The sequence below is a fragment of the Python bivittatus genome, unplaced genomic scaffold (assembly GCF_059951505.1).
Source record: "Python bivittatus isolate LINGU-HERP-01145 unplaced genomic scaffold, Pbiv_v1 ctg000610_np1212, whole genome shotgun sequence".
In the NCBI taxonomy this organism is placed as follows: domain Eukaryota; kingdom Metazoa; phylum Chordata; class Lepidosauria; order Squamata; family Pythonidae; genus Python; species Python bivittatus.
The window spans coordinates 36,215,751-36,359,929 of record NW_028277088.1 but is presented as its reverse complement, the minus strand read 5'-3'; the positions used below and the strand labels follow the sequence as shown (position 1 = coordinate 36,359,929).

The following is a 144,179-nucleotide window of genomic DNA, read 5'->3' as shown; positions in this document are numbered from 1 at the left end:
GCAATAAGATATATGAAATTCTAATTTAAACTCTCATTTGAAAATATCAACCTTTAAAAGGATGTACTGTATCAAACATATGCAATCTATTTTCTATTCTTTTACGTATTTCAGAATCAAAGCCCATGAAGCCAGCCCAATTTTCCAAAGTCAATTTTATGGTGAGGCAAAGCAGACTAGATGGCAACTAGATGGGAAGATTAAGTTGTCTTGATTTTGTGCTTGAATTTCTCTTTCTGCCTAGGAAACCTAAAACTGGTGGAAAACTAAACAGGGATAATATTTATATCTTAAAAAATATCTCACACAAGGAAGATGTGAGATAAGAAAATGAAGTGTACTTTCTTTTGTAAGACATAGTAGTAAAAACAACAACAACATCATCCTTTCTATCTTCATAGTTTTCTCCGAAAAAGCCTAGATTAGGCTCACTGCAATTTGTTTTTAGCAGTCTGGGACAGTAGCCATAACTATTTTTTTTTCTAATTAAAAACACGAATCAGAAACACACTGCTCACAAAATGAAAAATCAAATGCAAGTGCACGGTGCATAATGCAATCAGAAAGCTATGTGATGACAAGCAAGAGAGCATTCCTCTTAGTCATCTCTCCAATAAGGGAGGAATCTCTACATTCTCTGAGCAAAAAAATGTTCTGTATGTTCTTGGCTGTGTGAATGAAGTGCAATAGTACTTTTAGGGTACTTTTTAATGTAATGACCTTTACAGTCTAACACCCAAAGTTTGATTGACAGATTGTACCTCTTTTCTCTTAAGTATTTGTCCAGTTGGTTGGTTGGTTGGTTGGTTGGTTGAACTTTAAGTGCATCATTTCCTAATGTTGTGCTGGCTGTTGTACTTTCAGCATCGGCCTGGGGAGAAACACATTTGACATTATGTCACAGTTGATCTCGAAATTCAAGTGGGATTGGAATGACGTATTTAGACAAGTTTACTTAAATCAGGTCTGTCAAGAAAATTTAGTATCTTCTGAAAACAAGTCAATCTGGGCTTGAGTTACTCCAGTGTTGTGACAAATGTTGGAAAGGCTTATTACTGCAAAAATAGGCTTTTGAGTGATTTCATGGCATTAGGGGTTTACAAGATGGTCATAGACCCTTTTGGTATTTCCTAGAATACTTGATATTCTTCAGAATGCTTTAGCTCTCACTTTTGAAAAACAGCTGCAAGTATGGTCATAAGCCTGGGCAGTGGAGACAATTAAGCTTAACACAGTATCCCGAAGTGCCATTTGTGGGAAAGTTCATTCTGCCTGCATTTTATGCACATTTAGCAGGACTAAAGAAAGCCATTATCTTATGATAGGGAATCCATGCATAATGGGCTAATATTTCTATTTTAATTCAATATTTAGAAGCAGTTGAAATTATATAACTATTGGCCTTCTACAGTTTTCACATTGCAATGAAGGAGGAAAATGCTGTACCCAAAATACATATTTATTTTGTCAACCTGCATTTATGTTTGCATATAAAATCACTTATTGTACCAAATGATTGCTTAAAGAGCAGCTGATGAGCTGTAATAAATACAGAAAAGATAAACCATTTTCAGTCTAATTTTCACTATATTGGCAATAACTGTTGAGTTGTGCCTTATACTGATTCATTATATTAGCTATGTTTAATTTACTGGTAAGACAAAGTTTGTATAGAATAGAAAAAGATAGTGTACTACAGCTATAGGATATTGGATTTTAATTACCTTTCTTATAAAATATAAATTAACATGGTTAGCAGTTAACTTGAAGTCTAATTAACTTGCCTCAGCTATCTTGTCAGATGTCTCCAATGCAGATATATTCCTTACAAGGTTAACATATTAATAAGAATGTGATTATGCAATTTTGCTCATTTAGTTACATTTAAAAAGTTGGTTAGACCTTCAGATGAATATTAAACATCAATTCAATAAGACCTCTTTAGCACACCATTTGATCATTAATTTATAAAATGAGATGCATCCATTCCTTATTAACTATTAATTGCGTTTTATATTTAATGTCCACTTTACATTCTTCTGTCATGTCATACAGGGACTTTCCTGGATTCTTTGTTGTTTTTGTCCAAGACCCCACATATACACAAACCTTTGATCCAAAAAGGAATTAATTTTATTAGCCTGTTATCAGATGGTAGCAATCTCCAATCTCTCAGTGTTTGGGTGAACACAAGCAGAAAGGAGGCAGAGAATAAGAAATCTGGCCTAAGAATCTTAATTAATAATATGCTATAAGAGCAAGTAGAATAGCTGTGGGTAGCACAATGCCCATGGGCACTGATGTGCCTCAAGCTATTGCTCTGTGTCCACTAGACTCCCTATTCCATCTGACTTTTAAAAAATTGAATTTAAAAAAGGGAAAAGAGTGGATATGATGCATGTCAGAGCACCAGGCTCTAACACCATGTTTATTTGCAGCAATGTCTTTGGGCCCCACAAAGGTCCCGCTGGGATGGGCAGAGAGTACATCTCTGTAGATGGTATCGCATCCAATGAGATGGTGCTTTGTGCCACAGAGGCATTGCTATTTGCTCATTGAAGCTATTCCTGTTGCTCCTGCTACCTTATCTGGCAGATCCAGGGATCCCGTGGACGACTGGAATTCCTGGAACAGACTCCTATACATGCCTTGTCCCCGCTTTTCAGGTAACTGGCCATGCCAAAGGTGGCATAAAACTGAAGCAAAGCACCCCTTCAAAGCTCTGCATAGGAGAGAACATTCATCTTTGGATAAATGGACATGCTTTGCATGGCTATGTCCTCCATGGCAGCCATTTTGTTAATTGGCAAGTTCCCGTAACAGTCATGTTGTGAATGTGGCTGCCACATACTCTCAAAATGCCAAATGTCTCCCTGGGCTGGAAAAATTGCCTAGGTCACAAGGAAGCATACAAGGTTGTTTGTTTATTTCTTCATAATGATATCACCATGAAAAATAACCTAAAACTAGCAGGCATAGGAACATTAGCAGTTCGTTACTTCAATTTTCAGAATTAGGAGAATTATATTCCAGGATTAACTGCTCATGTGAAATGTCCACACTTCCATCCTCTACTTGTGGTATGCTAATGAGGCAACCACATCAATGTGGGAGAAGTGACGTGACCTTACATCTGGCATTACAGTTGTTGGGCAACCACCACAAATTCTGTGTAGACCTGGCACAGCTGGAGGGCACCAGTTTGGAAAGACTCATACTTTTGTCTGCTAAACCTCCCATTATATAATTGTGTGTTTTTAAGCTACTATACCACACACTCTTACCTGAAATACTTCTAATAGACAAGGGTAGTATTATTCTGTTAGATAACATGGTATCTTCTGCTATTTTAGGATTTTTCAAATATCACTCCTTCTATGTATTGTCGAAGGCTTTCACGGCTGGCATATGATGACTTGTGTGGGTCTTCCGGGCTGTGTGGCCGTGTTCTGGAGGTTTTGTTTCCTAACGTTTCGCCAGCACCTGTGACCGGCATCTTCAGAGTGCAGGAGCACAGACAGGAGCAGTTCTCTCTGTGCCCAGTACAGAGAGAACTGCTCCTGTCTGTGCTCCTGCACCCTGAGGATGCTGGTCACAGGTGCTGGCGAAACGTTGGGAAACAAAACCTCCAGAACACTGCCACACAGCCTGGAAGACCCACACCAGTCATCACTCCTTCTATATTTGTAGTAAGTGGGACTGCAAGCCAATTTCTTCTTCCAGAGAACTGGAAGCAGGTGTAAGTATGTGGAATGCATGCCCTGAGAATCCTGGCAAGTCACAGCTTTTCTCAGAAAACTTCTTTCCATCATCTGTTGTTATTTTGTTCCCTTTCCAATAGCATTCCCACTGAGCATGTCTTAAATTTGGGGCATCTTCTGACACCTCCTCCTTGCGTTTGGGTTAGAACTGCTTAGACCCTAATAGAATGAGGGCTTTTTTTGGTTGTTTTTGTTATATAGGATTACATTGCCTATATACCACTGCTCAGAGCAAAAACCCACAAAGTACAAAGATCTGTTTATATATGTTGATAAAGTCAAGGTCAACGTGTTTGAACCAATATTACCCTTAACCGTCCCTAAATTCCTCTATAAAACTGTACTTTTTATTTTAGAGTTAACTCAAAGGAGAAAAATATTTCACATATAAACGTTCAAGAGGTTTTTATGCCAGTCCTGGGTTTAAAACTGAGTTTACAGGACCTACAGGAATAAGGATAGACTCACAATTCCACTATGAAGATATTTGTTTCAGCATTCCAAAGAAATGCAGTTTATTATCTATTTTAGTTGTCAGTTAATCAGATGTTTTTTAGTTTCGCCCTTCATCCTGACTATGTTCAGGGTAACTTTAAATATGCAAACCTCCAGATACAAATTAGAACAAATTTCAACTTATTAAAATAGCAATGCCATAAAAAGAATAACATTGTAGATGAGAACCCATATTTAGATGATATAAAATTCAAGGGGACATAAATTAAAAAGATTTTCACATAGCCCTAGAAAAGTACTGGCAAATCTTTATGGGGAGCAATTCTGGGGAAAGACCTCCTTTTGGTCACTGACTGCCATGATGAATCTTTAAAGGAGGCATATGGTGGGGTCTAGGGAGAGGGCCTTTTCTGCTGTGGCTCCCACCCTATGGAACATCTTGCCCCCCGAGGTCCGGTGTGCCCCCTCCCTCATGGCCTTCAGAAAAGGGGTTAAATCCTGGCTCTGCCAGAAGGCCTGGGGGCTGGATGGGGGCTCGCATCTGTGGAGATGGCTGGTGGGGTGATGGCTTTGGTTCCCCCCCCCAGCATCTTGAAGGTTTTAGGGCTAAAATTTACAGGGGGGGGTTAGGATTTTTTTAATGTATGTTTCTATTTAATTATTTATGGATTTTAGCCATTGTTGGAGGGATTGGTGTTTTTTCCTTTTTTGTTATTGTGAGCCGCTCAGAGTCACCCGTTGGGGGAGATGGGCGGCATACAAGTTTAACAATAATAAATAAATAAATAAAATATGGAAGGAGGATTCAGAAGAAGAGTAAAGCAGACGGGATTATATGCAAAAGGCATTCTTCTAGGTATGAAGCATGAGCTGTGTGGACTTTCGGAAAAAGATCTAGAAGAATAGAAGCATAGCGGAGCAGCAGGAAGTCAATGACTATTGGTACCGAGCAACAGTGAAGGGGAACAATGTTCTAGTTCCTCAGTGGTGCAAAGCATAAAACAACATTGGAGCAGGAGGAAGTCAAGTGAATGAACATTAGGCAGTGCATGTCTGCTTATTATGTGGCAAGAGTCTATACTAACATGAGCCAATGACACAGTCCATACAGCTGTTCATTGATCCCACCCTTGTTAACTCCATCACTGCTACATCAGAGTTAGCTCAAAATATTTTCTTGACTGAGGAGAAAAACAGCATGCACCCCCTTCCATTTCATCGACAAAAGCCATACTTGAAGACAGCAGACTAGCTGGTCAGATGTGGGGTGCACCTCTTCAACTTCTTGCTCCTTTACAGCGTCTGGCAGGGCATGCACACAACTGGCGTAAGTGCATGGACTTATCACACCTTGGTTGTTGCTCAGGAGCCTCAGCAGTTACAGTCTGCCTGCCCATCCTTTTCCTTGGCTACTGCTGGTATAAATTAGAGAGTTGTATAAGATATAACTTTTGACATTTGCATTTTAGGCATATATTCTACCAAAGGAGAGAGGTTTCTTTCGATAATAATTGTTTGAGAAAAACTGCATTGACACAAATGACAAAGTATGCGTTGTGACATTATAGTACAAAACCCAGCCTTTTGTACTTGGTCCAATATTGGACCCAACCCAATCTTATGGCTTCTACTAGGACCTCCACTCCACCTGATCTATGGTTATTCATATTGTAATTTAACCATACTGCAACCTAGTGGGTACCAAGTGATGTATTACAAAGTAAAGGGAAACTGGCATGCTACCAAGCAAAAATCAGCCTGAACTGTCATCTTTCTTTCCAAGATTGACCCCCAGAAAGCCCCTACAGGTGTTCTAAAAAATCAAAACCAGCAGGTGGCTGCAGAAAGTGCCCTGTTTGGAGATGCATTCTACCTCAGTAAAATTAAGGACACTATCAAGAGAGAAAAGATAATGATGAACATATTCAGCAGTTTGTCTTCAAGTACTGTAAACTGCTATTTTGTGATTAGTTATGACCATGATGGCATCCATTTCTAAAGTTCAGAAGGTTTGGTCTCCGAATTCACAATTTCCACACATGGAAAAATTCAGCATTACCCACAATGGAGGAATGGTTGGTAAAGATGATGGAACTTGTTGAGATGGCTAAATTGACTTCTTTGAGCAGAGAAAAGACAATATCTATGTTTATCACTGACTGGAAACCTCTTTGGGACTTCTTGTTGTGTGAAACAAACAAAAAGAATTTATGATTTGTGGTTTTGATTATCAGACAGGATAGATTATAGAAAGAAGAGAGTTATGCTGTAACTATAGAGTAAGGGGTAAATTTATAATTGTACTTATAACTGCTGTAAAGATGATCGGAAGCCACTTCTTTGTATCTTTTTTCTTTCTTTTCTACTTTTCTTTTACTTTTTTCCCCTTTCATGCACTTTTAGCTTTCTCTTTGATTTTTCTTATTTTATATTAATTTGTATTAGTTTTTATCTTCCTTTTAAAAATGTTTAAATAAAATTATATATAAAAAAGAATTCACAATTTACTTCTACCTCCCAATATCAGTGACCCTGGCCTATTTATTTCCCACCATAAACATCCCTTGAATGAAGTTCCAAGCATGAGGTCTGGGGATTTATTACCGTTTGGGCATATCCTGTATATTGTGACATTCTTCTAGTTTTTCTTACACAACAGTAATGCTGTTTCCTTTGATAGTCCTGTGAAATTGCTTCCTTCTCCAGAGATCAGGGTTCTTGAGAGTATATCATTTTAATTTTGAAATAAATGAACAAAGGTCTTTAATGCAAGGGAACATTTAGCAATTACTATTCATGAGGTATTGATAAAAGGAAGGTTCACTCCTCATTTCCACAAAAGAAATTCTGCTGGATAACTAGAGAAATCAACCATACCATTAAAGAACTAATTTAATATAGTACCCCCCCTTGATAGTTCCTTAGTAACAGAGAATTTGCATCATGTCCTTTCCACCCAGTTTCATGATTAATATGCATCATTAATCATTAAAATAAAAATTGAGCTTATTATTTTCATGCACAGTGAGACATGTGATTATTAATACTGCAAAGGGACTAGAAGTTTTCATATATGCTTGTTGACAATGATTTTAATTAAAATGAAGTATCCTCCATTCAGGGTCATTAATTTGCTGATTACTTTTGAACTTATGCATTTGTAAGTCTGCTTTCATTAATTTAATTTGCATATAGGCATGTCAAAATCTTCAGCATTACTTGAAGGATTTCCTTCCTATGGAGAGTTGTACTAAGAACTCCATGAATGTCCAACATTAGAAAATTAATGTGAGAGACAGCGCACCAGTTGTGGGCTGAATTGGGATCATGAAAGCCCAAATACACATCCCCATTTGGTCTTGGAACTCAATAGATAACGTTGGGCTAGCTGACCCAACCCTGAGGGGATAAAACAAAGGATAGTCACCTGTGCAATCTTTGCATTTTCATTGGAAGGGTATGATAATAAAAGGAAGTAAATAAATATAGAAAACACATGATTCTGTGAATTTCTATTTGTTGTTGTTGTTCCATGATTCAGCAAAATATTTAAAAATTTACATAGCAAATGGCATCAGTTAGTTGACCTTGGCAGATCATAAAGGTCACACCTAATTAGTCCTTGAATGGAAAGAAACTCCAGGCTAGACTGGTGTGAGAAAAATATATCTTTGGGTGAATCTTTGGGTAAAAGAAGCAAGTTTTTAGAGGCCTCAGATGAATGGGATCACCTAAATAAAATTGAAACATAAAGGAATGTGCAGCACCCTTGAAGCTGGTATGAACTAGGCTGATTGTAAACCCCTTATCACAAACATCCCCATAGCAACGGAAGGGAAGGTGTCTTCTTCGTGGCAGTTGGCACCTTGAACAATTTGTTTCTTCCTCTCTCCTTATAGATAGCAGTTGTTCTGTCCTTGCTCAGAGAACCGGGGCAGACAGAACAGGGACAGACAGTAACTTGAGAAGTATTGTTCATTTAGGTATGCCTGCATCATCATATGAATATGTATACGTATGTGTTCTTTTCCCTTCTCCTTTCTTGTAGAACTGTATAAATATCAGGGCATCCATTTTGCCTACAGGGGAATGTCTCCCACTAACCTTTGGTGGGGTCCCCCTCCAGTACGTACTGCCTAATAAACACTGCAGTGAACCCTTGATTATTTTGCCTTTGTGTCCTGTGTTTTGATTCCACACTGGAAAATCAAAAAAAAAAAAAAAAAGTCCCAGAAGAAGACAAGGGGAATCTTCTTCTGTAGAGTTGGCAAGAAAATTGATGTATTTTTTCAAAGAATTCAGCTTGACCTGTGGGACTCTTTGTCTTTTAGTTAAACATGACAAACTATATTATCAAATTGTTAGATTCTTTCAGCTTGAAATTTCCTATATGGTAGTAACTGATCCACATGCTCCAACTCCACCTCAAAGAGGGAGTAAGAGTAGGAACTTTATACAGCTGGGGCTAACTCCTATGGAAAATAAGTTCTAACTGACCCGAAAGATCCTATGCACAAAGACAGCTAGCCCTGAAGTTGGGCGAGATGGGCAAGGAAATAATTGTCTTAACAAGAGCAACAAAAGCTTCCCCTACTTTGAGGGGATTAGACAAGTTCAGAGATAAAGAACCATCAGAAAGAAAAATACAGGCAATCCATACTTGGTTTTAATGATTTATTATTATTTCTGATGCCTTTTTTATTACAATTTAAACAATAGTAGAAAGTCTTTTTTTTTTTTTTTTGGCTTAGGAATTCAAGACATATGCTAACACACACACTTCTCTACTTGGTGTTCTCCATGTAGTAATATATGTGTGTGTGAGTGTGAGTAAAAATGGAGTTATTTCTAAATTTGCATACATTCAAAGATAAATTAGCATATGCAACATGCAAGTCAGTACTGTCTTTTGCTGTTTGCTGGACATATTCTATTTGTTATTGTATTATAGAAAGAAATAGCTAAGGAATATGGGTGCCACAGCTGTCATAGAATATGATGGCTGATAGAATTGGCCCAAGAAGTTAAACTAGGCCCCTGCAAAATGACATAGATTCACTTTACATAAGGGATTTGGCTGTGAAGGTGACCTGATTTGGTTCACTGGAATGAAAAGGACTCTTGGGTCATCTAAGTGAAGGAATTTGGTACCATGAATCACTTCAGGGTCTCCTCAACCTTCTCCTCCAAAACTGGACAAAGTGCTTCCATGCTGGGTGGCTTCAGGATTGCTATTTGGTTTGACAGACTTTCAGTGAACTCTAAATGACTTTAAGGTAGGTGCCTTCAGCACATACTCTGAGCAATCCCCCAGCATTTGCCAAAGGAATTCAGCATGGAAGCATTTCAGCCAGCACTGTGGGAGATAGATCCTCTCAGCCTCCTTCCACAGTGCTTCTCAAAGAAATTTTTTGGCTTTCTCAACTCTTTTGGACTGTAAGAGACCAATAGCGTGAAAGTACATGCCCCTTCATGCCTCCCCATGGACTCTACAATTTATTAATTGGCTAGTGCAATAGAAAAGGGTATTTCCTACAATGCTAGTGTCTCTCACCAGCAGACAGGAGAAGGCAAGTGGCATGAAAGGTCTGCTGTCTGCTCATCCTAGTAGACAACTAATACACATATGGGATATTTGCTCTGGGTCTAGGTGGTGCTAGAGGCCCAACCCAAAGTCTTCCTAGATATCCCAAAAGGGTTCCAAGGGTGCCATCTGTTGGGCAGAGGCAGCTGTATTGTTGTCCCTCAGCAATGCCCAGTGGCTCTGAGGTTGAGCAGCTGACCCAATGGAAGCACCCACCCCAAGTCCCCTCCAGCTCATACAGAGACTGGTGAACTGCAGTAGAAGAGGCTCCTGTATTGCTCCACATGTCAGAGATGCCCACCCTAAGGCAGGCATTGGGCTTGCTATTTCTGACATGTGTCCCAGAGGGATTTTGGGCTGGCTACCTCTTAAATGAGCTGTGGGATTCTCTGCAGATCATGCTGGAGCTGCCCAGCTTGGGAGACCCCCTTGGTCAGCACTGCAAGAGATGGCTTATCCTAGCCTTTTCCCATTATGAATGGGAATTCAATATTATAAACTATATTATGAACTCAAGGGAGAAGGCTGGGAGGGCTTTGGTGTGGTAAGTTTTTCTTTCCTAGAAGTCTTCAAACAGAGGCTGGATGGTCAGAGAAGCTCTAGTGGATCATGCACTGAGCAGGGAGTTGGACTAAATTGCCTTCATGATCCCCTTCCAACTCTATGATTCTATGACTAGGGTCCACTATTGCTTTGCAAAGCAGCTTTAAGAGATTGTTTCATTTGAAGCTTAATCAAAGCAGAGCATTCTTTCAAAGCTTCACATAGCCTTAATTCATAATGTTGACATTGTATATAACACTGTTTCTGAAAAAGGAGAGCGTGTCTGCAACCTGTCTCACTGCATCCAAATGTTATTTTAACAAAAAGAATAACTACTAAATGACAGAGTTTCCATTCTGGTTGATTCCTTCAGTATATTGGTGTGTTTACAAAAAGAGCACAAGCAAAACTAGTTCATCTGTGATAGGAAACCAGTGGCTCTTGAGGCCTGCCACTTCTTCCTCCATCTCTGAAAACCCAGATGTGAAAAATCCAGATTTTTTTTTTTTAATTATCTATCTATCCATCCATTTTTCAAAGCTTATTCCCCTGAGACAGAAAATCTATATGTAGTCAGCTGGGTTGAGAAGTTAAAAGGACAAAGTCAGAGACCTCCAGGACGAAGTGGAAAAGGAAACAGCAAGATCCATCTGAAACCAAAACAGTGAATACAGCATAGACACCAACATAGAAGAAGCCCTGGACTCATGTGACCTCCAGTGTTAAACCTGTTCTCCTACCCCCAAATAATTTCAACTCTTATATGGCTGTTTAGTCTCTTTTTATTTTGGTCTTGCCCAGATTCATATCTTTTGTAAAGTAAACTTGTTATTTCTATCTCATCATTGTGTTTAAAATGTTTTGCAATTTATAGTAAATGCTTAGTTGCCTGCCCCCCTCAAGTGGGAAAAAAGGAACCCAGGAGCTCTGTTAAGGGAATGACAGACATAAGGGAATTACGCACACACAATTTCATTTGTATATGTTTTAATCTGTGTCTTTTGTAGAGCTGAAAAATGCAGAAGCTATTTGAGATACATTTAGTATCTGTGGATCCTGCAAATCTCCAATGCAGGAGGAGGAGGAAGAAGAGGAAGATGAGAAGAAAAACCTCCACAAACCTTTAATCTCTCTGTTGTGATATTCATTTATTCATTTATCAAGTCAGTCTTGATTCTTGGCAACTGCCTGGAAACATCCACGTGTTTTCTTGGCAACATTTTTAGAGGTGTTTTACCATTGCCTGTTTCTTAGGGCTGAGAGAGGGTGATTGGTCCAAGGTCACACAACTGGCTTTGAGCTTAAGGTAGGACTAGAACTCATGGTCTCTCGTGGTTTCTAGCCTGGTGTCTTTAATCACTACACCACATCAGTTCTCAATTATTTATTACTATTTATCATTTTCAGTTAAGGCCATTGTTTTAGAGAACTGGATGTTATTATTCAACCTGTAGGCTTTTTTTTCTTTTAATACACTATGTTTGTTGATTAAACAATCTGGTTGACTAGAGGAATATTCCATCATTGTTTCTTGCTAACTTTTAAAAATTCCAATACAGACATTGGTAGAAGAAACACAGAGAGATGGAGTTGGCTGGAGAATTATCACATGTAAGTTTCAGGGCCTTACTGACACAAAGTAAACAAGCAAGGGACCTTCTGAGACTGGGAAAATGGGAGACAATATTGTGACTGTAATTATGTGGATGGATTAATTTAAACATGCTGATTTGAACTACTCAGCCATTTGTTTAATTGTTGGCATTTACTTAGTTCTATTCATCTAAATGTGATTATCACAGGATCCCAGTTACTGACTTACAATGTCTTCTAGACCAATCCAGTTATTGTTGTGCCAATATAACAGTAATGAGGATAGAATTTATATCATCTCAGCAATAACTAGGTAATGCTAAAGACAGTTTGGGTCACTAATGTAGACATGGTCATTGTGCCTCTAGAAAATAGTAGGATTATCAGTCTTACCACATTTAAGACACTTAAATGTGATAAGACTGATATCTTACCCCATCCTACCTCTAGCATAACAGTCTTCAAAATGTGGATTTTAATTTAGAACTCCAAAATGCTTCATTTTCATAGATAAAGAATGTAACAAGTATGACTGTGTGGTCATGTGAAGCCAAGCTCCATTATTTATTGCATGGACTTTTACAGTCTTGACTTTGGAGGGGTTTTAGGGCAGTTGATCAAAAGACATTTGGCAGCCAATCTGTCTTTTTCTCCTTAATGTATTTTCTTGAAAACAGAAAGAAGCAGCAGTGGAAAAATATGGGAAATAAACTACAAACATGCCTTGAGGCCTGTAAAATCCCATGAATTAGAAAGTGTAACTGTATGATTGCAAGCCTTATCTGGAGCCCCTCTTTATTGGTATCCATGCAGATGAGGATAAAAACATAGTCAGGAATTCTAATACAAAAGACAAATAAAATGTTATGGCCACGAGATATTTCTTACATATACACAGAAATAACTCTGCATTCCCTATATAGTGATGCCCAATCTTTAGAAGCATCTTGGATTCTTTCTACTATATTTCTTCATCTCTCCTATACATACATTTTCATGAGCATAAATAATAGGGATTTCATCATTCCTCAAAATAAACAGCAGCACTGTTGGCTATACAGGGGCATCTCCTTTCCCGCTACCACTGGTATACAGACTGAAGATGCTGATAATGACTACAGAGAATATCCAAATGTCCAATAAAGAAAGACTTTGTATTCCAATGTATGAATAAGCACAAGGCGTTCTGGCCATAATTCTGAAGGGATTCCTCTGTAGACATGCCATGTCACTGTGTTTCTTTCCCAAACTCTTACCTGCATTCCAAGTTGTCTTTCTGGATGGTGAACTCATCCATCACGATTAGCATCCCAAACTACAAGTCAGGTAAACCGGATTTGTCCTACAGACAAAGACTAGTGCATGTAAGAAAAAAGTCATATACTGGAAGATGCTATAAGGAGATCTAATTCCATGTTTAGCCATTAGATCCAATATAAGATGTTATTTATTTCTACAGATGAATGGTTTGTCCATGAAATTTGATTCTTCTCCTCCTGTTGTCATTTGTTAACAGTATCAATTTTTTTTAACTTATCTGATATCTAATCCCAACATATTAGCAATAGCAATGTATCAAGCTCATCCAGCCATGCCAGTATTGGAGCTATAAAAATGTAATACGAGTTAAAGTGTAATAAAACAAAAGTAGTTGTTTTCTGGATTATTTTTATTACTGTAGTTGCTCATCTTCTCAAATGGCAAATGCCAATATGCATTAATGCTATAAAGCGGGGTTTCTGAAGACTTTTGCTGGCTATTTACTAGGTTTGTGTGGTTTTAGTAACTTTAGAAAAGCAAATGCAGGATGACAAGTAATTTAGTACTAAGACATATTACTTTGAAATGTTAAAACAACCTTTTCCTAACTGATACCCTTTCGATATGCTGGAACATGCTTGCTTCAGCATATATTAAAATTGGATATGCTGGATTATATACCTATATATTAAAATTGGATATGCTGGATTATTATACCTATAATCACCAACCAACTTTCTCCCCACTGGGGATGATAGGAATTACAGTCCAACATCAGCCTGAAAGATATTTGCTTGGACAAGGCTGCATCATATAATGATTCTTACTGTTCTAAGATTGATGTTAATTATATTGGGAATTCCACCTTACAAAAAGAGATCTTTTGAAATAATTCTTCCCACAATGATGACAGATTTTAAATGTAACCAAAATTCAAACTTCTACTCATTCTTTTGCTTGTAATGCTCTATATAGCTATCTGCTTTTCCTTGGGAAAAAGCATATTAGAAGCAAGTAAGGATTAGGAGATTCTGCTCTTAGTAGTAGTTTATATCTGCTTTATAGTTTGAGACTTGGATTTTTCTGCTGAACAATCACTTTGCAGCCAATAAAACATAATTCTTATGGAAGCTGTTTCATTGCGGCTTGCTTAAATGTAAATGTAAACTTAGCCCACTGGAAGGTAAATTCAGCCTCAACTTCAGTCTTGCACAAGGTTGAACTAATTTTACTCTATCTGTCTGATCATGGAAACACCTAAACCCAGTCAGTTAACTCTTTTTCTTTGCCTCGTTATGTTCTTGTTATGTTCTGTCAGGTCCTAGTGACTTCTGGCGTGATTATACGGATAAAAGCTGTCCTGCTTCTTGTCACATTATACCATTCTTGCTAGGTGCATTCCTGTAGTTTTTAGTACTCTGTCTAGCCACCTCATGTGCATTGATTTCCTCCAGTACTAAACTTGGTTGTCCAAGGAATGTGAAAGAGCTTCCTCCGGCACCATAGTTCAAAGGAACACAGGTAGTCCTCACTTACCGACTGCCTTGTTTAACAACCATTAGAAGTTACAACAATGTAAAAAAAGCTTTGTGATCAATCCTCACATTTACGACTGTCGCAATATCCCACAGTTACATGATTACCATTTGTGTGCTTCACAACTGGCTTGTGTCAAGCAGAGTTAATAGAGAAGGTGGAGTAAAATTGTAAGTCATGGTCATGTGATGTTTTCCTTAATGGCCATGGCACTTAGCAATGGAGTTGCTGGTCCCAGTTGTGGTTGCTAAGTGTGGATTACCTGTAACTCTTTCCACCCCTCTCTCTTGTCCAGAGTTCATCTCTTATATCCACACATCTTAAAGAGAAGACCAGTGAGTGGACCATACTCACTTTTGTCTTAATTGATACGTTACAAATTTTCATGAGTTTTTATAGGCCCTTCCAATGCCTTTTTGCCCATTGTTATTTGCCTACCTACTCCTCCAAGAAAAAGAACCTCAGAGAAAAAGCAGTTGAAAAAAAGCCAGTCTCTCCATTACAGAATTCATTGCCAAACCCTGTTAGCACAGAACACACCACCAGAATGCTCTCCTTGGAACCATGAAATTCTTCCAAAGATGAAAAGTAAGCCCTGTCTTACAAACCTGTTATATGAGATTGCAGAAAGTTACTGCTGCTTCTGACACCATAGAGAGGGCAAGCAGGCAAACTGGGGTTCTAAGCTAAGGCTGGATATTCTGTCATTATCATGGCATCCCCTTGGAACAGAGGAAAACCAAGGCTAGCTCTAGAGCTAGAAATAAACAGGAATCCAACTTGAAATAAAACCCAATATTTTAATGCACTTATTTCCTTTAGTTCCCCATTGAAAAGCCAGGCTGTGTGAAATCATGCTTTCATTCATTTCCATTTTGCTACTGAACTTCAATGATGTGATATTTGGGGATGCAAAAAAAAAAGGGGGGGTCTGTATCCAATCCGAAAGCTGTGGGTTGCTCATCCCTACATTAAACATTCCATCGATAGTGTTTCTTAAACTTCCTGAAAATTTAGTTATGTTGATACCAACATAGGCAAAGGGAGTTGTAAGTAATTTGAAATGACAGATGAGGTCTTGACCTATAGAGCTAATCAAAAGCATATCATTGGAATATGTCAGAGGGGATATGAAACTTGATACAAATTTTCTCTGAAACTTGATTGCCTGTGTATGTGTTTAATTTGTCAAATACAGTAGGTGCTTTCTGATACATCATGGTTCTGCTATTTTAGTCAGGCACAAATGACACACAAGAACCAAGTTTAAGCTATTTCAGCCTGTGGAAAGTTTTTCATAAGAGATAAATTTGGCTCCAAAACTGTAGGAATTAAATCCCACAGTTACAAAATTCACCATTTTTGTTCTCACCATACGATTCCTCTGATGACTTGGTGTTCGTTTTGGAAGATCCTTTAAAGGGAATTGAAACATTAATGGCAAAACTAAAAGAATTTGGTGCATTAGCAGGCTTTAAGATCAACAAACAGAAGACAAAGATATTAACAAAAAACATGAAAATAGGAGATCAAACAGAATTGAAGAATAAAACATGTTTTAAGATTGGGAAGAAAGTAAAATATCTCTGTATCACTATGACAAATATGAATTGTATGCTATTTCAAAATAACTATATTAAGACATGGAATGAAGTTAAAAAAATATGTAAAGATGGGAGAAACTACAATTGTCATTGCTGGGTAGAATTTCTGTGATAAAAATGAATGTCCTGCCTAGAATGATATTTTTGTTTCACACAATATCTGTTTTGACAACTGATGCACTATTCTAACAGTGGCAGAAGGACATATCTAAATTTGTGTGGCAGGGGAAAAAAACCACAAGTTAAATATTAGGTATTATAGGATGGAAAGGACAGAGGAGGATTGGGTTTACCTGATTTGAAATTGTATTTTGCAGCTTGCTGTTTGGTTTGTATGAAAGAGTGGGTGCTGCTGAGAAATAGAAGGCTTTTGGAGTTAGGAGGACATGACCTGAGATTTGGGTGGCATCGGGATCTGTGGTACGACAAAGTTAAGGTTAATGTAAAATAATAAAAAAATCATTATGTTAGACATGCCATATTGAGAATGTGGAATAGTTACAAATCCAGGCTGTGCCTAAAAACACCTTTGTGGCTCTCAGCACAAGAAGCATTTTATACATGAGAAATAATAGGCAAACACAAATGGCTAACTTATCATGAGATACTAGAATTTTGTCAAGTAGAATACAAAATAAAATCAAGAAAAGAACTAGTGGCAGAGGGACATAGTTGCCAATGATTTTCTTATTTACAGTTATGAGAAAGATTTAAAGTAGACGAAAGAGTTTATGGTTTTGAACATTGTAAAACTGAAATGGAATTATGTACAAATGCTAAACATGTAATTGCTAACATTTATGAACTTTTATTGAAATTTGAAACAGAAGAAGAACAAGTGAAAGAATGTATGATAAAGTGGGCTAAAATGTTGGTTATAATAAACAGATGGAACAATGGGAAAATACGTGGCTGAAAGGAATTAAATTTACACCATGTTATAATCTTAAAGAAAACTTTTATAAAATGATGTACATTTTATAATGTACATGTCATCAGATAAATTGTCTAGAATGTATAAAGGCACTTCAAATTCATGTTGGAAATTTGAACAACAAGAACAGACATTTTATCATGTTTGGTGGATGTGTAAAAAAGCTAAAAAATTCTAGATTCAGGTGCATACACTGATTCAGAGGATTTTAAAGATTAATATACAATTGAGACCAGAGGTCTTTCTTTTGGGACTGATGGACAAACAATTGGAAAAAAGTTATGGGACATTGTCCGTGTACAGGATAATTGCAGCGAGATTCTTGTATGCACAAAGATGTTTATTGTTGACTGGAAACCCCTTATGGACTTTTTGCAGAAAACAGAAAAAAATGAACTTATGATGTATGATTTTGAAGATTAGGCTGGATAGATTATAGAAAGAAGAGAGTCATGTCATAACCATAGAGTAAGAGGTAAATTTATAATTGTACTTATAACTGCTGTAAAGAAGATTGGAAGCCGCTTTTTTGTATCTTTTTTCTTTCTTTTCTATTTTTCTATTACTTTTTTTTCCTTTCTTGCACTTTTAGCTTTCTGTTTGATTTCTTTCTTCCCCCCCCCTTACTTTCTATTAGTTTCTATTCGTTTTTAATCTTCTTTTTAAAAACTTTTAATAAAATTATATATATAAAAAAACATAAGATTCCTCTGCCTGTTGCATTTGGTAAGTTTTGGGCACAAAGCCTTCCCTTCTTCAGCCATCATTACAAATTCCTTCTATCAGCTTTTTCACAGCTGTCTTTCCCTGAAGTCTTTTATGTCTCTGAGGAGACCATTACTGGTTTCTAACACCTTTTTATTTATTTATTTATTTATTTATTTATTTATTTTATTTAAAACTTTTATATACTACCCGTCTTGTACTGAACTCTGGAGGGGGGAGGGGGCTCAGAACTAACAGTTAAACAGCATCTATCTACAATAAAAAAAAATATTAAAACCACAAATATTAAAACTTGGCACTATAGAAAATTGAAATTGAGTTGAAATAGAAATTGAAATAGAAATCAATAGAAATTATTGTTTTTTACATGTTGCTGTTGGTGGATTGAATTGATTTGTACCTGGACAGTCTGATGCTGAGCCTTTGGCATGGCTAGAATGAATTTTATCCATTATTGACTTGAGGGCCTTAACTAAGAACAAAATATTGCAGATGATAAGAATTTCCATTGCTTTAAAAACAAATCAGCTGAACATTAATAATAAGGGAGGGAGGGAGGGAGGGAGGGAAGGGAGGCAGGCAGGCAGGCAGGCAGGCAAGAAGGAAGGAAGGAAGGAAGGAAGGAAGGAAGGAAGGAAGGAAGGAAGGAAGGAAGGAAGGAAGGAAGGAAGGAAGGAGTGATGGAATATTCACTGGTTGAAGAATGTTCTCCATTTTCTGGATGAGGTTTCAAGTGCCTTAGAACACCTAATTTTTGTTTATTTGAGCAAGCTAATTGATAAAAATCACCATATACAGCAGCAAAGCCCAGAGAAGGAAATGTTGCCTCATTTCTATGCCTCTCTATAGCTATCTTTGGGCTATAACTGCATACTTAAGTCAAATGCTGCTATTTTAGTCCTAGAACAATTTTCTGCCTCCTGCAAAGAAACACATTTTGCTGTTTCAGTTAAAAGAAAATTGATACTTTAGTTGCTCTTTTAGTGTGAAGCTGATTCCTTTTGATGCTACTCAGTTATGTACTCCTTGGATCTCAAATTTTTTGCAACGAAATGATTCTCTAAAAATTTGCTACAGCATTTTCTCCATCTTCACTATAAAACGTATTTTTAATTTTCAGTTCAGCATCTACCCAAGACATTATTCTGAAATAGTGAAATAGTCATATATTCAGTAAGGTCAACTCTAAAATTCCCAGTAAGGTGGGAATTCAGTGGCCTTCCATATGTTTGAAGCACCACTCATCATTGGTCATATTACCTAAAGTTGCTGGAAGTTGTGGTTTAGCGATGTTTGGAAAGGTACTTTACTGTATATCTGCTTTAAGGATATGTACTGCAACAGCTCTTACTATTAGGAAATTCTTCCTGATGTTCAACCAAAAGCTATATCTTGTCATTTAAACCTATTGATTCTTGTCCACTCTTCTGGTACAGCTCTGAACTATACACTCCAATTGATGTAAGCCAAAAGACTGAGAAGCAATGACTGAATGACTTTGCCCCATCTTCTGTATGACAGCCTTTCAGATACTTGAATAGAGCTACCATCTCTCTCTGCAGTCTTCTCTTCTCTAGGCTAAACATACACAACAATTCAAACCATTCCTCATATATATATATATTTTCCTTCTAAGTCCCCTGTCATCTTGGCTGTTATCTTCTGGACATGCTCTAGTTTGTCATTGTCTTTCTAAAATGCAACACCTAGAAATGAATGTGCTATTCTATATGTGCTTTGGCCAATCAAGAATAGAGAGAAATTTTCCTCCTCTCTATCAGGGTATTCGCTTTGAGAATTTTGCATTTTAGGAGATTAGCGAATTGTGCTGCAACTGCAGCAAGGCTTTAATTCAAATTTAGATTACGATTATCACTTTGGGGAGTAGGATTCACATTGGTTCTTCTTTAGAAACTAGCTACTGATGGTGCAATTTACCTTGCCCATCAATTGTCTTCTAAGGATCTTTAACAGGCAAGATTAGAACCATGAGTGGAAATTGTGAGGAAGCAGATTTTGGCTAAACTTTAGGAGAAACTTGCCAGTGATGGATACTGAACAGTAGAACAGATGGTTCTATTGCCATAAGAGGTGGTGGGCTCTCCTTCATCAGAGACATTTAAACAGACATTAGATGATGGTTTCAGAGAAGTAGAGCAATTAGAGATATGTAACAGCAAATCCTGACTCCTGTCTTGAATGAGGCTTGAATGAGAAGTATCCATGAATTAAAGTCAACGGCTTCTGAAATGGACTGAACATAAATTGATTTCCCTCAGTGTTTACTTACAAATTGGAAAGACAAAGAGACTCTCATTAGTTTTATGCATTGTCAGTTGGGCAGCCTGGCAACCACTATTTTACCCTTTGTCCCCCTGATATTGGCCTTATCTCTTCCCCATGTCATGATTTATGGATACTTATCCTGCAGTTTTCCACACTGCAAAACATCCAGCAACTGCAAAACGTGAAGGAGAATGGACAGAGTCAGCAAAACGCATCTGTCATTATGCTGTGAGCTTTTCTATCACTACATCTGGGGCTAGTATAGAAACATCTGAAGACTATCTACCAAAATCAAAATCAGGAGTGGCTCGAGAGCCAGTGCTAACCTGTATCAACTGCTGCTTTTTGAGTAAGGCTGCTTCTGACACCAACTCCCTAAGCAAGGAAACTAAAGCTCATGAGCTAAACTTCTCATTCTAAACCGAAGATAGTGAATGATGCCCCTTTCTCTACCAGAAGTATTATTGTGGGCAGGGTGTTCTGAGAATTTTTACAGGCAAATAGATTTTTTTTTACAGAATTTTTACAGGCAAATAGATTTGTAAATCATATTTACAAATGCAAATATGATTGCATGTTTATACTAATATTGTGTGTCTATATATACCGGCCCACAATAAAGAATGCAAACAAGAGTTGGTAAAATATACGTAATAGTACTTCTATTATGTTTGTTGTTTTTATATAGGTTGTCCCAAAGAAATAAAGATGTGAAACCAAACTCCTTTGGAAAATCTCCAAACTGGGAACGATGCCCATGTTTGAAAGCCATTGCATCTACCTATTTAAAACGAAGCAACAACTGAATTGTTTGGTAATGTCTTTGACGTCGTCTAATTCTAATTTTTAAAAATGAAGCACGGTGCCTGTGCTTTGTTGTGGGGAAAAAATGGGGAGTGGGCTCTGTATATGCCACCTTTTGCTCCTGAATGAAATATGAAATCTAAAGACTTACACAAATATTTGAGAGCCAGCTTGGTGTAGTGGTCAAGGTGCTGGACTAGGAGTGGGGAGACTCAATTTCTAGTCACCCTACAGCAGTGTTTCTCAACCTTGGCAACTTTAAGCTATATGCACTTCAACTCCCAGAATTCCCCAGCCAGCATGCTGGCTGGGGAATTCTGGGAGTTGAAGTCCATACAGCTTAAAGTTGCCAAGGTTGAGAAACACTGCCTTATAGGCACAGAAACCAGCTGGGTGGCTCTGGGCAGGTTATTCTCTCTCAGCCCTTGACTGGAAACTTGAAAAGATCTATCTGCCAACCCACACTGGACCAGATTTAATCTATATCTATTAAAGCCCCCAAATGCCACACTATTTCTAACAGCCAGTTGGAGCCAATTAACTTCAGATTTCCAAATTCAGATTCAGCACAGAGTTAAATCAGATAGGTTTCAGATAGGTTTCAGCCAAACTGTGATGTTTTCTTTTGCACACTCTTAGAAACTATGACACAATATAGTTACAAGAGTATACACACACACACACACACACACACACACACAAAGACCCCTCTCTCCCACTGCTTTTTGTTTTGTATTTTATGTGTGCGTGCATGTGTGTGTAAACACATACGCACACACACACACAAATAACTTATTCTATCCAAAATAGAAGCTTTAAATATGCATGAGATAAATTGTTGGACATTTATCACTCTTAAAAAAAGTAGCAGCAGCAGCAGTCATTGACTTCAATAGGTTCTCCAATTTTATAAAACTCTTACAATAACTGTGTGTGCAGACAGCTATGAATATATATTAGCAAGTGTCACGACTGCCTGCAGTCTAAGTGCTGTACCAAAACGACATGCCTGCAGAAAAGAGAACTAAAATAACAGGTCATCTGGTTCAAGTCTCTACTAGTGAATTGCAGTTTCTTATACAATGGTACATTTTCTGTTCCTTCCTCTGCTCTAATTTTGTATGTGTCAGGAGCAACATTCTCCACAGAAAGACATTCTGTAATTCATTAATCTTACAGCTTGGAAGACAATTGCTCAATTTCTGGGGCAGTGTTGAAACCTAACCAGATCAGCACTACATTTTTTTTCCAGAATGCTGCAAAATCTTCCAAGCACATGTCCCTTTTAAAAACCCATTGCAATTAGCTGTTAGTAATGAACAGATACCATTTTCCTAATGTCTTCAGCAGATGAAGGGAAGGGAAGGGAAGGGAAGGGAAGGGAAGGGAAGGGAAGGGAAGGGAAGGGAAGGGAAGGGAAGGGAAGGGAAGGGGCTGCACCTACCCAACCCACCCACTTTTCTTCATCTGAAGGTAGCTCCCCAAGGTGATCGAGAAAGTAAAAACCTGACCCAAGTTCCTCCTATGTGCCAGTAGTTCGAATGGCACATTATATCACAACAAGGATAATCACCTTGAAAAGCCAGGGATGAACTCTATCCAAAGAAAACTAGAGCTCCTTTTCAAATTGCCATCAAGCTGAAGTTTTTAATGTGTTGGAACAACAACAACAAAAATAAATGCATGAGAAATAATCTTATTTTTATAATGAGTTGATTAATTGAATCAAACTTGAATCACATTTAGATTCATCTTTGCCCCAGCTTCTTTTTGGACTGCAGTCCCTAATACAAATGCAGCCTTCTGTCAAAAGAACAGAAATGTTTTGGTCAAAATATGTTTTAACCAGATCAGGAATAATGAAACAAACCAAAATTCATTAGAAAACTAAGACCACAATTTCACTTTCATACAACAGGATCTGCAGGAATCATAGTACTTTGCAGATTATGTCTCATAAAGGAACTGCCTAGCAGATACCCTTGTCTTGCAGCAGAACAAGCTATAGCTACCATGATTGAGGGGTTGAATCATTTCTTCCCACAATTCTTGATGGATGAAATAGGTCCTTCCAGTGGAGTTCCATACCCCCTCTACCTCAATCCCACTGCCCTTAGTGACAAGACTCAGGATACTCACACCCTCCCAATTATACACTTTTTTCAGAATGCACACCAGTATTCTTACCTGTGCAGTCATGATTGAAGGCAAATGTTGAGGTAGCCTTGGCTGGAATCTTCCAATTCATTCACTGGGACCAATGTTTAGTATAGCAGATTTGGGGAGTAGAACCAACCAATTAAAGGATGAATTCTAGTCCAGGCTGAAGGAGAGAGTCTAAGACCATCATGGACAATGCTTCGCAATCCAAGGAGAGCAGAGATGAGATAGAACATGGCTCAAATGGGAACTCCGTGCTTGCTTCCTCTACCTAATGCCAATACTGCGATCAGTAAAGAAAAGATGCAAAGAGTTGCTACTGCTGAAGTTGTACCTCCAACAGTATCAGTGTTTGCCCAACAGTTTAACTGATTACAGAATTAACCCATTTTCTGGATTTGCATAATACATTGAACTATCAACTACCCAAATGGGCTGGGTTCCCACAACATGCTAAGCCATTTAAAAAAATGAACCAGGATAAAATGATCTAAGCTGCACTCATTGTGCAAATGAAACCACTAAGTCTTTTTTATTTATTTATCAAATTTATCACTCCCCATCCCGTTGAAACTTTAACTGACCTGGTTAATGATACTGTAGAAACACAGACAATAATTTGCCTAACAAATATTGATCAGTCACCAATTCTCTCACCTTGCTTTGTATATAATTTAGAATACACTCTCACCAATCTGGAAGCAGATTAGGCTTTTCTGTAATTCCATTGCAAATCCTTTTCCCCCCAAATAGCCTATTTTCTACTGCATTGCTTAGTGTAACTTTATATGAGGCAACTAGCTGTACTTCCTTGGGGAATCATTCTCCAATCTATTACATCTCATTATTAGCAAGCTGTTGTACCTGCAAGCACATCTGAACTAATCGTCCATAAAGAAGAAGCCAGTTTTCTCTGTACTATTTATTTGGGAGGGTAGGTAGGAGTTGTTATAGAAATCTCCATTTACTTTAAAATTGTGATCCTGTCTTTCGGTATGGATTTTGCCAGTAATGCAGCATTTGCTAACTTGATGTCTTCCACATGCTATAGGCTATGACTTCCATATTCCCAACCATGACATTTGGAGGTTGTAATCACAACACAACTCGATGTGCAATAGTCAGCCAAGCTGCCTGGAAATTCTCAGAGTTCTAGAAGACTGAATTACACTATGGTAACCTTGTTATTTTGCAGAGGTCTCTAAAGTGTCCTGTTACTGAAAAGCAAATGACCCTTTCATTCAACCAAGGGTTGCATGTGGTCAGATGTGATCTCTTTAAAGGATGGTTCTAAAGCAAATAATTAGTTGGAATGTTGACACATGCACTTGGTCAATTGGTCTTGACCTATTATTGTTGCACTTTGGGCTGACATCAACAGGAGTATCGATATGACTCTGATTCAGTTAGTCTATGTTAAAGATGCACTTGTTCTTGGCTAGAACTCCATAATTTAGAATTGTTCAAGACATCAGGAATTGTGGATTTTTGGCTGGCTGGAAACCCCTTATAGACTTTTTGCATGAAACAGAAAAAAATGCACTTATGATTTGTGGTTTTGATGATTAGGAAAAAAATGGGTAACAGAAAAAAAAAAAAACTTTTTTGTAATCATAGAGTAAGAGATAATGTTGTAATCATACTTATATTTGCTGCAAAGGAAATCGGAAGCTTCTTTTATTTTTTTATCTTTTCTTTCTGCTCTTTCCTTTCTCTTTTCCTTTCTTTGTTTTCTTTATTTCTGTATTCGTTTGTGTTCATTTTTATGTTCTCTTTAAAACTTTTAATAACATTTATATTAAAAAAAATTGTGGATTTTTGGGCCCAGGTAATGGATATATATATATATATATATATATACATACACACACACACACACACACACACAAATACATACATACATACATATATATATACATACACATATATACACACACACACGCACACACATATATACATACATACTTACATACATAACACTAGAGAAAGAAATACATAACTGGCTTGCAGCAATAGATTGTGGATATGTCTTGTTTGCCAACATTACAATTAGGGTTAGGGTTAGGGTTCTTCCTCCTCTTCCTCTTTTCAATAAAAGTGTAAAGCTAAAGTTTTGGAATTGTTCTGTTTCTAATGTAATTTCCAGAGCTTTTTTTTTTTTAAATAATTACTATGCTTATCAATTCTGAAGTTGGTTTGTATTATATATTTGTACTTCTATTTATTGGCTTAGCATAATAAAATAGTAACTGAATCAACAGCAGGTTAGCATGTCATGCAAACATTAACATCTAGTCAGCCCTGGGGCAAAAATATTCACTATAAAGTGTTTTGTTCAGGGTTAAATGACCCTCCCAAGTCAGCCATGTTATCAGACCACAGAAAAAAGGTCTAACTTAGGGTTAACTCTCTCTTCTGGTTGTATGTGACCCTTAGAGCAGCTCTACAGAATATAGACATTCCATCTATTAGAAGTTCTTTATTTTCACCTTCTACAGGTTCAGAGAGAGAGGGTAACTGGGGGAAAAGTTGATGATGGGGAATATATTTCTCTCAGACTGATTGGGCCATCATGGCTTTTTGCTTCTTAAAGAGTTAAAAAATAATTGGTCAGCATGTGCAAAGGAGACTGGAATACAAATGAAGATGCTCCACTATAAATATTCATGTCATTTACAGTGACATGAGACACAGTACTGAAGATAAAAATGTCATCAGTGAAACAAGAAAAAGTATTTATGTCTCTTTATGTGTGAATATGTGTGCACACATAGGTAGTTAATTTGCCTGTAGCTGCTTGCCTTGGTGTGTTTGCTCCGACTGCTGACAAATAAGCATTATCAGCCTAGGTTAAGGAAGTCATTTAACAGTCTGCTTGTAGACTGTTTTCCAATCCAGAAATGTACGATGACTTTTAAAAACTAAAATCCAGAGAAATTTTTCATATCAGGTTCAGATATGGCCAAGGGTTGCAGTTATTTTATGTGCTTTACAAGATGGTGGTAAGTACTCCCATACAACATTGTGTAGTCCTATGGCCATTCCAGGAAGGGCTCCAAAAATGATTGCTCTTCAAAGAGTCTGATCATGGTAGAAACATACTGTATTAACATGGAAGAGAAGAGAAGAGAAGAGAAGAGAAGAGAAGAGAAGAGAAGAGAAGAGAAGAGAAGAGAAGAGAAGAGAAGAGAAGAGAAGAGAAGTCTTGATCACTTTGTAAAGCAAGTGTAATCACCATCCATACCACCATAGACATTTCATAGGTTTTTGATGAACTGGATTTATTTTTTCCTGGTGTTGTCAATCTAACCTAGGATCCAATGGAAGTAAATTCCTAAATCTGTTCCCATCAACATTCTGGGCAGAATTTGTTTTACTCCCTAGTTAATAGTGAAACTTCAAAAGAAACTGACAAGGCAAAGGGAGGGAGGTATGAAATAAAGTCTGCCTATTTCTAGAAACTTTTACTTGTCAATTATGTCCTTTTAATTTCAGTATAACATGTTTCTAAGGACAGCCTGGCAAATGATAAAAGTTCCATTTGCACATTTTCTTTTTTGTAATCACACATGTTAATGACAGGTCATTTTAATGGTATACATGTTTGATAGCAAATAATAGTACACACTATATTCTGCCTTCTTTACACACGGAATTTGTTGGCAGCCATCAACATTTGGGTAAAGCTAAATGTAGTAATTGAAAAAGTCATCACATGTTGTGCTTAATCATGCAGCTATGAGTGTTATTGTGTATTCAGCACAATTAAGGATTTGGCCATTAAGAGCATGAATTTAATCTATGGATTCACCATGTCTGCATAAACCTTGTTTTTCTCCTCTAAGCTGTGATGAAAACAAACACATGATTACGAACACCATAAAAAGACTTAATTAACACACTGTGTGTAAGTGGAGAATCTTTTTACATGCTGCAGTTTAGAAAACAATGCCTGGCATTTTTAAAACAATAGGTACAATTTTCAGATAAGTAAATACATAACATAGTTCCACATATGTGATTGTCTTAGGAGGGGAAAAAGCACACTTCAGATCAAATAATATGTGCTATAATAACTAGAAGCATGCCTTAAAGACACAAGGAAGGGAAAGACTGCACAGCATGACTGCCAGTCTCTTTATTAGCAAAGGCTATAGGAGGCAACTGTATTTTGATCCTGATGGCATGGCTGGTAGATTATATAGTATGCTGGCCCCTCTGGCCTCGGGGTGGAATAGCTGGGTCAGGGGAGATTGGGGTGGCTGGTTGGGGGGGGGGTGAGCAGGTGAGGCTATTAAGTGGTGACAGGCAGAGGGAGACAAGGGATGGACCACTCTTGTGGAAGACAGCCTTGATGTTTGGTATTGATGTCACCTTCCAGCCCCTTATTTGGAAGGCTGATAATACCTAGATGTACATCTCCACCCTGGGCTGACCAAGTGATGCTACCAAGGTCCTTTCCTGGCAGTTGGAAGCTGTAAGGGTCTGGCTGTAAGATTTAAGGCCCCCTGGCTCTGGAGATATTCCATCCTGAACCCTACCTGGGGTTATGCACTTCCCCAGTCAGGGTCTGTATGAAATTTTTGGGTTTTCCTGGACTCACAGTTCCTGGTCAATGAGCAGGTAGCAGCCATGGCTGGGGGTAGGGATGGGGGTGGGGGGGGTTTGCACCAGTTTGTCTTGTGCGTCAATTGCACCCATTCTTGGACCTCCTTGTTCATAGTGACTCACACCTTAGTCCCCTCTCATTTGGATTACTATAATGCTCTGTACATGGGGCTGCCCTCAAAAAACAGAAGCTGCAGCTGGCCCAGAATGCAATGGTCTGGTCAGTTTTGGTGTTTCTCATTATACTCATATAACACTCCTACTCCACAAGCTGCACTGGTTCCCCACAGGCTTCCGGGTAAAATTCAAGGGGCTGGTTAGGTGAGCTCTGCAGCTGATGTGGTTTTTCACAAATGGGATATGTTCTTCACCTTGGGCATCAGGGGTTATTGGTTGTAGCTATTGTTTTAATTCCTGTATGCCGCCCAGAGTCACTGTCATGAGATGGGTGGCCATCTAAATCAATAGATAGCTCCTGTGTAATGAGGCAATGTGTCTCTGTATGCATGTATGTGTGCCTTCGTGTGCACACACACAGAGATGATCGTATCTGCCCCCCAGGAAGAGACCATGTTTGTGTGTATGAGAGACAAAGGGCCTAATCAGGTCAGGTGCATAAGTATGGCCTCTCTGTGTGTATGTTTCTGGTCTTCCTTCATGTGTCTTTTACTGTGGAGTAACAATCCATACCCAATGAATAGAGGAGACCAACAGGTAGGGGGGAAATTTTATTCAGCAGCAATCACTAGATCTGTCCTGTAGGAGTAGATACCAGCATTGGGATGGCTACAGCCCTTACCAGCTTATAAATATACATAGCACAGTGGGTCCATTTCTCATTGGTTTAATGTATGCTTTTGCCTTAAAAGGTTAAACTTTACATTTTTTTTTTTTTTTGCACAAAGGGACTTTGTTCCCTTTATGTTTTTTTTAAAATATGAACTGCTCACTTCCCTATCCTCGAATATCCTGACATGCATGCTAATTTATTATGTAGATTCCCTCATATAAGATCTATCCATTTAGAGATAATGGAGAAAGTCCTTTATTTCTTCTTCCACTGTGTGTATTGGGTGTGTGTGTGTGTTTGTGTGTACTGGGAAGCTGAAGGCTATCTACATGTGCTTTACTGGGGATCATGTGACCAGGAGGAAAGTGGGGCTTAGAATGGAGCAGCTGGCAACATTCTGAGCTGCTGCTCGACTGTTTTTCCCATAGGGAAGTATTGGAGGATTTTATTCTGCATTCTTTTTCTCCATACTCCCTAGCCAGGTCCAACCCAGTTTTAACTCTTTGCTTTGTTTTTGCCAGCATCTCCCACCATATCAGATTTGGTCCTGTTTCGTTAACTCTGGGGAGAGTTAACCTGCTGACAGACAGATAGACAGAGTTTTGAGTCCTTTCATCTCATTTCTTTCCAACGTTGCATTAGGTTGAAAAGAATAAAAAGGGAACAGAATCAGAACTGTCATAGACCAAAAATGTCAGCAGATAATAGAGGGCAGGTAGCTTCCATCCCTTGGCCTGTTCAGGAGTTGTTCACAAAAAAGAGAACAAGGAGAAGTTTTTATATCTTCTCAGATTCTTTCCTATGAATCAATATACCAGTGACTTAGAAAGTAATATGAGGTCTAGAATTGCCTTGGTGATTGATGTGGCATACACATTTATTAACTAAATAAATGCAATAGATAATTGTCCAAGACCTGAAGTTGTGGACTCCTACAGGATGTGAATTCTGTTTTTACACCATGTGAAATTCTTGGAAAAGCTTAAACTGTTTTTAAAAAGTAGATGAAATCAGAAAGTAATTCAGATTATTTTTTTCTCCTTTTGACCTAAATGCCGGCTATATGTCTGACCATTGCTACTAACTTTCTTTCTCAGATGGCATATCCTATATTTCTATTGATATTCTAGTGCATGTCTTGAAAAAGGAGGGATTAGCTGATTAGCAAATTTGATTATAATCATTTCCAGAATAAATTAGTTCCTGATAATGTGTATATTTCCAGTTTCTAAGGATCTTAAAATTGTTTTTCCAGGCCTGCAAAATTTCTTCTCTGTTTCTTCTAACAAATGGGCCACAAAGCAGTTTATAACACTTTTGTTAGTCAATGAGCAATACATTTTAGATCTGGCCATTGACTTTTGATTTCCCCTATTTTTTAAATAATTGGAAAAATGTAGCACTTTCATGATAGTTGATACCAAAGCTTTATGCATGCTGTGTAACAGAAGCTAGTAGCAAACTTTTCCAACTGGAAGTATGATTTGGTTACTATTATTCCCTACCCCTCAAATGAGGACTGTATAATTAGGGGGAAAAATGGTTTTCTCACAAACTAAGGAAAAGATATGTAAAAGTGCAGGAAGACAAAAAAATAATTTCCTCTCTTCTTGCAGATTTTAGTCATTTATGTACATATCTCATATATGGAAGATGCCCTTTGTTTCTCAAGTATCTTATGTTATATTGTCAAAAGAATGACTTGCATAATTACTTTTTAGAAAAACTTATTTCTTCTCACCTTGCTTAGAGTGGCATAAATAAAGCAGTACTATTAAATTATATGTTCTGTTGGGGGGCTGGATCGACTTAACTTTTGGTTTGGTTTGATTTTCCTTTCTGTCTTTCTTATGAAGGACTGTAAATGAATGTGTCACCTACATTCCATTATAAGCAATGCTCCAAATCCCCATCCTTTATTCTTTTTTCTCCCATTCTCCATCTGTAGCAGAAGATCCTTAAATGTATGATTTGAAATCAACTCCGAGATTTCATCCACTGAAATTTGATTCATGAAGCTGAGCTGAAAACGACATAGGGCTTTTCCGTATTCTTGAGCTGTGGTGCTTTTTGCCCATCCCTGAATTGGCAGAAATTATACAGGCATGAAATTTGCTGTCCTTGTTGCTGATCCCTATCCTGCCTCTATTTTAAGTCACTGCAGTTACCTGACTTTCACCCAAGGTAAAGGCTGACAAAGCCTGACAAATTTCATATAACTTGAGGCTGCCCTTGGACCGTGTTGGAGTACTACTTTAACACCAGTCTAGCTAAGGACAACAAGCTCATCTTAAACATCTCAAACAGGACTGGGGATGAGATGAAGTCAGCACTGTGACAGCATGGCATAAAAATGATGTTGCTATGGTATATTTGTGCTGCAGTTAGGAGGGAAAGACCTCTAGTCTTACTGACATATCTAATGTTGGGTTCCTTTGGTAATCTCAGGATAGTGAAAACTTCAGCTCATTAATAAGGGGGAGGTTTGAAGAAGATCCCAGGCTGGACCTCTTCAAATAGCCCTGTATTTTTCCTCCTCATCCCTGTGAAAATAAACAACATTACATATCTCTAGCTGGCTCCATCTTGACACATGCAGCTATCTGTTAAAATAATTAAGAATCAAAGAAATTGTTGATTAGAGATTTGGATCAACATACGCTGGAAAGGGTATTCCTTCATTGTTAAAATGTATTCCAAGTGCCACAGACTAAAATGACATTGCTTACAGTAGGTTTCCTGCCAGGACTCAGAGGCAAATTCACATGTGATGCTTGGGATTAATAAAAGCCATATAAAGTGGTTTATTGTTGATTGCCCTCAGTTAAGTATTTTTTATTTCCAACATATTCTTCAAATTTTTTAAAAGTTCTTGAGAGGATGAGTCACAGCCAATGTGGTGCATTTAAATGAAGAATCCTGTCACAAGTGCACACATAAAGCTAGGGATACATGGAAAATTAAGATGGATGAGTGGTAGATATAATAAAACTCGAACGGAATCCAGTGGTTTGATACCTCTTCAGGATTGTGGAAAGTGCACTTCATTTCATAAACTTCAAGGGAGTACAAACAAAAGGCAATTTGGTTAAGCCTTCCAAGTACAGCAAAATCTAGAAACACTCATCGTAAATCAAATGTTTGTACCGCAAACAGGACAATTTACTATTCTTTATGGATAATGAAATGATTAATTACTGCAGCTCTCAGTCAGTTTTAGCCCACAAGAAATGAAAAAATACTCAAACTCTTGGATTATTTCTAACAATAACCAGCCATTTCGAAGCACATTTCTTGATCTGAGCTTTGCTGGACAGATCAAAAACTGAATCTGCAGGCCAGTTTATTCCTCTGATTCAAACCAGAAAATACATTACAATTACTATGAGCATGCTCTGGTCTCTCTGTGGGATCACTTTTGTCAGTTGCAACTTGGGATGTAAAATAAGTTCACCAACACCAGGAATGTATTTAGGAGTAGATTGGGGGAATCTCCTATGCTCTCAGGGGAATCCATGGCAGAACAAGCACTAGCACAAGCAAAGTCTAACATTCATCTTTCAACAACAGTAACAACAATATCAGCTAAGAGGCTGAAGGCTTGAACATGCTGTAAAATTTGCATCACAGATATTTTCTAGGGTTTCTTTTTAATTTTCTTGTAACAGCAACAGCACATTTTACAGAGAGATTTCTGTTCTTTGGTGCTTGCTAGAAATGGCTTTGTAAAGACATAACACTGGATGGTGACACACCATTCAAGGAAGTGCTGGTGAAAGGAAAAAGCCTCTCTAGAAAAGGGTTCTGCACTACTGTAGCTTTGGCAGGCATTTAGAAGGTTAAACAAATTTGGAAGAGCTCCTTGGCACCTTGCAAGTTTTAAAAAAAAGTGCTAGGCATGTCCACTCCCCTCTGCTCTAACAAATATTTCTGCAGATATGTTTACAAAATTCTTAGAAAAGATTAGAAAACTATCTTGCCGAAGTGAGCGATAGAATGAAGCAGGTTCAGAGGATCTGCAACCCCCTAATTGCAACATGTAGGAATTACTCAACACACTGATTGGCACTGTCAAACTGTGAGGCCTGACAAATTGTACTTCAGTTTTCCAGCAGCTGCTAGGAGGTGTGGAGCCTGCTTCACATAGAGAGCATTCCAGGCAAAGGTGGGATAAGTCATCATCAGAAAGAATTTTAATGACAGCTTTCTGAAATGCAACCATTAACCAATGATAATCTTTATCTCGGTGCTACAAAAAGCTTTGTTCATTAAAAAAAAAAATCTGCTATTAAAAGCATGTAAGTTTGTTTTTCTGAGTATTTGCATCAAATTCCAAGCTCCTTTTCTCTAGAGCAGTGTTGTCCAAACTTGGCCACTTTAAGATGAGTGGATTTCAACTCCCAGAATTCCCCAGCCAGCATGACTGGCTGGGGAATTCTGGGAGTTGAAGTCCACTCATCTTAAAGCAGCCAAGTTTGGACAACACTGCTCTAGAGGGATAAAGAAAAGGACATTGGCAAAGTGGAGCATGTCCAGGGGACAGTAACCAAGTTGTTAAGGGGCCTGGAAGTAAGAGAAACTATAGGGATGGTTAGCTTGGAGAAGAGAAAACAGCTGCGAGACATGATATCTGTGTTCAGGTGTCAAGGAATGTCATGAATGGGGTAGAATTGTTCCCAAAGAAAGGACAAGAAACAGTGAATTTAAATTTCAAGGAAGTATATTCTGGTTGGGCATAGGAAAAAAATCCTCATGGTAAAAGCTGTTAACGGTAGAACAGACTTCCTATGGAAATGGTGAAGTCTCTTTCACTGAAGGTATTTAAATAGAGGCTGGATGACCAACTGTCAGGGATACTGTACTTGTAGTAGTTTTATTTTTCTTGCATATATAACTAGTCATAGAACGAAATAATAAAATACAACATCAAACATTAATACAAAAACTCACTAGAATCCAACTATGATCACAAATAAAATATAAAGCCTCAGTAACTGAATGGGTCAAAACATTTCAAACAATCCTTAAAATAATGGTACATTTCTGCATAAAATTATTACTTATATCACCTTTATAAAGACCCATTAAAAACATTTTTAACATTTTTATAGAAAAAACTTGAGGCATAATTCTGATTCCAGAAGATTGGCACTGGCTAGAAAAAGCTTTCAATGATGATCTAGCAGTTTAATTACTGTACAAAGAATTGGCCATGGCTAGATAATTAGGTCAAATGCACAGGGACATGAGTTACATGCAGATTTTCCATTTAACTAGGTTAGCTAACTAGTGATACAGGAAGTGGGGGAAGTTTGGGGAAATATCCAGAATAGTTTGAATGTTGATATCTCTGTGATAAGAAACCAATGGACACCATGGACAATAATTAAAATTACAAGTATTGGTGATCTTATTGATAAAGAGCTTTAAAGAAAGTTTCTCATCAATTTGTAATTCTAAATTCCTTACCGCCAAGGAACACAATAATCTCTGCCTTATCTATGTTCAGTTTCAGACAATAGCATTTGGAAATGGATGTCTACATTGTGTCACCCAGAACAGTGACAAAAGAGTACATCTGAGTGTTGTCAGTATACTTCTTTTCAGTATAATTAAACTGAAAAGAAGAAATCAAGGGACCAAAGAAAGAAAGTACTTTGAATCCTGGGCAATATGCACTGATGATGAAAAGGCTAGAAAATACAACCATTCCACATAACAGAAAGATGTGGTAAGATAAATCTGAAATTGTTAAAATTTAATGCTGGTAACCCCAAAAACATTTAGGCAGAACAATAATATTTGAATGTCTAAGGCATCAAATGTAGCAAACAGCCTAACAGCATCAGCACTGAAGATAGATGGTTCACCTTGGTCACCAGCAGTTCAGTTTTAATACAAGCCAGTGCCAACTGGATAGAGTGTCCTACATGGAAACCCAATTGAAATGAGTCAATGAGACTGGTGACTGTAGATGGGAAAGGTGTTGGGGTTGTGAAATGTTACTACAAAAACCATGAGGAGGAAAGAGGATTCATTCCTACGTCATGGAGAGCCATGAGGAGAAGAGAAGGAAAATGAGGGAAACTGGAAAAAAGGCGGGCTCCAAGCCCCTCCCACACAAAGCAGCAAAGCTAGGCTGCAGCAAAGCCATCCCTTCCTTTGTGCTCGTGTGAGACAGGCTTGGTTGAAACCCCATATTTTCCAACAAAAGGTACGAGAGTTACTCTGTTAAAGGTTTTCAGTAAGAGTGGAAGAAGAGACATGAATGATTACTGGAACACATAGAAGAATTAGGATCTTTTTTTTCTTCTTCCCAGCAAAGAACTAGCTTAGACATATTTCATGGAATCTGGAAAATTGCTGGTAGGAGAAGAACAGTTCACCAGTGGAAAAGGCTGGAAGAAGGGGAGTGAGGACAAATAAAAGAAAAAGGGAAAAAGTTCACGAGGACTGGTGGTATACGAGACTGTTGAAATTATTTTGGCTACCATCTCTTCTGTTACTAAGGAAAAAGAAAATTCCAGTGAATTAAAATACCTAAATCTGCGATGCTGGAGCCCAGTGCTAAACTTATAGCTTGTAGCTTTTCACTTTTGGATTCAAAACAATTACCAAATTTATTAGGCATATGTGAGGAAAAACATTCCTTAGGAGTAAATAAAGATAAGATTAAAAGTTACTGAAAAGTGGCAGAAAACTGCTGCGGGGAGTGGGTAGGGGGCTTCACTTGAGCAGGTATAAGTTTTGATGATAATGTTGTTTTGCCTGCTCTAACACAGTAAAAAAAATTAGAAAACCCTTATGGGAAAGATTCTTATTTATAGTTGAATGTTTTTCATATTTTTGCTCCAGTTTTTAGACTCAAATACAGTTTGTGTGTAAATCAGGAGTTAACCAGGTTTGGGAATTTTTTTAGAGGCCAGTTTTTCAGCAGTTGAGACTAAAAGATCTAGTGCTGTTTGAGTGGCAGAATTATAGGCTGCTATCAGTGCCTCTGGTGATTCTGAAACCATGCTAATAGGGAGAAGGGCTAATGCAATTTCTGTAAATGATTTAGCAAACATCTTATGAATGGCCTGGTCTTAACTTTGTGGAATATTATGGAAGGAGGAGATTTGCCTCAAATTATAAAAGTAATAGTATAGTGATCATTTGGAATTAAGGATATCATTAAATACAGGAAGCACATCTTCAGTCCAGATTAAACCAAGAATGTTGCCCTGGCAATGGGTAGGTCTACTCTAATGGTCTCTAGACATTTCTAAATAATAACAGTAATACACTTCTCTTCCAAAAAAGGGGAAGAGAATCTCCAGAGAGAGATCGATCTCTGATAATGCTAAAGCTGTGGGGCTAAATCCTTAGTAAGTTGACTATTGATTCCAGGTGGATAGTAGATAACTGCAATTAAGCCATTTTAATGGAAATCGCTATAACCAAAGATTCAAATATATTATAAGGTGCTGGTAAAGAAGTGACCAAAGAAGATGAGGATTTGCAAAACTGATTAGCAACAGAGCCAGGATTCTATACTGCCTGTATGAATCGATATCTCCCATTTAAGCAGGGGCTTTATTAGTCCTTACTCCATATAAGTGCTGTAATAGTTACAATATCTTTAGGACTTGACCATGTTTCCATTACAGCTGCAAATAGAAGAGATTAATCAATTAAATAATCTGATAGGAATTGAGCCTTCCTAATAATTGAGCTCCACAGTACATGACTCTAATCATGTTTATTAGATGCGTCATTGTGAGTCGGTATTGCTATCAAAGCTTCTCATGGAATGCAGAATGAGCAGTCAACTTGTTAGGGATGGTGACCTAATCAAACTGGAAAAATAAAATACAATGGCCCCACAGTTTTCCTAAGAAAATACATAGCCATTGAGGAACCAGGGGTGTCTGGGAAAGCGAGGGGAGATGGTGGCTGCGACTGCACAATTAAAATCTTCCCCTTTTTTATGTGTGTTGCAACACAGGTTTAAAAAGGGGCAGGATTTGATCATGCAGACACTGCCACCATCTTGATTTTGATGATTTTGACACACTTGGAAGCAGTTTTTAATAATAATAATCCAACAATAATAAAAAATATGGAACTGCTTACATCCTGAGATGATAGCTTTAACACAACAGAATCTACCTGTCCCAGGTCCTTGGAAAGGATTTGATAGGTGGATAAAAATGCCAATTCCAGTCTAAACGTCTGACTGACTGAGTGACCAACAATAATAGCAACAATAACATACCAAAAGCTGGCTAGCAATGGTGACACAATAATAGTAGTAACCCTGAATTGCTACCAAAATGGTTCCTAGGTAACAGCCAAAGATTGTTCCTGCATAAAATAGTGTTGTATTTTTTTTAATTCTGCAAGCTTTGCAAAAACATTTGCAAACATGTTCTAAAGTTAGAGTGAATTGGAGTATAGGTAATTCTACAGATGTTAGTCAATCAGCATCATCACAACTAGTTTTTCTTTTCTATCAAATGTCCTGCTAAACATACATGATTCCAAGTGAGAATTAACATCCAAGTAAAGTCATTCTCACTATTTGCAGTGGATCACATTCCTAAGACTGAGCTGTAAAATTCACAGTCATTATTGTGACATGGTAAACAATGGGTTTGTACTACTGTATATCATGCACTGTGATGACAAAAAACAAAGCTCTGTTGGTCTCAGAATAATTCTAGGCACTTATATGATTTTGTTTACACCTTTGCAGAATGTTAGGCAATTTCAATATTTATTTTGGAAGAACACTGGATAATCTTCTGGCTAGATACCTGGGATGGTCTAGATTTGGTTTTCTCACTTTGACTAGCAAGTTGAACAAGATGGCCTGAAGAATTCCCTCCCTTCTGTGATTCATCTTGAATGTTGCTGGTATATTTTCAACCACAAGTAGTCCCCAGTTTAAGAACAAGTTCTGTTCCCAAGGTCTGTCCTTAAGTTGAATTTGTATGTAAGCCAGAACAGTATTACTGTATAATACTGTATAAGTAGTATTGTGTAATGAACTCAAACCAATGTGTATTTAACTCAAATCATTGTGTATGTAACTTGAATTTTGCTACAATAAGCTCTGTTCTTAACTATGGGTCATCTGTAACCTGGGCATTCTTAACCCAGGGACTACCTGTATACTATATGATTTCTTTTATATTTGTATGCTGGGCCCAGGGTTGATCTCCCAGGTCCCCTCCAATCCTTACATTCTATGATTCTTTGAGAAAGAGAAGAGGTTGATGTGAAAGGTCTGGATACCTGTATAATCTTTTAGGAAAAAGAAAGAAAGAAATCATATGAATGCACATGGGTCACAATCCAAAATATATGTTTAGTGTAATTAAAACTGAATCATCCACTATCATAAGTCTTTTTGCCCCAGCAAATGTATGTATGGAGTTATTTGTTGATGAGGAAAAATAAAAGTAATCCATGGACTTTTTATTTGCCCCTTAGTTGTAATAATTCACCTCTGCCCCCCATTAATATTCTTTTCTTTGCGTCTCATCCTCAGATAATATACAGGGTTTAGGCTCAGCATGAATGTTGCTCCATCAGGTTTTAGGGTGAATTACCAAGTTATACCTTTCGAATGCAGGTATTTTTCAATTTATTTAAAAGCTGAAAAAGCTGGAATAACACTTTATTGCTTTTGGCTGCATAGAATGATAAGGGATAGGTGCAAAACACCTTTAGTTGAAGGTTGCAAGTGGAATCTTGAAGGGGGCTTCTTGACAGGTATCACTGTTAATAGCCTATATTTTCTTTCAAATCACAATGTGAACATCCTAGCACATTTAGAAAAGACTGCCATGGTAGTAAGCCATGCAGTTGCAATGTGCCCAGGCATCAAGGTACAAACAGCAAGGACAGAAGTCTTGCACTTCAACTGTATTTCCTTTTCGGAGTTATCACTAACCATTGCCCAGCTGTGTCTGTTATTGACTACATTTTTCTCTTGATCTCTGAGTTGGATGAGAACGCTTCCTTAATTACCTGTAGCTGTTCTGTCACAAACAAAATTGGAAACAACTGGGAGGGCCAAATCCATGGCTTTCATTTGGAGTCGGGATTCTTAATGGAATAGGAATTGGAATGAAACTTCTTTCCGCTTTTAGTGGTGATGCAGGCGTTTGTTATCTGCATGCTCTGTATGTGGGTAGGTGCCTTTGCCTCTCTTTCTAGTGATTCATTGCTGCAGCGATCTGTTCACAGAGAAACACAAGCTGCATAAGGAAGACATGGGGCGCTGCCCAAACGTACAACTTTTAAGGTCTGTGAAGTTTTTGTTCCTAAGCAATTTCGCAGTGTCCTTATTTTCTGCCTCACTGATCCCATTTTATTTGTTCACCTTCTCCTCTTTTAGTGAGAGTCTTCCCCCCCGCCCCACTCCTCCTTCAAGTTATGTCAGTGGCACTGAATGCTGATGAGTAAGGCTTGTTCCCCAGCCCTTCATTCTCAGCTAATCACTTTTGGCATAGAACACTGGCGGCATTGTTAAGGAATCAGATATTCTTGGCCAGTTTTAAAACCCATGTGAGCTAGTTAGCTGTTCTGCTCACAGCGCTTGTACTAGGCACATTTATTTTTGTAAAGGAGGGGTACATACTTGATGCTTTAGGGGTGTGTATGTGCCCCTCCAAATTTAGGGTGTGGTTCCCAAAGGCCTTCTACAAATTGCTACAGAATTGTATTTTTAATGTGTCTGAAAGGGAAAACGATTAAGTATATAGGAAGTAAACAACTCAATCGTTTGTAACTAACTTAGTAACATTTAAATGAAATCACATTCCGTTTTTATCCTGGCTCTGGCCACTTTTTTGCTTTGGCCCCACTTACCCTTTGGAGTACAACCTCCTGATGCCACTCAAAAACCATATGGGGTCCTTAGTTAAAAAATGTAAAGGAGGAGGGCATTTGCAACCAGGCATGGCTTTAAAATTGGCAAAGCTAAGATCAGAACACTTAGTAATATCCTTTTCAATAATAATGGGCTGGTGGACATTGAGAAAGAAAGATACATATTCAATTTGGAATTATGGATTTGGAGACAGTAATTAAAAGTAATATAGACTGTAAAAAGAACCAAGCAATTAAACAGGGACTGAATAAAGACTGACTATTTTCACTGGTCTTTATTACCCTCTTGTGATGACCATCAATGAAACATTGTTCTCCTGAGGTGATGATCAGCAATCAGAAACTCATATGCTTTGGGCATGTGATGTGAGTGGTTAATAGATTAGAACAAAGTATTGTGCATGCCAAGTTTTAGGGAAGTAGAAGGAGAAGATAATGGATAAAATGGATGGATGGATGGACAGGATCAGAAAGATTGCTAAAATTCCCCTTTACTAAAGAAAGATCCAGATGATGAATATTTCTCCATGCAATCACTATATAGGCATACATTTTAATTTAATAATTTAATATATTAATAAATTATAATTTAATACTTTAATTTTATGAAGGATTGGGTCACAAACCGTGTCATTGTGATCTATATACTACTAAAACTCTCATTGTGTTTAATCTGTTTGTCTGTTTATACCCTCAAGTTAGCCCAAACAGTGCATTATATTGCAACAATTTTTGAATCAAAGTACCTAAATCCACTAATTTAAAGAATGCGTAAAAAATCCAGGATTCATTACTCCTGTGGAATTGAAATTTCCATGATCTTCAGACCACTTTTATTCACAAAGTTGTGGCCATTGCAGCGTCCCCGTGGTCACGTGATCGTGATTTCCGATGTTCCCTGCCAGCTTCCCACAAGAAAAGTCAATGGGGAAGCCAGCAGGAAGTCAGAAGTCCCTCACTCTCCCACTGCTTTTTTGCCTGCCCCTGTTTATTCTGTTTATCTGTTCAGGTAAGTAAATATTGACTTTATTATTGAAGTTTGTTTGCCATTACAATTATTCTTCTATTTATGATATATACTCTTCTTAGAGGATCAAGGGACCATTGGGGTAAAAAAAAATATATGGTCAGCTTAAAATTTAATGTTCATTCTGGTCACATCAGACTCCACTACCTTTCTTTCAAAGGATGACCAATGGGTCACAGGGTTGTCTAGAATGCAATAAAAATAAAGGCTAGTTTTAGTTATAATTAATTTTAGTAGACAAGAGACTTTGGTTTTACATCACTGGATATGATATTTTTCTAGTGCAGATGCTATAAAAATGGAATCAAAGGTTAACTGATCTACCTTTTGAAACTTAAGAATGTATTACTGTTCAGGATTGAAAATATTAGCTTATGATTAATAAGGTTAAAATATATTACTATGAAGTTAAAAATTTGGAGGAGCTGGTATGTGGCTGCCTTTTCAATATATGTACACTTTATATGCAGATCAGAGTACGTGATCTTCCAAATTGCCACTTCAGGTATTAAAATTACAAGGTTATAATGTGAGAAATTATTCATTCTTTCAATTTTTGGTGAAGTTAAACTGCTAAAATCTTTATATTCTACCCTTAACATTAATTTGTTGATTAGTTATCAGCCTCATATTTCTAGAGATCCAAGTAAATGTCTACTGTTGATCATGTATTTTAACAAGAAATATTTTCAGCAAAAAACATCCTGAACTTCATTATGACTTGGCAATTTCCTTCTTTCCTGTTCAAAATTTGAATTCTCCCATTCTCCCAGAAAGCAACAGATTCTTCTAATATTTTCACACCTGAATATAAAATCTTAGATTTGGTCTGGGTTCACACAGAGCAACTTGTGAAGCAAACTTGGTTTAGCTAAGCATATGGCATAAAGCTAACCACTAAGGTTTGTAAACCATGGTTCATGGCTTAGCCGAGTGTGTGCAGCTGTGACTTATTTGATAAACAAAGTCATGCAAACTATGGCTTACTCCAGATGGATGGATCTGAACCAATGGATTCAAACTCCAAGAAAAGTTATGTTAACCTTATTAATCATAAGCTAATATTTTAAAAGTTATTTAAACATCCATTTGTGTAATTGACTTCCTCAGATATGCTTTCCTGACATTTCAGTTATGGTCCTTTCAGTGCCAGATGAAGACCTCTTTAGTCTCTGAGGCATTTCATTTCCCTTTTTGAAAATGGTATTAAAACTTCACACTGTTTTGCTGCTCATTTTGTGGTGAACATGTTGTGATTTTATGTGATATTTGGTTGCTGTTGTTATGTGATTGGTAATGTTTACCAATTGTATGTTTTGTGTTTCATTTTGTATGATGTATTTATTGATTTGTATATTGCCAGGAGAACTTCAATTGCTGGTCAATTTATATGTAAAATAAGTAAATAAAGAAATTCAGAAAAACGGTTTTAGAAATAGGTGCCTTCTCCTCTGACAAAGATTTTAAGCAGAATATGAGATTCTGAGCCAGTCAGGGCTATTGTAACAATGGAGTTCCTGCACCAGCAATTAGGTGATCTTCAGTGAGAAATATCCTGATGTGTTCTTCCATCAGATCATTTCAAAATGTACACATTATACATTAATAATCTCTGTGCATGTTTCTAACTTGGGTGTTCAAATCCCACATGGCTAGAATGCCTATGGTAAAAATGGCCTTTGTGTTGAAGGGCATTATTTTAATATATGATTTTATATTTTGTATATATATTTAACATGCATGTAACAGTGCACTCTATCTTATTTATAAAGGATCAACTTGCTTTGTAAAGAGCACAGCGTTTCTTTCCCCCACCTTATCTCTTTGTTGAATGCCTGATTGCCTTCCAAGAGAGCACATCATTCCCCCATCCCATTTCCTTTAGAAGCAATTAGCCAGATGCCTGACTGAACAAGTAAGCTATAAATTAGATTCATACCGGGCAGGCAGAGACACCAAATTCTAAAGAAGTTACAAAGAAGGCCAGAAGAAATTCCAAAGAGGAACAAAGAAGAGATAAGGACCGATATGGGCTATTCCCTTGGTAACAGAAGAAGAAAGTTGAGCTCACTTTCTTCTTCTGGGATCCACCTTTTTTCCCCCACTTAGACCATCCCTGCATTTCCTTATATGGGGATGAGGGGATGTACAATTCGATTACGTTTGTGGATGTCTATAAAATCTTTGTTGTTTGCTTTGCAAGGTGTGGTTCTTTTCAACACTTTGCCACGGTGTTGAATGACCCATCCAGATGTTTCTTGGCCCAATAAAACATTTGTTAGATAAAATGCCTCATCTCAAGTTAATTTGGTTCTCTAAGCTTGGGTAAACGAATAAACAAAGGCTAGTGCCTAACAGTGTGTTTGTTTTGGTGCCTTCAAGTCAGTGTTAACTCCTGGCAACTGCCTGGACTTGTCCCTGCAGTTTTCTTGACACGATTTCATAAGTGGTTTACCATTGCCTGCTTCCCAAGGCTGAAAGAGAGTGACTGGCCCAAGGTCATCCAGCTGGCTTCATGCCTAAGATGGGACTAGAACTCAGAGTCTCCTGGTTTCTAGCCTGGTACCTTAACCATTACACCAAACTGGCTCTCAAAAAGAAAAAGAAAAAAGGCCTTAGGCTGCTTTAAAAATCTATTAGTTGAACACTGTATTTTGTCTAAATATAATAAGTAGTCTAATTTCCCCCTCCCCCCCAAAAAGACACCTGTAGGTATGGTATCCCAGTATTTCATATGAATAAACTTGTTTTAGGTGCAGAATTACATGGCCAAATCACAAATGACATGATAAAGTAGATTGGAAAAAAACAAGGTTACATGCTAGAAAGGTTTTCCTTTGTTTGGCATTTCCCTCCTTTCTAAAACCTGTTGATCTGTTTATTTTCGCAACAATAAAAATTATTGTCCTTATATCAATCATCTGATTTTGTTTCACTACAGAGAACATCAACCCATTTTATGAATGAGTTACAATGGTTGACTAATAGTATAGGGAAAAGCTGCCAATTTGATGTAGGGGATTTGGAGAGAAATTTGACGGAGGTGATCTGTATTTTGCTTTCAATGTTCACTTGAGCACAAAGTATACAATGACTTTGAGACATGATCAAGACCAATTCTAATATGTTTTCTTGAGACATTGATACTCAAATTCATTAACTTGAGATTCATTAATGTAAAAATCAGCCTTTCTTAACCTAGTGACCGCCATATATGTTTTTGACTATGTTAAAAGAAGCAGTTGTAATTATTAAGATGTTAGGCTAGGATAGAGAGACACGGGTTCATGCCCACCCTCAGCCACAGAGCTCACTGTGTGATTTTGCGCCAGTCTCTCACTGTGTTATTTGTGGAGATAACATTGGATGAAGGAGTTAATATGCCAAGTTGATTTCGATTGAGGAAAATCAGGATGTAAATCAAATAATAAAACGAATTTCCAACAGGGAAATCTGAAAGTTGTTGTCCAATACAGATGCAGCTAGGCTTAGGGAAACTGATATAAGCAGATAATATTTAATGCTGCTTTTTTGCTATTTTGTTGCTGGTAATTTTATTTTTGGTTTCTTTCATTTTAAGTAAATAGTTGAATAAGTTAGAAAGAGCTATATGCATGTATATTTAAAGTTCCATCAAAATGTAGCCAATATCTGATTACCTCAAGATGTAGCCAAGCCATATTTTACTTCAAAGTCTACAAATTAAATGGTAGTCAATTCCAAACTTTCACTCAATTTAGCATTGTGCTGCTATGACTGAATGTTCATTTCAGCTGTTAGGAAATATGGGACTATTATGGAATGATACACCAGGCTGAGTGCAACTGGCAAATCAACAGCTATGGCAAACCAGAGGAATATGAATTATGTTTTATTAGCCAGCTGTACACAACAGAGCCAGGGCTGGATTAAGGCCCTTATCAAGCTAGGCACTTCTGTTTCATAGCCTCTTTGGTGAATGCATTTTTTGGGGTAAATCAATTTCTATGTGTAGATTGGGCATTAGAATAATCTTGAATATTTTTTTCAGATAACAAAATAGTTACATGTCAAATATTTTACCAAAGAACATTATTATAAGTTGGTCATTTTTACTATGAATAAGTCATGTGATATCAGACAAATGAATTTAGATGATGTTTTGTGAGCAACTGGAACAAAGGTCTGTTTTCTGCACAGAACTTACATTTCTTTTACTTTATGAAAACAAGATTGACACTGCCAGGACCATGCCCCTTTCAAGAAGAGATATTTACTTCCTATCATATAAATTAAAAAGCTCATGTCTTCCAAGTCCCTTTAGTTTTCATTAGACCAGTGTTTCTCAACCTTGGCAACTTTAAGATGGGCGGACTTCAATTCCCAGAATTCCCCAGCCAGCATTCCCAGAATTCCCCAGCCAGCAAGCTGGCTGGGGAATTCTGGGAATTGAAGTCCGCCCATCTTAAAGCTGCCAAGGTTGAGAAACACTCCATTAGACTCTAGGCGCAATGCCTACTGTGATTCTTGAATAATTTCGTCCTAAACAAAATTGAGTAACATAATCACCTGTTAGATAATGCAATATAGAACTGGCATATTAATAGGCAGATGTTACAAAGAGAAGCAATGTGACTTTTGAAAATGCTTGAAATTCAAGGTGAGAATAAGTAGGTGATTTCAGACAGTACAGCACAGGTATAGTTAAAACCCACAACATGATTTGAGCTTCCCATATACTGGTTAAATCATGGTTTAGAGCTATTTTTATTTTTAGTTCTTTAGCAGATTTATGATAACTTCATTCATTTATTCATTCTATGGTGTATTATAGATTTTTAGCATTCATGTGAGTCTAAAAGACTATTTGGTTTGTTAGTTCATGGAGGTTAAAACTAATCACAGTTTGGCTATATATGACATCTGAATGTAGCCGGTCTAACATTGCTTCCATTGCTGAAGGGCACAAATATGTTTGATATAAATGATGGGAATATATGTGTCACATTTTCTGTGTGATACACATATATCTCAACAATATGGAATTACAGAGTCATATCTTTGTTTAAAAAAAGAGAGAGAGAGTGAGAGAGAGAGTGAAAGTCATTTTGTCAGTATTTTTCAGACCTCATATAGATTGGATAAGACATCAACCATTTTACTAAAGTCCAAAAATTAACATAATTCTCATTTCATACATTAACTCCACAGCTATTTCCTTATTATATTGCACTAATGCACAGACAGGCAGTATAATGCAGATTTGTCTTTCAAAGATAGCTCTGTGGAATCATTAATAAGAAATGGTCCCAGTAACTGAATGGCTTCTCCTGCAAATTTCATAATACAATTCTAGTAGTTATAAGAACTGCTCCTTAGGGTAGATTTTGAATAAAAGTTCCGTATATTTAAAACCTACAGATTTAATTATCCTTGTTTTCTTTTCATCCTAGTAACTGGTGATGGCATAATTTACCCCAGAATAATAGGTCATTTCTGGAGTCAAAGACATTAAACAATATAGGACTTACAGTTCTAAAGAAGGATTTCTTATCCAAAGGAAATAGTAGCTTCACAAAGGGAAGAACCATATTTTAGGCCTAGTCCTTTACAATGAATTCTCTTGCCTTTCCTCATCTGGAACAATTTTCATAGGAGGTGCTTTGGGCTGTCCCTTCTCTGAGATGAATATAGAGGTCAGATAAAAGAGATATATCTGTTGTGGTAGTCTTCTGGTGAGGAAATACTTTCCATGGGAGATACTGTTTATCTGATGAGAGTGTCACACTTCTTTTCCACACTTTTTTAAAAAATAGATCTATACTTCATTTAAATAATGTGTTTTCTGCCTCAATCAGAAAAGCAACTATAGATGGCTTACATTTTAAGTCTTTGTAAACATTTTTCCATCTGTGTATAGAACCTTGAATTCCGTTTGTAATAATGGTACAAGAACATACATTTCCCTATCTATCTATTGCATCTATATTTTTCCAAGAGTTCAAGACAACATTCATGAAGATCTCCTCTAACTGTATTTCCACATCAACTCTATAAATTAATTTGGGTTGAAAAAGAGTGATTGATCTAAAGCCACCTGCTGAGCTTCATCTGGACTTCCTTGGTCCAGGTCTAATATCTTAACTGGGTCTCCTCAGACCGATAACACTACATTATTAAAATAGAAAGCAAAAGAAAATAATAGAGATTTTGTTTCAAGTGTTCTCTAGATCCGGGGTGCCATCAGCCTCCAACCTTTTGTGTGGCTCCCCAGAACCTTCTTCAGCTGCAATTGCCCAAAAATTGGTGGTACATTTATTCTCTCTTTTGTTTGTTTGTTTGTTTTTTTTGAGGCAAGAAAGGCACAACTATAGTGTAAGTCTGAAAACAGGATTTTTTTTTTCTTTTTTAAAGAGATAGGAGTAAAAAAAAAATAAAAACTGCCTTGCACACAGAATGGACAAAATGGAAAATTCCAAACCTTCTCAAATGTTTAATGGCATCATCACCCCCTTTCTGCATCCCTCAAAATGACTTTTTAAAAAAAAAAAAAAAGTGCAGCATTTGATTTTAAAATGTTTTCTAATCTTTTCTACAAAAGACAATTGACTTCTGATAGTCAGCAAAACATTAGTATTTGAAAGAGTCCACCATTTTCCATTCTGCTCTCCAGGCCCTTTGCTTGTTTTCCACTAGCAGCAACATGGGTCAGGTTTTTTTTTTTTTTTTTTTAAAGTCTAAATCCAGAGGACAGTGTGAGATGTAAATATAATAAGGAAAAATAAATGCTAATTTATGGATATGGTTCAAGTCTGTATCTGAATCTACGGCCTGCAATAAGTTGTACCATTCTTGATCATGATCTTTCTTTTAAAGTGAATGATGAGCCAGGATGCTATGTATTTTGTGGAATCTGCAAATAATTTTCTCTTTCTGTTGTCATACCTTTTTCATTATAGCTGACATTTCAGAATGGCTTTGTTACAAACTAATAATAACAGCAAAGATTATCCTGGTAAGCTGACATTTAAATGGGGGAATTGAGGGAGGGAGAGCTGATGATATATATGCAGCAGGTAAAAATGTAAAGCGGCAGATTTGTCTTGGTGGCCCATTTTGCCAGAGCAATCACAGAGGCTTGTTATATTTGGATGAAAAGTATAATGTATGCACTATCTGCTAAGATCAATTTTACTTAGAAAAAGAAAGGGGGGAAGCCCAACTATATTTTCTCTTCCTGAGAACAGGCTGTTTGGAGCTGGAACAGCATGACTATAAAAATAATTCTTACTGAGATGTTGATTTACCCCTTCATAGGCAAATTACATTCACTCCACAGTACACAACTGAGGTTGATTTTTCCTACAATACAGGAAGTACAGACTGTAAACCTCAGAAGGGATGCTTCATGTTGATGAAGATGCAAAATGGCTTTGCAAAGCACCCACCAACCTGCCCGATTTTCAAAGTCTTTTATTCAGATTCAGTAGAAGCATAAGAAATCAGAGGGGTTGTAGGCCAAGGGAGAGCTAACTGTCCAGGTAAAGGCAGGGCATTCGTACCCACTCTCCTTAGCCAATTCCCAACTCAGTAAGTGCAAGAATAACACACTCTTCCGCCCATGAGAATTTTACCCAAATTATCTTCTTTTCTGAAAAATATTTTCAAGGCAAATTCTTTCATCCAACTAAACAAAAAGTGCTAAAAGTGCAGAAGAGGAGTAAGAAATAGTGACCAAGGAAATTAAATGCATGAAATAAGGAAATGAAATGAAAAGACAGCTAATTTTAGTTTATACCATTGGCAGTTTCCTATAATTTTACACTCTTGCAAATCATCCTTGTTTCCACCAATCCCATACACTCACAGATTGTTTTCAACTTTCTCAATCCTCTTTTTTTGAGGATCTCATCACCTCCATCCAATCACAACTTTCTCAGTCTCCCTTTACACTCTTTCTTATTTTATATATTTCCTATTAGTTATTGGTATTTGATACTTATTCATTTTCTCTAAATGACCAAGCCACTTTGTTGTACATCTTTTGTATTGGTAATTCAATCTGCATTCATTCAGCCCTCATTAATTCTTGACCCTATCTCCTCTTGTTTCTTAAGTAACTCATTTGCATTCAACGTACGTTTATGTTTTTCTTGATATTTCCACCAGTCACTTCCATATTACAAAGTGGGCAGAAGTATGCTTCTGTGCATAGCCATTATGCTTCTTTCAACAAAAAATTCATTCCTCACAATAGATCACACACTACTTTCATACCCACCCAGACCACCCAATGGAAACCTGTTCATACTTTTTGACATTTCAACCATAACCAACCTGTACCTTTGCTTCCCTACATGTATTCATCAGATCCACTTCACAAGATCAGACTACCTTCATTTAAAATCTATCGCATCCTTTCTTTTTTAGTTTCACAAATCCAAAACGTATCTTTTTTCCCCCTTTCATTAGTTTATGGTATTTACAGTTTGCCTCTTATGTACCAAGTTGCAATTTTCCATATGCTATGGTCATCACCAGTTGACCCAATAGATGTGAACATCTATCATCAATCACAGCTTTCATCAATCAGAACTTTCACATAATTCTTTTTGGTAAGATAGAGAAGAGATAGACTAGGTTGCCAGCCCTAGTCTTATCTGTGCCACATGCAGAATTCTCTGCTAACAGTAAGGACAATACTGATAACTTGGGATGCATTTTGCCACAAGTACAAATAAAGCCAAGTTTAATCCCAAGCACATTCACATTTTTCTATGTTAGCTAGGATCTCAAATACAGAAAGTATTTTGCAAGACAACAGAATGTTACCCCATTCCACCAACTAGGAGATGCATGCATTGTACTGACACAAACTCAGGATTACATATATTTGAAGTTTAAACAATATATGCACATATCTGGAAGTTCTGGATCTGAGCATGTTGTACATTACCACAATATTGTAGCAGGAAATACATGTGCAATGCCAGCAAGAATGAGCAATCACATTTTCCATGTAAATGTATAAATGGCACAGAATCAGAACAATTTCATCAGTATTTAGTTATGTATGGATTTATGTGTTGTCTGAATTCTCCTTTTGTTTCAAGAAGTCGAGATGCTAACTGACAATCATTTTTAAATATGCTTGCTTTAAGTATTAAAATAAAATTGACAGAGAATGTAGCAGTATAGTTACTCTCTTGGACTGAAAAATAATGAAGAAACAAGCAAAAGTGTTTTTTTTTTCTTTAAATCATTCATTTATTCATTCATTATGCTGCCCTTGGAAGCCAGATTCTATTATCATAAAATGAAGGCATCCACTTACTCTCTCACATACACATAGATAGCTCAGTATGTTGCATTCATAGTGATACTTATTCAGTACTTACACTTGCAAGAGCAAGCAATTTTGCTGGGGAAAAAAAAATAAAGGCTGGAGTTGCCTGTCTTCTCTGTGTGGGGATGGATGGATGGATGGATGGATGGATGGATGGATGGATGGATGGATGGATGGCTGGCTGGCTGGCTGGCTGGCTGGCTGGCTGGCTGGATGGATGGATGGATGGATGGATGGATGGATGGATGGATGGATGGATGGATGGATCCTGCCCAATTCAAGGCACTGTTTTGTGCCTTGCAATGGTGTAGCAGGAAGAGCACATGGTATCAGTAAATTATCTGAGATCAAAGAGTTAGGTAATGAATGAATGAGGTGAGGGGAAAAAAGGAGCAAAGATATATGAGCAAAACCGGAACCCAAGATTTCAGTCAGGATGGTAAATGTGAACAGGCTGGTATTCTGAGAACCAATATAATAGGCGTTGTCAGTTGCAAGGATATATGGCTATTGAATTCTAGCAAACTAACCATATCTTTGAGATGTACAACTGGCATTTCATGTCCCTACCTCCATTCCAGCTTGTTCTATTTTGAGTAGGACTACCAATATTCCAGACTCCCACTAGACAGCTGAGCTGCAAAGTTACAGTTCTATAGTTTTCTATCTAGTGGTCATCTGGATTTTTGCAATCCAGTTCTAGTAGCCCTAATTATGAGTAATTTCAAAAACTCTGAGACTGTACCTAAGACAGCTTCTAAATTTCCACCTTTGGCTGTCTACAAATAGATATGTCTTTGCTTCTGCAGAGTCATGACATTCCAGATTCTTCCCAATCTTGGTCAGAAAGAGGCTAATTGATACCTTGCTGTTAGGTTACATAGTAGGGCTGTGCAGATTGAAAAGGCAACATGATTTGAAGTGTGTGTGGTTGCACAGATTGAAAAGGCAGAAAGATTTGGAGTGATGAGTTCGTGCATATGGCAGCTGTCAGAAGCATTCAAAGTAGCTGCATCTTTTCCTAGACTTCCACAGGTGACATGTGATCCCAGGAAAAGTCACATTTGGTTTAATATGCTCTCAACAGATGCTGCATGCATGTTTCAAATCATATTTTCCCTTGCAAATATGGATCCCTGCACAGCTCTGTTAGATTCAGACATTTCTTGAGCTTCCTCCTTCTCCCAACCTCATTTCCATAAGAGCTGAACAGCTTTGGGGTTATCATTATCTATTTTTGGAAACAGTGATACTTCCTGAATGATCTCCTCCTTCTCCTCCAGGTGATTTGAGTCAGACATCCAGCACAGGATAACATATTTTAGTTTAGAGAATGACATGTGGAGGCTTTTAACCCACACAACATTGTTTTGTATATGTATCATCCCAATTTTGACATAATCTACATATTTTACCATGGGATTTCTCCAATATAGTGTCCCAAGCATTTCTATCCCATGAGCTTCTTTATAATTTTATTAAAGTGTTGTGGATTTTTGATTGCTTGGGAATGTATTCATTCACTAAATGGCTACTACGGTGGGTATAGTAACACCCATTGATAAAGACCAGATGATGAGGCTAAAGATTATACAACTTCCATAAGAAATTTAGTACAGGTAGTTTGGGTCTTGGGTCTGAGCTCCAAGACACAAACTATCTCTTTGTACCCACAGTTCTCTGCTGCAACACAATATTATAATTCATTTTCTATCATTTCCCTTGACACCTACATCCCTTATTACCCCATGTTCCTTTTCTGCTCTCCCTTGACCTCAGCAATTCCCTTTCCTAATTTTTTCCTCTTAGTTTCCTTTGTCCTCCCTATTTAACCCCCATAGCACATTCTCAGAACTTTTCTGTCTCTATGTATCCTTCAGGCGATGACATAAAGGCACAGTTAACCTCACCAATCCTTCTGGCTTTCTCCCAGTCAACCAAAGGCCCGCTGTTGAATCCAGAATGGGAGTGGGCTGTGCAGCAAGGGAAAGAACAGTGCAGCTAGATAAGAAAGCTGGAAGAGACATAGTATATTTAGACCAATTAAGTCACTTTTTAAAAGAATAAACTGCACAAATTAGTGTGGAGAGAAATGAAAAGCATGGCGGGCTCCTGATAGGCCTCTGGAACATCATAATGCTATTGGCATCATATTAGTGATTTAAAGTTCCTAAGAAGCACCCCATTTTCAAATAGAATTGGGAAAGGATACTTTCAACTATGTGTAATTTTATCTCTACTTTCATAATATTTTGACTTAACTTTATGCCTACTCTTATTGCTGGGGAAGAATAAAATGCACTGAAGACCTTTGTATAAATTGTCATACTGATTTCCAATTATCTTGCAGTCTTTATGAAACCTTCCAATTTCATGTTCATTTTATATATCCCCAATTTTCTTAAGTCTTCCTCATTACTGTATTTAGTGTGGGTGACTTCAATATGCAATGCTGGATTTTATATTTTCAAAATACCTGTCATCTGCAATGAATTTTTTTCTTTTGGTAGAAAAGGCCTGAATATTCAGCTGATCCAATGAGACACAAGCCATTTCTTCAGTTCATTTCTAAGTTACAGAAAACTAGAAATGATTGTCATTTGTAGGGTAGTGACTATCTTTGTTTGTTAAAAACAGCTGGCAGATGTGTCAGAGAATTTGATAAGCTGATTGCCAAGAAGCAGGTGCTAACAGAATGGGACAGCTGTTGTAATTAGGCATGTTGTGGGCATTTCATAGTTTCTGCTCATGTCTGAATCCATAGTACAACAATGATGTAACCCAATTCCATTAGCAATTAACTGTTGGGGAAGGAGCTGATCAAATACAGCTATAGAGTAAGCATGTTTCTACCTCATCTGAATGACTCCCATTTTCTTGGGTGCCATTTTTACTATTGGATGTTAGTAATGAATGGGTTCTCAAAGAAGTCCATTTCTTGTTATGTCCAATTATCTGATGGGTAAAGTTTTCCTTGACATTAGGGCAGGATATACTGTATAGCAGCCGACCTTGGATAATGTAACTCAGGATGTTAAGGCTTGGATATGTAACAAAACAAGAAGACTTGAGAGAAAAATGGAGATATAGGTGTGGTAATAGACCAAGGCTAATGAATAGGTAGGTAATTCATGTTTAGGTGCTGAAGCCTTGAGTGATAAGCAAATTAAAGGCTAGACAGGCAGAATGTCTCACCAGTTACATTACTATCTATGCTAGACAGTTGGAGTCCATGGGGGGGGGGGGAAGAGGGACAATGACATGACTTACATACTTGTGTCAGACGTCATGACATAATTATATAGAGCCATGACATTATGATACATGTGTCATTTTGATGTCATTGGGGCTTCTTACAGATGTTGCTGGACTATGATGTATCTGTGTTACATGAAGTGTTGCACCTGTACTGCAGAGAAGTCCTCAAGATATTTTTCTTTTTCTTTAAAAATATTTTCCCTGAAAAATGCTCATTCTTCTTTCTTCCTCTCCTCTCCTCTTGAGAGTAAGGAAGAAGGCAAGCAATGTTGCCAAGGCAACAAGGGGTAAAACAGTCCTGAACATCCAGATAACATTCAGAAGTGGCTCAGCCTGATGTCTTCTTAATTCACTGAATTATAAGGAGGAGATACAACTTAGTCAGACTTGCAAGATTCTGATATTATAACAATCTCATAAAAGTAGTTTTTGGCCTTCCTCTGGAGTTGATTTCTTGGTCTGGTCTACCTAGTGGGGCTAACATCTCCTCTCCTATCCTCGCAGCCTATTGCTACTGCAAAATTCTCCTGGGTCATTTCATTTCAAGATCACCTGTATCAAGAACAGCTGGGCAAATTTTGTCCTACTTCATTTTTTGTGAACTAAAAGTCAAGTCACTCTTACACTGTTGCATCAACTTTTCCTTCATAATATGCTTCATTAGGAAAAATGGATAGTATCTCATTCTAAAACCTCTGGATAAGGATGTAAATTTTATAAATATAAAAAGGAAGTAAATTATGTACAATATAAAATGGTGCCAATTATGAGTCTTCACAAGATGAACATAATACAAATAGTAAAAATAATATATAATTGTATCATATAATAATATAGTAATATAATAATGGCATAAGGCCTGATTATTTGGGGGACTGCCTGTCCCCCATAACATCTGCCTGGTGGATTTGATCCTGCAGGGTTGGGTGCTCCAGGTTCCTTCAATTAAACAATGTTATCTATTGGGACCCTGGAAGGCCACCTTCCCTGTAGTAGCACTTGCCCTCTAGAACAAGTTCCTCCCCGAGATCTGGATGGCTCCACTCTGCTGCTGCTTAGAAGAGCTATGAGGGCCTGGTTCTTCACCCAAGCCTTTGGCAAAGGAGAATGAGATCTCTCACTTCATTGTGCTTGCCAGCTTTCAACTTTATTTTTTATCTTTTATTGATTCTATTGCAATTTCTTGGATTATTGTGAGCCCTCCAGAGTTGTTGAGAGTAATACAAGTTTAAGTTGTTGTTGATGTTGTTGTTGTTGTTGTTGTTGTTGTTATATTTATTATTTTAATTTGCATGGTATAAAACTGGATATAGGCTTTCTAAAAGGTTTCTGGTAGATTCAGGGTTTTCTTTCAACTTTCAAAAAATCTTCAAAATGAGACCACTATCCTGACTTTGGTGCAGTTAAATGCAGGTTTGGAAAACTAGAAAATCTGTATTTAATCCTGTAATAAAGCTCAGAGTAATGGTAATTTTCTCTTCATGGGCACAATATAAGCCATTTAAACTGAACAAATTTCTATAGCTTAAGCAGCCAATATAAGCCTTTTTCATTCAACTTTCTGTCGATTACTGAGAGAAGGAAGGGGGTTAAAAAAGAGGGAAGCATAATTTGAATCCGGGTGATCTCTGGCTCTTGTTTCCAGCCTTCACTAATTCTCATTCCACTTGGCTATAGTTACTGGTAGGGAATGTGGAGCATGTTGGCAGTATGAGTGAGTGTGTGTTGGAAAATACAAAACTAGAAAATGCTGGCTTCAGGAAATGTAAAAGGTTTATGGGGCCTAGAAGGACCTTGAAATTAAAGCCCTACTTTTCCCCAGATGAACACTGATGACATGGGTTAATTTTTTTCATTTTGCAAATCCTGCTTCCTGAACCAGACAATAGCTTCCTGAAGCTGAGAGACTTCTGCTTCCTATGTTCAAAATAACAGCTATCCATTATCAAATAATGAGAGCGAATAAAACAATTACATTCTGTACCAAACCACACCAGGTAGAACAGAAAAAAGCCCAAGAGATGCTTCAGTTTCTAAGAGATAAAAATCACAGGCAGTGATAGAGAACATTCAGAGGAAATAACAACCATTTATGTTTGCCCAATCCAGCTGGCTTAGGCAGCCAAATATCATAGTGTTATCAGTAGAAATTCCCATAGTTGTAATGATTGAGGAGGTTCATGGTCATAACTGCTGTGATCATGAGAACTGTTGATCTGGCAATCATCTAATCCACTAGTGTAGACATGTGTCAAGCAGTCTTGACAGTTTCAATATATTTGATCTTCATGTAAGTGCATGCATTTATGTATCTTATTGATCCAAGCACCTACTAGAAAGTTCTTTGCTGCAATTGTATGACTTGATGAATGACCTAACTATGTATGCTTCCCCTGAATTTATTTTCAAAAGTCTTTTAAATTATCATTTGTCAAAAGGAGGGGTGCTTTCAGGGGAGGCCAATAATCTCTTACCTGCTGTATAAAATCAACAGTGGCGTTTAATAATATCCAGAAAATAAAATGCAGAGAAAACCAACAATATGGTCACCAAACATCTACAGTTCAGATTCCAGAGAGGTCTATGGAGTGTTTCTGAAACTGAATATTGCATTTGATATTTTTAAACACAAAAAGTCCATGCCAAAAGAAAGAATATAAATATGTGAAAAGTTAGTCATAAAAGTAATGACAACAGAGCATTTTAGATGGACAAATTTATGAGACCAGCAATATTATCATCTGCGGGCTTTTTAAAGTTAGCCTTTCCTTTTTTAAAAAATAGAATTGGCAAGGGGGGGAATCTACATACCACTGCAGAGAATCCACATTTTCAAATCAATAACTCATAATAATCAGGTTAGCGAACCTTCCCAGACTTTGTCCCATATTCATAACTCTTTTCTAGCAATACTTACCTGTAGCTTAGAGACCTACAATAAGCTCTGAGCATATTCATCGGAAAACATATTAATTATGATACGAATGTACAACTGTCATACTGTACAATGTTCTGTATATCCAGCTTTGATTTGGGGACATCCCAAATCTTTGCCAGATGTAGAGAAGGGACATTAATTGCATTGTCAGACTGATATTCACAAAGTTGTTTCCTTTCAGGGATCAAAAAGTACAAAAGGAGTGAGAAGTTCAAACTAGGTTTTAATGTAAGCCACAGAAAAGGACTAGGCTGTCTGATCCCTTGTTCTTAATATGACTTCTCCTGAGTTTACAGAAGAGGTTTCATTTATTCCTTGTTCTTTTAGAGCAGGGGTTGGGAACCTATGGCTCGCGAGCCAGATGTGGCTCTTTTGATGGCTGCATCTGGCTCATTGCCAAATCTTTAATAAAAAAAATAACGGGGTAAGGCTTAGAACATGTCTTCTATCCGTCGAGCGCAGGCCACGCCCTCCTCCGCATCGCATCCGCATCCGGCATCCTTGGGACTCACTCTACCCTGCCCCGCAGCATCCGCGGCCGAACGGGCCTGGAGCCGCATCGTTCTCCACAGGCAGCCGCAAATCGAGGCCCCGGCTTCGGCCTAGCTCCCATCGGTGGCCCACACGAATGCAATCCGGGTTCACCGCTTTGCATCCTGCTTCCGCTGCCCCTGCTCCGTTGGGTGAGTCCTCATCTTGGGCTGGCCCCCTGTTTGTGGCCCCAACGAGGTACGAGACACATTTCAGGCATGGTGCCACTTTCCACCAGTGGCCGAAAATCGAGCCCCCGGCTTGGGCCTAACCTCCGTGATGGCCTGTAAGGGTCCATCCCACCAGCTACACCCACAATTGGCTACCCTGCCTTCATTACCTCTGCCCTGCCCCACGGACCACTACCTGGGGTGGTATCCTCCTCACCTCAGTCAGCTAGCTAATTGCAGAAACCTTTAAATGCACACAATTACTTGTATTTAGTTTTAAACACATTGTATGGCTCTCACGGAATTACATTTTAAAATATATGGCGTTCATGGCTCTCTCAGACAAAAAGGTTCCCGACCCCTGTTTTAGAGAAAAAGTTGTCTGTCTTTAAAAATAAAATAAAAATCCAGTTTACTTCCACTGGTATCACAACACAGATGTATAAACCTGAATATAAACCTAATTGCAATTTGTTGAAGTGATGGGCTTAGACTTGATTCTCAGATCCCCTGTCACTGTCAGGGTGAGCTCTTGTCAAAAAAGGCTCAGCCTGTGCTGCATTTCAGAGGCTGTGTGAGACTATCATTGAGCTTCATGCTGAGTAGCAATCATGCACCAGCCCTAATCAGGATTTGCTCTGCTTTAAGTGGTCATGTGACCAAGAATCAATTGAGGCTGAGCTTGTAGTTTTAATCACCTGCTATGAAAGATGCTTCAGGTTGAATCTCACCCAGCAGCACCATTTCATCAGGATATTGCAAAAGGAAAGAGGGATAGCAAAGCCACCCTAAGTTCTCTTGCATTAGATTTTGCCTCTTCTCCCAAAGGTCATCAACAATTCTTCCACCAGACTGAGGCAGAAGAACAGAATGAATTCCTTTAATTTGAAGTGATGGGACTGGGTGGGCTTGCTTTCCTTTTCTCACAGAACACTTTTTTCTTTGGTGTTGGGTCTTTAGACATAAACCTGGGGGAGCATTGACTTTTTTATTGATCAGTAAGCTTCACTGGGAGCCCTTCCAGCTGCAGTGAAGTGTAGGTCATGCATGTTATAAATAAATCAATAAACCACATCTGCAAGGATTTGATCTTCCATCTAGGAGAGTCTGCAGCAAGCCATAGTGATGCCAAATGATGACACATACACACCATGAAGTCATCATGCAAATGCTGCCCTTATGTACTTGTGCTCCAATGTCATTTGTCCCTCTCCCCATGCATCTGCCCTATATATTTCAAGTTAAAGCTGTATAATAGCAAACACAGCCAACAAGAAGCCAAATCTAAAGCAAAAAAAAAAAAAATGAGAGAGAGAGAAAAAACCCCTTCCAACTAGTTCAGATTAATCTAGTTTTGTTGATCTTTTCCTTTATTTAGCACAATACTATTTCCATTTATCTACCAGATTGACTTCTGAGTAGACAGACATTATATACAGTTGTATTGCAGATCATTTTCCGGTACACCCTTTCATAGTCAGCTTCAAACAATCAGCAAAATAAAACCTGAAAATACAACTAAAAAGTAACAGAAAAAACAGATTAAACTACAGCAGTAAAACATTACCATACTTTTAAAAATGGAAGGATATAGAAAAGCCTTGTCATGCAAGCAGACAAAAGATCTTCTCAAATGTTCTTAACGTTACCAAAAATATTTTGTCAGTATTGTAGTCTGGTGTAAATATTAAGCTTAGACTTAATAATACATGAGCTAATGTAAATTAGGTTAGATATGCAGTATCATATACATTCTTGCTACTTCCTGATGACATTCCCTTTTTCTTCTTGTTTCCATTGGGTTGTTGTTGTTGTTATCTAAGTTATGAAAATTGGATTGCAAAATTCTGAAGAGACTTCATGGTTTGTCAGATAAAGTAGGGTTCCTCAACCTTGGCAACCTTGGCAACTTTAAGACGGGTGGACTTCAGCTCCCAGAATTCCCCAGCCAGACGGGTGGAAGTTGAAGTCCACCCATCTCAAAGCTGCCAAGGTTGAGGAACCCTGGGATAAAGCATAGCATTATTGTAGGTCTAAATTGTCTTGATTTATTCCAGAATAGTGCTATTTTCACATGTTAATAGCACTGCATACAAAATTACACACAAGTTAAAACTTATTAAGTGAATGCTCTAAAAACATACATATGGCTAATCTTAAGTTATTCTTTGAGTTTCTCAAAAAAAAATTATTTGCAATCCTGATATAACAGAGATAATTAAATAAATACATTTGACTCTAAATACTTTTTTATGTTTCAAAACAAGATGCCAACTAATCCTGACCCCCCCCCCCAAAAAACGCATTATAAAGTTCTATAGTCCATCTGTTTTGAACAACTACATGCCTTAATGTCCTTTTGTAGAAATGAACAGAAACCCCTGTATGTGAAATCATGTAAAATTTAGTGTGATTTTCATCACTGATTTATAAAAAAGGAAGATTGTATTTTCAATTCCCCCGCCCATTTCAGACATGGGCAACCTGCAGCACATGAATCATATTTTACCTGTGGGGTCTCCCAGAACTGTATCTCCAAAATCCAGCAACAAGCCACCAGTTTTTGATATACCGTATTTTTCTGACAATAAGACGCCCCCGTGTACAAGACGCCCCCCACTTTTCTAGCCCAAAATTTAAAAATCAGTATTTTAAAGATAGTGCAGAACACATTTTTATTTAGTAATTAGTTAACATTTACCTGATACACTCGGTGGGAGGAGGTCCAAACCGTCTCTCTGCAGCTCTATTTCCAGGCTCTTTTGCTTAACTGATTACATTCAAGCACGAGTGAAACTGCCGATAGCTTGTCTCTGCAAACAGCCTTCCTCCAATTGGTTTGTTCAGCATCAGCTGACGTCAGTTACATCAGGCTCGTGATTGGAGGAAGTCTGTTTGGGAGACAAGCTATTTCACTCGTGATTGGAGGCTAGCAATAGGAAGAAGCCTCTCTGCAGAAACAAAGTTTGGCAGTTTTGCAACCGCGATTCTCGGCTGACTTCCTTGAATAAGACGCCCTTCAGTTTTTAGGGTAAGGATTTTAGAAAAAAGTATCGTCTTATAGTCGGAAAAATACAGTACTATACTTTTTAAAAATATTTATACAGCAAATCTTCATTTTAATGGGTTAATGTGGGAGAGGTGCTTGTTATTCAGAAATGTCTGTTGAATTGAAGATACAGCATTGTACGGATTTACATGATGTTAAGAAACAAATAACACAAATGATTAACATCCTTTGTGTCAATTTGTGTCATATAATGACTATTCTGCATTTTATCTCATTATTATTATGGTTGGTTGCACAGTCAGCCAGATGTTTAGACTAGATTTGGCATTTTTATCCACCTATCGAGTCCTTCCCAAGGACCTGGGATAGGCAGATGTTGTTGTCTGATGGTGTTAAAGGTATCGTTGCAGGATATAAGCTGTTCCAAGTAAAGCTTCCTTTTGCAATTGACTGATGGTGATTCTGTCAATGCTGATGGTCTTCAAGTGGTGCTCCAGATGTTTTGGGATCGCATCTAAGGTGCCTATTACTGTTGGTACTATCTTTGCTTTCTTTTGCCATAGTCATTCTACTTCTATTTGCAGGTCTTTATATTTTGTGATTTTCTCCAGTTCTTTCTCTTCTATTCTGCTGTCTCCAGGTATTACAGGGTCCACTAACCATACTTTTTTGTCTTTCTTATCAACAATTGTTAAGTCTGGGGTGTTATGTGGCAGGTGCTTGTCTGTTTGAATTCTAAAGTCCCAGAGCATTTTAGCTTTTTCATTTTCTATTACTTTGTCTGTTTTGTGGTCCTACCAGTTCTTGCTTGCAGGCAAATGGTATTTCTTGCAGATATTCCAATGCACCATTATTGTTGTTGCTATATCCTACCTTTTTTTTTTAATACCCTACTCCCACAAAGCTGAATTTTTTTTCTCAGTCCTCTCTGATGATGTCACTGTTATTGCCATGCCTTTTATGACTCAGACATGAACACTCTGCTCATTTATGACCTACTTGGAGCTTTTCAAATATATTGGGATTTAAACTCCCAGAATTCCTATCCATATTGAACGCCTATTGGATTGACTCTATACAGCATACACAGAAAGAAAGCTGCAAAGTGCTGGTGGCAAGAGCTGTGGGTCATATGACTTCCCATAGCTCCCACCTTCTGATGTACAGGGGGAGCCTGATCCATCATGAGATATGAAGGAAGATTCAGCTTTCAATCCAGTCAGCCTTTTTGCACAGACTGAATTGGTGCTGAATTAGCTTTTTCAACACATATGGAAGCCACCTCACTGGGAAAAGAGCTTCCCAGATTCAATGCACAATACTCAAAAGGAGGTCTGAAGACACCAACACATCAAACTGCAACAAATTGATTCAGCTTCTCCAGTCAGTATTATCCCAGCCAAATAAATGTAAAAGTGTAAGCATTAAGTCCTTTGCCCAACCTTGGTTTGATTGTGAATGTCAGGGTACTAGAAGGAATTGGTCTGCTGTTTTAAAAAATGCATAAAGATGACGCTCTCTCTACATGGTCCAAGATCTACTATCTCTGAAAAAAAAAGAAGTACAAACATTTTCTCCAGTCCGAGAAGAGGCAGACACTCAGGAATTCATGGCAACAATTAATTTTGGCTCTTGCTTCAAGAATTCTCATTCTGGCAATAGATAAATACCCTCCCACACACCTGCTTCTGGTCTTCCATTTTTATATCAGCTTCAGCACGGGAGGATCATTTTAGGGCATTATACTCACAAGAGGACTCAGTTAAGCTTGACCCAGAGCTTAATGCAAGTCTGATACCATGGTGGCCCCTGTAACAGGATTAGATATATTGGTCTTGTAAAACAACTCAAGCTTGGCGAAGACTCAGGTAACAACCTTATCACAGTTGAAGTTATTCTGAGTAATCTGGATCAGTAGACCCCTGTCCTGGCTTCCTTATTTACATTCACAGATAGTAAGGCATTGATTCCAAAGAAGCTGGGTTTAGCTCTAATAGTTTCAGTCTATAAAAAAAGACAACTGGCATCTTCCTTACTTCTTTAGCATAATAAGCAAATTGTATACTAGGCATTTATATAATAAATTCTTACAGTGGTCCAAAGCAGAAAACAGTTTGGCTAACGAGCAAGCAGGCTTTAGAGCTGGATATTAGATCACGCTCTTATTTTGCCACATCTAGCTGGAAAATATACTTCTAGGCCAGGATGCATTGCTATATGTAGCTTTTATCGATTTCAGATTAGCTTTTGACCTCAACTATGGTACAAACTCAAGAACTCTATTGTAGATTGGTGCCTGCTTCCATTGAGCATAAACTTTATAAGAACTCTCGTTTAAAAGTGGGGGGGGGGGACATACAGGGTCATTATACTAACAAAATTTAGGTCAGCGGAGGACTTAGGCAAGGATGCATCTTGGCAACATTACTTTTTAATCTGTACATCAGTCCTCTAATGGCCAGGATGAATAATCTAGCTCCTCCTCCTCCTAAATTGAAGGACAGACACATTGCAATTCTCCTATATACAGATGATGCTGTGTCTGTTATCTCAAACACAATTGATCTAAAGTGAGCTTTCCAAGATTTTGTTACATATTGTAGTGCAGAAGTGCTCAAAATTAATTATGCAAAAACTAAGGTATTAGACTTGCTAAGTGCCCCAAAATTCATGCCTGACAACTGAATAAGCACTTGATCAAACAAGTTAAAACCTTCAAATATCTAGGGACTAGAGTTTCATGTATCCTGTAAATGCAGGGTACATATGGAGTATCTTGTCCAAAACATCCAGGAGTCAGCAATGGCCCTGCAGTCCTTTTACTACACTAGAAATGCATTATTCCTATGTGCTGCATTAAAAGTATTCTCAGCTAGAGTGCTGGCACAACTTTTACTCGGAGCCCAGTTGGGACTGTATAGCTCCTTCACCCCTTTAGAGAGAGTGCAATCCAAATTTTTAAGGAACATGCTTAAGTCTCATGATATGTCCCTAATGTTGTATTATGCCATGAGGATGGTGTATCTAAAATTGAAACCCATAACTGGACATGCATCTTCTCTTATTTGTTAAGATTACTTTTTTTCCCCATAGGCTTATCACCTCTAATTTTAAGTGAAGATGTTTCATCTTGGGGTAGGGTACTGCATGAGAAACTGAAGTGCTATGGTTCCTCACTTAATGCAGTCCTGATGTTGGGATATGAACGTGCAGAGGCAGCCCTTAAACAATGTGCCAAGTATTTGGAAGCACAATTAGACCTGGCTGCCATATGCACAGATGTGCTCTTGGGCAGTCATTCACCTTTTTTCAAGCTGGCTACATATCCATGCCAAATAATGCTTCCAAACTCTGAAAAGCCCTAACTCTAGCAAGATTTAATGCCCTCCCAACAGCTGTTCTCAAGGGGACCTTTGGGGGATTCCATTTGAACAGAGACTTTGCCCTGTGGTGAAGAAGTTCCTGAAAGACTTGCCCACGTTCTTTTATATTGCTCCTATTACAAAGATGCCCAGTTGCAGTTAATAATATTCCATTCACTGGCTGAAGGCTTTGGGTATATTTTGTCTGGAGAAGAGAAGAGTCAGGAAAAGAATGACAGCAGTCTTCAAATGTATGAAGTACTATCTTCTATATGGCAGGGTGGAATTTTTCAGAGTTGTTTCAGAAGACAAGAAATGGTGGGCTTAAATTACAAGGAAAGTGATTTTAATTGGATATCAGAGAACAAATCCTAATGGTAAATGCAACCAGTAATGGTAGTGGAACAGACTTCTCTTATTTAAGGGGAGTTGAATTTCTCCTCACTAGAGATATTTGAACAAAGGCTGGGTGGCCATCTGTCCCAGATGCTATAGTAGCATATTCCTCCATTGGGCAGAGGTTGGACTAGCTGATCTCCAAGATCCCTTACAACCCCTCCATTCTGATTCTATGACATAGGGAATGAACCAAAGTTAGAGCTTAAATTCTTATCTCCCAGCACCATGATCCCAATCTGAATTTTACTCTTGCCTGTGGAAAAAGGTCAAGTTGTGAATCTCCTGTCAACATATCTAGCTGAGCACTTAGAAATAATACAATTAGTTATATAGACTAGATTTCAGTATGGAAGAGCAAAACAGTTCCTTTGCTTTCCAGCTCTACTAAAGAGACATGAAATGTTAACAGCACAGAGATGAATCAGCACATACCTGGAATAGGTATTCCTTTGTGCCTGTGAAACAGATTGCTCTGGGAAGCCCCAAATGTCAGGGTTTATCTTGCATTTCCTGTCTGCACTTCAGGATCAAAACCATGACCCCCAGACCAAAGACAATGCTAAGCATCTACCTCTGGGATCACTGATCTGCAATTTGTTGCACTGACAGATCCAATATTCTGCTAAGGAAATAGTATGGATGGCTGGTAATGGTCTATTAGAGAAGTTATTGGCAAATTGGCTGAGCCTGTTTTCTGGAAAGATGCAGTTTATTTTACAGATCTGGAAGAAAAGATGTAGGCTATAGGCTGGTTGGCAACATAGAAGAATTTTTAATCTAGCATGACTGATTTGTCTTAAATAGTAGATTAAATAGTAGACCTCTGCCCTAATTCATCTTAAAATCAGCTGCAGGATTATATTTGCTTCATTCAGAAATGTTGAACTTTTATTTATATCAGTGATTCTCAACCTTTTTGAAGCTGCCGCCCCCCTAAGGAGCAGAAAATTTAGTGCTGCCCCCTAAGGAGCGCACTTACCTAGCCGACTGGCCAAATAAACAATGAAAGTAAATCAAAACTGAGGGGAAAAAACAGAATGAAAAGCAACTCAAGAAACACGGGTCAAATCAAACATTCATATTGAAAGGACGCTCAACGCACGCACTGCGATTAATCGCGCGGGAAGACAGCTGACACATGCGCTGTGCTGGTTGGGATCGGAGAAGAATCGTAGTGTCGAGTTCTTCAAGGTCATCCTACCTAGAATACAAATTCGTCTCACCATTCTTAGAAGTGCGTGAGGGCAGCTGTCGCATAAGTTTGTTTTATTGCTGGTACAAATGGTGTAAACCAGATAATCGATTTAATAAATTTTGGGGGGAGTTTTAAAATTAAGTTCGAATGCCAAAACATGCTCATCGCCCCTCTACCACCCAAAACATGCCCACCGCCCCCCTAACACCCAAAACAAGTTCACCGCCCCTCAGCATCCTCCCCCCTCCCCCCGGGGGGCGGTACCGCCCCCGTTGAGAACCAATGATTTATATGCTTTCAGACAACTGAGCCTGCTTCCCTTGTACCCATTTATTTTGAGGTCTAAAACTTCACTCCAATTTTTACACTTCCCTTGTCATGCTGCCAGAAATTTCGTGTCAAGTTTTCTCCAGGATTCCTTTGATTGAAGTATTTGTGAATAACATAACATTAATATAACAAAATATTTATGTTCAATCACTTCTATAGATCTTTGGTATTTTTAGTTTCAAATATGGATTTATATTCTCCTAGGGCATTTTCATTTTATAACACCAGTTTATACCTAGTGAAGCTTAACACAACAAGATACCTTCCCAATATGTTGACTTTCAACTTCCATAATCTTTACTATGCAGGCTACAGATTATGGTCTAACTTCATCCATGCATACAATTGTTTAAAATACATTTGAAACTTTTAAAATACTCAGTTGCTCATATGTAGGAGAACTCCAAAATGAAGTTTTGAGAAATTCAGTGGTGTGTATTATAGGCCATGAAGTCATTCATTTGCATTTGAGCTCTGTAACATTCTTAATTAATTAAATTCAGCCTTCTTAAACTCAACTCTGTATCCATGCTTCCAAGATGTTGGCTAAGAATATCATTCCTGTCAGTCACCTTGGATAAACTAACCTGCACTGTGTATGTGACCAGGAACATGGGCACAGTCTAGTATAAAACAAAAGCTGGAAGGACTATGAGTGAGCAGACGTGTGTGTGTGTGCATGTGCGCGCGTGCGCGTATACCACTAACTAACCACCACGACAGAAAGTGAAGCATTTTATAATCATCATAATAAATTATTCTTTCACATACATCATCCTGTAAGAATTGAATCCAGAACTCAGAATGAAATAATAATTAGAAGGGAAATGATACCTCTTGAACCACCACAATCTAACACGATATACACTAGACCAGTGTTTCTCAACCTTGACCATTTTAAGATGGGTGGACTTCAATTCCCAGAATTCCCCAGCCAGCATGCTGGCTGGGCAATTCTGGGAGTTGAAGTCCACCCAACTTAAGATGGCCAAGATTGAGAAACACTGCATTAGACACTAGTGTTTCTAATACAATAATGAACCTAATTTATAAAAGAAAAAACATGAATGAATGGAGTGGAATTTTAGGAAAACTACTAGGAAGTTGGAAGTGCTGATTGGATGGATAAGAAATCAGGAAAGCACACAAGAAACTATTTTTTAATTAATGTAATCAAAATCCCTTCAAATATTTCTACTTAGATGAATCAAAACTGAAGAAGAGCAGAGAAACACAGCAAATATTATGTTCTCCTAGAAAAAATGCATTTTGTAATTAGAGCGCAGACCTATCAGATAGTGAGAGTTGAGTAACCATTTTTCTGCAGATGCCCTCTCTACATTCCAAGGTGGCTTGCAATCCCTTGGAAAGATCTAAAATGAGGTCTAAGTCATTTTGAGGAAATACATTATCACCTTAGAGAGGTTCAAAATCTCTTGAAAATGTCCTGTTTCTGTTTTGGCCAGATCTGTTGATAAACACTAACAATCTTTGTACAAAGTAGGACTATTTCCTTCAATCTAATCATGGGCAGCACTGAAGAAACAATGAAAAGAACTCTTGGGAGTCTAGAGAGTTGCCCATACAAATGACATGAAGCCAATGTGCTCATGTACACATCAGAACTGCTGGATTATTACAATGGTATGTGGGAATGACCTTGAGAGACAGGAAGAAGAGCTGCAGACTAGACAATGGTCAGATAGGAGGCAGTAGAAGGAATGGGGGCATGGCAAATGCCTCAGAAGGAACCCTCCCTAGTTCCTTGGACTGTAAAGGCGAGGGGGGAGAGATGTATGTTCAGATTTGCAAGATTCTGTTAATGTAACCTTACAATAAAGATAAAACTAGTATTCCTGGCTGTGCTTCTTGTCTGGACTACCTTGCAAGGCTGACAGTTATGGTGAATCTGTCCAGAAGCTGCCACAATAAAAAGCACGAGAGCGTGTTAACTACTATCAGTTTCAATCCTGCTATAAAACCCTGGTAATATTATTAAATATACAGCTGTGTAACCACTCCAGATTGTATTTCCCTAGACAAAGTGCCTCTAGGCTTTCCTGGAGATCTGCCATTTCCAACACTGGTCCTTCTCCTTCTCCTCCTTTCCCTTTTTCATCTCCATTTCTTCCATTCTTATCTTTGCCTGCACAATTCTTTTTTTTTTTTCCTCTAATCAATCATATACACATACAAAGAGAGAAAGAGAGAAAGAGCTGTGACTACTGAGGCAGACTACACTCAAGGTATTTGCCCTTCTTGTTTCCTGGTACAAATTTCATAATGCTCCAACTTGCTTTGCTCTGTCAAATACTTTTATCTTGTCTGTGCACAACCAATTGGAATTCATGGGCTGCAAGGCCTGAAGCATCTCCAAAATTGACTGCATTCCTTTGTTAATGCGCCAGGCTCAATTTTATTGACACGACAAAGGATTAGAAACTATGAATACTTTCAAAACTCAGGAGAGCTGCCATGCCTAGCAATCCAGACTTAACTTTTCTCCTGCCAGAGAGATAGCAACTCAGGTAAATAATTTTGCAGCAGTTGGGGGATAAGGGAGGAATCAGAGGGGAAAGGATTATAAGGAACCACCAAGGTGCCATTTTCTTATATGTATTTCAGGCTCTGCAGCTGCATTTTATCAGGAATCTACCAACATACCAAGCTATCTATAGATCTATCTATCTATGGAAACATCAGGATTGATTTTCTTCTGTTGTTTCCATAAAACCTGGTGCTACTCTATTTTTAAATATTTCAGGATTTCTTTGGAAGGAAGAGGAGGCTGGCACAACAGAAATAGGCATAAGAATTGTCATATTTTGGTAGACAGGGCAAGATTTTTCTCTAGTGGGAAGATGCACTGCCATCTGCACAGATGGCACTTAGCAAAGACAGGTTAGCCTAGAGTTCCAGGCATACAGAGCCAAACTGCAATGGCTAGTGTATCATGGTCTGAATATTTCATGCATTGCCAAGTCTTAGTACTAGCAAAAGTGTTACTTTACACCTGGGACTCCATTTAGTCTACTAACTAAATGTTTATACAGTTGAGGGTCAGCCTTATTTGACTGGAGCTGGGTGCAGCCTATGAACTCCTGTATGCCTGGTCAGGATTTAGTCAGGTATTAACAGTCTTCTAAGTCTGTTTATGATTACAGGCAGACACTTAGCGATCTTTCTTAAAGAAATGGATAGGCAAAAACAAAAACAAAAAACCCAGAACTTTTTATTCCCCCCCCCCCAAACTAGTTAAAAAGGGTAGGGATAACCATGAGTCAAGCTTGACTCTCGGTGACTACATAAACAACCATGCAGTTATCTTGACAACAGTATGGAAGTGGTTCATCACTGCCTTTTTCTGGAACATTTTCTTATTCTGCAATTCTGATATTTCCCAAGGGGTGGGATTCTTATTTTTTATTCATCAGATGGAAGCCACATAGAAAGAGGATCTGAAGTGGGAAACAGGATTTTTTTTTTTTTTGTCCCAACTGTATTCTTTGTAGAGATTGTGGTCTCTTATGGTTGCAGTTGGCCCTTGCTGAAAAGGGACAAACAGGAGCCCCTTGAAGAGGTTATTCCAATCAAGACAGTACTAGCAAAAAAAAGAAAAGAATTAAAACCACTCTTCCACACATACTGCACTTTCAGTTTAGATTTTGCAGCTGTTTTGTTTTGTTTGGTACTGGAACACTCAGTATGCAAGGAGCAATCAGGTTGTTATTGTCACATTAACTTTGGCCCTAAGGTTTTCCATCCTAGAAGAAGAAAAAAAAAATCTACTGGACAATAGAGTATCTCTGTTTTTTGGAAGGGGAGGGTTGTGGCACCATTTCACCTCCTCCAGAATCCAGTAGAGATGTACTTATTTCTTACACATATTGCTTTTCTGTTTCACAATTAGCATTTTAAGAAGTGTAATCAAGGGCACTTTCGTCCTCCCACTTAAAATCAATGGGAAAGTTTATAGCAACATAGTTGTTTCTTCTTCTTTTTTTCTTTCAATGTGCACAGTATGCACCTTATTGCTTCTCTGAAGACACCTGTGCTTCAGGGCATAATTACATTTTTTTTCTTACATGATTTCATGTCATTTTTGTTCATCAGGAAGAGACACATTTAAACAAAGGTGTTTGTGCTGCCCAAATGCTTCCTTCTCATCTTCCAACCTGGAGTAATCCTGTGAACACAATGTTCTGTAAGCAAGAGTTCACAAGGCCTGCAGAGAACAGCAATTTTCAGACAGGTGGAAAAGGTGGGCAGCTTTTCAGGGGAGAACTTCAAACATGAAGGTGATGCCCAGGGAATGGTGGTGGGATGGTGTGTTATTAGGAAAGTTCAAGACTGCAATGTTCTCTGCCAGCTGGCAATGAGAAATTGATAAAAGCAAGGTGTGTGTCTATGTGAGTGTGTTTCTGTGTGTACAGCATTTCTGAGAAATCATTAGTTGTTTATATTTAACCAAAAAAAAGTATTGCATGACAACTAAAGGCTGCTTTCATATGCTCTAAAATGCCGTCAATTTCTTGAATGCCCCAACCATTCTTCTTGGGATTCTGAGAACTGTAGTCCCAACATTAGGAGGAGTGGCATGCTCCAAGTCCCTTCTGCCAGAAAGTGTTGGCTGTTGAAGCCCAGTAAAAGAGCCTTTTCTGTAGTGGCACTCACCCTCCAGAATATCATTCCTCTGGAGATCAGATTGGCCCCATCCCCTTTGGCCTTCCTCAAAGCCCTGAAGATTTGGCTCTGTGCTTGAGCCTGGGGGCCCAGGTGTGCAATGGAGCCTATCTCCTGGTTATGTTGAATGCTGATTGTTGTTTTTATAATTTCCCCAGCTGCTATGTGTTTTATGGGGTTTTGTATATGTTTTTCTCTTTTTTAAGATTGTTAACCACCCAGAGTCATACTTTAAGTGAGGACTGAAAAGAGGTGTATTTTAGACTTTAACCAATCTGGTGACACAACCTACTGGAGAAATTTCTCCAGCCCCCAATGCCTAGGCCTGAAAGAATTTGGCATCAGGAGAAATATCCTAATGAACTATATCAAAACCATATTCTACATAGAAACTAATCAGTCTAGCAACAGAATCTTACATCAATACTAGTATTCTCAGGTACAGCATATTTATTTAGGGCTGGGTTAGGCTTGGTGGTGGTGGTGGTGGTGGTTTTTTTGAGCCAGTAAGAATAACTGGAATTTTGAGAGCACATCTTGAGCAGCTTACAAAAAAACTGTCACAAGAAGATGAGATTTGGCTGTTTGTGGAATGACTACCATGATGACCAATTGTAAAACATAGAATTTTCAGAAAACAAACTAATGAAGTTGCTGGCATTTCCTCTAGAATCCCAGAATACTCTCTGGTAGGGGTGTGTGGATCCTTGAAGGGCTGTTTTGCTCCCCTGAAAGCTTGAGCAAAACACTCCTTGAAGCAAATCCCCGAAGTGATGGAGGACAAGCCTTCTAAGCCACTATATCACTTCACATTGCTGGATAATGAGGGCCGGGTAGAGAAACCCCTGGCTTCAAAGCAAAATGCCTTGTTCGGGCAGGAGACCTTGTTCTACCCTGAGGTGCAGTGGTGCTCTCCATTAGGTAACACACTGAATTGATATGGATCACTGCACCTCCACGTGGCAAAATAGCTCATCATGTGCAATGCAGGCCATCTGTACCAGTTCTACCCTTCAGCTTTTCAACATACTTGATCTGAAAACATACACGCATACATGCTGTTACCTCTTAGTTCTAAGAAACAAACACTATTTCGAAGGTAAAGGGTTAGAGTAAAAAAACCTTTCCTCTGCAACTAACACCAAGAAATTTCCCATGGCAAAACTTAAGAAAATTGGGCATTGCACCAATGATACAAGCTGTAAAGGCTTTTACAACCCTGATGAGTCTAGTGTCAATTCTAAAAGACACAACTGTCCTGTTTCAACAACAGCTGCATTCAGTTCCAACAAGAAAAACAGTGCACAATCTTGGCTATCATTTTGCTCCACAGTTGTGGCCAATAATGTAAAAGGCATGTGTTATAGGTTACTGCCTGTTTATTCTCCCAGACATCTCACTGCAGTGTCTCTAGTGATTTGGAAGATTCCTGTCTAACGAAAACTCGGTCAAGACCTGTCACACTGGAACTTCTTAGGTATTGCTTTCAGATGTTGGTGTGAAAATGAAGTATGCTGCATTGTAATTCAGATCAGTTTCCACTGCTGTATCTTCAATTAATTGAATTTTAATTATTCTGTCAATTTTCATGTTGAAGCAGGAAGCCTATTCTTTCTCATTTGTTCTTGGTTTGTTATGCTCATTTCACTGGTGCCTGATATGCCAGAAGACTAAATAATACACACACTCACACACACACACAATTACAGGGACAATTGCTGCCAACGTCCTTCACAGTATTTACTACAAAGTATGTGGGAGTTTTGCTATGAGGCAGCCCACTGAAGTGCATTGTGAAAAGAAATGGTAGCTTGAACTCAAGGTGGTGAACTCTGGAAATGCCACTGGCTCAGCAAGAGATCCGATACTGCTATAGACTCCAAGTGTTTACTTGCACTTTGTATTTTCTGAAAATGCAGACACAACAAAACTACTGTCACATAAATGAAACCAAACTCCTCTAGAAAGGAATCTTGGCTTTTGAAAGGGATAAATTGTTCAATTCCAGTTTTTAAGATGATGATGATGATGATGATGATGATGATGATGATGATGATGATGGCTTTTTTAACCTGTTTCTTAGTAACATAACCATTGAACAGGCCAAAGTTTAAGGCAAGAAAATGGACATAGGCAGGAAGATTGAAGGAAAAGAGAGACGAGAAATTGTGTAAAGAATTGGAGCCCCACATTTTGGCAACTCTCTACCCATAGGGAGGAGGGAGGTATAGGCACGCTATTATGGATTCTCATGAGGGAAGGGGCAAATGATGACACAATTACACAAATGCTGTGACGTATGTCCTTGTATCAGACATCCTGATACAAATATGCAATTGTGGCATTTGTGTGATTATATTATCACACACGTTTCATTCAGGCATCTTTACAAGCTGCAAAGTAATCTCAACTTTCCCATTGCAAAAAGTGAATTGCCCTTGCTGCCAATTATAACATATGTAGATTAACCTTAAAGCCAATTCTGATTTTATATATAATTCATACCAGTTCTTTTTCCACATTTAGCCCATCTGATATTAGCAAAGCTTGTCCATTTGCTATGGTTTCCTATGGGGACTGACACAATACTGAGCAAACTTTGTCCACATTTAAAGTCAAAAAAGAAAAAAAAAAAGAATGAGATGGTCTTATTCTAAGTAGAGATTGTTTGCTTTCCCCCAATTTTGTTAATTACAACAGCAACAACTACTGGTACCAATAATAATGACTACAATACAGATTTGTTGAGTAATCCAGGAACGGCTATAATTAAAATGTAGAAGCATTTCCTCGGAGAGATGGAATATTCTTTACCTAAATGTAGCAAACCATTTACAAGAGGCAGTAAGTCTCTTGTGAGCCCTCTGAAAAGTAATTGCATATTGTCCTCTGCTTTTAATGCTAGGCCAGCCAAGATCGGCAATACCACCCGCTCCCAGACAATATGGAAGCAGCCAATGAGAGCAAAATGCCTCCCTTTATCTCTGGCATGAAAGCAATTTCATTTTCTTACATTACCCCCACCACCACCACCACCACAATACTCTCCATTAAGGCTTCTGTCACTGGATTCCAGTTGATCCCTGGTTGCCAAGGGGAAGAATCCATTTAGCAGGCAATAATGCACTTCAGCTTTTAATACTCCACTGACAGAAGGTATTCTAATGAATCTCTCACAAACTTCACGGCTAGGCCATGAACCTGCTAATCAATGGTTCAGTGAAGCAGGTAAAGCAAGCAGAGAGAGAGGCGCAAAGAGAAAAGTCACTTTCCGGGTTATCACAGTCCTTGTTATTTCTTGCGTGCTGCAGACAAAATGGTTTCAGCTTTCCTTTCTAGATCTGCTGTTTCTTTTCTGGCTGAAACCTTAAGCCTATAACAATGCTTTTTGTCAAAAACAAACAAATGCGCATCTTTGAACAAATAATGCTGCAATTTTCCAGCATTTTATGTTATTTCAAAGCTCGTAAAATAGGAGTAACAATAATTCCTGCACTCTCCATGGAGATGGCAATTTTTACTTAAGATACATTTTTGCATGATTTATACAGTAGCAAAGTCACAGGCTAAAAGGAAACTGATATGGTTAAAAATCTGGGATATAAATTGTACAAATAAATAGTATGGATTTACATCCAGCCACATTAATCCCATTAAAATCAATGGGGCCAAAATTTGCCATAGCTTTCTCCTATTGATTTCAGTGGGATTACAGTACAATCACCTAAGTCAGTTTTTGTTTATTTATTTATGTCTTACCTTTACTTTGTACAATTCCAGGCAGCATACATAATGCTCCCACCTTTTATTTTGCCCACCACAACAACCCTGTGAGGTGGGTTGGGCTAAGAGAGAGTGACTGCCCCAAAGTCCCCCAGCTGGCTTTTATGCCTAAAAGGAGTAGTAGAACTCATGGTTTCCCAGTTTCTAGTCCAGCGCCTTAACCACTACACCAAACTGGGTTTTTGTTGTAATTGTTAGATAGGTGTAATTCCATTGGTTTGTTTGTGGTTCATAGAGATGATGATGGTGGGTGGTGGTGGTGGTGATGGATGTTGATTTATTATCATCATCATAACCAGCTTCCAAATGTCAGCAAGGGAAAGAAACACTAATGTCCCCACACCAGACTCCTCTAACTGCAACCAAGTGTTGCTTATAGCCATAATCTGCACAACCTTTGCTTGCAGGCCCACTCCACAAATTGTCAGCATCAAGACTGTTAACTTTTATAGTCACCAGTTGAAAAGGGGGGGGGGAAGAATTGGACTCTCTCTCTCAGAATATCCCAAGCAGTTAATCAGCTGTTGTCTCAGTTCACCTTCTAGTAACTAGAAATTACTACAGAGCCATCTGGGCTGTGTGTGTCAAAAAAATCAAGATGCTGACTGCAACCATACAATCAAAACCCTGCCCCTTTTTTACATGGGTCACATAAAAATGGGTAGGGCTTTGATTGCAGAGTTGTGGCTAACATCTTGACATTTTTTACTTCCCCTGGGGAGACCCCTGATATACTGGGTAAGGAAGATGCCAAACACTAGAAGGCACAGTAGATCTAGATGGATTCAACAATGATGGTAAGAGGGGCTGTCTCATTCATTTCAGTGTTGCAAGTCTTCCATATACACACATGCTCTTTAAAGGGCATAATCTCTTTCCACCTATGTTCCTTATTGGAACTGGAGTCCCAGCACTTACATAAAACTTCTGAAGTTTCATTACCACTACAGGATGTGTGTAGAAGGCACAGGGAATGGTCTTGAAGGACAGGAGGAAGAGCTGCTATGGTCAGACAAGTGAGGCATGAGCCCGTTCCAAGAAACTAATTGAGTAAATGTCTCAGATGGGCCCTCTCTAATTCACATGATGATAAAGTGAGGGAGGAGGTAAGCACATTCAGACTTGCAAGATTCTGTTACTATAGCAGTAGTTCTAGACCTATATGGCTTTGCATTCTTAGACTGGTCTACCTTGTGGGGCTGACAATGTACAACTAACAAGCTGCAAAATAATTACTATTATTGGAGACAGACTGTGAACCTGTAATCATGAGAAGGAAATAACAAGTGTGTGATTTACAACAGCATTTTACCTAGGTTTAACATATATTGGTACAGTGCAGAGGTAAACTACCCACTGGATAGGAGCTACATGAATATTCCAGTGCCTTTTTATGTCCCCTAGTATATGACATGAACTTTACTGGTGAAACATTGAATGTTAGCAGCATAACTTCTTACAATCTCTTCTTGTTGGGAAATAAAAGATAAGATTAGGAAAACTGGTGTCTAACGCATGAAAAAAAATTATATATCTAGACAACTGGATGTCATGGGAATGCCAATACCACAATTTCTTTTGTAAGGCTAAAAATCCTAATATTTCTCGCCCCAGCAATATTGCCACACCACTTTTGACATTAAACCCTAAAATATTAATTTAAATTCATTGTGACCAAAGTCATTTACAATAACTGCAATGTCATCAAAATGATGACACATGCACAATGACATCTCATTCAAAGACTGCAAACATGCACTGGCATGATGACGTCTGATACAAATATTAAGTTGTGGCACTTGCATGATGATATCATCACACACGTTATCATTTATTCCTCCACAAATTCCCATGATTGCACCCTTCCACCATCCCAAAGTTGCTCACCTCTAGTATAATACATGGCAGAGATTAGTGCATACAGTGAAAGAAGCCACGTCAGAAATACTGATTTTTGCTTTGCTTTATTTAATTTTGCAAAAATGTATACACCCCAACCCCAATCTATTGTAGTTGCCTTCTCCCCCTACCAGAGCTTTTTAAGATTTTATAGGGAGACCTGATTCTAGATGCTGAATTGCCAGAAGAACCAAGAAACAGGAAGCAAACACCAACATCCACAAGCAGGTACATGCCTGCCTAGATAGAAAAAGATGACTTGCATAGAGAGGAAAAGGATGATGTTTTGAAAGAAGAAGGAAGGTCAATTCATATATGGAAAAGAGAGGTAGAGTATTAATGAGAGGAATGGGTTTGAATGGGACATTTCAATTAAAAATGGAGAAGCACCTAGTAAGGGGAAAGGAAGAAAGAAACCCTGTCCACCTGGGACATACCAGCCTTTTCTCTACCTGACCATGACTCTGAAATCAATGAAATACAACAAATGGTGAGAACAATACCAGAATGCCAAGCAGAAGATGCTCAACTTTAGAAATATCTTTAACAACCCTTCCTCATGCCCTACTCCTCTTCCCCTTCTCCTTTCCCTTCCCTTACATTAAGGAGTTTTACCAAACTCACGATGCTCAATTCTATAACTATTTCTTAAAGTTTAAGTAAAAAAACTAAAAAGCTAAACCTGGCCTGATGGCTCAAATATCCTCAAATAGGATGGCCATACAGAGGGAATGGAAAGGATGAGTGAGGTTCATATGCCCCCAGCCCCATCTCATGACAATACAGGTTATCTTGCAGGCTGACCAGGCAAAGATGTTTTCACAACATTCTGGGACCAGAGTTGGTAGGGGTATCCATAAACAAATACAGAACCTCCCAGAGGTGGCAAGGATATCACCATGATCTCTTAAATCAGTTTTAGCAGGGAGATTTCTGGAGAAGGCACACTCATGGGCACAAGCTGCTAAAATGGGAATCCTGGGGGGAAGGGCAAATTCCAAAGTACTGGACTGACTGATAAGAGTCACAATACAGACCCATGAAGAAACCTTACAGTGCAGTTCCAAGGTGTGGTTGGCTTATTCAACCTCAATATAGATCCACTAAGTGTTGTATCAGTGGAAAGGGGAAAAAAAGTTGTGAGGAGACTGCCAAGCCCAAATTGAATATAACAAGGTGGGGAAACTGTGCTGTCTGGATATTAATAGAAGAGAGTATGCTGTATGTCTATATATTGTTGAATTACATCTCCCAGAAAGTTGAGAAGTGTGGTAACAACATGTGGACAGCCACTACTTCTTCAAACTTTCTGTAGTAAAACTGGATGCCCAAACGGGATTATGATTTCTCAAAGAAAAGTTTCTAAAACAGTATTGTTATTCTGAAGCTAGTAGTATAAGTTTCTGGAAAGTATTTTCTACAACAGAGATATGTGGCATAAGGTGGTCTAGCAAACTGCACTACACATGTGGGAGTCCCATTACTAGCCTGGCATGTTTCTTGGCCCAATATCTTAGCCACTTAGGACCTTGAGACTTGCAGTGATTTTGGCTTCAAGTGCATATTGCAATGAATGCTGATCTACACTTTTCTAACCACATAGTATCAGAATTATCTGCATTGGCCTAGTAAGAGAATAAAATTGGAAGCGGCAAACTAACTTAAATCTGAAGGGTCTATAATTAACAGCAGAAAAGTGTCAAGGGAAGGTGAGAATAGGGAAACAAGTGGAAAAAGAATATGAAAAAAGATATGGAATTCATTCCAAGCTTCTAAAAATAATGGGGGATGTTGATGGTCCCAGAGCTTTGAGGTGTAGCTTCTTTCCATAAAAAGTAGCCTCTCCACTTAATTAAAATCCATTAATTATGAATTGTAAAAACTATGCATTACCAGCTGAAAAATAGAGCCTTCCTACCTGTGCTCACATGCTTTTATGTACTTTTCGTTTCAGAAAGCTGCCATTTGGACATGTACTTGATAGGACCTGTAAAAAGGAAACAATGTCACTGTGGCATTGCTTTAATACTCTGAAAGTACAGAGAAGGCATAGAAAAGGTGTTCCCAGACACAGTTGGGATGTTTTCTATTTCACTGCTATTTCTTCATTGTATGCTAGATTTTTTTTCAAAACATCCAAACCCACTCTGTATTGTGTCTGAGGTTTTTATTTCTTACATCAATAATATGTAGTGCTGTCTGTTATCTCCAAATATATATCCAGTTCCTCCTAGCTAAACTGAAAATAGTTCTTGGAAATGTACAACAAGAATCTCCCCTTTTATAGTCCTTAATAATATTAGAAATGTGAATGCGTTGCAAGCAGACTTAACACAAAGCAATCAGCAACTGCAGCATTACCTTTCAGCCAGTGAATAACTCTTGTAAATGTCATGAAATTTAACAGCAGGTTTTGGAACCATGTGTTTGATCCAGTTGAAATTAACAGGAAAAGTTTAAATTACCAACCCTGGAAAGAAGACTTTTTTAAAGACATAATCATCTCTTCCCTGCCCCCTGCCCCCCAAATTGAAAGCACCTTACTATGAAATCATAACTACACATAATAATGCAATACAAGAACTAAATAAAAAATTTATACAGCAGCAATTAAATAGATAAAATAGATAACAGGAGGATCAAAGAAGCAAAAAATAAGCCATGTAGATATCAGTTCCTGCTGAGTCACACTGTAATTAGGTGACAAGAATGTAAAGATAGTTCTACGTGGGCTTGCTTCTCCGAGGAGAATGTTTCACAAAGATGAAGTCACAGCTAAAGTATTTTCTTCACTTATACCTGCCAATGCCAAAGCAGCATCTCCCTTCTGCTATGTATCCATGACATTGCTTTCATCTTGTGCCCAGCCCAAGAATAAGAATAAGACAGGCTCAACCCATCTTTATCTGTAATACTATTAAAGCAGTATTTTCCCTTGTTCTGGTACAGCCTCAAGGTGTACAAAATCTGTTAGGCTTTGTCACCATTACCTTGGTGGGAAGTCAAGGGACTGGCAGTGCCTGTGTGTGCTGACTTCAGGATGGTACATAGTGTTGGAAAATTACTCACTTTAGCTCTTTATCTGACCCTCCAAAACTATTAAGGGAGTGTCTGACCACCAAACATGTGCTCATCCTCTCATAAAGTAGTTTACCCTTGAAAGTTTACCCGTGGTGATGGTAACAACTACAGTTGTTCTCAGAATTGCATCTTCATCTGGACTAACATATCTTAAATCATGACTTATATATTCCAAAATGGCAAAGCAGCCCTGCTTAAGACAAAGGGCTCAAATCCACAGAAGGGCATCTGTTTTCCATTATATCATTTGGTAGAATGTACAATTTCTATCACTCCTTGGAATCATCTGCTCCTTAACTTTAGCTGTTTGAATGCAAGACCTGGTAGCTTTACCAGGAACTTGAAGTAGTTACAAGTCTAAAACAGATCTATGATTATTTTTGACTTTATTCTTTTTCCTTGGAATAGATTCCCTCCAGAAAGAAAGAATCGTCTCCTCTAGTACCTAGTAAATAAACATAGCCTGACAGCTCTGATTTAAGCTTTTGTCAGAAAGCTGCTAAGAGATAGACTGAGTTTGAGTGTTAAATCAATATGGCTTTTGCCTAGTCAGTAATCATATGAGATTAAGGTTGAAACATTAAATATCCCTTCCAGGGCAGACAGAACGAATTCTGTAAACCAACCACTCTAGTCTCAATACTTAAGGCATTCATGGAAAGATGACAGAAGGTTCAAAAAATTGGGGGGGGTGTGCCTAGTACACTTGCTACATACAAATTACTTCTTCCAAAGGGTTGGACCACTAGCCATTTTAAATAACATTCTAATACATTTTAATAAGTTAGAAATTAGAATGAGCAAGAAGCGCTCCTGAGAATGTGGTTGATAACAAATGAGATTACAATGCATTTTTCATTAAATACTTGCAGAACTGTTGGTCAACATAAAATGTGAACATTTCTTTTCTTCACTATAAACCTTCTCACTTATTCTGGCAGTGTGGGTTTGCATCACTTAAAAGTGTATGTAGCGTTACTTGCTTCCTCCTTTCTCTGTCAAAACATGACAGGGGAAAAATGTTAAAGACGGGAGGCTTCCATTCATGGCAAAAATGCAAAACAAAATGTAAGACCGTGCAGGGCGGTGTATCTAGCAATTAATTAATCCTTTTGTTTGCTGCTTGACTATGATTAGCTATTTTCACCACCTAAGTCCAGCATTTTTCATTCTATTTTAATAATAATAATACATTAAATTTATATGCAACCCGACTCCCAGTGGTACGTTGACTACCTGCTGATTTCTGGACTCAATTCAAGGTTGTGGTTCATATTTTAAAAAGGAAAGTGACTTGGAATCATGGTTCTATAGGAAGTTTCTTTTTCAGTGATGCCTAAAACAAGCCATAGCAATGTGAAGCACGTGCCATGGCACCACTGAAGAAAATAAGCAACTTAGTGCTTGGGTCACCATGTCTGAGGCAAGCACATAACTCATGTCCTTTGTGCTGTGAAATCATGACACACGTCATTTAACCTCCCCTTCTCTCCCCCCCCCCCCCCGCCCATTGCAGGTGCCCATGTTCCTTTTAAGTGGGTAGGAAAAGTACATTCTTAGCATTCTAATCACCACCTAAACTCCTGGGTTATCTTTCATTATTAGCGGAAGTCTGATGGATATGTATAAAGGCTTACTTACTTTTGAAGCACTGTGTGTTGGAGACATCATCCTCCATCTACCAAATTGTTTCTTCTTGGTGCAGAATACTTTCATCTCTACTTCCCACCCCTCTTTTGCGGCTCTTCTATGTACACAGAAGGGTTAAAGCTGGAATAACCAAAGCCCACACCCTTTGGGAGCATCCATGCTAATTACCCACAGTAATGTTTCCAATGGCTCTGGAAAATTCTGTGCCTCTTGATAGATAGGCAGAGACAGACAGAGATAATAAACTCTTGCCTCTTGTCTCATTTTGCCAGTTACCTTTTTTAATGTTTGCTGATGTTTAATAAACAAACATCAAGCTATATTTTTGCTAGCCAAACTGAGTGGCACCTGTGCTTGCTCTGATTCACATATAGGGATTGATTGGAAGGGTGCTGGGTGCAAACTCATCTGGAAATTACCTGGAGGATAGAAACACAGTTTCAGGATGCATTTTTTGATTGATTTGATTTGATTTGATTTGATTTGGTTTGATTTGATTTGATTTGTATGCCTATCTCACTTAAGTGACATGCCCTGGAAACTGCAAAGTTGGATGATTGTGTACTTCTGGGAAATGGTTCTTGAAGCTGTTCTGGGAATTGCAGTTGGCCCAGGAAGAAGCAGCATATGCAGCCAGTGGTATCTCCTGAAGTTTCTTTATCATACCACCTTGTTGAAGCAGCGATCCTAGCGGCCAGTGTTTTTCTGAGCCCAAATCAAGAATTTGGTTCACATTGTTCACTGTGCTGTTCAAAAACTTACATATTTTAGCTCAAATTACCTATGGAGCCACCTATTCCCTGTCTAGTGGGCATTCTAGGTTTTCAACAGAGCACTGTTCACAAGTCTCACTGTGGATAGGTCTAACATCATCTGCAATTACTCCTTTCTTTGTGGTAATGTTTTCAGTGTAGAACCAAGCTGAGATATGTCTCCTTATTATGGTTTAGGGGTAGGGGCTTAACATTTCCCCCCCTAGATGTTTAAAAAGTTTTAAGAGTTTTATGCTGTTGATTTCAAATGTTTATGTGTGTTTTTAATGTCTCTATACTTAAAAACTGCCCAGAGTGACTTAGGAGTGTGTCAGCCCTTCAAGGTAGGCCAGGAAACAGACTCCACAAGCCTGAATGGAACTAGACTTTATTGATACAGAGCTTAGTAACAGAGTCCTGAAAGCCTGACTGAGTTTTCCCCTCCCATCCTCTTATAATCTAGTGAATTAGGCAGAAGTCAATTTGAGTTTCTTTCTTAAGCTTTCTCTATTTTGTAACACATGCTTTTTCAACCATTGTCTCTGCCTGGTCTCTCCAAGGTCATCTTTGTGACTGTACAGAGTGGTGGCTTAAAAATTTGTAAAATAGTAAATAACAACAACAATAACAGAAGCTATTCAATAAAAGATGTCCTTTTCAACTTGGCTGTTATTCTGCAGGTAAAGAGTAGCGTTTGATTATACTGTTCAGACCATACATATGTATGGTCCATATGTATATATAAATACCATATGTATTTATATGTTCTTCCTGAAGATGGGATTCAAGACATTTCAATGGGTTTCTCTCAAAGATGAAAAAAAAAAATTAATTGCAGACAATTTTATTAAGTTATAGTTTCAGTGCTTTCAGGAAATCAGTGGCACTTTTTCTGAACAGGACTTGGGCAGAACACAAAATAGAAATCAAGCTGTATGATTCATTGCTGTTTTTTCCATGCTGGGTGTCTTGTGTGGACTTCAGTTCCCAAGATTCCCAGCTAGTACAGCCATTGCTGAGAATTCTGGAAGTTCGAATCCACATATCTTGATGGCATCCAGGCTGGAGAAGGTTCATATAAATAAAGAACGCTAGAGACATTCTTAGAGAAGGAAAAGTTTGCTGCTCTGCATTGCCAACACACACACACACAACTTTCTGAGGGCAATCTTCACGTTAAAACAGAAACAAAAGAACTACTCCCCCAAAGTTGGGAGTTATTCCCACATCACCATTCATAACAGATCAAATGAAAGTGTGAATGAAACTTTGGCCTTAATTAATATGTACCCTGGTTATTTCCATTTCCACATCAGGCAGCAATTTCTTTACTTAAGCATCTCAAATCTGCATACTATCCTTGGATCACTAGTAAAGATGGGATCACTTCCAAAAATCTTTTTCCTCTCTATATATTAAACTTGTATCTTTCTATTAAGTTACGACTCAGTACAACTTGACAGACATCAAGCTGCTGCATCTCATCACATGCATCTAAAATTATTGTTTCTTTTTCCTTATTGCTTTCTTGGTTCAGTTATTGGACACTTAATTAAATGCAGCTTATGCGTGTTCTGCTGGTTTCTAGGAAAGGAACCAGAAATACATATAGAGTATGTGAAATATGAGGATTGTGTGCAGAAACATCTTGTTCCTAAAGTGGGAACAAAGTAACTTTTGTGGGTGAACGCTGTGAATTCTTCCTAGTTATCCACTTGTGCTCACTGTGCATTTTTGGTGCTAAGAAAATACACTTAGGGTTGTGTGCTGATTGGTGCTTTCCACACATGGCTATCCTGGGGTTGTTGATATGTAAGGTTATGGTTTCGTGACTTTTGCTTCTGCAGTTGTGAAGTTCTTGATTCTACTGCTGAGTTTTCATAGGATCAAACCAATGTTATATTAGTCATAGCTCTAGGACAGCAATTCCAACCCATCTATCAGAGTGAGAATTCTAATAATTGGATGCATAAGAAAGATAAAAATAAATTATAAACATAATCACATAGACAGAACAGGGTGGAGAGAAGTTTGATTAGGTGGAGTGGAGAGATCCTGCTGCTTATCTGCAGACCTCATCCATATATTTAAAAGAGCGATGAATGACCAAAGTAATAATTATAATTTCTATGCTATCAAATTGATCATTTTTTAGCTCCTTTGTGAATTGATTCATGAACAACACCCAGCTTTTTAGACAATACTGTACTCTGAGTGTTAAAAATAGTAACATTTTAACCATTATACAGACATTTACTGGCACCAAATATTGGAGCTTCTCCTGCCCCTCCCCCTCGGTTTTAATCATTAATACATAGAAACAAATCAGAAGATGGGTCTTCTGCAAAAGCTTTTAAGGAAGTGAAAAGGCCCTTTTATTTTCTCAAATCAGCACATGCCCGCGGATCTGATCAGCTCCAAACCTCTCATTTATTTTCTGCCAGTGAAGTTGGTACGAGGCAGACATGTTATAGTTATTGAGATTTGGAGGATTTATCTTAACCTTTCCAAATTAATATATTTATACATTACTGTTTGGCTTTGAATTGCAATCTGTTACCCAGTTGTGCCCATTGAATACATACTCACTTCAGTGAGACTGAAGAATGGCAAAATAAATATCTGCAGCCAACACACACACACACACGGACATACACAAAGACACATCTCCTGGATTACATCCCATTCCAAACATCACTCATCCAATCTGGTATCCCCAAGAAATGGAACCCAGGTTAGGAATGTATGGATAGTGATTAGCATATTTGTTTGTTTATACATATGTATATACATGGTGGTTGTCTGTGTGTGTGTGTGCATTGTCTGTGCATGTTCTTGTATTTTAAAAAAATATCAAGTTGTGCTTATTTGTATAACTATGAAGAAGCTGTGCAGTTGGTCTCTCGTCCTGTTTCCTGAAGCAAAATGTAATGGGAATTGTGTTGCCTTCATTTTGATTGTATTCTGGTTCAGAAAATGGGGGGGGGGGGCTATAGACTGGAAAGCATCACAACAAGCTCTTTCTGAAAGGCCAAAGCAAAATCTGACATTTCCCCCCAACCCCACTAGAAAAAAAGAAGAAATAACCTTTCTCAAACTTTGAAGGCTCCAAGCCATGAAATAGTTTCAAGTCTTCTCCTTTATGGGGAATGACCAATCCACATGATATGGGGTGGATTTTGGCTCAGCTTGTGTAAAAAGATAGGTAACAGGTATTATCTAGCTATACCAGATGAGGAAATAATACTTGTCCAGCAATGACCTATTTATTTATTTATTTATTTATTTATTTATTTATTTATTACATTAATATAGCTGTCCTCTTGACATAGTAAGGGAAAAAATCAATGGGGTTGGCATCCTAAGTCAAATTATTTTTGATGTACGCAGATGTGTATTAAGAAGTATACCTATACACATCAAAATACAGCCTTTACAGAGATACACCTGAGATCACAGAAGAAGATTGTGGCACTTTTGCTCCTTTTACAAAGGATCACACAGTATTTATGTTCAGGAGAACTTTTGATATGTCTAAGTAAGCCTGTGCTCTGAATAGGAATGGGAGAACTCTCAGGGCATGTACTGCTTCATTTCTCATTGTCCAACTGCAGCCTATTTCTGCATTAGTTTGCAAATTTGCCTGAAAACCCACAAAACCTCCTAGGAACATTCACAATCATTTTTGTGCAGATTTCTTTTTCATGCTCATTGTGTGCTCATTGTTGCAACTGACCTGCTCAATTTATTTGTTATTAACTGAATTTGTAGCCTTTTTGTTTCTACAAACACTCAACGTGGCTTACTACAATTATTACAATTAAACAATGTGAAGTTTTAAACATGACACACCAATGCCACTCAATTCAAATCAGAGTCAAAAATTAAAATCGGTATCAACAATATACAAATGTATATAAATAAAGTAAAATATAATTTTGTGCAGCTTTCCTTAATTTATACATCTCTGGTTGCACTGCTCATTACCACATAACATTTGTTCACAGATATTTAGTTGCATGTTAATTTGCAAAATTCTGGAAAGTAAGCTCTTCAATATAAAAATGAATCCCAGTTTGTAAATTCATTCATTCATTCATTCATTCATTCATTCATTCATTCATTCATTTATTTATTTATTTATTTATTTATATTATTAAATTTATATGCCACCATCTCCCCCAGGGGTTGACTATGTAAATAGGTGCAGAGGCACAAGATGGATAATTTGTTTGGCAGTTCAACCTAAACAAATTTCTCTTCCATCCCACCGCCAAACTCAAAATATTGGGATTCAGTAGATGTGTTGCTCTTATTGTTTTGTATAAATATTGGCATACATGTAGGATTTTGCTGATTTAAGCCCAGGAGCTCATAATGTTTAGGATTTGGGGTACTCTATGCTTTATAAATTGCTTTTTAACTTCTATAAATATATAGAGATCCCACTTCTTAAGCAACTAGCTGTTTCCTCTTAAACATGCATTTGCATTCTAGAACCTAAAGAGCTCACCAGAATTCAAATATTCCTATCTTGTATCTCTGTCTCTAAGGATATGTTAATATATCCCTCTGAATGGAGTCTCACAAAAATCACATACAGCAGAGTTATTTAAGGATTTCTGTTGATAAAAAATCGGTTGGTGCCTAGAACAGTATTTCCTGGAGAAAAGGTTCAATATTGGAAGCCCAGTGTTCTCACTGTAAAGGCTTTTATAACACTAGTTGATGTTATCTATTTCACATCCTGTGGGAAAGCAAGGATGAAATAATATGCAAAGCAAGGACAGTCTAAATATCAACAGTGCTTTTTTCAAACAGGAATCAACTCACACAGGAAAATGCTGATCCTTGTATATTTTCTCCTTCACTAATCTTTTCTGAACAACAACACTATTCTAACTAGAATTAAGGATGTTTTATTTTCAGAATGTGTCTACATTCATATTCACACACACCTGACCTATTTCTGCTACAGTTGCTCACATGGGCCAGATGACTTGGGGGGAGGGGGAGGTTATTATATGCAAAGGAACATTGAACATAAGGCCAAATTTAGTACTCTTTTCTGGTGCATCAGAAATAATATTAGGACACCTCTTAAAAGTCAGTTCTGGTTATTTGGTTTTGCTTTGAGAAGGAATATTTTAGGGGAAAAAGTACTTCTAGAACAAAGCACACCACAGTCTCTCCGCAAAAACATTTCTTCCAATTCCAAAAGTCTCCCTGAAGACTTATGATGGGAGATGTATTCAGGACAGCTTCCAAACCTTAACCAAGGCCATTACCACTACTTTGTTTAAAGTATGGTATAAAGAAAAATTGGCCTAAAGGGAATTGTTTCAGGAATTCCTTCCAAAAAGAGTTTTTCTAAAATTTTCAAATTCATATTGTATGTATGTATGTACAGTATGTGTGTGTGTGTGTGTGTATTGCTTCTATAGATCTAGCATAGAAGCACACTAGACAGGACCCAAGGTACAGATTGTGCAGGGAGGCTTCACAGACAGTCCAACACATAGTTGCAGGGTATAAGATGCAGGCAGAAACAGCATACACTGAATGGCACAACCAAGTAGCTGGCATTGTGTACAGGAACATCTGCACAGTGTATGGGCTAGACCCTCCCAAATTCAGATGGGAGATTCCACAGAAGGTCATGGAGAATAACAGGGCTAAGATCCTGTGTGACTTCCAGATCCAGATGGAGAGGAAGGTATTGTGAAGGAATGGTTGGATGAAGGCCACGCTTGGGGTGATAAGCATTCCCTTAGCCCCCAACAGGAGTGTGGGAAGTTTAAGAAGATGAGACTGGCACCACCCTAAGGAATTCACGGTGTTTTGACTTACTGGCTTGGGAAGTTAGATCAGTCTTGAGGTGGAAGCTAATAAACGCAACAGAAATGTATCTGTACTGTCTCGGGGAATTCTTTGGGCTGAACCTGACATCAATCCTCCTGTTGGGGGCTAGAGGGAATGCTTATCTCCCCAAGTGTGCCCTTCATCCAACCATTCCTTCACAGGTACTGGCCAGTCAACCAGACATTGTGGTAGTAGACAAAGACTAGAAGACAGCGGTGGTGATAGATGTAACAGTGCCAAATGACAGCAACATCAGGAACAAGAAGTATGAGAAGCTGGAGAAGTACCAGGACCTGAAGGAAGAACTAGAGAGGATGTGGAAAGTAAGGGCCAAAGTGGTCCCAGTGGTAGTAGGAGCACTCAGGGCTGTGACTCCTAAGCTGGGAGAATGGTTCCAACAGATCCCAGGAACAACATCAGAGCTCTCTGTCCAGAAGAGTGCAGTGCTAGGAACAACTGATACTGTGCAGAACCCTCAAACTCCCAGGCCTCTAGTTGAGGATCCGAGATTGAGGAAGACACATACCACCCATACACCCATAGGGGGGAGAGGGAGAGGGGATTTTTTTTTTTTTTTTAGTGCCTTCGAGTCATTGTTGACTCATGGAGACTGCCTGGGATAGTCCCTGCAGTTTTCTTGGCAAGATTTTTGGAAGTGGTTTGCCATTGCCTTCTTCCTAGGGCTGAGAGAGAGCGACTGGTCCAAGGTCACCCAGCTGTCTTTGTGCTCAAGGTGGGATTAGAATTCACAGTCTCCCAGTTTCTAGCCTGATGCTTTAACCACTACACCAAACTGGCTTGAAATGAAATATAGCTAACCCTTAGGCTAAATGACTAGTGAATAGATATTTTATTTAGAACTATACATAGGTCAAACCTATTGCAATAGCCCCCTAAGCAACAGTTAAGACCAATATTCGTTCACAACTCCACCAGCTTTCAACATTTCCAAGTATCAAAGTACTTCTATGATCTCGATTAAAAATGGCAACATTTATTGGACACAGTCAGGCCAAGTTCTAATTATTTCAGTCTAGAAATTTAGATACTGTATGTGCTTAATTCTTCTCATTTAAATCAGCGGGATATCAACATATGTCTATTTGGCTAGATCATATCCATTTTATATATAGAAGAATATACAAGTAATTTCAAGATGAGATCCATAAGTATCAAGCCGCATAAAGCAACTGCCCAGCTTCTAATTTGATAGCTACATATTTAGAAGAGAATATATGTAGCTCAGGGTTGAAATGTGGAGTCCTTGGTGCTCTCTGAGCTTGGTTGTTTTCTTGTAGACATTTCATTACCCAACTAGGTAACATCATCAGTGCACGTTCATATGCAGTCATTCACACAGTATGTTAACAAATTAGTTTAGATGAGTGTGACTAATGCAATACTGGCTATTTGTTTACTTAAAATAATCAGCAACACTTAAGGAAGGAGAAAGCAAAGATCTAATCAACCAATTGTTCATCAAAGGACAAGAAGATGTACTTTCCCCAAGGTACTCTTTTTGAAACATTTTATCCCTTGAATTATATGCACTGGGGATAGGATGAATAGTAGAGCCAAGATCCAAGTGTAAAAAGGGCAAAACAAATATTTGGGTTTCTAACAATGGATAAGGAAGGGAAAACTGACAAAACCACCATACATTTTATTCCATTTCATACATTTGCCATTTTAAAGCAGATTAAAGGTTTAGAAAAGCTGTCTTGAAGAACATCTGAATGCAAACCTGACTGATTTAACACAGATGTTCTCCTGGGAAATTGCTGAAATGCATAATTCAGTCCAGCCCTCCTGGGAAGGAACCCTAATAAACTGAAGAACAGCTTGTCAGCAAGTGCTTGGACTGATTTTGTAGTGCTGAGGCTTGGTAAAATCACAATGCAAGAATTCACTTAGAACACCAAATTACTCCACATTCTATCTTCTTTGTCAATTCCCAGAAGGGTAACAGTACAAATTCCACTTGTGTTCCAAGTCTCCCATTTTTCTCATACTATTCCAGCAAAGCTGATAAATGTTTATTACCGTTATAGACCAAAAGGGGAAAAAAAACATAGTAAAATAGAGCATAATCATTGGCAATTGCAGGTCATCATAGAATGGAGTTTACACACGATATAATTAAACTTAGCAACATTTAAGGGCACAGCATTGTCTCTGCTATCCAACTAAAGAATGTAAGGACAGTAAATCAGAATGCCCTGGAACTTTAGAAAGCAGAGAAGAAATCAAATACAGATGAGCATCCCTATAGAACTGGCGAGATAACAAAACATACGTTCTATCACATCTACCTCATGAGGACACCATCATTTTGCAAAGGATTATTTTTCTATATCTCCCTTCCAGCACTGCTGTGGGGAGAGTGTTACAATGGGCCAAGGATAAGATAAGGCTCTTCTGAATTTTGAAACAGGTAACTGGCCAATTTAGAATTTAGAAACCAGTTGTTAATGGAGAAGAGCTGTATAATCCTGCTGGCTTTCCCCAGCTCGAATTCTCTGTTTTAAAACTGTGTTGATTTTCTCTAACCCCATGGCACAAGAGCTTCTCAGGAAAAGCCATCGAAATGTTATTTTGTAGAAATGGCTTTTTTCCAGGAGCAATCAAAATGATCTGCTGTAATTAAAGGGCCAATCCTGTTGAGTATGTAACAATTTTAACCAAAAATTAAGGATAATCTAAAATCCAGTTTTGACTCTAGCGACCCCTGATTATCACCAAAGCATGATACTTGGGATACAGTGAGGAACCTGGAAAATATTTCTCAAGTATTTAGATTGAGCTTTCTCTAATATTGCTATCTTGCTATATGGTCCTAATTAAGCCCTGTACAATAACTGAACACAATGCTTAGCTGTAAATAACTAGTAACAGCTGGAATAATCTGTGCGCCTTGGATAAAAAAGGAAGTGCAACTGTCACTTCATTGGTCACCAGGATTGATTCAGTTGATCTGGCTGGCTAAGTGGGTGCCCTCTTTTTCTTTCCATACTCCATGTGCATTGCTCCCACAGCTGCATGCTCGGTGGAAGAGGATGACCATTTCATGTAGGAGTGTACCATTGTTCTGTAAGTCAACATTGCCATTAATTCAAATGCAATGGATATCATAACGAGAAGGCAGTCCAAAGTACTATGAAATTAAGAGGGGAAACACAATTATCATAAATTTTAAAATAGCACTACTGGCAATATCAGTGCCACATGGTGTAATAAGGAAATGCCAGTCATACTTCGGATGATAGTCAATCTTCACTGACTCCCACCACATCCCCAGATTGCCAGATTCTATTTACATTTAGTGGGAAAACCTTTGGAAACAAGTTGCTTTTCAGTAGAATCACTGGGGAGAAGGAATTAAAATCTCCTTTCCCACTCCTATAGTCATAAGATTGCTCCAGTTCTCCATGATTACTACTTACATTAAAACATTCAAATGAACCAACAGGCATGAGAATTTCATTCATACAGTTAATGCATCAAAATTAAAGCACAATACAGTATGTCAGAATGATCCATTGTCCCATTAGAACCATTTCCCAGATTTTCAAAATGTTTTAAAACTGCTTATAATAATCCCCCAGGCTATTAGATGTCTGAATGTTAATATCAAATGTATAGAATGTATATTTTATAGTAATTTAGGTATTTCAATTGTATTTTAGTGTATGATTGTAAGCCAGTTGCAACGGAATTTCATTTTATTATGCACTTGGTGTATAGTGTATAGTGGAATGACAATAAAGTTATTTATTCTATTCTATTCTATTCTATTCTATTCTATTCTATTCTATTCTATTCTATTCTATTCTATTCTATTCTATTCTATTCTTCATATGTCCCTTTTCAGTGGTAAATAGATTCACAATAGCTCACAATAACAAAATGGTTATATACTATTATAGTAGAAGACTGCTTGTTTATACCTGCACAAATCTTCGTATGTTTCAAAAATGGTTTGGAAGAGATGTTTCTGAACATGCAGGAGTACAAATACCTCACCTTTTCCAAATAAGCAGACCTTTTTCAGATTGCCATAGAAGAGGGATAATGGCTTCCCTTGTAAACAGATAATGACATTATCAACCATGACAGATGTTGATGTCATTATTACCATATCATTCTGACACCTGCCTTCCAGTAGGAGCATACTGCAACATGTTTCCCAACTCCAAAAATGTGCACAATGGCTTCCAGGTGGGGGGAAAATGGTGAACTGACGTGCCTTCCTGAACAGCAGAGATGATGCTGCGGCAAAGACCGACAGCTGGACGTTAAGCCCAGGTCAACAGCATCTCTCTTGGTAAGGAGAGGCCAGGCGATTGCCCACTCATGCTCTGAAAGGCTGCTCCTCATGAGGAGACCCACAGGATCTCAAGATCTTTTGCAAGTGTCCCATGAGTCTGAGCACCAGGAACTGTGAGAGCCAGCAAGCTCATAAGGACACTGGGTTTGCAAAACCCCCACTTTCTTAAGCGTGTTTGGAAGGCAATTATCTTAAAGAGATCTTCAGAGCAGCAGAGCAATCAAGCCACTTGAGGAGTGATCCTTCATCCCAGATTAAAGATAAGAGCAAAGAAACAACTTAAAGGATTTAAAAACAATTAAAGGCAAAAAGCTTGCCAAAAGCTTAAAATAAGAAAGTTTAAAATGAACTAGGGGGACAGATGAATTTGGAATTATTGACTTTAAAGTATTTTTGAAACAAACAATTAATATATATCTCTGTGGGAAAGCATTTTGTTTGGATTGATTGGAGACCACAATTGGTTAGCTTTGCAAAAGAAAAGATAAGGGAAACTTATTAAAGAACATCTGACTACAGAACTGTGGAGTGTTGAATGGGACTAAGGACTTAATGATCTAGAGAAAAGGGGGGGGAGAAAAAAAAGTAAAAGCTCTTCTTTTATTTTTATTTCCCCTTTCTCGATTGAATTGGCTGTTACTAGAAAAGTAGTGAACCTTCAGAAATGACAGGAAAAGCCATTACATGACATTCCAAAGGATCTTTGAGGAATTGGGAAAGAATGTTACAGCTACAATAATAGCATCAATAACTGCTTATGTGCATGCATCATTTACAGTGGCATATAATTATTAACCATAGTTTTAACTGGGGCACTGTCAGCATTTTAGACCAAGCTAAATCCAAAAATGCAAGAGAATTCTTGGAAACTTGGTATTCAGACAAGGCAGCCATCAACAGGCACATAGAATAAACAGCATTTACATACTATTCAGAAGAGACAAAAGACCGGAAGATCGCCTCACCAGCAATCATCACCCAGATAAGCAAAGGTTACCACCAGGTACACAATCAAGCAGTAAACAGATGCTAATCAAGGAACTACCAGAGGAGCGGAACAAAACTTCCACCCCCACCAGCACTGGCAAGGCATGCCACAATATATAACTACAGAGCAAACCCCATCCCATTTTAGCACTGAAGATGTTACCTACCCGGGTAATGAAACGTTTGCAAGAAAAGAATCAAGCTCAGAGAACCCCAAGGACTCCACAAAAATTAGTTTAAAATGTGCACAATAATTCTCACATTACCTGAGAGAAAAATATGCACCATATATATGGAAATGGTGATTGCCACAAGATGTTCACAATAGTAAGACAACAATGTACAAAAATGCATGTTAGAGGCGAGTACAAAAATATATGGAAGTATTTGTGTGAACATTTTCTTTTAATTCATACCCAGATGGGCACAAATGGCTCATCTTTCCAGAATGATCAATGTAGCTAGCAGAATCATTTAAAATGCACCCATATATTCTGAAAACATGAAGATTTCAAAAGGCTTGGTTAAAGAGATTAGGAAAGGAAAGTGAAGCCAAGCCCAAGTTCTGAGAAACACTGTTCCATATTGAGGATGTGAGTTGTGTTCAGTAAGATGAGAAATTTATTGACAACAAAATTCCCCCTCTGCTTGATAGTCGCTTAACCATGCAGACCCCCTGATACGCCGTCTGTGCCATTTCCAGAGAATGGATTTCTTTCAGTTTTATTGTGCTGATTGTCAAGATGTATTGCTATGATTGTATTTAATGCAGCAGCATCTAATTTTGTGGAATTGTGAGATTTTGAACAGCAAAGAATAGAGTCTGAAGGATTTTTACAAGATTCCAGGAAGAATGTAACTTTGAGACTAGGAAATCAATATGTACAGACTACAACAGGTGTTACAGCACTAAACATGTCCACACTGATCTGAAGACTACTCCAATGCCCTGTTATCCTTATGAAACAAGATTACAATTGGCTGGTAAGACACTAAGATGATGTAAAATAACTGGTCAATACTGGCACTCTGAAAGATACCGAGATGTAATTACACTTTTGTCTTTTTACATTATTTCATTGTGATAATTGTATGCCATGCATTAAGCCGTTTTGCCTGGAGAGGAGCTTTGTTTTGAATTCCCTCCAGTAAAATATCTGCCAGTGACAGTCACTTTAATACAATATTAGCATAGCCAACTCCTCCCAAGTGACATGTTTTAGCATATAATATTAATTTGCCTGTTGATAATGCACTAGTTTTAGCAATCTCCTGTGATCTCCATAATTACACATCAGCTTGGAATGATCACTCATCTTTTTTGGCCCTTTATCACTTCCTGAGTCTTATTTGCATGTTTGGCTGTATATTTATCACAATTCATACAAAGGGATATGTGGATCACAGAAACCCAGTCCATTTTACTGTCTGCTTTCATAGTAAAGTATTCTGGTCTTTTTTTAAAAAATGGTTTTTTAAAAGATCCATAAAAATATCTACATCTGTTTTCTGTACTAATTATACCTACCATTCAAAACTTTATTAGAGTGTGCCTGGTTGGTCAGTGGGACATCCTGCTATTCACAGGATGCACAAACATGAATTTAGAGAGGACAATGGTGCGAATGATGGGCAGGTGGGTGGGGGGGTGAGGAAGAAGAATGCAAGCGTGGTGAATGGGAAAGGTTGAAGAGAATGCAGTGAATGGAGAGAGAAGTGAGGAAGGGTGATAAGGTGGGGGGCAGGTCAGGGAAGGAAAATATAGGCTCAGTGTGTACATGGATGAGAGAAAGTGAACCATAATTGCAGAAGTAAGGCCACATGTTGTGGGTGTTAGGCAATACTGAAGCAGTGTATTCTTAAAACACAGTTCATTTTATGACTCTCTCAAAACCATATGTGTTTTTTGTACTGATTTCTTTTAACCACAGAAATCTCCGTGTTATTAGACTTCATTCAGCGTTGCCATCTGTGTACAGGTGAAGTCTGTTTTGACAGATCTCACAAACATCACGTCTCTAGACTAGCTCGACTCCTGGTGACTTTGTGTTGGTGCCTTTGCTCTGTGTGATCACATACAGTCTTTGTGCACAAGAAGTTCCAGCCACATAGGAATTCTCTTTCAGCAAAGAAAAGAGGCAGTGGGCCTATACTAAACATGTGCTTTCATAGGTCAGATCCAGCTGACCAGTCTGTCTTTCTTCAAATCATTTTGCATCTAGATTAAACTACACCAAGCATGGAGTGAAGCTGTTCGACTTATTTTCAGACCTATCTAGGTATCAGCATTTGGGCTCCTTTACCATATCATTCCAGCCTGCTACTCTTGATAGAATTCCAAGAGGTGGGAGGTGAAGTTAGTCAACAATCCTGTCCAGTGAAAATGCAGATGACCCCTTCAACAAGAAACAATTATGGGTAGCATCTGCACCCTTGACACAGCATTTCTCAGTCTATGGAGGCAACACAGTTGGCAAAGGGTTATATCAAAATTGCTCACAATTGCAAACCCCAGTTATGACATCATTTAGTCAGCTGAATCCCACAATACTGGGATTGTACTTTCATCTGAAAAGAACCTAGAGACAAGAACAGGAGCAAAGCTCCAGTTCCTGATACAGGTAGTCCTTGGTTAACGACCACTCATTCAGTGATTTTTCAAAGTTACGAGAGCATTGAATGAGTGAGACTTACAACTGGTCCTCATAGTTGCAGCCACCACAGCATCCCCACAGTCACAGGATCGTGATTTAGGTGCTTGATGACCAGCTCACAATTATGACGTTGCAGCGTCCCATAGTCATGTGATCATCATTTGCAACCTTCACTGCCGGCACTGTCACAAGCGGCAACCAGGTGATGTCACACTGAAAGATAGCACAGGATTTGCTTAATGGCAACCGGAAGTGCCAGAACTGCCATCATAAGTTGGCACAGTCACGTGACATCATGCTTTATGACCATGTCGCTTAGCGACAGAGTTTCAGGTCCCAGTTACCATCATTGGACAAGGACTTATTTACAAATTGCATAATGTGTAAATAAGACAATAGTAACTGGATCTTAATGGAAGCAAACTAACACCAAAGGTAGAATGTTCAAATCATTAAGTAGTTTAGCAAATCAATTCCTATATTAAAGCACGAATAATCAAGAACTGTACAGTCCTATGTGGAACAACTCTTAAAGGGAATGTATAACAGCACAAGATTTTCACCTATGTCACTTATAAGTACACCCAAACTGTAGACCATAGAATGATTAATCTTAGAAACACAGCACATTTAATTTAACTTTAAACTACAAAACATATTTAAACTAGATATTCTTTCCCTTTTTATGTTAGATTTAGTGTAAGATCACTTAATATGAATTGCGACTACTCTGCGGCCATGGGGGGTGGGGGAGAAACATACAACTGCTTCCTGCCCTATTGCATTTGAAAATTTGAAAAGTATGCATGCCTGCAGACAAAATTTTAAACACTTGATTGGCAACCAATAGGGATTTTTAAACTCCTGTACACACTCACTGGCATGGGGTGGATTTTCCAACACTATATGCCTAGGGAGTTGGAGAATTAAGCATTTTCTTCCCCCATGCACAATGGTCTCAAGCTATAGTTTTTCTGTGTATAGATAGTCCCCAGGTTAAGAATGCCCGGGTTACAGACAACCCATAGTTAAGAGCGGAGCCTATTGTAGCAAAATTCAAGTTAAATACACAATGATTCGAGTTAAATACAAAATAGTTCATTACACAATACTACTTATACAGTATTATACAATAATACTGTTCCAGCTTATATACAAAGTCAGCTTAAGGACAGACCTTGGGAATGGAACTTGTTCTTAAGTTGGGGACTACATGTAGTTTTTTTTTGCTAGAAACTGTTCAAATAAGCACAAATGTGCAAAGCCAAAGAGAAAATCAAGACTGGCTATCCCTAAAATAGAGTTGTATACCTTTCATATGTTATGTCTACATCATTTATGAAATAATAAGGGGGCAAAACCCATAACTGTTGACTCATACAACTTTCAGCACATTCCATATAGCTATATTTTAGAGATTGGTTATTATTTATTATTGTTGCTGCTGTTGTTGCTGTTTTCTCCTCTGAGTGAGATGAAATAACCATGGCAAACAGCAATGTGAAAATAAAGAACCAGCAAAATAGAAATGAGTTACAAGAAATTACAGTACTTCAGGTTCTATAACCAAACATTTATACTAGTGCAACTGAAAGTGCTATCTGTTTTTTAAAAATATATTTATGTACTGAAATGAAACTTTTAAGCTGATTTGCAAGATACTTGAATAAGTTTGGTCAAGAGCTAATATATGTCTTTATATCTATATCTATATCTATATTCTGTTTCCTGTTTTTTTTCTTCTTTAACATTCTGTTTATTATAGCCTGTCAATGTAACCTGTATGAATCTTTCTCTGGGGTTGAGCTTTGGAGGGTGATGGTGTTTTTTTTTTCTCTTTTGGTTAAGTTATTACCTATTGGGGGATGTGGTATCAAGCTAGCTTAAAGGAAGGCACAGCTGTCAGTCTAAGATGATCCCAAAATAAATGGCAAGAGCTACACATTGAAGAAAATTGTGATTTTTATCATCACTCTAGTGCCCACTAAACTTGACCATTTCAGCCATTTGAAACCTTGTGTCATTTCTGTAGTACGTTAAATGTTTTATTGACTATCACAAAAATCCACCTTTTAACAATGATCACTGTTCAACTCATATGGAATTTGTCAAAATCAACCTTTCAGATAATTTCTTTTCAGATAATTTTAAGCTTCCAGTTCTTAATACAGCTATTAGCCTGGGTTTTATAGGTTTTCCCTACGTACATTTGTATCACATTTTTATTTGTTTCTGGAAAGTCTACATGACCTTTCTAAAGGCCAGATGTTAAACAGATGTTAAAAAGATAAATTGGGAATAGATGACATCAAAATGAAAAACCCTCATAATTTAGAAACAGCAGCAGTAATATAACTTTCAAATTGATAACCCACTGACATAAAAAAATAATTTTTGATCCTTATTCAAAAGGAAACTGTTATGGAACCAGGATGCCCACACAGGGAGACTGTCTCACATTTTGGGTGCTGAAACCAAAAGAGCTATATATCTCCCCCACAGCAGGGAAAGATTGCATAAGAAGGATTCTGAAATGAAGTGGAATTCCCAGCCAAGTTCTATGAGGAGAGCCATATGGAATATCTGTGGAAGCCCTAAATTGTCTGGGTCTAAAGCCAACACCTTGAACCAAATTAACAATAATAGTTTTTAGTCTTATTGTTTTAACCCACTGACTAGAGGGCCTGTTCATTACTTCTGTCTTTATAGGATGGCTTAACACCATGATACAACCATGGGGTATACACTCTGAGATCCTCAAAGCAAAATATTTTGAAGTGGTGCAGCACCTGTCACAGTGACTGCCTTTTCATGCATAGAATATGTGTTCTGAAGAACCTTACATAGTGATGCTTATAGAATGACTGGAAGATATTTAAGGAGAAGAGTGGCAGGGGAGTGGGAAAAACAGATCTTCTTTCTCAGATACCTAGAGGAAATCCTTAAGCAACACATGTATATAATAGCCCTCTTGTATTCTTGCTCCCCAGCAACTGGTAGCCAGAGTGGTGTTACTTCTCCTACCACGTAGCCAATTACTGATAGCTTTATCCTCTCTGATTTTTTTCTAGTCTCCTCTCAACACCAGCTTAGTTTGGGGAACAGTCATCACTGCAACTTGAGATCATGAGAATCTTCTTTCTATCGTAATCGCAGAGAAAACATAATGGCCTCAATGACTTAAGGAAGACTTCCATGAAAATATGTGATGGTATGTGTCTTTGTTGATTATGGATAGTCTGGACGTAAGTCAACTTCCATCTTGGAAATCCTGATCATCAATTAATATTGTTACAAGCACTGCATCATCTTCAGGCTCCTTCTTACTTACATTCTGAATATGATACAGTTTCTGATTTTCATTATCCTGTTTCATGTGAAACGAGATGATGTCATTCCTTAATAAAATTGGACTGGTACACCTAGGCCTATGAGCAGTCATTTTGGATGGTATCAGCTGAGTTTGCTCTCCTGTATTTTCAATCTGCTGTCTAGATAGCCTTAACATTTGTTGCTGTCTCTTGATCTCTATGACTTGCAGTAATGCCCTTTCCTGAGCCAGTGCAAATATCAATTTCAGTTCAGACAAAAACTTCCATTGGAATGCTTCATTGTAACCCTCCCCCCAAACAAGGCAGTCCCCCAACACCTTTTCTAAAAATTCCCCAAAATTGCAGTGTTGAGATAAACTAAGCATCTCTGTGATACCAGCAGGAGTGCCTTCCCCAGGTTGTTGAACTCGTGACATCTCTGTACAATGACTCTGTAAATCTCTGTACAGTGAGTGATGGTGCAGGTGGGAAATGATCCTTCAGTAATTTCATAAGGTTCATCAAAAGTTCTAGACTTTGGTGAAGCAGGAGGCAGGAGTGTTCTTATTATGGCAAATATCTGGGTCTAATGATAGCTTATTTTGGTTCAGAACTGTCTATCATGTTTGCTTCAAGATAAAAGGAAAGCCTCTCTGCATATAAGGACCAGGAAGCTGGTTGACAAACTCTTCAATGTGTCCAGGAGCAGACCTTTTGTTTTATATGTGCTAGCTAGAATCTGCTTAGGTTTTCAATTAGAGATTGCTTACCAAAATACTTAAATGACAAATCACCTTCCTGCCGGTCTCCAGCACCCAGCACATGCCATCTTCACCATCAAATACTATGTCGTAGTAAAAATGTTTGAAGAATCATACATAGGCCAAACACAACTAACATTGTGTTATCACAAATCAACTGAAAAAGAATATTGAAAAAATTCTCCACCTAATATGCAGCTCTTTCAAACTCCATGAGCTGCACTGGGCCAAAATATCAATAACATAGAGCACTCTCTAGCATACATAACAAGTCCCATAGTTTAACTATATCCTGAATGCAAAATAACTTTGTTTTTACTGTCAAGAAGCTCCTCCTATTCAGCTTTGTTACATTGCATTGGATTGCAGTATTACGAAAGATCAAGATTTTTTAAAAATAAGCATTTATCATGTCTTTCTGTTAGCCAGTTTTTCTCCAAACTATGTTGCAACTTTGCTTACAGCTGAATTATCCAGCATCTCAATCCTTATGATTGCCCTTTTCTATTCCTTTTCTAGTGATACAATAGCCTTTTTGAAGTATAGAAACTGAAAATATTGTTCTGCAATCCTGCCATGGATTTGCACAACATTATGAAATTGGCAATTGTTATACTGATCTTTTATAATGATCTTGATTAGTATCTATAACACATTCTGTCTCCATAGATGGAACTTTCTGAGAAACTCTGGACTATCTGGGGACTCCTGAATGTTATTTTTTTCAGACCATGTCAAACCAATGGTCTGGGGATGGATCAACAGCTTTCCAAAATTAAAACTTACAAAGCAGGAATGGTTCATCATATTCTGGATGTGGTCCAGCCTCAAAATAGCCAGGAAAAATGGAACATTCTGAGTTTCCATGGAATGCTCCATTTCCAGATACATAACATTTTGCACATACCTAATGCCTAACATAAAATACATAGCTATCTCCTATATTTCATTTCATTTCATTTTAAAAGCATTCATGCAAAATACGGCAGGTTGAAGGCTGATAACTTATTCAAAAAAGTGAGCTTTGTAGTTAGACAGAGATCTGAATGACAATTATTCAGATCCAGACTCAACATTTTATTGGTATTGAGGAATGTAGTGTTGTTAGTGCAAGTATACTAACCTACAGTATGTTGCCAGCTGTATAGGACAGAGGGAATGGCCTTGAAGGACAGGAGGAAGAACCACTACCATGGCAATGGTAAGATAAGAGGGCCCTGAGTCCAGGCAAGAAAGTAACATGAGAAAGTGTCTCAGACAAGCCCGTTCCTAGTTCACACTGAGATAAAGGGAGGGAAGGAAGTGAACCTTCAGATCTGCAATGTTCTGTTACAATAAAAGTAGTACTGAAGTACGTTGGCATTGGTTTCTTAGTCTGGTCTACTTTGTAGGGCTGACACTAGCAGAGGAATTAAGCAAAATCTGCTACCGCATTCCCCTAGACAGCTGTGCATCTTTTTTTTAATGGAAAAAAAGGAAAGTGCAAAATATTCCCCCTTCAATGGCCACAAGGTCATTTGATAGAAGCATATTCTATTGCTTTTTGATTTATTGTGGCTTCATCAGTGTTTTAGTCTGACATGTTCTTTTACTTCTTTTATTATATTTTCTAACTCTTTTCCATCTTATTTGGTGAATGAGCATAAAAGAAGGATATAATATAATAACATAATGGTTTATCATACTATCAATACAATTGTCAAAGAAAACTAGCAGCTGAGAATGGTGCGGCTTTGTTATCTCTGGGATACATTTCTGAAATTGTGCAGTTCTAGACAAATGTTATAGAGCACAAATGGAAGCTAAGCTAATCTTTGGGAATAATATTATCAAGCACAACATTACATGGGGAAAATGCTTCCAGATGCAGTCTGTGCAGATCCAGATACACAAAGAACAAATGTCCAATTTAGTATGGCCACCATTTTAGAGAGCTGCCAGCCCTTATTCTATCTTTATTTCTGATTCCACAATCACTCTTAAGACCACAATTAGCAACTCATGGCTAAGCCTCAACCCAGCACAGGTAAGAACCTTTATTAGGACTTAACCTTGTGGCAATAAGTGCGATAAAGCATGCTTAGTTCTCCACTCTTACTGTACAGTATTTGCAGATAGCCATCTGGCAGCCCTGTTTAGGTTGACTAGGTTCCTCCTGGGCAATGAAGGACCAGGGGAACCTTTACAGGGCTGGGGTGAAGAATATTCTCAGCATCTGTTGGCTGAAGTTGCTTGATTTCACTCAGAATTAGATGCCGGTTTGGCAAGTTTTTTGGAAGTGACGTCTGAGCTCAGTTATCTGGGAAGAGTTTGAGCCTGTTACTCCTGAGGAAGCGAACAGGATCCTTGGGACTGTGAGCACTGCCACCTGTGTTTTGGATCCATGCCCCAGCTGGTTGGTTAAGGCCTCCCAGGAGGTGGCATGTGGTTTGGTCCAGGAGTGGTTAATGCCTCGTTGCAGGAGGGGCTGGTACAGCCTGCCTGGAAGGAGGCGATGGTATGCCCCCTTCTCAAGAGGCCATCCTTGGACCTACCTGTATTAGATAACTTTCATCCAGCCTCCAACTTACTCTTTTTAGAGGGTGGTGAGTGCTCAGTTTCAGAGGCGCCCGGATGAAGCGGATTATCTGGACTCTTTTCACTTGGGGTTCAGGCTGAGTTACAGCACTGAGATGGCATTGGTTGTGCTGGTGGGTAACCTATGGAGGTGCAGCCATCCTGACCCTCCTGGATCTTTCAGTGGCTTTTCATACCATTGACCATGGTCTCCTTCTGGACCAGTATTCCAGAGTTGGCCCCTGCAATGTGGGACGACTCAGAGCCTGAGTCTTTCACCCTTCCTTTTTAATATCTATATGAGACCACTGGGAGAGGTCATCTAGTGGCAAGGGGTATGGTATCATGCCCATAATACTGAACCATACATGTCCACTCCAGGCCGGCCAGGCAATGCTATCCCAATGCCCAGTAAAGGCTGTAATGGTTTGGATGGGAAGGAACTGACTTAGTCAGCAAAACAGATAGGGCAAAGCTGGTATGCAATTTGGGATCCTCCTGGGCTCATGGCTCATGCTCAAGGAGCAGATGGCAGCCATGGCTAGGGGGGCCTTTGACAGATCCATCTTGCGCACCAATTATAGCCATAACATGGGCTGGTCACTTCCTGGTTGGATTACTGCAATGCACTCTATGTGAGGTGCCCTTGAACATCATTCAGAAACTACATCTGGTCCAGAATGAGATGGCCCATGTAGTTCTGGGCACCCCATGTTTTGCCCATATTACACCACCGCTGCATGAGCTTGACTGGCTTCCAGTTTCTTTCTGGGTACAATTCAAGGTGCTAGTTATTACCTTTAAAGCCCTAAAGGGCATGGGACTAGGCTATTTGTAGGACCACCTCTCCCTTGGGATATCTGCCTGTCCCACCAAGTCAGATAGAGTAGGCATGCCCCAGGTCCCTTCCTTAAATGTGGTCATATAGTGGGACCTAGGAAGCTGCCCTGTGGAACACCCTTCCCCCAGAGATCTGGCAGGCCCCCACCCACCTTGCCTTCCAGAGGCCTTGAGGAACTGGCTCTTCCCACAAGCATTGGGATCGGACGAGGCTGGAGCCCAGCAAAATGGTGCATAGATGTATGGGAGACTGCTGCCTCAGGGTGCCGTGTTTACAGAGTTTTTATTGATTTTATTTTTGATTTGGGGTTTTTTTTTTTTGCTTTTTGTTTTTGCTGTTTTGTAGTTATTACAATATGGGTAATATTGTATCTATCTTTCCTTTTACCCTACCTTTCTACCCTATTTTTTAAAATAAATAAAAGATAGATAGATGATAGATATAGATAGATATAGATAGATATGAAATTATGTAAGTTGCTGCTTTGTACCATATGCCAAGGAACATTGATATCTTGTGGCTGGTGGGAGGCATAATAGACAAATGTTATATTCTAAGTGAATGGACATGGATAGAACATATTTCAGGTTGTGACAAACAGATATTTCTGCCCTGTTTTCCACATCCCTTTTATTTAGCATCTTGATTCAGTAGAAATTCCAAAGTCAGTGTAATTCAAGATAAACAATTTGGGCACATGTGTTTGTGTGTGTGTGTGTGTGTGTGTGTGTGTATCAATATCATATACATTGTTTTGGGACCACTGTTTTTTTTTTCATGTTCAGCTGAAAATAGATAAACAATTATAAGAGGTCAAATAAATTGACTAACATCCCTTAGGAAATTTACAGCAAAGCTGGACTGTCAATATATGTATTTCTAATTTTCTGCCTTAACTACAGAATTATTGTTTCACATTAGAATAGCTGCAAAGGCAAACTATCTCAGATGGCTTTTAATAGTACTTAGTCTCATTCATTTCATGGATGCCCATGGTTACCAGAATGGTTCCAATTTAATGACTGTTAAATGATATGCTCTACTAAGCACGTCCTTTTTGGAAATTATACAGCCCATAGTGATTAACCAAGAGGACACTTAAAAATTAAACTTGTGAGTCATTTATGAATCATGGCTTGCATCAATTAAAATGTTTGGCCTTGGTTCTACTTCCCCTCAGTTTCATATCCACTCCATTAGCTGCTGTCAAAAAATAATAATATTTTTTTTAAAAACGGAAGAGGATTGTGGTACAGATTCGTACTTCAAAAACTTCATTTGAGAACATATCTCCAGATGTTCCCTAGCTTGCAGCTGTTTAGCCTCTGTAGTATAGCATTCCACTTCTCCATACAAGGGCAAATAAAGGCAGCCTAGATTCCAAATACTGCTTCAAGGTTCAGATTCAATATATAAACAAGTCTATTTATAAGAACCAGTAGATTTTCCCAAAATATTTCAGAAGGTGTGTGTGAGGGTGTGACATTTTGACACATGCACTTGTTTAGAATATACCTATAACTAACATGAGTATCCATATGTTACAAAAAAATTACAATTAAAATTTCATTGAAATAAAAATCTTAATATTTATGATATCATACTGTATTGCATATGTACCCTAATCTCAGTCATTGGACCTGTTTAACATCTAATGCGAAGCTAGACATTACCATAAATGAATTTTCTCTAAAATGTGTCCTCTGCATTATAATACCATGATTGTTCTGCTCTACATTCTTATTCTTGCATCTTTATTTATGTTCTGATTTTTTGTATTTTTCTTACTTCAGCATCTGCATATATTTAGGATTACCATAGTCTACTGGTAGAACCACAGAAATATGGGGCTTGGCAACTTCTAATCACTATGTTAGAAAGAAAAATGAATAATTTTAAATCTGATTTTAGGAAGGGAGGAATGAGGGAAGGATAAATTAGTGGGCTTCATTCTTGTATTTACTCTTCTATAGATATACCAGGAGTGAAATATCTAAATTAGTCGACCCTCAAAGGATCCATAACAACATTCTTTTACATCTTTACCATGCAGACATCATGTTTACATCTCGATAAACTCATCACATGTAATAATATATTATGCTGAAACATAAAATATTATTTATGCATTTATTTTTAATGTATGTTACTTTTTTCATTAAAAAATAATGTGTTGCAGGAAATCTGTCCTTATATCATCTTAAAAAGTAAGAAATTCATAACCACATCAGTTTTTGTGGACTGAAAAAAAGCCAGATTCATAACATTTTTTATGACTACTTGTATTTTAGCCCATGGTTGGATATACAGGCCTCGCACCTTTAATGCATTTTAACTTTGACCTGATGGGCAAATGGGATCCATTGTTTTTATTGCTTTCATTGCTTTTATTGTCCTATTTGTAGTGGTTTAAGACTTTAATAAAGATTTCTTTATAACTTTTTGAGTCATCAAGTTCAAATCAAGTCTTTTATCCTTACTTTTTAAATATTTTTTAAAAGCCCTATTGCATTTGCTAGCCTGTTGGAAGTCTTTATATTATACATTTTTGGCCAGTTATCAAAAGGTAACTTTTTAAAAAATAATACATAGTACTGCATCCTCTTAATATGCATTTTATCAATAATCTAAGCTGAATTGGAAGGATTGTGATCAAACTGGTACATTCTGTATTTCCATCTTGGGTGACAATGCTCAATTAATTTACCCATTTTGGTTGGAATTTTTGAGGAAATGAGAACCATTACACAAAAATATTTCAGAATTACTTCTGGCTAGCTCTATTATCCAACTTTTCCAGGCCATAAAGAATGCAACATTCATTCATATTGCTGTTGTTGTTAGCTATCAGATGTACTATTGCAAAGTACTGAAATACTAAAATACATCTTTCTATGAATCAATCATATTTAAAAGTGTGGAAATAGCTCTGGCTGAAAAATCATCTTCAAGTAGTGTCTTGAAGAATCTTCAAGTAAACAGTCTTGAAGAATCCTTTCATTAAAAACGGTTTTCATCTCATTTGGTCTCCATGTTTTAGATATATGAACAAGAAATTCCTAATAGATTACCTTCAGTTATATATTAATACCTTTCGGAATAGATATATTTGAATGATTGATTCTCTCCTTAAAATTACAAATGTACTCATGAATATTTCTTAATTATATGGACTTCTATTTGGTTTTGTGTAGTTTTTCTCTTTAATCTCATTAATGCTGTTTTTTTATTTTTAATGGTTTTATAATAATTTAAATTATTTATAAAAAGCACTGAAGTATTACCTTGAGATATTTGAGGAGAGAAAACACAATGAGATTTTTTAAAAAGTGTACTTTGTGAAGAGAAAATGAAATAAAGAAATCTTGATTAACAGAAAACAAAATAACTCAGATCCAAAGTTGTTCTGCTTTATTCTAGGGAAACATATTTCTTAGGCTACTGTATCATATTCTGACAAACTGGCCATCAGAAAAAAGGTATTTAATTTTTACTCAGTTTGAAAACAAGATAACTGATCAGCAATTTGAGGGGATAAAAAAAGAATCAGCTAATCCTATTTTCCCATTCTATTTTTTCTAACATATCTGCTGCTGAGATATTAGACTGGCACTTATTCAAGCAACACAACCACGTTTTTCTGAAACCAAGAGGAAACACTTAGATGGTGCTACAGGGAGGAACAGTTGTCTGCAGTTCATTTTCCATTATTGGATTTTAATAGAATTTGCATGAGAACTTATTTACATCTAAGATATTACATTAAAAACTTCAGACTCACAGAAGAGTTGACTATCTTGATATATGTTGACAAAAAATTAGAAAAAGTTCAGAAAAATTTACTATCTTCAGCAGAGACAACAGTGGAATAGCCATTAACAGTAAGAAAATAGACTGTCATTTCCTGCTAAGGAAACATTGTTTCCAATTTGATTTACTGCTGTGAAGAAAATGTCTTATGTATCTTTTGCTACCAGCCCTTATTTAATTCAGTGACATATCATTTGTTTTGAAATTGTTCTAAAGGAGAATAGAATTTTGGAGAATTTTCATGGACGGAGAAAATGGAATGTTCTTGCAATGATTTAATTAAAAGGTGCATGTGAATGTCTTGCCCTGTACATTCATCTTTGAATGGTCTGCAGCCTTCCTGGCTTCAATTAAATCTTAAGAAACATTTAACATGGGCAGCCAGGGAGGCTTCCGAGTAATGAAAAGATGTGTAACAAAAAGCAGAAAAAGAGCAGCAGAAGTACCCTCCTCTCCCTCCAGTACACCATCAACAGATATTTCAAATAAATTGTCAAGAACCTTAAGATCAAAGCATGGAAAACAAAAGTTTCCACTGGAAGCGAAGGAAGAAAAGAGGGGGAGATATTTGAGAAATGTGGAAATTGCAAGGCAGGTGTTGGTACAACCATAACTTACTCTCTTGTTGAATGATTTCCATGAAGAAGATGTAGAAAATATTTTGACGGTCACCGTCAACCATTTCTACTATTGTCTCCCAATCAGCAACTAAGGAGAGAATGATGGGATTATTGAAATATAGTATTTTCTTCATCATCCCATAATGAATAATGTCATGGGAATCCAGCACTCCTTGAAAACTGGTGAATTTGGAAAGACTCTGTTGATGAACAGCTGTGGTGCGTGATAACAAATAGATCTAAGAATGTCATTACCCAAAGGCCTAAATTAAATAAACCAGTAAGGGAAGTTGACATAAACATAAATTGACAGTGAAACAGCGGTATAACAACAGAGGCCTAAGCCTGTGAATTGGAATTTGAAATCCTTGCACCTTTTCAATGCTCTTCCTTTGCCACCTGTAACATAATATGATAGCATATTTCCTTACCTTATAATTCAATCAGAGGTCCACTTAGCATGCACTGAGTATGGAAAATGCTTGGTATCCACATTCATGAAATTCAGGCAAGATGCAAAAACATAGGTCTTATCAAACTTCTAATACGTCACTATTCATGATGGATGTGCTAATCTGGTTCATATCAAATGTGTCTATGTGAACTGCTTTTAGGATAAGCACACAAATACTTGTTGGTTCCAATTATCTGTCAAAGAATTACAAAGTTTAATAATAAAAATATGAAAGGCATTTAATGCAGGTTTTTGTGTTTGTCTGTGTTTGTTTTAAGAAGTAGTATTTCAACATTCCCACATGTAAAGATGCTCTGGAGATGGGGTTCTGGGAGTGAAACAGTCCAGGCAGGACATACTCCTATTGTGAACAATTCCGTTTATTAGCAATGTGCACTCCAAAAATAAACTTTGCTTGTTAAGTGAACAGTGAAGTGCTTGGTTATTTATTGTACAATTTCCATCTCCTATATGTCTCATTTATCCTAACTTATTCAGCATCTGTTCTAGAGTTTATTCCTATATCAGAACTTAATTTGCAGTTCTTTACCTTATATCTTTTACACCTCCATCTAGCTCTCACCAGCTCCCAGATACTCTTAATCACTTCAGTGCCCTCTTTTTTCTAGATACTTTTTTCCTCTTTATCTGGCAGCAGCCTTGTTCAGCTCGGTGTCTCTTCTGTAGCCTAACCTGAGCTCACCTACTTAGCCTGCTGATTCATTCTATTGTTTACCTATACAGTTTCTATCTTAGCTTTATTTAACTCTTGTATTATTAACTATGTTAAGGTCTTGGGCCATTTCTACTGATCACTTTTGAAGTGGCTATCCTCTCTCTATTTCTCTCTCTCTCCCCCAAGGTTTGTCACCATGAGGAGTCTTGGTACCCATTAGGGTAACTGTTCGAAGTACAACTCTCTAGAGTTCTCCTTAACTGGTGCCACTCTCTGCTGCTCTGGCCCTGGTTGCGAACACAGCTGCAAAGCTGATGGCTGCTTGGCACTGTAGGGCAGATGAAAGGGAAGGAAAGACTACATCTTTGCTTTTCTGCCCCCTTCTTCTTCTTCAGGTTTCATTCCCTCTTGGGACACAGGCCATCACAAATGCACTTCTTGCTCCTCCGTGGTTCCACTTCAAGGTTGTCTCTGCCAGGTTCCAGGTCTGTCTCACTAATCTTGCCTCTGTGATACCCATGAGGCCTTGGTAACTGTCCCACAAGCAAGGTGTTGGCTTTAATTGAAAAGATCTATGTTTTGCCAAGAACCCATCCATCCTGAATATTCTTAATTTCCCTTATACTCAATAATAGTTTTATTATAAGAATTTTAGTGTGTTTCCAACAACTGCTATTATTAGCCAGCCTATTAAGTTAGGCTTCCTTTATATGGGTAAACAAATTTAGAACCTTCTTTATATGGTATGTCCAGGCTACCCTGAAAACAACTCAGAGGGAAATACAATGCATGGCTTTAGGTCTGTGAATATATCTATAGTCTCCCTCCATAGGTGTCTATGATCACAGTAGCACATTTTCAGGAAGCAGTGCAGAATCAAGGCACGCCTGGAGACCATTATGCTGCATCATGCTGATAAATGAATGCTCTGCTCTCCCCTTCAGTGTACATGCATTTAATCTAAAGATATAATACTTGAGCATGCAGGCCCCTGATACCACAATTTCATTAACTTTATTATTTAGATGTATTATTTATGTATCTAGTCTGGGAAAATCAGTGCATATTATTCTGAAAGGAAGAGGAATTCTAATTAAAGTCTCTTTCATGTAGAAGTGCTTCTACTACTGAAGATGAACAACACAATTACACAATGCTCTAATTTGATTCATTGGAATTGAAATCTACAATGCGTGGTAGTATTTGCTGAGTTGATAAATAAAGCCAGAAAAGGAATTATTAAAAAAATAAAATAAAAAAGGAACTGCAACAATATATGTACCAGGGAAATGCACAGCATTAATTAGGTTTTTGAAATATAAAATGATTTCAGTAGAATAGCTACATTATATATTGTGCAATCCTGTTCATGCTACTCTTAAGTAAGGCCATTTGAGTCACATAAGATTTAGTCCCAGGAAAGTCTGTTTAGGAATACAGCTTTTTTATATTAAAATCCATTAATATTGCTTCTCCCCTTTCAATTCAGCCTTAATTTACACTTCATGAATAACTTTTGACCATATTCAAAAACAATTACATTACTATTTTTTTTTAAAAAAAGAGAAAAGCATATCAAGTAATAAGATATAAAGTTAATGAAATGATTCTTTATAATATTGCTTGTTCACTCATATTTTGGGCCCAAATTCTGAAACTAAATAATTCAGAATTTATCTAACAAAATAATATTCCCTTGACACCCCCCCCATTTCTCCTATGATCCAAGAGACCCACCTTTATACTTTTCCTCTTCCTTGTGTTCTTACAACAGACATAACATTATTAAATGTTTTCCTTAAGCTTACATTGCTTAGTGTATAATAGAACTAAATTGCTCAGCAAGAAAAATGCTATAAAATAGTGGGTTAAATCAAGGCTAGACTGGTTCTCTAAGAAGTGTAGCAAATAATTCTTCCTGCAAGGAAATATAGTTGGGACTTCATTTAATAAAATTAAGAAGGACTCCTGTAGAAGAAATGGCGAATTTAAGAGATTGTGGTGGAATGAAGAGCTGGTGAATGGACTGACTCTTTGCAATTCCTCTCCTCCATACAGTTTCCTCTCATGAAAAGACCACAAAATAACAGTCTCCAGTGGGTTTAGAGGTCTGGGAGGCAAGGGAACACCATCTTAGCACAAACTGTAGTTCAGCGCCAAACAGGGTTCACACACTTCCTTTTCTAATCACTTTTGGAAATTGCTTGTTAACTGCTTTTTAACTATTAGGAACCTTCAAAACAACAAGTTTTATATACCGGGTGAGTCTCCTTCAATCCTTAGTGAAAGAAGTTTTAAATACAAGTTTAAGGACCTTTAAAAAAAAACTTTTTTTTTTTTGAGTAAACAGCAAAAGAACATTGACTTTGGAAAGTTATAAATGGACTAAGGGTCAAGATAGATTTGAAATAAGATTTTGAAATTAATTATAAAAATCATTCCCATGGGAAAATGCTATTGTCCTGAATTATTTAAAAAAAAAAAAGGATGGGACTTTAAAGGTTGGCCACTAGAGGGAACCAGAAGGAATTAAAACTACAATTAAAGGAGAAGAACACTTAAATTTGACTTTAATATAGAATGGAGCAAAATACTTTAACATTGGATGATATTTGTGAACAATGGACCCAGAATTTAATTTTAAGAGTGGCTGCCATTATAGACAGACTATATTTAAAAGATATTATGGAGAAAGAACAAGTTTTACTGGACAATACTGATCTGAAAGTGGATTTAAAAATTACTGAGACTGATCTGAAAGTGGATTTAAAAATGACAGGCTACAAGAATGATATGGAAAAAGATGCCACGCTGGATATACAAATGAAACTGGCTGATGTCTTAATAGTTAAAAGGGATAGACAGATAATAAGCCAAAAGAGTGATTTGGATAACTTTCCTATATTGGATTTACAAAAGAGACTAGTTAAAGTTTTGAAGAATTTTGTGAGAAGGGACAAAATAAAAATGAAAAGAAAGCAAGTTCTAGGACATTGCTGTATTTAAAGACTAAAGATCAAGATTGTTAAAAGTAAAGGGAAGGAATATAAAGTTGGCTTATTTGATCAAGGTTAAAATAGATATATTGTTATCTCTGGTAACCCTTAATGGACTTTTGCTGATTGATGAGGCTCTAAGGATTTGTTTATAGATAAGCGATGGGATATAGGAAGAAGAGATCATTTGTTATACTTTAAGAGAAGGTGATAAAACTGTTTATATTTGTGATGAAGGCAGAAGTCACTTCTTTATATTTCTTTTCTTCTTCCTTACTAATTCTTTTTTTCTTTTTAAATTGTTTTCTTCCTTTTGCACATTTTATTTTTCTTTTTATTCTTTTAGTTTTCTTAGTTCGTATTAGTTCTTGTCTTTTAATTGTAATGTTTAATAAAATTACTATAAAAATTATAAAATTGAGAAGAGGGAGGGAGGGAGGGAGGGAGGGAGGGAGGGAGGAAGGAAGGAAGGAAGGAAGGAAGGAAGGAAGGAAGGAAGGAAGGAAGGAAGGAAGGAAGGAAGGAAGGAAGGAAGAAGGAGGGCCTGCTGAATGTCTTACAAGAGGAGGCCAAGATAATCTCAAGGAGGATGGCAAAACAAGCACTGTGATGTTGCGATTGTTTTGTATGTATATCATGATGTCATATGCTCATTTTGATTTCTTTCTTTCTTTCTTTCTTTCTTTCTTTCTTTCTTTCTTTCTTTCTTTCTTTCTTTCTTTCTTTCTTTCTTTCTTTCTCAATTTTTATGGCTGCTCATCTCACCATACCAACTCTAGACACCTAATATAACACAATCCAAAATAACTTCAAAACAGCATAACCCCCCATCACCACCACCTCGTAAAAACAGCCAAGGTAAAAACCAATCTGTAATAAATTGAGAACTACAAGCACATTGGAGCCAACTAATTACCTGAACCCCAGGACTGGGAACGTATCCATGTGTAAGACCTAGTTAGAACCCAGTTAGCCAGTTCTAGTTAATAAGCATTTACAGATCAACTGTACTGATTTTATTTGGAATTCTCTGGGTATGAAAGATTATTGCATTCCCTTGCTCTCTTGTGTGTCCCTTTTTTTATTAAACTCCTTTTACATCTTTAAGTCTTGCTTCTTTAGTTTAGTAATTCCTCATTAAAAAAAATTCCTCAGAGCTACTATTTATTTTTTGGCACTGGTACAAGAGTTGTTAAGGATTGGGCAGAAGGAAGAAGTCCTTGATCTAAAGATTAAGACTTCCTAAGTAGATTAGGATACTCAGGAGATTCAGCCTGACTGATGGCAGCCTACCATTAACTATATTTTATTGGGGAACCTTTGGAAGAAGAAGTCTTCCAATGAGGATTTAAATTAACCTCCTTCCCAGTTTGTAACATATGAGACAGCAATTTGGGAGGGGGTGGGTTGAAGTATGAAGGTTTTAAACTATCTATTTGGTTTCTTCTTCTGAACATTCATTCTTGAGTCTTTTTGTAACCTACACTAGTATATTTTTATGAGCCCCAACCATTTGTTTGATTGTAATCTTCAGAAGGGTAATTTCAGAGCAGCTCTGAACAAAGGAACAGCTCTGTACAAAGCTGAAGTTTTCCCCAAGTTGGTCTTCTCAAGTGCTATGAAACCAATGATTATCATAAATATTTCTCATAATCAACCAACCAGCTCCTTTATCTAGACATTTTTTGGAACGTAACGCTGAAGAAAGAAACTGAACAGTCTCCAGTACAACAATCAGATCCCTACACAGAGGTTTCAAGAGTTCCCTGGCTCAGGAACAGTTTTAGGTGTTGGGTGCCCCTGTGCATCCCCCCAATGCCCAATAGATTTCATGAGTTCAGATGTAAAAACAATGAAATCTCTTCAAGATTTCAGCATTCATTACAATGTAAGCACAGGGTGATCATCTAAAGATGCCTCAAATATCCTTCCAATGCAGATGCCTTGTTGTCAAATCATGAATGAAAGAGCTGACAGCCCACCATTTTTGCATTAGAGCTGTACAGAGTATGATGCCAGAAAAGTGAGTGCTTCAGAGTGTGCAGGGATCTGAACACAGCACATATCACAACTCTTGCAGCAACTATGTCTTTTCCTAGCATTGCACAGCTGCTGTCTCTTTTATTATTCAGCACTATTCAGTTTTGTACATAGCTTCATATGGCCCATCTTTCAGTGTATGACAGTAGCCCCCAAAAGTACTAAGAAGCATCATTTACTGTGCATGGCATCATATGCGGAAGTACAGACAACTTTTTCAAAGCAAGATTTTCACAAAGACAATAGCACAGGAGGAAAGAGTTAACCACCCTGCTCCATCCATGCTGTAGCTGCAGGTATCTGCTGCAGGAAAGGAGGGGCGGGCAAGTGATAAAACATGTGCTGTGACATCACAACTCAAAAAAGTGACTTACATATTTTTGTTAGGATGTTAAGGTACAGATTGCAAGGACAGACTTCATGTAATTATGTCACTGTGCACACACCATCATTTTGACTCAAGCTCAGCTTGCTGCAGATCTCTGTGGCTGCAGACACAATCTGGGTTTATTTATTTTATTTATTTATTACATTTATATGCTGCCCATCTCCCCCAGAGGGCAACTCTACGCGGTTGACCCCCCCCCCCCCAGCCGTCTTTTCAGCATCACCAGTTTATTTGTGAGCCTGTTTTTAATGGTAACCTTGCTCAAAGCAACTGACAAAAAGTATATGGGGAAAGTATGTATCTTAATCATATCAATATAAATAAATATACATTGGTCTTAATCCACTCTATTTAATATAAGGGCTTAACAGAAATCACAGCAACAAGAGATCTTCTCTAAAACTAAAGATTGTTCCTAGCAACAATGCCTCAGACTTAGGGAATCCCTAAGTACTTTCAGCAGCAAGAAGAATTTATAACGCCCTGACATATTAGCCAGGGAAAGATGAGACAGACGGAGGAACCATTTGTTATTACAGTCATAGGCCATGTCAAAAACAGAAAGAAAATAAAGTGTGGGACAGCAGATAAAAACAACAGTAAAACCTAGTAATTATAAAATTGGGGAAGTCAGGGTGTAACATATTTTACAAACAGTAAAACAAAATTTAACAATGTTAAGGGGGAAAAGTCACATTGATCAGATTGTACCAACTGAAAATAAAATAGATCTGGGTGGCCTGGGAATCTGAGTAGATGGGGTGTTAATTATCTGCAACTGGGCATCTTTGTAATAGGAGCAATATAAAAGAAAGTGGGTTAGTTTCTCAGTAACTCCTTCACCACGTTCAAGTGGAATGGCCCAAAGTTTCCCCTTGAGAACAGCTGCTGGGAGGGCATTAAAACTTGCCAGGTTTAGGGCTCTTCTGAGTTTGGGAACTATTATTTGGCTTAGATATCTAGCCAGCTTGAAAAAGGGTGAATGACTGTCCAAGAGCACATCTCTGCATATAGTAGCTAGGGCTTCCAAAGATTTGGCACACTGTTTAAGGACTGCCTCTGCCCTTAAATTATGGTATAATAAAAATAAATATATATTTAAAAATATCTCAGTGGAGCTCTTTGTACAACCTGTTGTTTCACCACTGTCCCTTACTGATAAACTCCCTTTATTTCTGAACTTCTGTTTGGATCCCTGTCTCCAAAGACAGCCCTACTTTTAGTCAAAGTGAGGCTATGGACCAGGCAGCAGATGCTTGGAGGCAGCACAGGTGGTAGATAAATAAGTTGTGACCTCACTCTCACTTTCACCTTGCTACAACCAGCCTGCTGTCTTCAGGTAGAATGGAAGAACATAACCGATCACCCATTCTCATTTAATATATGGGATGAACAAGAGCAGCATCTTGTTTTCTGAAGCACAGAATTGTCCTGGTGAAGTTTTCTTAGAAGGCCTAGGCCAAGCATCCTTATCTCTATGCCATTAAGTCAGTGATGGATAATCTGCAAGTTTCCTTCCTCCTCTTTTCCTTTTTTGTATCTCCCATAGTTATCTGTGGATATTTCCACTGTACACTGGGCACCCTGGTTTCCATTCTGGAGGGGCAAACACATAATAATGGTAGTATGGGTGCTGAAATAGACAATGATGTTTAAAACAAACAAATCAAATCCACAAATTCCAGACCTGCCAACATATATAGCATGGCTCCTTTGCATTTCATCCTTACCTCACGCACTGTGGTCCTCACTCTCCACCCCAAAATAATAAATTTTGGCCTTACCTCCACTAAAGGAATGGGACAACCCTGTCTTTAACATGCTTCACCAAGTCACTAGATTGTGAGAAAATCACAAAACTGGGGTTTCTAAAAATAGATTTTGAACATGCCTTGTACTATGGGGATATGTAACCTTATCCAGGTAGTCCTCATTTAGCAACCACAACTGGGACTGGCAACTTGGTTGTTAAGCAAAGTGGTCACTAAGTGAAACTGCAACTGTGCTCACAATCTTATTTCACCTTTCCTTTGCTTTACAGATCCGCGAAGGTAATAAATGCAAGGATTGGTCATAAAGTTACTTTTTCATCACTGTGGTAATTTCAAACGGTCGCTAAAAAAGGCAGTTGCTAAATGAGGACTACCTGTACTGTGTATATATATTTCCATCATTTCTTTCCCTAAAATATTTTAAAGCATTTCCACAATAGCAATTCTATTGATAAAATGATTTTTCACAGAACAATATGTTATATACAGGCTGCAATGGAGAATGCCATTTGCTGACAGATTATTCAAAATCCAGGTACTGCACAACTGATCAATATGCTTGTTTGGTTGATTACCCATGCAGATTGCACAAAATTGTGCTTGAGTCTCAGCAGGCACAATGTTAAACCTCACAGGTAATTGCAGAAATTCATTTGAAGACGTAATGCCTAACTATTAGGCACTAAAACCCAAATCCTTTCATTAAAGAGACTGACTGATCAAATAATGTAAAGTGCCAAAGAAGCTCATGCATACTTTAAAAGCACTCATTTGATTCTTTCCCCCATTTTTAGCAGTTTTTTTATCCTGTGTTGATGATACATTTTTCAATATTTGGGTGGCCTGACATGGCCTGGTCTTAAAAACATAGAAGTCACACATTCCAAAAGTTGAACCAATGTTCTATTTGCATTCACTGAAGTGCAAGTAAAATTCTCAGAGGGGTGCAGAGAGAATGTATGCTTAATGCAAGGCCAGAATGTATGGTCCGGTCCTTCTCCCACATTTTGCGGATAGCATGAACTATACTTTTCCAGTTGCATCTACGTACATAACAAATGTTATAGTTAAACTGATGTTGTGGCATGAGATCACTTTAATCAGTGACTGAATGATTTTTCTCTTTTTGCAATTAAAAAAAAGGCAGCCCTGGTCACCCAAACTTCAACCATGCCATGTTGTCACCAACAGTATCTATATTTATTTGTTCACTGATCCTTCCTCCTCCCCATACACCAATCAGAAAGCAACAAGCATACTTTTTTCTAAGAGACAATTGCTGGGATGTACTATTTCTGTTTCTCCTGATTACTGGATACAGTTGCACAGCTTCCTGTCCTTGCTTCCCCAAGCAAAGACATTTGGGGATTTATTTTCCTAGCTGGCTGGAGAAGGACAGTGGTGCAAACTGGATGCATCCAAAAAATTCTGAATGGAGAAGGAAGAAGAACATAATTGAAATAAAACCATGCTGCCATTATGTGTATCAAAATACTACTATGGAATTAAACTAAACATGTTTAGTCAGATGTTTTCAGTGTTCAGGGTATTTGATATTATCTATCGAAGTCTGAAAAAGGAATCGTTTTCTGCAACTTTTTAGAACCATAGTAGATGGGATTTAAGATCAGAAAAGTTAGCAATATGTTCATATTATTTTAAGGAAAATGTGGAAGCAGATTGCCTACTTTAATCCATGCACACGGACAGCAATAGAAGTGAGATTTATATGAACATGATCTAAGGACTTTAGGCCATACAAAGCAGTGGTAACCTAACCTTTTTCATTCTGTGCATTGTTTCATGTGTGAGTCTCACAATGTAAGTATATTACCTACTAACATTGAAGGTAAAGTTATCACCTACTTTTATAAGAGAGAGTACAAATATTCCCATGTGGATTTTACTTTTGTAAGTCTTCGCTTACTATCAGATGTGATAAATATTGTATAAATCTGTTTAATATGAAAAGTTCTGGAATATTGCTAGAAAAGTACAATGAAATTCAAAGCAGTTCACTGTAATAAAATCAGCTGATAGAAGGCCAGGATCAATGTCAAGGCTGAAGAAATCTTGAGGATGGTCTATGCAATGAGCCTCATTACCCAGAAATTATAATAGAGGGACTGTTTACACATTATTAACAAAATGGAAATGCTGCACACTCCCAAAAGGGTGGTGGGGGGGAGTAAAATATAATAGTAAAGGAGTGAGAGAAGGAGCAGTGTGCTGTAGTCAATACTCAGGCATATAGTGATTTTGGATTACTAAAATCCCTCTCCTAACCAACTTTCCATTTAGGGCTGTTGTTGTGGAGATAAAATTAGAAAATGGTGGATTTCTCTGGTTTAATCTGAAGTTCCTGAGGAAAGATGGAATATAAAAGACACATATGAATTTATAGAATAGATTTTATTTAAAAAATACTGACTATTTTATATATAAATAGGGTTCATTTCACTGTAATGGGGAAGATTGTGACTATCTGGCTCAGTTTATATCCAGATCCTTTCATGGGACAATTTCCATAGCACTGAATGTTAGAAAGATTAAAAAGGCAGCTGAAACTGAGAGCCTGAGACAAGTGCCAAGCAGATGTCAATTTTGAGAGTGTGCCCTTTTAGTTGTCTGAATATTGAAGTTTTTGGTGCCTTCAAATCAGTCTTGACTTCTGGAGACTAAACAGACAAGTCTATGCAGCTTTCTTGGCAGCATTTCAAAAGTGGCTTGCTAATGCTTTCTTCCTAGGGCTGACAAAGAGTGACTAGCCCAAAGTCACCCAGCTGGCTTCTAGGCCTAAGGCAGAACTTTGCTTTCCCTAATCCTGGTCCAGCATTTAACCACTAGATCAAACTGGCTCTCCTGAATATGATACCGAGCTAATAAAGTGATGATACTGCTTTTTCCAATGACTGTCTGAGCAATGTGTTAAACAGCTTGTGCATATTATAATCCTGCATTTCCAGGGGGATTCCCAAGGCAATGAAGTATCAGTACTTTCTATTCTAACAAATCTGTTTTCAGACCACTAGGTATTTTTTAATAAGGACAAGCAAACCCTGCTTCTAAATACCATGAAAGTGAATGGTAGGAAACACGTGGCAGATATTTGGCAGCATCCTTCTCAGCTTGGTATCTTGAGATCTGTCAGAGCTCATCTCCCGTAATCCTCCATCTGGAGGAAACCTATGTCCTGGATGTTAGATTAGCTCCATCCCTTTTCACCTTCCGGAATTCCCCCAGGTCACACAGATGGACCTAATCTAATATCGGGGGGAAGAATGTTCCACAAGGCAAAACATTGGGAATATGAGACCAAACTTCACTGGAGTAACCAGTATATGCTTCTAATATCCACCAGTTCAAGTTCTGATAGCTGTGAGACCTTGTTTCATTCCCCTAGGACTGTTACTGTTCCACAGTAGTAACATCAGAAAACCTTAAGGATTGGAATTCTACCTTCCCCAAACAGGAAATCTCCAGATGGAGGATTATGGGAGTTGAACTCTCACAGATCTCAAAATACGAAGATGAGAAGGATGCTACCAGAGACATGCTTAGATGGCTCCATTGCTGAGTTAGCTATCCTTATTCTCTCTCGCCTAGGGTTTGTTTGTTTGTTTTTACCATATTTATCTTTTAGTAATGATTTTTATATTTTTTGTACCAATTGTTTATATACGTGTTGGTTTTACTGGACTGTTTTAAGCCGCTTAGGGTCACTTTTCTGTGAGATGGGCAGCTATACGAATGTGATTAACAAATAAAATAAATAAATTTTAAAATGACATGACACTAGTTTTGCTGCCTCTCTTCTACAGCTGCTTCAATTCATGACAATCTTCTATGATTTTTTAATGAACCATTGATCCGGTTTACTGCTGCAGTTGTCTCTTTTATAAGTTCTTCAGATCTGCCAGCCTGTTCAAACCTAGTACATCATTCTGTACAGTAGTTTACAGGGTGACAGTAACAGCCAATAAAATAGCACTGTGAAAAGCTTCATTGTGAAAAGGCTAATTTGGTGTCGGCAATAAAGTTCTAGTGATTCATCATGCAAGCTATTTATGTACACCACCTTATTAAGCAGATATGCATAATCATATGCATTATTTTTCTTACTTTTTTCTAATTCTGCAAAACAGCTGTGACAAATGTTATTGTTATTGTTGTTGATGATGATGATGAATGAACCAACATGTAGTGGCTTCCTGGTAGTAGTGGACTGAATAAATAAAATAAATACAGGGCCTTTGTTTTAACCAGGAATCTCTTTGTGGCAAGTTGTTAATAATAGAGCAAGCTATGATGCAATTCTCCCTGCAGAGACTGGGAGTTAACAGAAAAATCTACAAGGATCAGCAGTACTTTCATAGTTATTATAAATGTCTATGAAATCTTCCTCAGTTCTATACAAAATTTTATATATAATGTATAGTTTTCAGGATGGAACTTGCCTTAGCCAAATTTACCGTTGAGTCAGACTGTAGATAAATATCTCTGGAGTTTTCTCCAGGAAAACTTAATATATTTTTTAAAAAAAACATTGTGCATTTGTAATGTATGCATCTCCATGTAATAGTATCTCATATTGGCTTTTTTTCATATCCTATTATTGAACATTTTAGGTTTCTTTTTTAATGTTGGACTTCTTCCATCATTCTAGTCTAGTTTGCAATCGTGAAAAATAGATATGGAAACTGTGCATAATCTTGTTCCAACCAGAGTTTTACTAGTATGAAAGTGGATTGAAAAATACACAGTTCTGTACTGTATACAATATTGTACACCCCTAAAATGTCTTTTTATCCCCCCACTTTTTTTTCATCAAAGAGCCTCATAAATTGCAATCTGCCTTTACAAAAGGTATATTCCAGCTCTTTAATCAATTTGAGTCTCAGTGAGTGAGTGTGTACACACATACACCTTTTCTAGCTATGCAATATTCATTTGAAGTATGATGACAGAATCATACCTAATATTTCATGCCTTCACCCTATAGATATTAAAGATATTACTGTACTGTGCCTTCATGCCTTCACCCTATCACTATAAAGATATTACTGTACTGTGAATTGTACTTTTTTCCCCTCAACCAACCAATTCACAACTAGGAATTTCCCCTTTACACAGCTGGATTACTTACTATAATTTTCACTGATTTATCCATTGCAACTGCCAGATCTCCTTCTTGGTCCACTAGCTCAGATTTTTCATGTATATATTTAAGTCAGTGTGATGAGGTTACTATCATCTCTGAACTTTCTTAAATGTAAGCATAAATCAAATTATAATGCTTAAACATTCAGTGAAATAATGCTCAGTTATTGTTAGTAGTAGCATGATCTGAGACACCTTCAAGGAAATCAAGCTAAACTATAATCTATTGTTTCATATCATCTCAGCACTATGGTCACAAAGTGCTGGAAAAGCTACTAGTGAAGCAACTTTTGACTGAGCACTATTTCACTGAATGGCCTAGTCATTCTGATGAACATATCCCAACATTTTTGGTATTTAGATATATAGATAAAGGTATATACTTAATTTCAGATGTAATTACTGTCCTTATGGTATTTTCTTCCCTTATTCTTTTCTTGTCCTTTTAATAATCCATATTGAAGCATTTTTCCAAACTAACCTTCTCTTTGCTAAAGATGAGAGTCAAGGGATTTCTTTAAATGAGCAACACTTCAACATCTGATCTGATTAACATGTGAGCAGAAAGCTTGTTTAAAGAAAACCAACAACAATTTAATCACATCAGAGTTATGGCCAAGTGTTTCCAGACTACGGCATAAAATACATTCCCCCATGTTAAGGAGTTGTCTGTGCAAAATTCCTGTCATTATTTCTTCCTGTCTCCAGAAATCACTGAATAATACACATTTGAGAATGGATGCTATATCTCTGAACTGTATTATATTATTAGCACATTAATAATATCACAATGCATATTATTAATATGTGTATTATTCCATATACAGCAACTACCTTAAACAATTACTTTGTTCTATAATATAGGAATGTATAGATGGTTGGTTGGATAATGCCCAGCTGCTAGATGTTTTATTTTTATTTTTTATATTGTGTATTCTATATATTTGATTTATTTTATTGTAAGATGCCTAGAATCATGTAAAAGTGAGATGGATGGCTACATAAATATAAATTAATTGAATGAATGAATGAATGAATGAATGAATGAATGAATGAATGAATAAATAAATAAATAAATAAAATGTGCATTCATTTGGCTCAGGCCTTGATTCAGTAATTAAGATTTCAGTTTGATTTGCATCCAGACATTATCCAGTTTGACTCAAGTCCTGGATCAAAACTGAAAACAAAAACAAAAACTGGGAAACAGAAGCTTTATGCCTTAGTTTGATTAGTGGGAAAAAACAAAATAGCCATGATATTTTTTTAAAAAACAGTGGAATTATATTTGCAGGCACAGAAAAACCTGTCCAAAGTTCTGAAGCCTGCCAATTTTTTTTTAAATAGATGCAGTAGTTTTGCAGCCATCAATAGCCCAGTTCTCCATTAATTTATCTAGTTACTTAATACCATATTATTAGGGTAACAATCATTTTTGGGCTGCTGGGCATATTTGGAATTCTGATGGTTGTTGGCAGTCTCAGAAAATGGCTGACAATGGAAGCAAAATGTTGGACTGCCAGTTTTCTTTCTTTTTAAACAATACCTATAAAGCCTACGCATGTCCCAAAGACATTTTTGGAAGTAAAGATGATGCTAAAAGTTGGTGTTTTGCTTTACAGCATGTTGTATTTCCAGTTATTTACCTGCTAACTTATGAAATCTTAAATTGTAATCATGTGGAACTACACGCCTGACAAGTGCCAAGAAATGTGTCCATGGAAACCCATCTCTCCATTAGAAGTTTAAGGCTTCTGGCAAGTTGATATAATAGTGATGCATTGCAATATAATAATGCAAACTTAACTTCACTACATGAAGAAGTTATATTTAAACAAGCATTTCCATGTTTTCTACAAACACTTGCCCTTCTTCAGTGTATCAAAATCATTTTACAGAATCTCTCAATAGAACCGACTAAATAATTATATGGCTTCTTTCTAGATATACTGTAGTTGGATTTAATATTATGCTTTGTACCTCACAGATTAGAATCCCAGCCAAATGCTCCTAACCAACTGCTGAGTTAGTTATCTGAATCGTCCATATGTGAAAAAGGCTGCCCAGTTTGCTCCTTATACAAGAGACAGAGAAGAAAGAAAGAAAGAAAGAAAGAAAGAAAGAAAGAAAGAAAGAAAGAAAGAAAGAAAGAAAGAAAGAAAGAAAGAAAGAAAGAAAGAAAGACAGCCACAACCTTTTGAGGGAGAGAATGGTTTAATTTATTTGGAACTTGGAAGACTTCTATATTTGGAACATTCTGTTTATTAGTCCTTTCACAAAAGGCCCTAGCATATAAACATGGCAACTGTGAGAGGAAGAAAGACAGATTGCAAAAAATGAGACTCATCTGTAGCCAAAAAATAAACCAAGTCATTATTTAAAGATTAGTGGCTTATTTTGTCTGTGTTGTTTCTGTGGTTGAATTGGGCTTTATCCCTCACAGAGCTTCCAATCCAGAAATAGAAACCTCTTAAATCTGCATGGATGTGTGCATATGTAGATAGATAGACAGACAGACAGACAGACATGCACACACACAGACACAGAGTTCCCCTTTTTCCTTTCTCAGTTAGATAAACAGCTCTCCTCTTGGGCTTTTGGATACTCAGTAATATGCAATTATCACTAGAGGTGCAATTCAATAAGCAAAGCTGCTGAAAATCTGGATCCAAGTTGCTGTCCATTTCAACAGCCACAGAAAACAATGGGGAGAAAGTGAAACCTCCCCTCCCTCCCCAACCATTCAAAATGCTTGCAAGCAGTGTTATATTCTGTCAGGCTTGGTGCAATGATACAAATGACAGGGCTTTCTACTGCAGATGCTTTTAAATCATTTTTAACCATTGTTTTAATGGTCCAGAACTGAAAACTTATTGGGAGTGATATCTAGAAGCATTAGCAATAAGAAAGATGTTAATGATTATCACTCTGTAATTATAAAATACTTCTGCTATTTCTCTGGCATAGATGGGAGTCTTATTTTATTCCCAACAAACCTTGAGGTCAACCCAACCCAACAGCTTCTGGAAGGCCACAGGTTCCCTGGTCCTCCAAGGATGAACCTGAGGGAATATTTGGATGCTGGAACCCCCCTGCTTCAATACTACTCCTTATCTCCTTTGCTGCTGCCCAAGGCCATTTGCACACTTGGTCCTAGTCCTGCCTTTGGTTTTCACTGATGAAGAATATTAACTTATAGTTTTAGTACTGGTTGTTTAAAACTGGAAGTGGGAAAGGAAGGAAAACAATAGCTCCATATCTTTTACTTCATGTAGGTATACCATCAACTTTGAACAGCCCGTGCCAAAATAAACAGAGTTAATATACAAAAATCCTCTTTATTACACTTCTCATCTTTGGTACACTTGCATTTTTAGGTAAGTCGTGCTGGCAAAGTCTTAATTGTAGAGTAGTAATCTGATTCATCGTGAAACTTGAACCTAGAATGGAAAGCGGCATTTCAAGTTGGTCAAGACAGAAACATTTAAGTCATCCATCCAATCCCCAACTGAAAGTCCTTTATGAAGTTTCACCTCCAGTATGCAGTGCAGCAATAAGAATGGGGGAAAAATTAAATCCAACTTCTGGGTTCTTGCTTGAGTATTAAAGTATCTTGGCAGGGAGGAGAGTATTTAGTGACTGACAGATCAAATCAGAGTGACCCTTGTAATCAGGCTACTATTGGACTACCAATCACAATGTCTTGGGGGCAGCATAGAGAGAACCTGAGAACAGTTTCTTAATTTAACCATTGGTTCACCTCATTGTTTCCATCCTCCATCCTTTTAAGTTCTAAGAGAAAGTTTATAGCTGACTAAACTGACAGACTGACTTAAGGGATATATCTATATATATTTAGGGAAAAGATGGATGAACTAATCTCTTCTATTTCTCCCCACTTTCACTGGTGACAGCTTCAAGTGAAGAATGATGATTATTTCTTACTACCACTCCTTCATTTTACACACACACACCCTCAACCTATCTGCCACAGTTATTGCTCAGAAACTACTTTTAATAAGATCCCTTTCTGTTCCTAATGGCATTACAATTCTAAAAAAGTTATGGATAGTTTAAAGACAGGTTTAAAAGGTATGTAGCTCAAAAGCCCCTGCACCAACTTTTGTGAAATTTGATATCCTTTCTCCTTTGATTACCATTTCTAATTATTTAATGCTACTGCAGTATTAGAAATGTTAACATTCATGCTGAGTCCAATCATTCTGGAGCAGTTTAGGAGTTTATGCTCACTATGAATTCTTTGGTCCTCTCTCAAATAATATCTGCACCAACTTTTCAAATTATGCTCTGGATCTTATCCTTTACCCCAATAGTGGTGTTCCATGGTTGGATTGCCTGAAATGACTTCTTTGTCATGGATGGACCTTGATTTGGTTATATTGTAGTAATTGGCATCCTTCTTACTCCACAGGGCCATTGGGTTGATTCTGAACTATAGATTTCCTTGGTTACTGAGAAACTCCACGTGATGTCACAAGCTGGCAGCCATCTAGACTATGGTGGCATAAATCTAAAAGCAGTTATAACTATGCACAGCTTAGAATGCATTGTAAATCCAAGATTGTGGCATTGATGGAGGTGAAAAAGAGTTTTTTCTCTAGTTCCATTGTGTCTGCTTGAAATTAACCAATGAAACTGTCCAGGCAGTTCAGGAATTGACCCATTCCAAAGTGGCTGTGGGAGTTTTCCTTGAATCTTCCACAGTGAACTGTGAAGGCTTTATGGATTTTCTGTAGATAAAATTACTCATATCCATCACCAGATGACTTACACCTTTGATAATGGTGATAGGAATTATATGTGTGTTGTTCCATCTGTTTCAACTTGACCTTGAAAATATAGACAAGTGCTTTAGATCCATCTCCCTCTTGGTACTGGCTGAAAAGGATCAATTAATGGAGGTATGTTTTACTGATAATGCCTGAAATCTAAATAAAATAAGTAAATAAAAATAAGTAAATAAATAAAAAATCTAATCAGCAATAGGCTCGTTTAAAATATTAATACTCTTATTATTAGATGTTACCTAGCTGGGTAATGAAAGGTTTGCAAGAAAAGAACCAAGCTCAGAGAACCCCAAGGACTCCATACTCTTATTAGCCCATGAATACTAAATGAAAACAAAAACTATCCTTATGTAAATTGCACTTTCCTAACCAACACACAAATCAAAGATCTGTTATCCAAATGTAATTATGAAGTTTATATACATAAAGTTGCATAAAAGTGAAAATAACATAAATATAGATTCTATTAAGAAAAATAACTAGATTAACATATGTAGCAACTACTTAAAACATGTAAATACTGCTATATAATCATTCCAAAAGCTACTCAAGACCAGGTTATTTCAGAGAGCTTGAAATATAGAAGTATATAGAAGTGGGTGTCTGGTTTAGAGTTAAGAGATTTATTTTGGTAAATGATTGTCTTTTTCATTCTGTTTTTATGCTTGTATTCTTTAGCAATGGCAGTCTATACAATCACAGTGATATAGCCATTTGATTAAACAATAGAATAATAGAACACTTGAGTCTTTATCTGAGACAGAACAGGAAGATAAAGACCAAGACAGAAGATCAAAAGCTGAACCAAGCAGCTGGCTTTTCCTCATGAATTAGCTTAAGAATTGCTATCATGGATCAAATTAAAATATATCAACTAATATTAATGGACTGGATAGTCAATTTAAAAGGAAGAAATAAGTTCAAAAAGGAAAAAGCACACATTATTTGCCTTTAAGAGAGACACATCAAAGACAATAACATAAATCTCTTGGAATGTAAACATCTTGGTCAAAAACACATGGCCTCAGGCAGACAGAAAAAAAATGGAGTGGCTTTTTTTATATATATATTCATCACATTTATATTTATACATCACATTTATATAGTGGTTATACATGTGAAAAACTTATGAGGGATCTATAAAAACAAATCCAAGATGAGGAAGGAAGATTTATAATGCCATTTTTTCAGATTGAATCTGGAAAAATAATAATCGCCTCTATTTATGCTCTACGCAATAATAAAATGAAGTTATCTGAAGGATTTTTCAAAATCTCTTCCTGATATTTTAGAGGGAGTTACCTTATTCCTCAGAGATATGAATGGTTTTTTCCCCCATGTATGGGTAAAACTATTTCATCCAAAACAAATAGCAGCAAACTCCCTCAAAATGTCTTAGCTTATATGTCATTGTTATCTCTCTTGGATGCATGCAGATATAAACATCCTTATGTTTATAAGGATAAGAATAAACTTATTATTATTCTTTAGTTCATAAAATTTATTTGAGGACAGGCATGTGCTGAATCTCTAACTCATTGTTAACCAATCTTGTAGACGTGAAGGTGGCAGCTTTTATGCAGACATCATCCAATAACTGTAAGGCTAAATAGAGGAAATTTCAGATTGAACTGTGGAGGCTCAATGAAGTCTATTACAAGAGGATATTAAACTGAAGTGTTACCAGGACCTAAGGAGCTTCTTCCAAATCAGTATAGCCTCTGATTTCTCTTTTTCTATTGTGTGGGATGCTAGCAAAGCATTTAATAAGAGGTTTGTTTACTGATTTGATCTCTCTGACATCAAATAGAAAGCCATGCAGAACAGAAGCGTATATTACTGAATGATCTGAAATAATTAGGATCAAGGCATAAACTCAAAATCCATCAAAAATCAAATGTTGGATTTAGAACAAAAGAAAAAAGCAATAAGGAATCAATTTGTTTTAATGGAAATAAAAGAGAGTTACCAAAAGTGGAAATTTATGAAAGAGAAACACTCTGGAAAAGGCAATAAGCTAATTTTTGGCTTATCAGTTATGTATGTAAGGAACAGGATAAAATAATTATTACTTCCCTGTGGGATAGAACTAAATATGTTTTTTTTTCAGTGAAAGGGATGATGGAGCATTTTGTTAACTATTATTCCAGCTTATATAGTAAACAGACATCTGATCTGGAACAGATTGAAGAATATTTGAATAAAACATTACATACAAAATTTACGGATCAACAAAAAGAAGTTCTTAATCAAGCCACAACTGAGGAAAAAATGAAAAGAGGCAATAACACTGAATGAAGCTCAGGACCTGACAGAATTTCTGCAATATATTGCAAGCCATTCCAAGAAATTGAGTTAAGTTTTAACTCAAATAATGAATGAGATTCAGGAATGCAAAGAACTTCCTTCATCAAAACAAAAAGATTCGATTTGCCCAGAATCATGTAGACCTATCAGCTTTTCACAGCAATACTCATAAAGAGAATAAATGATTTTTTTTAGCAGAAATCATTTATTTATTTATTTGTCCAATTTATATAGCTGCCCATCTCACAACAAGTCATGCATCCTCATCAGACTGGACTTGTTCCAAAGAGATACACAAGAGACAACTTCAGACATAGTTTGAATGTTATTAACAAGATAAATTTAAAAAAAAAAACCCTCAAAAGTGGCTATGATATTTCTTTTTGCAGAAAAAGCCTCTGGGAATTTATAGTGCCCTTTTATGCTTGTCATTTTGAAAAATACAAGTTGCAGCTTTAATGTTTTCACATGGATGAGAGTATCTATAAATAATAAAAACCCAAGATAATAGTAAATAGTTCTTTATCATAACAATGCACCATTCTAAAGGGGAAAGACAACGCTGTCCCATCTCCCCTTCTCTAGTTTTGTTGGCATTAGAATCATTAGTAATGTAAATACATCAAGAAAACAAAATTTCTTGAGTTAAAGGAGCAACCCAAGAATATACTCATTCAGTCACTCATGCCCTTGTTATCTCCCAGATAGACTACTGCAATGCGCTCTACATGGGGCTACCCCTGAAGAGTATCCGGAAGCTTCAGCTGGTCCAGAGTGCGGCCGCACGAGCAATTTTTGGGGCCCAAAGAAGGACCCATATAACACCTTTGCTCCGTGAGCTGCATTGGGTACCAGTTTGCTTCCGGGTCCAATTCAAGGTGTTGGTTATCACCTTTAAAGCCCTACATGGCATGGGACCAGGTTATCTGAAGGACTGCCTTGCCCCCATGATTTCAACCCGTCCCACCCGATCTCACAGAGAGGGCATGCTCCGGATCCCCGCGGTAAAAGAACTTCGATTAGCAGAGTCCAGAAGGCGGGCCTTCTCTGCTGTAGCCCCCGCCCTTTGGAACATCTTGCCCCCGGGGGTGAGACAGGCCCCCTCACTCCAGGCCTTTCGGAGGGATTTGAAGACCTGGCTTTGCCATCTGACCTGGAGTGGGGAGGGAGGATATCAAAAATGGGGTTCACTGGCCCCTTAGCAGCCTGGTGTGGCTTCTATCGGCCTCTTGGATTTTTTAGCCTTTTTATCTTTCTCTTTGTACTTTGGTTTTATAATCTTTTAATTATATATTGCCGATTTTAGTTTGTTGTAAGCCGCCCAGAGTCCCCCGCTCTGGGGAGATGGGCGGGGACAAGTCAAATAAATAATAATAATAATAATAATAATAATAATAATAATAATATAAATTGTAATTATATCCTGTTGATGTTGAACTGATCCTGACCAGTTACTTAACCAAATGACTCCTCAGTACTGTTAACAGAATGTATGTAATAAAATACATTAAAAACACACACACACACACAGCTATCAGATTAACAGAGAGAAAAAAACAAATGTTTACATGAAATTTAGCAGAGAAAAAAATCTGTTTTTAGTTACAGGGTTTAACAATACTGATGGAAAGGTAAAATATTTAAGAATGTACTTGATGAAAGATAATAAGAATCTACTTAAAAATAATTATTTATCGAGTCGGAAAAATATAATAGCAGATATCTCCAAATGGAAAAAAACTAAACTTGTCTTGAGTAAGAAGAATTGCAGCCATTAAAATGAATACCTTGCCAAGTTTTAATTTTCTTTTTTATACGTTCAGATGTTTCAGATATTGAAAACCAGGTATTAAATTATTGGCATAAACAAGTAATGAACTATATATGGTTCCAAGGATCAAATTCAAAATTCTACAGAATTTGAAAGGGTGAGATAAATTGGTGACTCTGAACTTTAAATGTTACTACCATGGAAGTAATTTCTACCATTTCTAACATGGAAATACAGCCAGGGTGGATTGCATTTCCTTATAGCGCAGCTGCTTTTATGGAAAGGGTTGGGCTTCCAGACAGTCTGCTCAAATATCTCTGGGTATTTGAGAAAACAAACCGTTTATAAAAGATCATGCAGTAAAAAGTAATGTATTGAATATTTGGGATAAATAGAGAAAAAGAATAAATTCAGAGTCTTCAGAGTTTATTCCTCTTGCCTTGCTATTAAATGTTTATTTTTATGAAGAGAAAACCACAATGAAATTCCCTCAGTGAAAAGATTTACTTAGATTGCAAGTTTTGATTCCTAATAAGACAAAGATAAAATCTTTTGAGCCTCTTAGTGATCCAGTTTACCTCGCTGGTTTCATCATTTTCAAATAACTGGCATAGTATTAAAAGAGTTGCAGAAAAAGAGGGAACACTTAGAGATTTGACTGAATTTGAAAATCTTAGAACATGCAATTTGGAGTATCTGCTGGGTCTTGCTTACACATTGCTGGTGAATTGTGATTCTGAAACCAAGCAAGTTAAAGATTGTATGTTTAAACGGATGCAGGATCTGAATGCAGGAATAGATATGCAACAATGGGAATTTCAGTGGAAGAAAAAATTAAATGCACTCTGATTATTTTAATGAGAAAATAGTATAAGACGGTTAATTGCTGGTATATTAGTCCTGTTATGATTACCAAAATGGACAACTCATTCTCTAAAAATTGCAGAAAATATGTTGGATCATTCTTTTATACTTGGTGGCAATGTTGTAAAGCCCAATGATTTTAGAAAACAATTCCTGTTAGAATAAAACCATTTCAACCAGAAATATTCAATATTACTGAATTTTACTGAACCATATATTTCTTTAAATTATACTGGATATTATATACTTTTTACTGGAAAGCTTGTTTGATTCCCTTATGGAAGACTGGCTAACTTAGTTATGGGAATGTTTAGAATACCTTCGTATCTTAAAAAAATCAATTAAATGTTTATTGAAAAATTCAATTCAATCAATTCTATTCCTCAGCGACAATCTAATACATGGATTTGTACCACATCCAAAATTCGGGTTTCTCTATGCATAGAGTCCATGTTTCAATTTTACAGGATATTTAATTTAGACCAGATTCTTAATAACATGGATTGAATTTTCTGTAGCACATAATCTTACTCAATGTTTTATCCTGGGTTGATCATGGCTTTTGATATTCATGTTTAGCTTAGACTTTAATTGTAAGTTTTAAACTTTTTAAATGTTATAATATATTCAGTTATTCATAATTAAGTAATGATTATGAAAACTACAATCTCTATGACATTTTTAATTGCTTTATTCATTTGTATTTTATTCCTTTATCTTCTTTCTTGTTTCTTTGTTATTTCTGTTTATATACCTTCTTTAAAAAGTCTAATAATAAAAAGAAATTTTAAAAACTCTGACTTCCTGTTTTCTTCTTTTTCTATATCATATAAGCTTTATCCATTTAAAATATTTCTATCCTATTTCCTAGAAATCTCAAAACATTTTATATTAACATAGCTATAATCTCTCTACCTACCTCATTCAACATTCAGTAAAAAGTAAAATCATCTTGGAAATCTTCTTTATAACACAGAAGCTTATCCCGAGGGACATGACAGTTTGTTTGTTTTCTCACATGAGTGACTCTCTTCTTTGTGTATTTAGTTGTTGTGAACATACGGGGGAAAGTAAGCGGGATGAAGACATTCATAAGCAATTACATGAATTGAGAACTCTGGGCCAATGTTTCAAATGACATACAAGAACAGATTTAACCTCATGCATGGCACTATCCACATTTTCCCGTACCATGAGTCTGAAGTAATTTACAATCTATTGCAGTTAATTCTGAGGAAGGGGGATTAGAGTAACTGAGGAAACAAAGCTAAACCACTGGAGTTCTTGTAGGCTTGTTTCAGTTAATTTTGTGCAATAAAATGGCTTAAGTTCAGAAATGAGGATGTTGTATGTCACAATGTTGTGACATTTGTTAATGGAAATATAATCAAAGCAGAAGCAGAGTGTATTTAATTATTTGCTACATCACTTTCATGCTAACTAAAGCACCAAAGCTTGTTTTTAGACTCACACATTAAAGAACCAGGGTCTCATCTAATATAAATCATAGAGAAAAATAAACTGATAAAAGACAAGCATTTAGGAAAGATTCTAAAAGGCAACATATCAATTAAGTAAAAGGCCACTATAAGAAAGGAATGCACATTATTTGCTTCTGGGAAGAAAAGCATACTGGAGAACAATTTTTCTTCTGAGCCATTTTACTTTGCAGCCAATTAACTTTTAACATACGTTTGGTTCAAAGAAAGAACTGAAAATAATAAATAGTTGTTGTATTGACATCTTGCATTATTTAACTTCCTTTTAATGCCCACTTTGTTTGATATTTAAAACTAACTAAGAATCTTGTGTCACCTTAATAACAAACAGGTTAATTCATTATGGCACTAAATCCTACTTTAATCCATGATCAGAAGGAAACATGACCACAATTTCTTTGGGTGCAGGTGTCTCTGCACCACCTTGCTCTTTTAAAAAAAAAAATTAAAAATAAAACACATGAATGGGAAGCTTGCATGTTGCAAAATGCAAATCGCCAGCATCAACTTTAGTCCCCTCCAAACGGGTCTGTGCCTCAGATAGGTCACAAAGGCTGGTAGGTGATGGCAGCCCAGTGCTTTGTTTGGAAGTGTGTCCACCATCCACAAAAACCAGAGGTGAACTAGGGTTGTAACAAGCAATCGAAGGGTTAGAAGAGAGCAATCTCACCAGGCCATTTGCTAAATATGTATGTTTTAATCATCTGCATTTAACATGGTAGCATTCTTGGGAATACACATATCCCCATTGGCAAACATTTTGTGAAAATACCAGTGACATTCTTTCAAAATGACAAATGCTTTCACCACTGCCAAACAATAGCTTCTCCCTGGCCTATGCCATATTAAATTCATTTGCTTTTAAGGTACCCAAACATTGTGGGTTTTGTATTTGTTTTTGCTGTAATGAATGAAGGTGGCATTCATTATGTGTGTGTGTAGAGGGGGGGTTAGTATATATAAAATATTGTTATCTACAGTCCACTTCCTGAAGGGGCACAAGAGATCTTATTGAGATCTGAGTTCCTTTGAAAGGGGTCATTGGGAGCTTAGATAAGATAGAAGGAATTGCTGAAGAACACAAGGTGATGGAAGGTTCTGAGTGTGGGTCAAAGCATTTCTTGGTGGGGTCAAGGTAGAGATGAAAGAAAAGAGACAAGAGTGAAGGTAAAATCACAGCAGGAAAAGAAAGGGTGAGTCTTGAATGAACATGAATTACAAGGTATCTTCATCTCTCAACAGACCAAATGGAAAATGGACTTAAGGAAAGAGGTTGTGGTAGCTGCTTGGTAAAGAAAGTCTCTTATGAAGAGACACAGACGTGTGTGAGAATTACATTAAGAGGAGGTATTAAAAAGTATGCTAGCTAGAATGAGGAAAGGCTGTGGGTAATGGAAAATGTAGATCAGAGAATGATTGCTACAAAGACAGAAAGAGAGAGAGAGAGAGAGAGAATCGGAGAAAAGTATTTTATAATGTGTACAAAGAGAAGAGGATAGTTCTAAGGAATGTAGTCTAAGAGTGTTTAAGATGTGTGGACTTCAACTCCCAGAATTCCCCAGCCAGCATTGATGATGATAATGATGTTGATGATGATGATGATGATGATAATTTCTTAAATAATTTAAAGTATCTGATTTTTTAATGAATTTCCAAATCTGCTATGGCAGATATCTCATTCTGCCTAATGGCAAGGCTGGCCTTGCTAGTTGGAATATTAGGGTTACTATTCACATGCTTTAAAGACAGATGACAAATACAGTTTGTCATTTCTAATTTCAGTAAACTGGGAAGATGCTTAAGCTAATTCCTGGTGAAACAGAAATTAGGTACAGCAGGTATAGTAAGCGAGATCCTGTATTTATTGAATCCAGAACAGACCTTCCTTCCTTCCTTCCTTCCTTCCTTCCTTCCTTCCTTCCTTCCTTCCTTCCTTCCTTCCTTCCTTCCTTCCTTCCTTCCTTCCTTCCTTCCTTCCTTCCTTCCTTCTCTGTCACACACACACACACATTCTAATTTGGCAGTTAGTTGAGATATACTGCCCTTTACACAGGCTTTAAACTTGGCCTGTGGAACCTCTCAGTGGTCTGATTAATCAAGCAGTGAAAAAATTAAGAAGCTTAAAGCACAGCTGTCTCAGAAATCTTTCAACTCTGGATGGTTCACCCAAGGCAGAAAAATTAGCATACAGTATTGTATTTATCCAACCAAGAGCATGCTAGCAGCATTCATAGCCCATACTTATGTATTTTAGTTAAAAAATGGGCTTCCTTCTTGCACATATTTTCTGGTTTTCTGCCAAGTATACCATATTCCATATTCCATCCTTACAACCCCCCAAATGCTCAAATACTAAGGGAAAACATATATAATTTTTATTAAAAGTTTTCAACAGAATAAAAACAATACAAATTTTGAACTGAATATAAGAAGAATAGGGAAAAATAATAAGAAAGTAAGAAATAAATAAATAGAAATAGATAGATAGAAAGAAAGAAAGAAAGAAAGAAAGAAAGAAAGAAAGAAAGAAAGAGAAAAAGAAAAAAAAGTAATAAGGAAGTAGTTTCTGATCTTAACAGCCATTATAAGTACATTTATATTTTATCCTTTCTCTCTAAGGTTACATCATAATTTCCTTCTTTCCTAAGAAAGGAATCTTTTCTGATTATCAAATCCATAAATCACCAGTTCTTTTTTTTTCTTTTTTCAGCAAAAAGTCCATAAGGGGTTTCCATTCATGGATAAATGCAGTAGTTGATCTTTCTCTAATCAAACCAGTTAATTTTGCCATCTCTGCTAGTTCTTGAATCTTCACCAACCATTCCTCCATTGTGGTTATTTCAGAGTCTTTCCATTTTTGCGCATACACTAGTCTTGCAGCGATAATCACATATTTAAAAATAATCCTCCATGGCTCTTTTCTAATTGTCTGTCCTTTAATCCCAGCAAGAAAAGTTCTGGTTTCAGTTGAAAATTAATCTTTAAAATTCTTTGTATCATTGTATGTACTTGAACCCAAGATTTTCTGGCCTTTTTACAAATACAACAGGCATAATAACATTTCTAGCATAAATTTGAAGTACCTTTATACATTCTAGATAGTTTTTCTGTAATCATATACCTCATTTTATAAAAAATTCTCTTTTAAATTATAATATAATGTGACTTTCAATCCTTTCAACCATGGTTTCCCAACAATATGTTATACCCAAAGCTCTTAGCCCATTTTATCATACATTGTTTCACTTCTTCCTCTGTTTCAAATTTCAGCAAGAGTTTATACATTTTAGCAATTACATGATCATCATTTGTACATAATTCAACTTCAGATTCTGTCTTCTGCTGCTCAATTCCAAATGTCCTATTATCTACCCTAAAACTTTCTCTTAACTGTGTGTGTGAAAACGATAGAAAACTAAATCCTTCTGCAGCCAGTTGCTCTCTTGATTTCATCTTATATTCTCCATTTCTCTTTACCTACTGTTTCTTTCCTATAAAATGCTTCTTGCGCTGAGACCCATAAAGGCATTTTCAGGCACGTTCTGGGTTTGTATCTATTCCATATTCTCAACATGGCACTTCTAATATAGTAATTTTTAAAGTCTACATTAACCTTAACTTTATTGTACCATAGAATACAATGCCAAGGCTTCTGATGATTGCAGAGCCACAGGATGAGCTCTCCTTGTTTTGTACATGTGTGCATGGTCACAACACACATACAAAAATCATAACAGCACAATGTTGCTTTTGTCATAAGACTACCTCTTGAACCCTGCCTTAGATGCCTTTGGACACTGAGTTCCATTTGAGCCAAAAGGAGGCATGGTTGTAAATCACTCTTACAGACTGACTTTGTGTGGTATGCTAAAGAAAAAGTCAATTTTATCCCTTTTGTGTACCATAAAAATATGTTATTTCAATTATCATTAAGATAGCTAATATCCCTCTATTCCTTACTTATCTTGATTACTGACCAAGAGTGCCATTTCTAGAAAATCATTAGTCATAGATGATACTATACCTTCTTAAACTGTTATTTTATTAATCAAAGTCTTTCTATATTGTGTTCTAGGGGTTATAATAATTAATTAATAATTACCATCTCAGGTGGCAATGTCCATTTAGTTAAACAGTTTAGCTGAAAGTTTTTAAGAAGTCAGAAATAAAATATTGTTAGCTGACAGATTTACTGTAGCAAAAATAGTACATCTTTCCTTGGGAAAGATATCAATATAATATTTGAAAGATATAATTTATATCTTTCAAGGGATATAATCTTTCCCTTGAAAGATAAAATATCAATCATATTTTAAAGTGTGGGAAATGGCATTGTCTCATAAATTAACAGAATATAGCTATGAGACTTATAGAATACTCTTAATTTAATTTATTTGATTTAGGCACTGCCCAACTCCAAACAACTTTGGGTGACTCATAATACAACAAAAGAATAAAAAACCTAAAGTTCAAAAACAACCAGCAAAAAAATAACACAATAGATTTAAAGAATGCAAGACAGCAAATCCAGCCAACAACAAAACTCCAGGTCTTCAAGGAACGCTATCAAAGTGGGACCCATGAGGATTAAGCATCGTTTTATTTATATTTTCTCTCTTTCTCTCTCTCTCTCTCTCTCTCTCTTTTAGTTCTATTAACAAGGTAATTCCTAATCTACTTCCAATTATATAAATGCCTTTTTAGACAAACATGTGAATATGGATGTCTGAAATTTAATCTATCTCTTTATTATTACAAATATAGGTATTCCCAGAATGTTAGTTTTTATCTTGTCAATTTTTATCCTTTTGCTTTTTAAAATTTAATAACATTCTTTAAAAACAGCAACAAAACTGAAAAAAAAATCTTAAGAAATATTATTGCCCAGAAGACTGTATTTTTATATTACACAGAAGAGTGTATTAAAAAAAAAAATCAAGAAATGGCAGAATGAAATAGATATTCACCTGGATGGGGAAGGGGGAAAAATCTAGTCTGAAATTTAATGCTGAAGGACAAGACTGTGGGGAAGCCACTTCCATTTGGTTTGTTTAAATAAGAAGACTGTTTTAAGTGGGGTGGCAGCTTGGAAAGGTTAAAAAATAGATAGTAAGCACATGCTTGTCTAGCAGTCAATACAAAGTCTCTTTCAATGAGCTGCTCTATAATTTTATCCTCTGGAGCCAGAGAGAGTTCAAACTAGCAGACATGCCTGCCAACAAAAATATAGAGAAAAGGTCAATAATGTCAGCAAAAAGTACATTTGGTAAGGGTTGTGTGGGGGAGCAGGGTATATGTATGTTCTGAAGTGGCAGTAAAGTGCAGGGCCCATATGCTGGTAACAGTTATGTAAGAATCTTTCTCATTTATATTTATTGAGAATTTTCATATAATAAAAGACAAATCAAAAGAAAAAAAAAGGAAAGAGAAAAGAACAGAAAAGTGCAAGAAAAGAAAAAGTAAACTAAAGAAACATATAAAGACTTCTGACCTTCTTTTCAACGGGTCATTACATTTTTATTGTCCCTCCTCCCTCTTAAATATTTTACAAATACTGTACCTTCACCTCTTCATTTAATCTGTATCTTTCTTAACATGAACAAATGTTTTTGAAGTCCATCTATCTTCAATAGGTTTTTAGAAGTCAAAATGAATTCAGCTTCATAGCCCAGTAATGATAAAATGTATTAATCGGTTGGAGCATCCTTGTGATGGAAGAAAAAGATGATAGGCAGCAAATAAAAACAGAGGAAAAAAAATTGGGATGGAAAAAAATACCTGAACAATAAAATCCTCGGGATGACAATTGGCTTGTATGTACTTTTTGCCAATATATGTCCATTCTCAAAATGTGACAGGAAATACTACAAATGTGTATAGTTTTCACTAGGTGAACAGCTCAGTGCAAACTTTATGGTTTAAATGGGGAAGGTTTTGCATTCAATTACTGGTCAAGATGATCTACTACAGTCAGGACGAGCCAGAAATGGGGAACCTTTTTCCTATGAAAGGAAAATCCACAGCTAAGAAACCAAGAATGGATAGATAGAGATTTGAAATCTCTCTCTGTGCCCCTGAACATTCTGCCATCCTGCTTCTCTCTGTCCTGATGTTAGGCTGAGGGCTGCATGAAATAAGGCTGAGAAATGAAATTAAGATCTGGTTCCCCATTCCATGACTAAACAACTCAAAGCCAAATGGATTCGCCCTGCAACAGCAATTATCAAAAAAAGACAATAATAATTCTATGCGAGCCTGCATAGGCAAAGATTTCCTTCTGCTTTTGCCACAGTACTTTTGATCCAAATAGAAGAGGAATTGCAGCTGCAAATGAAGCACCACAGTGTCCTGGTTATAGCAATTGAGGCTCTGAATCTTCAAGGCACAGCGAGTTCCACGGCTGCCCTGCAGGTACACCTTGAACATGAAAGCCTAAAATGTGGTGGAAATCTAGTTATGAAGAAGAAGATTAAAGTGAAGATTTTTTTAAAAAATGCTTCATAGATGGGACTGGAGTTCAGCAAGGAGACTTTGGGTATTTCTAGCAGAGGACTCAAGAATAGGGGAGGCAAACAGGTGGGTTGAAAGCATTTGGGAAATAGGCAGCAACTGCGAGAATTAAAGGCAATTGGAAATTCTCTGGAACGCATTACAATGATGCCAAGCAAAAATCCACAGCCTTTATAGAAATATTTGTAGCAGGCCAGTAGGGACATACAGGGATGGAATGTTCATTTTCAAAGCGACCCAAAATATAGACGCCTTCTTATGCTCATTTGAGAAAAGAAAAAGTTTCCTCCTCTCTGATTCAGGTCATCATTAGTCCTTCTAATTTGCTCCTCTGTTGAAAAGGAAAGCAACAATTCTAGAACCCCCCAATGCCACATGGGCATGTCAAGATCCCTATCTTCTTCCAGTGCAAGGTAAAAAGAAGAGAAAATAGATTGTGGCTATGGATCAAGCAGCAATGTCACTCTTTTCCTTCCCCGATTCTTCTGGGATGCAAGAAGACATAGCAGAAATGAGAAAAGTAGGATGGGGTTAAAGAGCCCATCACATTTTTGCGCTGTGCCTCTGATTTACTCTAAGTCATGTTTGACACTGCAAATGGAGCTAAACTAAAGGATGCTCACGCTTTTTATGTCGAAAAGTTTGATGTACGTATTGACTTTCAAAACGAAAAGATTGCTTGCCTTGTATTGCTGTTTTAGACAATCTTTCTTTTAAAAATAGTTCCATGAACTATAATCGTTTCCAGACATTCAAATCAATTGTGCATAATCCAAGCATTCTGTGATGTTACTGAAACCTTAATAAGTTATGTTTTCATCAATTATACAAATATGTTGTGCAAAATTAATCTTGCCATGTAAATTATCTGTTTGTGAACATTTGTCAAAGATTTCATTGTTCTATATTTTCAAAGTATCCAGAACAAATTAAATTTTCGTATTAAACTGTCAAGAAGAAAACTGCTTTCTTTGAAATACTGAACTGGATTGAGAATATAAAGCAAAGAAGCTCACCTCTGATAAATCACAGTTTCTATACTTTCATAGAAATCATATACCCTAATCTGAATTTTCCTAGCTTTTTTATTATTTTATCTGCTTTTGGCTGCAAAAGACTGTTTAGGGAAAATTATTATCTTTAAAAATATGTATTATGAAAAGTGGAAAAGGAACAAACTATTCGCTTCCTAAAACTCCACAAGGTCACAACATCCTTGAACATGAAGTAAAATTATGATTCACTGTTACCAATAATGTGCACCTGATTAAAATGAAATTATTGGATTCACAGGATGTTATGCATCAGAGTGACATTTCCCATTAATTTCTCTCCCTCTCTTTCATTTTAGTATTGAAATTTAACTGAGAAGGAATCTTCTGATCTCAAACAGCCAAGTTGATGCTCCCATTTAGTCTGAGGCAACTTTCAGGCAGCTACTGTTGTATATAGGTCTAGCACACATATAACAGTAGTTGCCTGAAAACACTAATTTATGCATTAAGAGTCAATTTCAGAAATGTGTACTCCTCATCTCCCTGTCTCTATCCATAACAATTTCTTTTCCTGTCCTAAGCATTGCTTTGTCTTCTCATTTCTTTTCCCTTCTTAATATCAACCATCTTTTTACATTATACGAACATAATGCCCATTTGTTAGTGGGCACTAAGAAGTTTATAAGGAAAAAAAGGAATATATTTATGTAAAAGGAACACAACAGAGCCCAAGTTTACATATGCTAATTCAGGGCTTCACAACTTTTGGGGGATGGTGACCATATTTATAATTTGGGGAACATACTATGGGTACTCTCACGGCGAGCAGCTGTCCCTTAAGAAAATGGAATGAATGCCACATGCAGCTTTCCAGCTTCCTGCATTTTTATATTATTTTTTTAATGTATGTAAAATGAATGTATTATGAAGTCTGACAAGGTCCAAGAAAGGTATTTGCAGGTTCTTTGGTCCCACAGGTATCATACTGGGCACCTAGCTGTTAACAAGGTCAAATAATTTATATTAAATTTACTATTTATCTATTATTTTGTTTAGTAATAATTATTTCATTTGTTTGTTTGCTTTTATTTATTGGACAATTGGCCACCAAATCAGAAAGATGGCTTACTTTAAAAACCTAATACAACTAGCAATCAGAATGCAAAAGCTATATAATTAAATGACATTTGGGGGAAGTTTCAGCCATCCTTCATCAGTTGTGACTTGATGGGAACATAAAATACCTCTGCAGAGCAGGGATGGGCTTAAAAAGGCCTTGGGATAATGGCATCTACATGTATCACAATTTATGTCAATGTATATATTTTATCCCAGTGGGCCAGACTGAAGTGACTCCCATGTTTATCCATAGGCAGAAGGGTTCAGGGATTAACTCAGCCTTCTCTTACTTAGTGTCGTCCAGATGTGTGGACTTCAACTCCCAGAATTCTTCAGCCAGAATAGCTATTGCTGGACATTCTGGGAATTGCTTCACATCTGGAATATGCCCAGGTTGTGGAAGGCAGCACTAAGGGTTTGGGGGCAATCCAAGGCCTCAATCTTCCCATATTATTTTTCCTTAACACTTGGATCGAACAAGCCTTCAGAGAGAGAAGAGAAAGGAAATATTTTTACTTCTGGGGGGAGTAGAGGCAAATTCTGGAGCCGTTTCCTCGTTGTTGCAGATGAGGGAATCGGGTAAAACAGGTATGTTAAATCTAGCAGAGGCTTAATGCAGATCTTTTACTTTTTATTTTGAGGGGAAAAAAAGGAAAAAAAGAAAAATCACTATTCAGCAATTTGTTGCCAAATTTTTAAGGGTTGCACCCTTTGAACAGATGATGCCTTCATCATGGCCTACCTCTGAATGCCATCAATTTGAGGAATGCTTTCTTTAAAGGAGGAGATATGACCACCACTCAATTTACATAAATGCAAATCATGTTTAAATCAGTTTTGATAGTATGTCCTGTTTTGTAAATATTATGAATATTAAAAGGGCTGACAGATACACAGGTATAAGACAGAACCACATTCTTTCCTATCTAGCACATCAGACTCACATTTTTGTTTACAGCTGCAGCCCTCCACCCTTGCATTTCCTAGAAATTTTCATTTCATTTCATTTCATATTTTATTTTAGTGTTTTGTTTTGGAAGTACATATTGTTTTGAACAATATTTCTCCAGAAAGCATATTAATAAATGTTCACAAAAAACAAATAGAAACCACTGGCAAAAAAGCCTGTATAATTGAAGCAAGACAAGTGTTGTTTCATGGGAACGTTCTTACCAGTACTTAATTACATTAGCTAGAAAAAGTTTAGCGGCTTCAGATGACATGTTGTGTTATAATGGAAGAGCTTCAAAAGGAAACATTGACAGAACTGGTTGGCTGTATTATTGCTCCATTTGTGGGTTGCAATTGTTTACTTTGAACTCCTGATTTAAAAAAAAAATGAAGAAAGACATATTAAATTAAACAATTAAGATAGGATTAAGAAAAGGCCTGTTGTAAAATAAGTCTAGAATAATCATAACAACAACAACATATAAAGACCTGCAAATAGAAGTAGAATGACTATGGCAAAAGAAAACAAAGATAGTACCAATAGCAATAGGCACCTTAGATGCAATCCCAAAACATCTGGAGCACCACTTGAAGACCATCGGCATTGACAGAATCACCATCAGTCAATTGCAAAAGGCAGCTTTACTTGGAACAGCTTACATCCTGTGACAATACCTCTAACACCATCAAACAACTTCTGCCCATCCCAGGTCCTTGGAAGGGACTCGATAGGTGGATAAAAATGCCAAATCCAGTCTAAACATCTGGCTGACTATGCGACCAACTATTATCATCATCATCATCATCATCATCATCATCATCATCATCATGTTGTTTCCTGTGACTGTGATCATGCCCTATCATCTGGATCAATGGGTCTGATGAGAGTGCAGCTGGCTTCTTCTGAGTGGTTACACTTACAATACCTTGAAAACAATAAGGATATTGTTTCCAATCATAGCAACATGATGCCCTCATTTCAGCTCTGACAACAAACCTGTCCCCCCTTTCCTCTATGCTTTTTATATGTGTGTTCATGTGTGCGCACCTTTGAGTCAGTGTTGACTCCTGTCTGGACTAGTCCCTGCAGTTTTCTTGGCAAGATTTTTGGAAGTGGTTTCCCACTTCTGCTTTGCTTCTTCCAAGGGTTGAGAGTAACTGGTCCAAAGTCACCCAGCGGGCTTTGTGCCTAAGGCAAGACTGGAAGTCACAGTCTTCCGGTTTCTAGCCTGGTGTCTTAAGCACCAAACTAGCTCTCTATGCTTTTTATACAGGACTCCTGATATTCATTTAAGATATTTATTGCTGTAGCAGCATTCAAGGTTAATGTTGTGATGTAAATAAAACCAGAGCAGGAATAATGCTGGTGTCAGCCCTTCAAGGTAGACCAGAATAGGATGCCAGAGTTATGAAGGTTAATACTACTTTCATTATAAGGTTACAGTAACAGATCTTGCGAATCTGAATGTACTTCTCCCCATCCCTCCTTTACCTTCATGAGAACTAGGGAGGGTCTTGTCTGAGATGCTTCCTTGGATTACGGTTCTGCCCAGATTTCTTTTACCTAACCATTGTCTTGGTAGTGGCTCTTCCTCCTGTTCCTCAAGGTTATTCATGCTTCCCATTACAGCTGGGTAACAGAAGGATTTTTACTTCTGAATTTTTAAATTGTTGTATTTCAAGTTAAGGTTTCCTTAAATACTTTATATGGGAAGTATTTGGTCCCTCTCTGCAAGATGTATCCTGCAACCTAATCTGACTGTAATAACTTACTTGGCAGGGCTGAGACCTAGTCTAAGGATATATCTGCACTGCCAGGTTGCTCCATTGTGAGTATGGGCCACCAATCATTTCTGGGGCACAGGAATGGACAATCTCTACTCACCTTCCGCTGACCCTGAATGTGAATTCCACCTGTGCTTTCCTGTTCCATATATAAAATAGTGTTTTCTGGTTTCTGCCAGCTCAAGCATTGCTTCTTCACTTGATGTTCTGCTAGGCAAACCCCCACACTGCACAGTGACAGGAATACCCTGTCATCTGGATCAATGGTGGGTACCATACAGCGCCATTATGAGAAAATGCTCCTTGCATTTTCCAAAATTTGGCTTCCTAATCTCTGGTGAAGCTACTCTTATAGGAATCTCTCAGTAGCATAGCAGTTATAATGTTTGTCCAATGTGCAGAGGGCCACTAGTCTGAAACCTGGCAGAAATGTGTGTGGGATTTTTTAATTGCTATGTTTCCTTACCTGAACTACACATTTTTCTATTGGACTTTTTAAAAGAGATTACCAGGACACTGTCGAAATGTATTCACTTGTTTGTTTATTATTTCCAGCTCTTCATAATATGATGCACATAATTTTGCCAAGATTGTCCATAACTGATTCTTGGGGTTCTTGTAAGCTTCTGCTTATGATATCAATGATAGTATCCAGCCACCTTGCCTTCGGTTGAACTTTTTCAATTGCCTTTGATTTCCCCCCAATAAAAAGGCAATCACAAAATAGAAAGTAAAAAACAAAAGAAACAAAACCCTAACTTCTTCCCAGATTCCTTCCTCAAACCTACTTTTGCCTACATGTATGATATGGTCCAACTGACCTTAAAATTTCCCCTTCCCAAAAAACATGAAGTGCAGCCCTTGGGCCCCAAAAGGATTGTCCATCCCATTTCAGGCTACAGCTGGCTGGATGCCAAATGCTCCCCCATCTGAAGTGTAGAGGGGATCTCAGCCATAATCGAGATCCCATCCCAATGTAGAAGCCATAGACAGTAAATATATTGCCTGAAAGAAAATTAGGTCACAATAAAATAAATGAAGAAATGATGGCTAAAATAACAAGATTTAATCAACTTAAAACAGGATTAAATTACTGTTGATTAAATTTACTGGTTAATTGTCTCTTTGACCTTTTAGAGAAAGGTCTATTCAATTTCAATAAGTTTCCATTTGAATAATTTATATTAAGAATAAATTAGGAAATTTCTTCATATCCCCGCAAGTATTCTTTTCTGTCAATAACAACAAATGTATAAAACTAAGGAAGAAATTAGCATAAAGGAAGTGGATAAAATGTCTGCTTGAACTAGTGTGCCTACTTGGTAAATGGGCATTCTCTCATTAGACACAATCACTATATAGTTATTTTTTGGGTAGGTCCCACAACGTGAAGTTTCCCAACCACACACCCAGTCACTGAGCAATCAAGGCTTCCA

General features: G+C 37.4%; 1 long non-coding RNA gene across 2 annotated transcripts; it reads left to right on the top strand.

Moving 5' to 3' along the window:
- The first annotated feature begins 38,826 nt into the window (after positions 1-38,826).
- LOC148214598 (uncharacterized) lies at positions 38,827-122,682 on the top strand. 2 transcript variants are annotated; one of them, XR_015797844.1, is made up of 4 exons: positions 38,834-38,939; positions 40,387-40,535; positions 97,821-97,960; positions 122,122-122,682. It is a non-coding gene; the product is annotated as an uncharacterized LOC148214598 (long non-coding RNA). The 2 variants fall into 2 exon arrangements; XR_015797843.1 differs by lacking the exon at positions 40,387-40,535 and having other exon boundaries at positions 38,827-38,939; positions 122,122-122,634.
- The last annotated feature ends 21,497 nt before the right edge of the window (positions 122,683-144,179 follow it).